General features: G+C 45.8%; 1 protein-coding gene and 1 non-coding gene across 2 annotated transcripts; one reads left to right on the top strand and one right to left on the bottom strand.

Annotated features, from left to right (window-relative positions):
- The first annotated feature begins 70,054 nt into the window (after positions 1-70,054).
- Positions 70,055-125,407, top strand: NEDD9 (neural precursor cell expressed, developmentally down-regulated 9). Its single transcript, XM_055570585.1, has 7 exons — positions 70,055-70,329; positions 91,918-92,364; positions 114,270-114,371; positions 115,284-115,385; positions 116,333-117,553; positions 119,937-120,026; positions 122,895-125,407. The coding sequence occupies exons 1-7, from the start codon at positions 70,318-70,320 to the stop codon at positions 123,402-123,404; spliced, it is 2,484 nt and encodes an 827-aa protein (XP_055426560.1). The 5' UTR covers positions 70,055-70,317; the 3' UTR covers positions 123,405-125,407.
- On the bottom strand, positions 104,450-104,521 carry TRNAS-GGA (transfer RNA serine (anticodon GGA)). The gene has a single exon. It is a non-coding gene; the product is annotated as a tRNA-Ser (tRNA).
- Positions 125,408-144,179: the final 18,772 nt, after the last annotated feature.

Here is a 144,179-nt window from a genome sequence, read left to right as displayed (position 1 = left end):
TGGGGTTCAGGAGACAGACAGGAAGTGGAACCAGAGACTTGAGGAAGGTAGAGACAGTTCGAAAGAGCCTTGTGCATAACGGACAGTAGTCAGCTCTGTCTTGAGTAGGGGCCCAGCACATCATTAAGGAAGGTCCAGTATCATTGCATTAAGAAAAGGGTAGACAGGGGGGCGAGCTGAGCAGGGGAAGAGAGAAGGGCTACCTGACAGTAACCAGGGTCCAGATGGCATCGGTGACCCAAGTTTATAGAGGCACCATCTGCAGGGTGTGAGATTTTTCCAACCATGCTTCAACAGCTGGGAGATTGATGTAGAGAAAGTAAACAACTGCGTTGATCCAGACCTAGGCTTTGCCCAGGAGGCTGCATTAGCAGGACAAAGGGGCAGGAGACTGAGGAGATCTGCTCGAGGAGGGTGAAGTGGGGGGGAAGCTCAGAGGCCAGGTCGGTAGAGAAGCCAGTGGGCAGTGAGTGGGCTGGCTATTTCTGTGGAAGAGCCTTGCACTTGCACCTTGCTCTCTGTTGACCAGAGCATGTGGTCTCTGCTGCCTGCTGGAGGAGCAGACGCTGCCAGATGTGACTGCTTACAAGCTATAAACTGACAGGCTCCCCAGCTGACCTTCCTCCTCTAAGGTGGTCCTGACTGGCCCCAGCTGGGTAATTCAGCGACTTGCGCCCAGCCACAAGGGGTAGGCGTGCCCTTGGGACACACATACCCCTATGAAAGGATGCGAGGTCAACACCAGCTGGTGTATTGATTCAATCCCTACGTCAGTTTTCTAATCTCGGTGTTATTTTTAAATGCTGTATGGGTCAATTCTGTTTATTGGGATTTTTATTACTGTGAATCTTCCAAGGCCACATGTCTTCTCTTAATGTACATCTACTGATATTATTAGTAGTCAACTCAGAACTCCAAGTTACTAGAATCACTTTAGTATCTTCAGATGCAAAATAATCAGGGTGAGGGGCAGGGAGGGGAGAAACTTTTTAGTGTCATATGAAAAATACTCCTAATACAGCATGATTAAAACTAAAAAACAAGTACCAAACTTTGTTAGAAGCAATGGAGACTCTCATACCCTGCCAGTAAGAATGTAAATTGGTACAACCACTTTGGAAAACAAAGTGGTTGTACCAATTTGGTTGATATTTTCCATTAAAAAAAGGTTGATATTTTCCATTAAAATTGAAGATATGCATATCCATCATCCAGCAGTTCCATTCCTGGGTATATGCACAGAAGAAATAGATAAAGATCTACCTAGCATAAATTATTGATAATGGTCTAACACCGGCGACAACTCAGCTGTCCATCAGCATTAAAATGGAAGGATACCCACATGGTGGAATACTATACAGCAATGAAATCGACAGGCTACAGCTGTAGACAGCAGCATCAATGAATTTCACATCCGTAATGCCTAGTGGAAGAAACCAACATAAATACATACTATGTGATATGTTCTGCCTTTAAAGGAAAAGAAAGTTGTATTAGGAAAGGCACTGGACAGCTTCTGGGGTCCTGGCAGGGTTCTATATCTTGACCTGGGTGTGGTTACATTTATGATAATTTATTCAGCCCTACATTGTTTTGTACAGTTTTCCGCACGTGTCATATTTCACAATAAAGAATTATTGGAATCTCTCTATATACATTCTATCCATGGTGCTGCAGTTTATGGGATCCCCATAGACAGATCAGCTCTGAGTGGTCACCTTTAAGCTCAGACACCTCGGGCAGTTGAAATGCCTCTGGGGGTGAAGACCTCAGTGAGACGTGGACCCTTTCACAGCTGATTCTCTCCACTGTCCAGACTGAGATCCTTGAGCAACATGGATGGTGCAGGCAGAGTCTGCGAGTTATGGGCCTGTGTCCTCCTGCCTGGCCACTGCGAGTGCCCCAGAGGGGAAGTCTTCTTCCTCTTAACCGAGATTACAAATACTGTGTTTATCAAACAAACTACAGGATAACGTTCCCATCCTAAGAGAAGTGAGAGGCGCCCAGCTCCCTGTTACCCTCCAGTTGGAAAGGGAGGGTAAGGAAGGAAGACTAGGAAGACTGCTAGGAAGACTTCTCTGCCTTGAGACCGCTGATAGGTTCGTTACCCAGTTCACCAAGCTTCTACAATGTCCTAGACACAATCCTTATTTTTCTGCTCCACAGTTTAAAACATCCATTTAGTTTTGATTTTTCATTCTTGATGGGAAAAACACTTTCCTTTTACAAAGATTCAGATTCCTGATTCTCAAAAAGACTTCCAAATGTCCCACATGGTTTAAGTATCAAGAGTTTTTCTAAAAATATATATTTCATCTATGGTCTATAAAGATACACACATATCTCATACCAAAACTGAACCTTATGGCTGAGAGATGATGAACGGGAAGTGAAAAACTGGCCAGTACTAACCAACCAAAAGCCCAGGCAATTTTTTTTTTTTTTTTTTTTGCAAAAAATCAAATTCCGGGCTTTGTATCTGAGCTGTTTAAAAGGCTCATCGCCAAAGTACCAGTTCTCCTCATTTTGGAGAAACAAGAAAAGCATATGGCTCCAGGGACCTTCACAAGTTGATGCCAAAAAGTGGAGCCAGGCACATTTCAAGATCATCAAAGGAACAGCAGGTTGGATTAGTTTAAAGGGGAATGGGGGCGTCTCAGGTGGCTCAGTGGTGAAGAATCCGCCTGCCAAGCAGAAGACGCAGGTTCAAACCCTGGGTCGGGAGATCCCCTCAAGAAGGAAATGGCAACCCAGTCCAGTATTCTTGCCTGGAGAATTCCATGGACAGAGGAGCCTGGCGGGCTACAGTCCACGAGGTCACAAAGGGTTGGACACGACTGAGCGACTGAACAGCAGCAGCAGCAGTAAGTGAGGCAGGGAGGTCGAGGTGCAGAAAAACAAGGGAAATCAATGGCAGAGAAAGTTGTAGGTTACAGACAATGAAGGATCACTCATTTCTACCATTTTACCCCAGTAAGAAACACCTGGCTAACATCTACCCATTGCACAAGACTCCAGCCAACATTTACTTTTTCCCTACTTGGTGCCCTTACCACACCTGCTTTGCATTCTGCCAGAATTGCTGTAACATTTTATAGGACCGGATTATTCCGTTTGCCCTCCTAGACTGTGAGCTCTTTGAGAACAGGACCATACTTTGTGCATCTCTAAGGTTTCAGCTCATGCATAATAAAAAATATGTTTACTATATTTTCCATAAATATTACCCTTGACTGCATGAATGAATGATGGGTTCCATTAATGAGACAACTCTATTACTGAGACTTTGGATTCTATTAACAAGATTTCCAGCTCCTGTGATGCCACCCATAAGTGATGAAAAGCATCTTGGCCTCTGCCAGAGTTTACCCACTCTTTTTTTAACTTCTCTTTTCAGGCCCAGGAAGCTGTGAGCTCCCTAATGTCATATACCGGCATGAGAACACAGTGTGTTCTCTAAGTAGAGCTATGAAAACGAAGAATCTGATCAGCCAACTAAAACACTGGGATCATCCTTGTCAAGACCCAGAGCTCCAGCATTCTTTAGCGTAAGAGACAGAGAAGCACCTGGGAAAATGTGGGCAAGGGTGAGTACTGTTGAAAAAACCACACGTTATGTGTGGTCCAACTCAGACAAATGCATTTGAAACAGTAATAGAAATGGTATTCCATTTCCCACCCAGGATTGCAACTAACACTTGAAATTGAAGGTTTATGTTAGGCCCCCAGATTTTGCTCTGTTAGGTGAATCTTTTTACATGGATGTGCTGATACCCACAGAAACTCCTCTTCCATTCAGAAATCTCAGGGGAAGAATCTCTTGGGACAGAGGTCGAATATTCCACCTCATGTACTAGTGCCCTAGCAAGTCTGGAGCTTGCACTTCTGAACTGAACAGAAGCTGATCACCTGGGTCATTGGCCCCCAACCTTTTTGGCACCGGGGACCGGTCTCATGGAAAACAATTTTTCCACGGACCAGAGGTGGGGGAGGGGATGGCGTCAGGGTGAGTCAAGGACATTATTTATTTACTGTGCACTTGATTTCTATTATCATTAAATCAGCTCCACCTCAGATCATCAGGCATTAGATCCTGAAGGTTGGAGACCCCTGACCTAGGTTACCAATTAGCCAGTCCTTTGGTGTCTCCTCTCTCTGTCTGCCCGTTGTCTCTAAACAAATCCTTTTCCATTCAGCCGTTTCATAAGAAAACGTGTTGGCCTAGGGTGGAGGTTAGGGTTAAAAGAATTCATCCTCCTACTGAACCAAGGCTTGCTAAGGTTTTATGGAAACTAAATGAAAGAAGCAATCTGTAATTTCGCCTATTAATTGACTTTTACTGGAAGCAGGCAGCGTGCTCTTGCGTGGTACCCTTGGAGGCAGACATGGATTTAAGCCTCACTCCACTAACTTGCGGAGAAGGCAATGGCACCCCACTCCAGCACTCTTGCCTAGAAAATCCCATGGACAGAGGAGCCTGGTAGGCTGCAGTCCATGGGGTCGCGAAGAGTCGGACATGACTGAGCGACTTCCCTTTCACTTTTCACTTTCCTGCATTGGAGAAGGAAATGTCAACCCACTCCAGTGTTCTTGCCTGGAGAACCCCAGGGACGGGGGAGCCTGGTGGGCTGCCGTCTATGGGGTCGCACAGAGTCGGACACGACTAAAGCGACTTAGCAGCAGCAGCAGCCACTAACTTGAGATTTTGAGTCTGTTTTCAAGTTTATAAAATGGTGATAGAAGGACTGTCTTGAGGATGAAATGAGAAAGTGTACATAAAGTAACTTGTGCTCAATGGAAAAAAAGTTAATTCCTCTATGGGTTGGGATCAGTAATCTGTTGTCTTTATCACGTAAGAACTAACCATTAACACAAGAAAACTCCAGGCAGCCATGGGAGTCCATATACAGGTAAATGGCTGTCAGTTAAGCAAAATGACAAATACGTTCTTAAAATATTTTAAGTAACAAAAGGATTTCTTTTATTCAACCAGCTAGGCTGTCATATCACTGTACCGTTTGGAAGTTAAAGGCCTATTAAAAAAATCTTCCCTAGTCCTAGGGTTCTATGACAAAAATCTGTGACAGAATTGGACACTTGGAAGCCTCCACCCAAGTCTGAATTCAAACTGGAGCAAATTACGTTTGCAATTCCTAGAGTCATTCGATGTGAATTAATTTCTTAATGAAGAGTGAAATAACAATCACCTCTGCTCATTTTTTTCTATCTGCTCAGCCAGTTTTCCTAAAGTGAGACAAAAGCAGAGGAAGGAAAGAAGAAAGAAAGAGAGGGAAAAAGAAAGAAAGAGAGAAAGAAGAGGAGGGAAGAAGGGGAGATCGCCTTCTCCAAAGCAAGGCGTATTTCATTTCATTTCAGTCCCTGCAGTGAATATTAGCTCTGGGGTATTTCAAATACAGGTTGCTTCTCAACTTTTGGTACCCTCACCTTGAAAACCAGACACTCCTACCACACGGAATCCTCAATTTGCTTATCTACATTCAGAGTCCAAGGGTCTTTTGAGATCATTAATTTCACAACTTTGGAGTGATTTTTTTTCTCATCATTGAAATTTATTTAAAATATTCCATACACACACACACACTTACATGACAGAAGACTATGTAGTATGTAAATATTTGGCAGTTCTCAGCGTCACCTATTAAACAGGAGCATTTATTCCCGGCTGTCAGGGCTTCCTAAGGATATATTCCTGCTGCTCTTCAGGGAGAAGGAAGACAGTCTGCCAGCTGCACAGACGGCCGTGAAGTCAGACTGCCCGATTTGAATCCCAGCCCCGCCACTGATGAGTAGCAGGACTTTGAACAAGTTATTTAACCTCTCTTTGCCTCAGTTTATTCATCTATAAAATGGGGGTGAGAATAGTATCTACCTCAAGGGGTTCCCTTGACGATTACATATGTAAGTTGCTTAGAACTGCATTTGGCAAGCCCTCCCATCAGACCTGGCGAGGGGGTGGGCGCCGCTTCCCAGGTGGCACTAGTGGTAAAGAACCCACAAGAGACACAGGTTCGATCCCTGAGTTGGGAGATCCCCTGGAGTAGGAAACGGCAACCCGCTCCAGTCTTCCTGCCTGAAGAATCCCCGTGCATAGAGGAGCCAGGCGGGCTACAGTCCGCAGGGTGGCAACGAGTTGGACACGACTGAGCTACTGAGCACACCCAACAATCAGTGAGACCTGGAGTCCTGTAGCACAGATGAAATAAAGTCTATGCAGCTAAACTAAACCACTAAAGGGGGAAGATGGGAGAAGCAGAGTGTAAGGAAAGGCTGGAAAGATGACGAACCTTTGGGAGTCAGGCTTACGCTGACGTGGCTGATCTCCTGAGACCCCTCAGGCTGCGGTTTTCTGGCTCCAAGAGTGACAGTGAAGAACCCATGAGCGTGTGGCCCAAAAAAAGTTTGTTTGGGGAGACCTGTGCTAAATCCATAAACACTCTTAAAAGGAAGCACTTACCAAAGAGCTCAACAAACACCGGCAGGCCCTGAAGCAAACATCAGTACAAATATCAGTGTGAGGAGAAAGTGGAGGGACTTCCCTGGTGGTCCAGTGGCTAAGACTCTGTGCTCCCAGTGCAGGGGGCCCGGGTTCTATCCCCAGTCAGGGAACCAGATCCTGCCTGCCGCAACTAAGACCCGGTGTTTTCAAATAAATCAATATATATTTATTAAAACAACAAAAAAAAGAAAGTGGAGAACGCAACTCCCACCTGGAGGGCCAGCTGAGGGCTGCAGAGAGACCAGCGAGCAGCCTTCTTCTGCGTCCAGCTGGATTCAGCGTGTGTGGGGGCAGCTGGTCAAGCCCCCAGACCTACTTCGCACTCTTCCCTAGTCTCTTGATGTCAGCCATGGTGGGGGTATTTACAGCACAGAAGTCGGCAGAAACTGCTTCATGTTGTTTTGCATTTAGAAAGCCGGGAGTTAAATATTCCCCAACACGCTGCTGGGGGAGAGTGAAAGGCTGGCTTGGAAAACCCTTTAAACTGTAAAGCTTTTTCTCTGGCATCCCTGACTCTTCCCCTTTGTATGAAGGCAGGAAGCTGGAAGTTGGACAAGGTCTGTTAGGGTTTCTCTAAAGAAGAAAGCCAGACTGAGTCTGTGCTTCACAGAGGCCAGAAAAGCGCTGACTGACAGAACTTGAAAATGGTGTCCTTTTTTCCCATTAAATATAGGTTCACCCCGGTCCAAACTAGATGTCAGACGGTGGATTTACAGCCTTGTGATAAGTGTCCTAAAAAGGAAAATACATTGAAGTGGGGGTAGTTCACATACTATTTTTTCACCTCTTTAAAAATATGATTATTTTGATGTATTTTAGAGAATACGAAAGCTGTCTACTGGGAATTATTACCTTACCTCCTCCCATCTAAAAAGACACTTTAAGTTGTTCAGATTTCTGAGTTGTTCCTTGAGAGGAAAGATGAAAGAAGAGGGACAGAAATGAAGTACCTCGAAATCTGCCTTTATTAGTCCACAGGGGCTGTCACTATGGAGTCCTCCAGCCCCGGTGACTTCACAGAAACGTATGTTCTGGCAGTTCTGGAGGCAGCAAGCCCAAGTTCAAGCTGGCAACGGTCTGGTTTCTCCTGAGGCCTCTCTCCTTGGCCTGTAGGCAGCCGTCTTTTCTCTGAGTCCTATGTGGCCTCCTCTCTGCGTGCCTGTGTGCTCGTCTCTTCTCACAAGGACACCAGTCCTGCTGGAGCAGCATCCGCTCTGGTGACCTGACTGACCCTTCATCACCTCTTCAGAGACTTATCTCCAGGCCAAGTCACATTCTGAGATGTGGGCGGGGGGGACCTCAACATACAAATTTGGAAAGGGACGCAAGCCCAGAACACTGACTAAACACACGCAACACGAATCCACAGGGAAAATCTGGTTTGACAGCCTCACAGGTTGAGTTCCCAGAGAAGCAAACTCTGGAAAGACGGAGAATGGTGTGCAGGGGGTGATGGGGAGCCGTCTCAGGAATATGTACACGCAGTGAAAGAAGCAGGATTAGGTGGAGAGAGGGCTGACTGCCCCGCGGTCACAGTAAAGGCCCGGGCTAAGCGCACAGACCCTCTGGGGCGGCCCTTCCAAGGGTCCGAAACTGAAGCCAATGGGTGGACCAGCCGCAGGGAGTGGACTACCCCAGGGAGGAGGCATGACGTCCCTGAGACCAGCCTGAGATGCTGTCTTCTGTTGAGGACGGTCTCAGGGGGACTCATCCGGGAGCTGCCAGTGGCCAAGTCTCCAGGCGCTGACAGGATGACTGCTCGATCTCAAGTGGGGCCCCCGGTCAGTGCTCTGCCGTGTCCACAGTGACACACATGAATGGACGTCCCTTAAGCGGGGGGAAAGATTCACCGTCATCATCTTAAGAAATTTCTCATCATGGCTCTCAGTAGGTTGCTGCTAAGTCGCTTCAGTCGTGTCCGACTCTGTGCGACCCCATGGACTGCAACCTACCAGGCTCCTCCGTCCATGGGATTTTCCAGGCAAGAGTACTGGAGTGGGTTTCCATTGCCTTCTCCTGGTTAAAAGGAGGTTTAACTGAAGGTTAATTGCCTTCAGTAGGTTAAAAGGTGACTAATTCTGAACCCTGAAACATGGAACCCAATTCTGCACACAGAGAAAGCCCAGCAGGTTGGTGACAGAGTGGCTTTGGGGAAAGGATGCTCTCTGGAGCCAAAAAGATAGGATTCAAATCTCTACCCCACTCTTTACTAACATTTCTTACCCCCTCTCCACCTCCAATTCCTCCTCTGCAAAGTGAGGAGAATAATGCCAACTTACGTTAGACTGTTGAAAGATTTAAATAAAAAATATGTACTCAGAGCGGCTAGCACTATGTTTCATGCAAAGAAGGCCTCCAAAAAGAGTTAGCCGCCTTCCCTTTCTTTCAGCAAATGGAAAAGAGATGATTCATCTCCTAACTTGAAGGAGGACATTTCTCAGATTCTGGGGTGATCTAAAGATGTCCGGGGACATTTCTTTCTGCTGTCCTTCACTGTCAGCAGCTCTGTTGATGTGGAAATGCACCTCCCATCACAAAGACCTCGCCCCCTTGCATAAATACCAAGTTTATTCCAAAAGTAAAACATGCATAAATTATGTTGGTGTACAATCAAACCAACTCTCCATTTCAATATGTAGTTTTATTGGGGTATAAATCACTACTACGGGGCAATTTAGTGCAGACAGAGATTGTATCAGGGGACTCAGATCCCCTGAGCTTGTCTGGAAAATGGGAAGCATATTCCAGGATGAAGTGTCCTGCATGGGTAAGAGTTGCTGAGCCTGCAAAGAAACACATCTGGACAGAGGTTGAACTCTCTCATCTAAATCAAGTCAGGTTGAGCTCCCCTGGGTGGGAACGCTGAGGGCTGACTGTGTTCGATTGTGGATCACAAAGCCCCAAAGAAGCGACACTGTCAAAGAGACATCAGGCCTAGGTCCAGTTTGACATGGGGCCACGTGCTTTCCCAGCATTTTCTGGCTTTCTTTTCCCACGGAGAGGCCTCATTTATTCCAAAGTATGAAGCTTTGGGGGTTTCTTGAAAATGGTACTTTCACTCAGTAAAATTAAGTCGGGATGAAAACAATTTCTAGTGGGAATCTGTTCTGGAAAAGGATTAAACTAAACACATGGAAAGAGCAGCTCTTCCCCTCAAAATGATCAGTAGCCACCTAGACCTGATCACTTTCCATGTGACAAAAAAAAAAAAATTCTAGAAGCAGCACAAGAAAAACATCACAGCCACTGAGAAGTCAGAGGTGACTCTACACTCACCATCTCCCCACAAACATCACGAGTGCGGGAATCAGCGAGCTTTTCGTCCTTAGGCCTATTCTGAGTTCTCTTATTGATGGAGGTTTCTGTTATAATTTTCCCACAATTGTCCTATATTCTCTTTTTAATAGTATTTCTCTGGGTTTGACCAGGGCTGGGTAACACACACAGAGTCACAATCACACCATAAAGAATCACACGTATGCAGCCCTTTGAGCATTTCCCACAGATCCTTCTGACTTTTTACCATCTCTTTGAGAGAAGCGTCTTTGAGAAAGACATCCAAGTAAACAGCAGACTTATATCCAGCTTCCTTCCTCTGTTTAAATCTCTATCTCTGATCTGTACTTGCCATTTATTCAGTTCAGTTCAGTTACTCAGTCATGTCTGACTCTCTGTGAACCCGTGGACTGCAGCACGCCAGGCTTCCTTGTCCATCACCAGCTCCCAAAGCCTGCTGAAATTCATGTCAATCGAGTTGGTGATGCCATCCAACCATCTCATCCTCAGTCGCCCCCTTCTCCTCCTGCCTCCCAGCATCAGGGTCTTTTCCAATGAGTCAGTTCTTCGCATCAGGTGGCCAAAGTATTTGAGCTTCATCTTCAGCATCAGTCCTTCCAGTGAATATTCAGGACTGATTTCCTTTAGGATTGACTGGTTTGATCTCCTTGCAGTCTAAGGACCTCTCAAGAGTCTTCTCCAACACCGCAGTTCAAAAGCATCAATTCTTCGGCACTCAGCCTTCCTTATGGTCTGACTCTCACATCCATACATGACTGCTGTTTATTAGATGCAGCATTTTAGAGCTGGAAGGTCATGCTAGTCAGAGTAGTCCTGCTGTGAGCTGCAGTAACAAGTAAATCCTGTCATCTTGGGGGGCTAGCCCAGTACAGTTCAGTCCTCACTCCTGTGAGAGTCCATGACTCTCTTGGGCAGTTGTCCTCAGGAATCTGGCTTTCTATTATGTGGCCCCACCATCTCAGGGTCCTCCCCTTCCAGCAGTATGGCTAAGAGAGAGAGGGTGGGGGACTTTCTAGGGAGCAGGCCAGGAACGTGGAGTAATCACTTCCGCCAGCAGGCTACTAGCTGAGAACTAAGAAGCGCAAAGATGATAATAGTGTTTGCCTCAGAAAGTCCTCAAATGCCCCTTGCTTCCCATCCCTTCAAGTTTTTTGTTACTTGGTTTTTTTTCAGTTGAGGCAACAGAGACCCAAAGAGCATACGTTACACGCAGCTCATCACACAGCTAATCAGCAGCAGTTCAGTCTGGCCAAGAGGCTCCTGCCCATTCCTGTTGCTTTCAATTAGTGTATAAAAGGGCTCATAAAAATCTCAAGATACAGTTGGAGCATTGTTTCTAGAACTTTCTACCCAGGACTCCAGGGTGAGAAGGACTATGACCACCCCTGCTCTGAACCCACAATTCCGGCACAGTTCTCAGCCTGGGAGCTGGACAGATGAGTGTTTCAGGGAGCAAGTGCCAGTAGCAAACCCTAATTACAGGAAATGCTTCTTGGCTCCCAAGGGATATGAAATTACTTTGCGGAAAGTCAAGAAAAATAGAAACAGAATACCCTGTAATGCTTTATTCAGAGGCCAGAGTCACCTATTAGGGCTTGTGTTTTGTGCTCGATTCTACCAAGAGAGCTTAAAGGGTGGAGACAGAGATTATATAGAGAGAAAGTCTGGATGGTGTCAGCCCCAGTCCCAACCATCACACTGTCCTGCGAAAAAGACGCCCGGACGTCCTCCTCACAGTTGAAATCAAATGTGAGAAAAAAACAGAGGTTTCCCAAAAATACCTGATAAAGAATGAGGAAGTGGGCCAGGGAAGGCTGGTCTCCTTGTCAGGTTCTGAAAGTTGCCTGGAGAAATCTTGGCCACGTCTCTGACTGTCTCCATCAATGTCTACTGAACATTCAGTTATGTATCTATTTTTTTACACCCTGACTTGATCATCATGAAGGTTCTACATCTGGATTTTTTTTGCCTGGATTTTAACTTTTTCATCTGGAGATATGACATTGAGGACAGGCTGCACGTTAGTTCTCTTAGGTTTAAGAATCTTTGTCAAACTAGTTAACATTCTGAGGTCTCCCCTCCACCACCATAACAACGAGACAGGGAAAAGAAATAAAAATAATAACTGCCACTTGGCTGGAAATTAAGGTGCTGATCTAATCCAAACATTATCACATAAAATCAAGTAACAGTAATAATAGAATTAGACATATAGCAGTGCCAAATTATATTTTTAGCCAAAGGACAATCACATTTTCATGTTTACAGATCAGATATTAAAAATAGTACAGAATTTAATTACATGTGCCTTTATCCCGCCTTTCTACCTCATTCTCTTCTTTCCATGCCCACTGCACCCCTTCTTTCTTCTTTTCTTTTTTCAGCTGCACCGCACAGGCATAGGAGATCTTAGTTCCCTGACCAGGGATGGAACCCTGCCCCCCTGCAGTGGAAACAGGGAGCTCAGAATCTTAACCACCAAGAAAATCCCTCCCCTTCTTCAAAAAAAAGTTTTTTCTTGTAAGTTGGGGGAATAGAGTGACATCTTATTAAGACAGCAAGATGAATGGATTCATTGAACTCAGGTTAATCTATGGCAAAGCTTGAACTCAAAACAAGGGTCAGTCGGGAAAGTAGGAGAGATGGAGGCTGGCTGGTTAAGAGTCTTTAGAGAACTTGGAAATAAGGTTGCTTTCAGAGTGGAACTACTAAAATGCATAGATCAAATGCATACAAAATGGCAAAAGCAGGATGGATGTAAATAGCCCACTGTGGAAGTAAGCCAAATAGAAGTATATGGGAGCGTCGCAGACTTCAGCCCCACAGATCTAGGGGTACAGTAACAAGGAGGGTATATATTTGATTGTAGGTTCATGGGTAGAAAACGGAGTGGTTGTTTGGATGAAGGCTGTGTAAACAGGAGCTGGGTGGCCAAGGAAGCAGTTAAAAGAGTCAGGGGGTCACAGACGCCCTCTGGATGGCAGAGCCCAACAACGTGAAACCATCTAGTGAAGACACAGTCATGGGAGTGTTGAACACGGCAGTATGGCTCTCTTAATGAGACCATCCCTACTGTGGGCCAAAGTGCCTCAAACCTTTGTCAGTAACATTTATGACTCTTTGGACACCACTCAACCTTGTCATAATGTGGCTCCTCGTGTAGCAAGCCTCCTGGCATAGCTGTCTCACACCTTTCTGGTCGACTTGCCAGTTGCATTTACTTTAAACTACTCTAACTATATCTGATGCTGTGAGCTGGTTCCACCTTGAGCATGCCAGCAAAGTCAGTTTTATGAAGCTAACAGACCTTAGACCATGGTATATACTTCAAGGTAAACATCGCTTTATGGGGTGCACCTGGGCAGGAAGTAATATTACTCAGCAACAGCTCAGGCTTGTATATGCTCTTGTATATAGAAGTATATGCTCTTCTCAAACTGCAGCTGACCAGCCTTATTCAGTTTTGACTGAATCATATATATAAAGTCAAGATCAAGATGTTTTAATAATATGACTGCTTTTCGTGATCTGACAAAACAATTGCCATATTATAAGCCAGAAGCAGTACATAGAATGAAGGGACATAAAGAACCTAAACCATTTTAACAGGCTGTGGGCTGATTTTCAATTACATCTGGGACCCTACCATAGACAGCTTCATCAAAGATACCATGGTCATTGACAACTAATGTTTTCCAGGTTTTCTTCACACCTTATTCAATTGCAGCAATTGTTAGGTGATAAATACAGTGGCAGCTCATTATAAAATTCAGCTTCCAGAAGCTGAAAGGGCAAGTGCCACCTCTAACCTGCCAGGTGATGGGTTAGCATCCTACTTAGCCCTGTCCCTTCTCCCTTCTGCTATACAGGTAGGTCCTTCTCCACTCTCCTTCCCACAACTTTGTCTGAAATCTTGTACACTGAAGGCTTCAGTGTTCACACAATCCTTTTTAAGTGAAAATAAGCTCAGAAAGCTCTACCACAGAACCTCAGGAGTTTATAGGACAGTACATAAAGGACAGTCAATTCTGAATATTCATTGGAAGGACTAATGCTGAAGCTGAAGCTCCAAGACTTTGGCCACCTGATGCAAAGCGCCAACTCATTGGAAAAGACCCTGATGCTGGGAAAGATTGAAAGCAGGAGAAGGGGGCGACAGAGGATGAGGTGGTCGGATGGCCTCACCAATTCAATGGACATGAGTTTGAACAAACTCTGGGAGATAGTGGAGGACAGGGAAGCCTGGTGTGCTGCACTCCACGGAGTCACAAGGAGTCAGACACGACTGAGTGATGAACAACAATGAAGGGCAGAGACAGAGGGGATAAAGAATACAGCCTGAAAACTCGAGGGTATTGTTTCTAGTCTCTAGGTGTTCTTACTGATATGTGCACATGTTTGTGTCTATCTGCCTGTCTCCTTGTGTGTCTAGGGAGAGGGTTTGTATACTCTGTGACGTCATGCCAGCTTGTCACACACATATAAACCTATGTCCACAGATTTAACTACTTGGGTTTTTTTAAGTAGCTTTATTGAAGTATACTTGGAATACAATAAACTGCACATATTTAAACTGTAAACTTTCATAGTGTTGACATACATGTACACCTGTAAAACCATTACTATGACCAAGATAATGAACATATTCATCACCTGCTCCCTAATTTTCTCTTGTTCCTTTTTAATCCCACCTTCTGCCCCTTTCTACGCCTGTCCCAGGAAACCATTGATCTCCTTTCAGCCATTGCATTTTCAACTCCTAGAAATTAATATATTAATAAATGAAGCCTATAGTACATACCTTCTTTCTGAATCCTTCTACTGAGGAAAATTAAAAGTCTCTGCATGGATAGATGTTCTCTTTTCTTTTGGTTAAATAAATACCTGGGAATGAATGAATAGGTCATGTGGTAGGTCTAATGCCTAGCTTTTTAAGAAACTGACAAACTGGGTTCCAAAGCAGTTGTACCATTTTACATTCCCATCAACAGTATATGAGCGTTCCATTTCCTCCATATGCTTGCTGACACTTGGTATGGTCAGATTTTTCTTTTAATTTTCAGTTCAGTTCAGTTGCTCAGTCGTGTCCAACTCTGCAACCCCATGGCCTGCAGCACGCCAGGCCTTCCTGTCCATCACCAACTCCTGGAGTTTACCCAAACTCATGTCCATTGAGTCAGTGATGCCATCCAACCATCTCATCCTGTGTCATCCCCTTCTCCTCCCACCTTCAATCTTTCCCAGCATCAGGGTCTTTTCAAATGAGTCAGCTCTTCGCATCAGGTGGCCAAAGCACTGGAGTTTCAGCTTCAACATCAGTCCTTCCAATGAACACCCAGGACTGATCTCCTTTAGGATGGACTGGTTGGATCTCGTTGCTGTCCAAGGGACTCTCAAGAGTCTTCTCCAACACCACACTTCAAAAGCATCAATTCTTCAGTGCTCAGCTTTCTTTATAGTCCAACTCTCACATCCATACATGACCACAGGAAAAACCATAGCCTGGATAGTTTTTCGAAAACCAACAGACCTTTGTTGGCAAAGTAATGTCTCTGCTTTTTAATATGCTGTCTAAGTTGGTCATACCTTTCCTTCCAAGGAGTAAGCGTCTTTTAATTTCATGGCTGCAATCACCATCTGCAGTGATTTTGGAGCCCCCAAAAATAAAGTCAGCAACTATTTCCACTGTTTCCCCATCTATTTGCCATGAAGTGAGGGAACCAGATGCCATGATCTTAGTTTTCTGAATTTTGAGCTTTGAGCCAACTTTTTCACTCTCCTCTTTCACTTTCATCAAGAGACTCTTTAATTTTTCTTCACTTTCTGCCTTAAGGGTGGTGTCATCTGCATATCTGAGGTTATTGATATTTCTCCCGGCAATCTTGATTCCAGCTTGCAATTCATCCAACCCAGCATTTCTCATGATGTACTCTGCTTTTAATTTTAGCCATTCAGATAGTTGTAGTGGTATCTTACCATGGTTTTACTTAGCATTTCCCTAATAACTAATAATGCTGAATGTCTGTTCTTGTGTTTACTTGTCATCAATGTGTCTTCTTTAATCAAATGTCCATTCATATAGTTTGTCAATTTTTAAGGTTTTCTTATTATTGAGTTTTGAGAGTTTCTTATCAATTCTGGAAATGATTATTTTCTGGAGTGAACATTTTCTTCCAGGCTCTGACTTGTCTTTCCATTCTGTTAACATTGTCTTTGGAAGAGCAGACATTTTAAATTTTGATGAAATCATATTTATTAGTTTGTTCTCTTATGGATTGTGCTTTTGATGCAATATCTAAGGAACCTTTACCTAGCCCAAGGCCACAAACAGTTTATCCTACATTACCTTCCAGAAGTTTATGTTTTTGGTTTTACATTTTTCTTTGATCCATTTTGAGTTAATATTTATATGATAGAAGTTATGGATTGAAGTTCATTATTTTATATGGCTATCCAATTGTACCAGTACCATTTGTTGGAAAGACTGTGTTTCCCCACTCAATTTTTTTTGCACTTTTATCAAAAATCAGTTGTTTGTATATGAATTTTTTCCATTAATCTATTTGTCTACCTTTAAGCTAAAACCCACTGTCTTGATTAGTGTAGCTTATAAGTTTTGAAGTCAAGCAGCATTAGTTCTTCAACTTTGTTCTTTTATCATTTTTTCATTTTTAAACTACTGTTTGTTTTATTTTGTTTTTGCTGTTCTAGGTCCTTTGTACTTCTGTATGAGGTTTATAATCAGTTTTTGAATTTCTAAAAAAAACCAACAGCTCTTTTGATGGATATAATGCTGAATGTATAAATCAATTTAGGGAGAATTGACATCTTACCACTATTGAATGTTTTGATCCATGAACGCATTATATGTCTCCTCTTCTTTAGGTCTTGTTTCATTTTCTCAGCAATGTTTTAATGTTTCTCAGTGTTTAGAGAACTGTATCGTGATTTCTCAATCACAAACCGTAAGGGAATTAGTCTTGACCAATTTCTTCAAGACTGATATCTTAAAGGCACTCACTGGAGGCTTAAGCCCCTGTATCCTTTTACAGCAATTCAAGACAGGAACTATTAAGAGGAGGTGATAGTGTCTATTTCCTAGAGTTGTGATCATTAAATGAGAGAGCACATCTATGCCGTTTAGTATAGCACAGCCTGTAGGCCAAACTGCCTGTGTTCAAATCCCAGTTTGACCACTTACTGCTGAGCAGTCCTCTATAAATCAGTTTTCTAATTAGCAAAATGCAGAAAATACTAGCACCTTCCTTAAAAGTGTTCTCAAGAGGGTCAGGTGAACTTGTTAAACACTTAAAACTATGTAGTCTCGTCACGTAATAAGCCACAAATAAATGTGAACAATGGATGTTGATTTTGTCATAAATAAACAGCATGTGGAACATAGTAGGCACTCAATAAAGGGTAGATTTTATTATCAGCTGATCCAACTTAAACTAGGCTACTTGGTCAACACCTTCAGGTATGTTTCTCATATGATTTGAATATCTCAGACTGAACTGAATTTTCTGGAAGGAGGTTTGGTTTTTAAAGACCCAACCTTAATCCTGAACACAGACTCCCCATCCTGCAATTTGGATGTTGCATTTCATTTTCTCTCATTGCTCTTAAAATCCTTAGAAAGCTGACTCCTTCATTAAAAGACATCTACTTGCTATAGGGTAAACGACAGTCCAGGCTACATGCTGGATTGGTTTTGTGGTGTCATATGATATCCAAGTCCAGGAAGACTCTTGGCACCCCTTGTCACCCAGCAAACACCCCCCCACACACACACACACACACCGTCTCCCTTCTGACTTGTTGACGCAAACTGCCCAATTGGAAACCCATTTCTGTGCTAGGTGACTTTGCTCCCTATAAAATCACAAATTACCTTTGAAGGAAAATAATCATTAACTTATGCAGGTAGGTGACAGTATAAAGTAATAGAAAGAGCCCTGGACCAAAAGAGTACAGGTTTGGGTCTGAATCCTAGCTGCTTTTTTTTCCCTCTCTATAACCTGAGATCCCATGTAAGCTCCCCGCTATACAACAAAGGAATACTGGAGCGGAGTCATTCATTCATTCAGCAAATCTACACGGCCAGGTAGTTGTTTAAAGTGCAGGAACACAGCAGCAAACAAAACAAAATCCCTGGTCCCACAGAGATTATATTCAAGTCAGAGAGACAGGTAATAAGCAAAGAAACACATATGCAATCGATTATCAAGGAGTGGGACTTTATAAGGATAAAAAATAAAGCAGGGTAAAGAGACAGAGAATGAAAAGAAATGCTAGTTTGGCAGAGGATTAAAGGAAGTTCTTTCTGAGATGGCTGGCAGTTCAGTGGAGACCTGAAGAAGGTGAAAAGTGTCTGTTATAGGGAACACACTGGTGGTTACAAATGGCAGAGGGGAGTGGGGGAGGCGAGATAGGAGCAGGGGACTCAGAGGCACAAACTTCTAAGACATAAATAAATATAAGTAAGCTAAAGGATAAATAAACAAGCTAAAAGGATATCTTTTTAGCAGGGAAGACAGCCCATATTTTGTATATGAGTATAATCTGTAAAAATTGTTGAATCACTATGGTGTATACCTGAAACCAATATAATATTGTAAATCATCTCTACTTCAATAAAAAAAAAAAATAGTGATGTGACATGAGGCTTGTTGGTAGAAGAACATTCCAGACATGGGGAGCGGTCAGTGCAAAGGTCATAAGGTAGACTTGTGCTTGAGGGAAAGAAAACACGTTCAAGGAAATTGCATGAGGCCGGTAGGGTTGCAGGAAAGAGATGGCGGGAGGGGCTTCTAGAGACCAAACCAGTGGGGCCGTGTAGGCCAGCATAGAGACTTTTGAGTGTATTCTAAGTGAGATGGGAAACCACAGGGTGTTTGAGCAGGGAAATAACGAGATCTGACTTATTCTAGAAAAAAATCCCCGAGGCTCATGTGCTGACGGCTGATGGTAGGATGGCCAGAGAAGCAGGAAGAACCAGAAGCTGTCGCTGTGGTGCAGGACAGAGAGATTCGTGGCTCAGACTAGCAGTGGTGAAAGAGATAAGAAACAAATGGAACATTTGTTAAACATTTGTTAAAGGGTATGGTTTCCGTGGGCTTCCCAGGTGGCTCAGTGGCGAGGAATCTGCCTACCAATGCAGGAGATGTGGGTTTGATCCCTAGGTCAGGAGGATCCCCTGGAGGAGGAAATGGCAACCCACTCCAGTATTTTTACCTGGGAAATCCCATGGACAGAGGAGTCTGGCAGGCCACAGTCCATGGGATCGTCAAGGGACACACTGAGCTACTGAGCATGCACGGATTCCATGTTGTGGGGTAAGAAAGGAGGAAAGGATGACTCTGATATTTTGGCCTGTGCGAAAAGAGGATGCCATTGACTGAGATATAGAAGCCTGGAGAAGTTTGCGGAGGTGGGGGGACACCCCAAGGACTTGTTTGGGACGTGTGAAGTTGGGGTGGTCTATCAGCTAGCCAAGGGGCAGATCGAGCAGGCAGTTGCATACACAGGGCTGAACGACAGGGGGGCAGGAGATTTACTTATGGAGCCATCTGTGCCCGTGTGGTGATGAGATTTAGGGCGCTGACTGAGGGCACCCAAGAGGTGACTATCGCTGGAAAAAAGAGAGTCCCCACAAGAAGAGTAGAATCCCAGAAAGAGGGAAATGGGGCAGCCAGTGGGGCCAAGGAAAACCCTGGAGAGCACGCGAATGCAGAAGCCAGAATTTAAGATTTTCAAGGAGAGATTGAGCAAATGCTGCTTCAAGGCTTAGCATGACATTTTTAATCCCTACAGTTCATTACCGGATTAAATGAGGTGCACACCGGACTGCAGCCTATGGGCTGCGGCCTATGGACTGTAGCCTATGGAGCCTACTTTGGGCTCCCGGCCAAGTACCAGAAATGACAGGTAGAAGTAGCTTAAACAATAAGAACATCTACCGTGTCTCATGGTATAACTCTGGAAGAAGAGTAGATCTAAGTTTGGTCAATTCGTTGACTTGAAGAGGGCATCAAGGACCAAGATCCCTTCACCTTTGAGCTCCGCTTTCCTCCTGGTGGCAAGAAGGCTGCTGCAGCTTTGGATATCACAGCCCTCAGAGTGTCCAGAGGTGGCATAAAGGGAAGAGCCTTTACTTGTGCGTCTTTCTATGAGTGAGGAAACTTTACTAGTAGCCACTCTGAAGAGCTCCCTTTCCGACTAATCCCAAATGCATCACACACCCATGCCAAAGCTCATCTTAGCAGGAAGAGTGAAGTAAATCAGTACTCACAACCCAGGGCTGAGAAACAGCCCAGGGTCTCCTGAAGGACATGGCCACTCCAAGGAGGGTGGTAACAGCCAGGATTCTGAGAGAGAAAGAAGGGCTTGTTGGAGTGGTTCTTGATCCAACGACCGATACTGTCTGCAATGCTAGTGCTTGGCATTCTGAATATGCCTGTCTTTCCTCCATGACGAGGACACAAACATAGACACTTACGAATAAATATACATTATCTCTCAACCAAGATAAAAGAGTTTTTCTCCTCAAAGTAGTGTTCAAGCGACTACTGAAACACTCTCCTGTGCCTACCATAGCCTCCTAGATCTGGGGCTCAGAAGAGGCCTTGAAGATCCATGGACCCTCAATATAAAGTCTCTGTTGGAGTATGGCAGAAGCCATCGCAATATTACAAAGTAATTATCTTCCAGTTAAAAATAAAATTTAAATATATTCATATATAAAGTCCCCACAACTTTGTGTACTACACAAGGTCCCAGCAAGAAATATACGATATACCTGGATTGTCCTACTTTAACAGGAACTCAGAGGATTTGATGCAAACATCAGGAGCTGGGCAGAGCAAAACCACAGGTTGGTGCAGCCGCAGAGGCTGGTGCAGAGAGGCCCCCCCACCATCCGTGGGCCCAAGGAGGCCGAGCATACTGAAGGGGGCACAGCCAGCCCTCAGTGACCCTGCAGGATGAGGGAACATGAGGAATCAACAGCCTGACCTCACCTGCTCCTTCCCTCCAACTAAAAGCCAGAGGGCAAGGAAGCCCATCCCTGGAGTCCCTGCAGGTGAGAGTCTGGGCCACAGAGAAAGGGGGAGAAGAGTGGAGATGTTTCTAGAAGAGCAAAGAGAAGATACCAGCCTACTCTGGAAGGGAAGACCAGGGTCTTCCTGGAAGCCGGCCGGAAGCCACTCATTTCACCTTGGGACACCTCTGACTGCTGAAAAGTTGCCCATCAGCCGGGGGGTCCATAAGCAGCAGGAGTCACTGCTCATCCCCATGACGAGGCTTTTGATAGAGGACAGCAGCCCGCATATCTCACAGCTAGTGCTGGCACAAAACTTGTCCAGACCGCAGTCCTTGACCCCAGCATCCAGTGGAAGTTGACGTTTGGGGTCTACATATGTGGTTCTCAACCAGGGATGTTAGTCCCCCACCCCTACCCCGGGCAATGTCTGGAGACATTTTTCACTGTCACAGCCTGGAAGAAATACCACTGGTACCAGTGGGAAGAGTCCAGGGATGTTGGGAACCATCCTACAATGCACAGGACCGCCCCCCAGGACGACGTGGCCCCAAATGTCACCAGCGCCCAGGATGAGACCTTCAGCAGGGCCTGTCTGTGCAAGGCTGTCCCTGTAAGACAGTCCCCAGGAACCACACCCCAAAGTTCCCCTAGTGTACTGGGCTGGATCTGTATTTTCATAGTGATCTAATTAAAAAAAAAAAAAAAGAGCACCAGGGCCCTTTGAGAGCAAGGGGGTGCCGGGGAGACATTAGTGGGAGCAGAGATACAGGGGTGAGGCAGGTGAAGGGAGAAGAGGGTCCTTTTTGCACGTGGAATGGCCACTGTCGAATCTCCCCTTGGTCAGTTGCCCTGCTTCTGAGCTCGGGGCGGGTGGCGTGGGGAGGCGGGGAGAAGCGAGCCGTCGGGGCGCAGCAAGTGGACCAGAGCCAGCCGCTCGGCAGCGTGCAAACCATCACCACATCCCACATCAGTTTTGTGCAGGCAAGCATGTAAACAAGAAGACCAGCCACGAGAAACATAAGAAAGGAATAAACGTTGTTTGGTCTGCCGTCAGGAACAGACTGGTGGAATATTCCAACCCCAGTCCAAAAGGAACAACCAACAATAACAACTAGGAAACCGCATCCGACATTTAGACCCACGAAGCCTGCATTTTCCCTGTGCCGACCATCTCCAGGAGGACAGGCCGCTGGCAGCAGCCTCTGCTTCCACCAAGGCCAAACACCACGTTAGGACCAAAAAGTGTAAAACTGTCAACCGTGACCACGAATCAAGAGCAGGTGAGCTAAGCTTCTGCTGAAGGTCAGCAAGTGTATTTTGATAAACGTTTGTTGTCAAATAGCAATTTGTTCTTTATTTGGCATCTACAGATCAATCCGAAATATTGTATTTTAAGCATATCTTCCAGATACTTTGTTTAGGAATCCCTTCACTGATGTAATCTTTGGGGTTAAAAGTTTTCTGAAAGGTATACCTGTCCCTTTGCTTCATTAAGCAAAGTATATGGACGATAACTCTACCTTCTAAAGTGACTCCGGACCATGACTAGAATGTAATAGCAAGAAAACAATGTCTTCAGACCTAGGAGCAGTTTGCACTAAATGAACCCAGATCTTGCTTTATTTTTTATTTGTCGTTGGTTCCTGTGCAAACCCTCTGTGGCTCCTCTCCATCTTCCACTTGGACCGCTGCCAGCTGCTACTCCTTGTTTGTGTCACCAGGCCTGCCCACTCATAACCCTGCCTTCCAGTAACTGCTGCTGTGTGTTAGGACAGCGGTTCTCAGATTTTGGCGGCATGCTGAAATCTCCTGGGAGCTTAAGAAATTATCCATGCCTGGGCTCTATCTGCAGCGCTGTGGAAGCATTTGGTCTAGGGCATGGCCTGGGCATAGGGACGGATTAAAACTCCCCAGATGATGCTCTTGTATGGCCAACGCTGAGAACCACTGTGATGGGAAATTTGATAGCCAGTCATAATTAGGCATAAAACAATAGTGAATTGTGATCTGAGAGATTTTCCTATGAGTAAGCTTTAGTATATGAATCTCTGGGGCATATATTTTTAGAGTTCTTTGAGTCCAATGCTCTCATTTTTTTAGCTGTGCTCCAAGGAAGTGACTCAAGCTGGGTAAAGAGCTAGGATGAATCAGTGGTTAAGTACTCGGGAGCCTAGAGTTCAGATACCTGGGTCCGTACTTGACTCTGCCACTTAATGGGCAGCCTTGGCCAAACGTCTTAACCTTCCTGTGCCTTGGCCTCGTGAATAAAGTTGGGAAGGCTGAAGTGGGTCAGTGCACACAGAGGACTGAGAATGGAGCCTGGCACATAACAGCACTCAACAGAGTTAGTGTTCGCAGTTCGGGGTTTGGTCAAGGTGTTGAGCCGGAGGTGTGGGCAGGGCTAAGCGAGCAAACCAGGGGTGTCGTGGCTCCCAGAGACTGGCAACGGTGGGAAGGCATTCCTAGTCTAGTCTGGAAGGGCAAGGGCAGCAGAGGTGACACCAGGATCCAGTGAAAGCTCAGGCTGGAGAGAGACGTGGGGCGGCTGCCAAAGATACAGAGTGAGGAGGGGGCGGGGCAGAAACACTGGGGTCTCTCTCTCTCCTTCCAACCTCTGAACCTGCTGAGGAGCCAGCCAGCGGAGTGGAGGCAGCCCTTGTGGTCAGCCTCCCAGGGTGCGAAGCTGGGCTGAAAGGGGAGGAGAGGGAACCTGAGTGGGTGGGGAAGCCAATGGAGGAGAACCAGCACGTGTAGCTATTATTCATGATTACATAAACTGCAGGTCGCTGGAGAAAGTCCCTGTTGCCCTGGCGTGGATTTAGCATCAGCTATAGAATCAGAATTGCCCCTCAAACCACTCTTATTCTGGGAGAAAGGTGCCAATCCCCATAGACCTTTCGCAGCAAACTAAGATGATTATGAATGGCTGTGAGCAAAAGAGAGAAAGAAAGTGAAGTCGCTCAGTCGTGTCTGACTCTTTCTGGCCCCATAGACTGTAGCCCACCAGACTCCTCCATCCATGAAATTTTCCAGGCAACAGTGCTGAAGTGGGTTGCCATTTCCTTCTCCAGGGCATCTTCCTGACCCAGGGATCAAATCCAGGTCTCCTGCCATGCAGGCAGACGCTTTACCGTCTGAGCCACCAGGGAAGCCTTAAGCAAAAGTGAGCAAAAGTCCAGATGGGTTTTTTTTTTGGAATGTCCTAAGCTCCTTGGGTCTTTCAGGGCTCAGCAAAAAGCCCCTTGCCCCCGTGGACTAGTTCATGCTCCTGGCCAAGCCCATCTCTCACGCGCTCACCTGGGCCTCTTTCCCAGCCCCTGCCCCTGGGCTTCAGAAAGCAAGAGGTCCTGTCTTCCTTCCTTTACTAATTGAAACCCGTTCCTGAGCCTGGCCGGGCAGCATACTTTGGAATGTCTTCTTCCATCACTTCCCCACCCCCAGACACCATCTCTTTCTTCTTACCCGTGAATGCTGACCTTTCATCCAATAAAGACTGTACTCTTCCCCATCGCCCACTTTCTACTTAAGCTGCCCTTCTGGGGTGTGTTTACATTTGACCTACAAGACTGCCCTGGAGTCTCACTCCCTGTGAGTTCTGAGCTGCTTAAGCAGAAGCCCCCGTGTATAAGGGGTGAGAGCGGGTGCTCAGGGCGACAGTGGCTTTCCCCGTAGACATCCACGTGGCGTGACGTTTCCTCCCCACGTTTTGCCACCGCCCCACATTGCAAATGAAAATGATTAACTTGTAGCTTCACGCCCGGGCGCGTCTGGCTGTTCTCTTAGGGTGCTGATACACAGGCTCGGCTGCACTGGAGACCCTGCCATGACCCTGGCCTCATTTCCCATCATCATCGGGGTTTTTTTTTTTTTTTTTCCCAGATCCTATAACTGGATATTCCTCGACTAGACTTAATGGACCTATTCATCCTCATTACTCCATTATGTTCATTTCAAATTCCTTTGGATTCATGCTTTCCATCACATACACGCTGCATGCACACCCTGTGTTATTATACTGCGTATACCACTATTTGGCTCCGTTCCCCCTCGGGAGCCTGTCACATGCACACTGAGCGTACACCCTGTGTTATTATACTGCATATACCACTGTTTGGCTCCGCTCCCCCTCAGGAGCCTGGCAGATGTTACTACTCGGTTCTTCTGAGTAAAGAGAGAGAGAGAAGACAAAACCCTTCCTGTTCCTCTCTCAGAACGTAAGTGCCCTAAAGCAAAAGTATCACGGCGGTGGTGCCAATGCCTCTAAAAGGAGCTTGAAGTTAAAAGATGCCTGGTGAGGTGTGAGTCGGCAGGATTTTGATCACTGATTTGGGGTAAGTGGGCCAGAAGCATTAGTAGCAGAAATAGCAGCGCTCGTGGACACATAGGTCCCGGGGGTTGAATAAATCTTCACCTGTAAGGAGCTTTCAGTGCTTCCCTGGTGGCTCAGCTGTAAAGAATCTGCCTGCAATGGAGGAGACATGGGCTCGATCCCTGAGTCAGGAAGATCCCCTGGGGAAAGGAATGGCAAACCCATTCCAGTGGTTTTCTTGCCTGAAAAATCCATGGACAGAGAAGCCTGGCAGGCCACAGTCCAAGCGGTTGCAAAGCCTAAACAACAAGGAACTTACATTTTAGAGAAGGAGGGAGGACCCAGCACACACACACACACACACACACACACACACACACTCCTAATAATGCAGGCCAGAATAGAATGAATGTCAATTAGCATATAAATAATAATAACTGAATTGCATTTTAAAAGTCTATAATTTATACATTTCCCTTAGTCAAGGCTGGTTTTCTCTCCAGGTAATTTCCATTTCTTTGGTATCGGTAGGGTTGGGTTTTTTTTATTATTATTATACTTATTATTTCATTTCTGTGTTTATACACATAACTCTCATGGCCAAAAGATGTCTCCATTTCCAAATTTAGTTCATTGATTAAAATTTTGAATTCATGTCACTTCCACATATATATTCAAGATGTATCCATCAGTATCTGAAGACTTGTCTTGAAGTGATGTCAAGATAAGAATGTGCTGTGCTAAGTGGCTTCAGTTGTGTCCAACTCTTTGCGACCCTATGAACTATAACCCGCAAGGCTCCTCTGTCCATGGGATTCTCCAGGCAGAAATACTGGAGTGGGTTGCCATTTCCTTCTCTAGGGGATCTTCCCGAGGTGATGTCAAGATAAGGACACTTTAAAGTGAAAGTAATTATTATGCAGAGAGGAAGCACATTTGGATGTGGAAGTATCATTGGCCATTAGTGCAGGCAAGTCCTCTCTGGGCCCCACTTGAGAAAATGCTACTAAAGAAGGAACAGACCCAGCACAAGGGGTCAGAGCCATTGGACGCAGATTTCTAATCGGACATGGGAGTCACATCCGTGGGGGGGTCAGTGTGTCCAAGAGGGACAGTCATTTTCCAGGGAACAACTCCATCCTGAACTACGTGCTAAGAACTGCTGACAGATACTCTACCTGTCACGGGGTGTTGATCCTGCCTGCAGTTGTAGCAACAAGCCCTAGAACCCTTCCCGCCTGGATAACGTTGATGCCAATGACGTCATACTGAGTCACTGGCAGAACGGAACTTGCCAGCAGGAAAAGGAGCCTCAGGTTGACACCCAGCGGGGACCACGTCAAGGGCAGTCCAAGTGAGCAGACAGAGATGAGTATGCACGTCTCAGCCTCAGGGGCTCTGTGACACGTGGCACGGTGCAGCCTGCCCTTGCTTTAATTCAACCTTTGGTGTACTGGACTTCCCTACTAGCTCAGCTGGTAGCGAATCTGCCTGCAATGCAGAAGACTCAGGTTAGATCCCTGGGTCAGGAAGAGCCCCTGGAGAAGGAAGTGGCAACCCACTCTAGTACTCGCGCCTGAAGAATCCCATGGACACAGGAGCCTGGCAGGCTGCAGTCCATGGGGTCACAAAGAATCTGATACGACTGTGTGACTAACTTTCACTTTTGGTGTACTTATTTTTATAGAAACTAAATGAAAGGAGAATTATTCACTTACGAACAACTTTTTCATTTCACCAGTCTTAAATAACACCTCTGCACCAGTAGTTACCATAATTTTTTTTTAATTTCAGCTTCATATATACAGTGCTGACACTGTGCACACTACTGACATGTGTGCACTGTTGATAGTATGTGTAAAACAGATAACTAGGGAGAACCTGCTGTATAGCTCAGGGAACCCTACTCAGCTGTTTGTGGTGACCTAAATGGGAAGGACGGAGAAGGCAATGGCACCCCACTCCAGCACTCTTGCCAGAGAATCCCATGGATGGAGGAGCCTGGTAGGCTGCAGCCCATGGGGTCGCTAAGAGTCGGACACGACTGAGCGACTTCACTTTCACTTTTCACTTTCATGCATTGGAGAAGGAAATGGCAACCCACCCCAGTGTTCTTGCCTGGAGAATCCCAGGGACGGGGGAGCCTGGTGGGCTGCCGTCTATGGGGTCGCACAGAGTCGGACACGACTGAAGCGACTTAGCAGCAGCAAATGGGAAGGAAATCCAAAAAAGAGGGCATATATGTAAACAGAGAGCTGATGCACTTTGCTATATAATACATATATCACCATAGAAACTAACACAACATTACAAAGCAACTAAACTCTGATAAAACAATTTTAATAAATAAAAATAAAATAAAATTTTAACATCAATACCTATTTTCAAGAGTATAGCTATTATAAAATACACTCATGTAAGGAAAGGTAAATAGGTAGTCATATGGCTGTTTGACGTACAACATTATCTTCTCAGACACCCCTTTCAACAAAACTTCACCTTGTCAAGAAACCACATTCTTGACTGAGTTAAATTAGGCACTAATTAAGCAACAGGGCTATCTTTCCATATGCCAGCACAAGGCCAATTGTCCTTTTGATGATCTGTTAATAAGGAAGACTGGAAAACAAAGAGCCCTGTGTGACTGATCCATTCATTCCCCAGGCCCCACGGCTGTGGGAGTCAGCCTGCTGGCTTGGACAGACCAACAACTTCAGGGTCAAGAGAGAAGCGATTAAGCAAACCGGGAGGGAAGAGGAATGAAAATCAAGCAGACAGTTATGAAGACCAGATAAGCAGCATAGCAATCCAGTATCTGTGTGGATCAACAGTGGTCTCCTTTGCATGCTGCAGAATGTGAAATGAAGCGCGAATAGGCTGAGGCTAGGAAGAAACAGCACTTCCAACTGCAGCTCCCAGGCATAGCTTTTCTCTCCTTCACTTGGAGAACCCTCCCCAAGGCCTCGTTCCTGGGGCTCTTACACCTATATCACACATCTTGAGGGTCTGTGGGAGCCAAGGAGGAGGCAAAGATCCAGCCCGGGGTTGGGAGGGAGGAAGGAAACATACCTTCTGCCATTGGTGAAAAGCAGAATTTCCCCAGTTCATGAGCTTGAGGTAAACACCAGCTCATCAGACGCTGGGGTTCTCGTTTTCCACCTGGTGCTCACACATCGTTGTTGTTGATGTTCGGTCTTCTGGTCTTATCCGACTCTTTGTGACCCCATGGACTGCAACATGCCAGGCCTCCCTGCCCCGCACCATCTCCCAAAGTTTGCCCAGGTTCACGTCCGTTGCATCAGTGATGTCATCCAGCCGTCTCATCCTTCGATGCCCTCTTTTCCTTCTGCCATCAATCTTTCCCAGGATCAGGGACTTTTCCAGTGAGTCCGTCATTCGCATCAGGTGGCCAAAATACTGGAGCCTCAGCTTCATCACACATCCTACCTTAATTTAAAATATTGCAGGGATTTCCCTGGTGGTCCCCTGGTTAAGACTTCGTGCTTCTAATGCAGGAGGCATGGGTTTGATTCCTGGTGGGGGAACTAAGATCCCACATGGTGTTCAGTGCATCCATTAAAAATAAACATAAAAAATTACAAACTACAGAGACACATCTAGGTCAACCTGAGTTCAACTGTAGCAAGAAATCTGAAAAGTAGGAGGTGATCATTTTGTTTCATTTATTGAAAAAGCTTTGGGAAGTGCTGAATGTTAAAAGGTCATGTCGTATCATCACCCGTGCCCCCAATTCCTTCCATGGGACTTCCCCCGTGGCTCAGGGGTAAAGAATCTGCCTGTGGTGCAGGAGATGTTAGTAGATGTGTGTTTGATCCCTGGGTCAGGAAGATTCCTTAGAGGAGGAAATGACAAACCACCCTAGTATGCTTGCCTGGAGAATCCCGGGGACAGAGGATCCTGGATGGCCACAGTGTGTGGGGTCGCAGACTCAGACACAACTGAGCGACTGAGCACGTGTTGAGAAAATAATCATAGCTTTGAGAAGTGCTGAGTGTTAAAAGGTCATGTCACATCAGCCACCCCCTGCGATCCTTCTACCCCACTGCTCCCCACTCTCCCGCCCCCTACCCACCGTCCCCTCCCTACTTCCTTCCACAGGGCTTGGGCAGGTGGGAGGAGTCACAGAGTGTGACCAGTGTAGACAGAGGTGAGAATGGAGGGCGTGCACAGATCTGGCTCGTTGCATTCACAGAAGGGGTGATGTGGGGAGGCCATGTCTTCAGCTTGGAGAGAGGGAGGTGAGCTGAGCGCCCAGCTCAGGGCCGATGGACAAAGCAGGTGGGGAGCGGGTCCTGACCCGGCTCTCCATGTCTTCCCTGGGCCGCCCTTTGCCAAGACAGCTGCCTTCTGCGGTGGGGCCACCTAAGATGAGAGTGGCGAAGTGTCTCAATATGAGAACCAGACGGAAACAGGCTTTAAGGGCAGGGATGCTCGTTGCGGTTTTACGATACACGAGCCTGGTTACACAGCAGCGGTGGCTCAGACGCGGCTCTGTATGGTGTTGTCATACTTGAACTACATGCGTGTTTATTATTTCCTTCCAAGGACAGCTGGAAAGACTGGCTCAGTGAGGTTGGGGAGGAGGGAAGGAAGATGGAGGGAAAATTAAAGCACTGGAACAGATGACCTACAACTTCCCTGATGAATGAAGCTCCAGATCCAGTCGTAACGTGACCGGTGTCAAAGTGTCCTGACTCTGCCTTTTTCCTTCCAAACACAGAAGTAAGGGTGGACATAAAACAGGGCTGGAAATAAATCAGATGACTTTCTACCGTGACCTCTTACTGGTCTAGGGTGTGTTGACCCTCTCTCCGCACTGGGCCCCTTTTTCTGCAGGCACCTATGGGCCCTTCTCTTGGGGGACTAGTTTTCCCCCAGAAGCCTGAGAGCTTGGATTTCATCTACTAATCGTTAAGATTCAGATCTAGCTCTGCCACCAGATCACACCGCACCCCAGACGGGCCTGCATGGCCCACGCAGGCCTTCCTGCCCTGCTGGTGACTCCAGTGTGGAAAAGGCATCAGTCAAGGATTCCGCCGTCTTAGGAATGTGTCAGCCATGAGCACTGCTCAGTTGCTGTTTGCTCAACAGCTTGTCTTGGCCTCTGCCATCACCTGGCTCAGAAGGCTCTCTCCCACCCGCCTTACCCCCAATTCCCTTCTGTCATCTAATTCATATTTTCTCTTTTCACCAATATTCAGCCAAGGTATTACCTCCTCCTAGAAGCCTTCCCTGAAATCCTCAAACGATTCTCTTAAATCGACTGCCTTTTTTGGATTCCTAAGTATTTCTTTGGGTTTGTCTGTCCGGCTAGATGGAAAACCTTTCGAAGGCAAGAGCAATGTTCTTTTCATCTTCGTGTTTCCAAAACCAATCACCATGGTATGTGTGTGTCAGTCGCTCAATCGTGTCTGACTCTTTACGACCCCATGGACTGTCGCCCGTCAGGCTCCTCTGTCCATGGAATTCTCCAGGCAAGAATACTGGAGTGGGTTGCCATTCCCTTCTCCAAGGGATCTTCCCCACCCAGGGATTGAACCTAGGTCTCTCGCATTGCAGGTGGATTCTTTACTGTCTTACCCACCAGGAAAGCCCAGTCACCATGGTAGGCACTCAGCTTATGAATAAATGAGTAGCACTAATATATATCTGTAGCCACTTAACCTCCAGGCGTTTCAGCTTGTGAAACATAGGCTTGACACTGCAAGGGCTGCTGCAGCTCAGGATGAAGTGAAGCGCTCAAGACTTTCCTGGAGGCTGATAAACTGGCCAAGACAGTTCAAGGTCTCCAACTGTCCTGAAAGTGTCTGCTTGCTTATTTTAGGGAGAAAACTTGTTGCTATTATTCTTGGGAGGGTAGGAAATTCCGGGGGATGGAGAGATCACTGGAGACTTTTTAATTAGAACAGCGTGAAGATATGTTGGCCTCCCTGGCACTTTTGAAGAGGGAGGGAGAGAAAGCCTGTACTCTGCATTTGGTGACGCGTAATTATGGCTTCCCCTTAAGAGCAGCTAAATAACTATCTACTAGGTTGTAACCTCAGGGTAATGAGCACTGGAGCTTTGCTTGTTAATTGAAGTTGACAGAAGGCTAGAAGGAGCCCCACGGCACACCTCTTACCTCTTACCTCATTTTCTCCTTGTTTATGAATAGGGTGTGTTTGTTTATTTTTTACAGCTTACTCCAGGCTTGCAGCTGAGGAAGTAAAGAGGTTATTCTCAGGAACATCCTTGGAGGGGAAAGTCTACTTATTTGTCCTGAGTGTCACCTCCGTATTTGGCCTGGCACACACCAGTGATAAGCGATCATAATAATATGTCGTCATAATACGAATGTATCCCTGGGAATCACAGCAAAACGAAACAAGCAGGACGGTCTCTCAGTCTTCTGCCCAAAGCTCTCCCCAGCTCTCTAAACAGCCTAAGGCTTCAGAGAAGGTCGGAAATCGGTTGTTCAGGTTGTTCCCCGCAAACGAGAATGCCCCATGGCCTAACCAGACAGAGCACAGAGCAGAACTCTGGGGGCAGGGCTTCAGGAACGCGTATCCTGCAACGCTATCACCAAACTTCTCCCCCAGCCCAAAAGCCTCATCAGATACCAGTTTGTGAATCTGCCCAGCATGGGTTAGAGTCACTGAATACAGTTGAATTCAGACTCCTGGGCTTGCATTAAACAGTTTAAAACTAAAAGAGAACAGCGCTTTTGCACGATAAGGAATCTTAAGAATTTGGGCCCTTTCTTTAAGTTCACAAACTCTAATTTCAACGTGTGACCTTATTGAACTTTCTTATAAATAAGTAAAATTCCTCCTCCTAATTTTAGTCAGATTTAAGTATCTCTGAAACTAGGTAAGGAACTAAGATGAAATAAAAATAAATGTAATCCTTTTTTTGCCAAACACTGGAAAATTCTTTATTGTCATTAAAAGTCAACAACTCTAACTCAGTCTTATTTTATATAGCTGCTCTTTAAGTCCTCTTGTGTTAACAAATGGATGCCTTTTATAAGTCTACGGACTTTATTGTTTACCTTGATTGATAGACATCCAATATTAAAATCACTACCTTGTGGTTTCCAAATCAGAAATTAATTTGATGTAAATTAATTGAAGATCAGTTTTCATTTTCTATCTTGTTACAGCAAACAGAATAGCAACTAATTACACTGTTATGAATTTTCCAGAAAATATTAATACCTTCTTTTGTATTTTTTCATTAGAAGTCTGTTTCAGCTAGAGGTCAAGGAAACAGAGCTGCTAATAAGGGGAAACCAGCCAGGCAGTTAAAACACTTGCCTCGTATCACCACATTTCAAGATTTGCTCCTAGAAGTCAAAATAAATAAATAAATAAATTTTCTCTTTGTGCCAGAACTAATCAGACTTTCAGGAACTGATTCAGCTCGATCACACAGAAGAGACTGATGTACAACCTGTAGCGATCAGATGAAGACAATGTGGGAAAGGCAATGGAGCCAGGGCTAGGCGGCATCCCACAGGTTGGTCCTTCTAGGAGCTTCATGCTCTGCTTTGGGATCCCAGAAACTTACTCTTATCTGTGTCCAGGGGTGTCCAGGGTTGATCTGTGTCCATCAACCAAAATGCTGATGTGCTTAGGGTATCCCCTGGAATACCTAATCTATTCAAAATGCAATGGACCAGACTAAGCAGTCATGCGGGTGTGATACCCACCTAGTTCCAGGCCTTGAGGGAAACTCTGTCCTAGTCTGGAGCCACTCTGTTGGTTCATCTTGAGGAACTATTCTCATAAGAAACAGAATGCTGGCATTTCATGACATCCCTACCAGAAAACTTGTGGAGAAAGCCAAATAATAACCAGAAGGAAGGGTGTATTTTCAACTCAGGAGTTTTGCATCAAATTTTTCAAAGGCTGAAGCCAAATATCTCTCCAAACATGAATTCAAGTTCATTTTCTCTAATACCACACTTATTCCTGATACACACATGTCCTGCTCTGAAAAGGGGGTGTCCCAGCCAGCAGACAAGTCACAGAGAAAGAATAAATGCACCGTAATTGGCATTAGGAAACTGACATATCTGCTCATGTCTTGAGTATGTGGGAGCTCCTGAAAGCTGCCCTAGAATAATTGAGAAATTGGAAAAATAAGCTTTTCAGTTGAGAGTTAAATTGTAAGATCAATATATAGAATACTTCAAAGTATGCTTACTTCTGCATCCTCCAGAGACTCACAAGAATGGTTCAAAGATGTCGTGTAAGACTGCCTTTCTCCCCAGTGGCCAGGGAAAGGGACTCGAATAGAGGTGAGGATCTGACTGCCTGATCCCAGGGCAGGTGTGTGAGCTGAGTACACACACCAGGGCTGATGGAGACAATGAGTATTATTCTACCTCCTCCCCTGATTCCTTGTACCCAATAGAAAATCAAATGGCAAAATAGCCTGCCTGTGAAAATGATCCATGCACAGTGCGGTGCTATTCAAATGTTTTGGGTTGGCAAAATTTCATTTGGGTTTTTCCATAATGAGTATTTATAGCCAACCCAATAATGTGATAACTGAAATCTCTATTATTGGTAATATAAAATACCTAAGGTTCCAAACATTACAAATGCTCCAAAGGATTGGAGCTTCAGCTTCAACATCAGCCTTTCTAATGATTATTCAGAACTGATTTCCTTTAAGATAGACTGGTTTGACCTTTAGTGTTAAATTAACACTTCTTGGAGAGTCAGACCATAGAAGATGCTGCTGCTGCTAAGTCGCTTCAGTCGTGTCCCACTCTGTGTGAACCCATAGACGGCAGCCCACCAGGCTCCCCCGTTCCTGGGATTCTCCAGGCAAGAACCCTGGAGTGGGTTGACATTTCCTTCTCCAATGCATGAAAGTGAAAAGTGAAAGTGAAGTTGCTCAGTCATGTCCGACTCTTAGCGACCACATGGACTGCAGCCTACCAGGCTCCTCTGCCCATGGAATTTTCCAGGCAAGAGTACTGGAGTGGGGTGCCACTGCCTTCTCCAGAAGATGATGATAAATGAATCCAAATTAAGGATAAAATCAGGAACATTGATCCCTTAGAAAATCTAGTGAAAAGCAACACAAAATGCACAGATTTATCCACAGCCAGAAATAACAATCTTTGAAGTGCTTTTGAAATGTGTGCTGAGAGACACAGGAAACACATAAGTCCCTGTCAAGGAAGTATCATTTTGCAATAATTTGCAATTACATTGCAGCTTGCATGAGGAAAGTCTGGTCTGCAAAAGACTGGTAGACCACATGGGGTCTGTCTAGATAAAAGTGCTAAAGAATGTGTCCACACGTGGACAAGAGACTTACACTGAGCCCTAGGATTCTTCTTAAGCTGCTTCTCTGAAATATGACTAGAGAACACTATCCTAGTGGTTTTCATACTTTCTAAGTATGGGAGGAACCATCACGGGAGGAAGGGCTTTATTTTGGAACTAAGTAAGCTCTAAGATTCTCCCACATGTAATATAACTTGTTCCTAAAAATTGTATGCAAAAGTTCCAACCTCAGACCTGCTGAGACCCGCCTGCTGTGGTCAAAGACATTGTTGTGAGAAGGCTCAGGGATCAATCGTTTCCCTTTTTACACCTCTCTACTTCAATTCAGTCTATTGTTATGGCATGTGCTTAGAAATAAACCTTATTATAAGCCTTAGATATAATATTCAAATATAATTCGTTTATGGAATATAGAAGAAAGGCAATTCTTCTCCCCCAGATAAGATCCATATCTCAATAGACACTATAATAGCTTAATTTTTTCACACTAGCTCATTAGTGTTACATCTACACACCCCCATACTCTCCCCACCCCAAGATCTCTTTTGTAAATTAATAATATATGCAGCAATCAGCATACTTCACTGAAAGACAGTACCTCTAACAGCCCTCGATGCCCAACTTTCTCTCCGGTACCAAAAGATTCTCTGCTACCATAAAGCCATAAAGAGTTTTCCCTGGTGGCTCAGATGGTAAAGAATCTGCCCGCAATGCAGGAGAACCGGCTTGGATCCCTGAGTTGGGAAGATCTGCTGGAGAAGAGAATGGCAACCCACTCCAGTATTCTTGCCTGGAGAATCCTATTGGACAGAGGAGCCTGGCAGGATACAATGCATAGGGTCGCAAAGAGAAGAACACGACTGAAGTGACCGAGCACACACTCACATAAAGCCAGTTCTACATTTTTAAAATATATACATTAGAGTCAAGTCAAAGGACAAGTATCAAGGCATTATTATTAATAAAATGTATTGGGAAACTACACCCCTGCCACCAAGGAAGTGGTAGCTTCTTATTTTTGCAGAGGCATCAGACCTCATCAAAGCTTCGGCCCAAGAATTCAGCTCATCAGCTCATCTGGCATCTAATAAACTCGAGAGTCATTTGTTCTCAGCCTGATAAAGTCGGATGGCATGTCACAAGCCATTTCCAGCTTTAGTTTTCTTGAAAAGACACGTTTTCAGGAAGCACTGCCAGAGAAATGACTGTGCCTAAAATAAAATAATTGACATCAAGGGATACTGACTTCAGAAAGAGCCGCTGCAGGCAGCAGCTACAGATGCTGAGATTTTCATAGGAGGGCTGTTTATAATTATAAGACAGACAGGTAATGCCAGCATGTGCAGATTTTCTTTGGTGTTAGTGCTGTAGAAACTGCTGGGCTGAAAGCAAAATTGCTCCTCCATGGAAGCTATCTCCACTCCCATCTCTTGATGCTCTTGATCCACAGCGATGGACAGTCCTTACAGTGAGTGAGGGAAAGCTGGTTCATTCCATACATGCTTATATACCAAGATGGTCCAATCTTCCTGTACTAACTTCCTGCTTAATGCAACTGATCTGGGCCATCACCTGGCTTCTCAGAGACTTCAGATGGTCTTGTTGGACTTGTACGAATGAGATCAGAGGCCAGCTTAGTCAAGGTTGTTCAGTCACTAAGTTGTGTTCAACTCTTTGTGACCCCAAGGACTGCAGCACGCCAGGCTCCTCCGTCCCCCACTGTCTCCTGGAGTTTGTTTACATTCATGTCCATTAAGTCAGTGATGCTCTCTAATTGCCCTCTTATTGTTACCTTCAGTCTTTCCCAGCACCAGGGTCTTTTCCAATGAGTCAGTTCTTCGAATCTGGTGGCCAAAATACTAGAGCTTCAATTTCAGCATTAGTCCTTCCAATGAATGTTCAAGGGTGATTTCCTTTAGGATTGACTGGTTTGATCTCCCTGTGGTCCAAGGAGCTCTCAAGAGTTTTCTCCAGCACCACAGTTAGAAAGCATCAATTCTTCGTCGCTCAGCCTTCTTTATGGTCCAACTCTCACATCTGCCCATGACTACTGGAAGAACCAAAGCTTTGACTATATGGACCTTTTTGGCAAAATGATGCCTCTGCTTTTAAATATGTTTGTTACAGCTTTCCTTCCAAGGAGCAAGCGTCTTTTAATTTCATGGCTGCAGTCACTGTCTGCAGTCATTTTGGAGCCCAAGACAATAAAATCTGTCACTGCTTTCACTTTTTCCCTTCTATTTACTGTGAAGACTGGATGACATGATCCTGGGTTTTTAATGTTGAATTTCAAGCCAGTTTTTTCACTCTCCTGTTTCATCCTCATCAAGAGTACCACTGTGCTCAGTAAAGGTACTGCTGGAAATTACATCTGCCCTTGGTTAGACCACTGATTTCACTGGCAGTTTTTCATTTCTCAGTGACAAATGGATCAATCCCATAGCTGAAGACTAATTGTTGCTGCTGCTTAGAGACCAATAAAAAGCAGAAGCTTTGTTTTTAAAGACATATTTGGCTAAAAGCCCTAGTGGCCAGAGAGACTAAACTCAACTTCTTTTATCTCCAAAATAGAATCCTCTGCCTCCAGACTCACTCTTGTGAGTGAATTAGTTGTCTCTATAGTAGCTACTTTTCTAAGACTTTAGGGCAGGGTTTCTCAAACTGGCACTGTTAACATTTGGGGCCAGAGAGTTCTTTATTGTCGGTGCTGTCTGTGTGTTTAATATGTTAAGCAGCATCCTTGGCCCCCACCCACCAGATGCCGGTAGCACTTTCCCCACCCTAGTTGCGACAAAAATGTCCCCGGAAGAAATAATCAAATCTCCCCTGAGGCGGGGGTGGGGAGGGTGGGGGAGGGGATGCACCATCACCCCCAGTTGAAAACTGCTGGTTTAGGCCATTCTTTAATAAACACATTTCATCTGTACCCATGACACCTCTCTCGCAACCACTACAAAAGAATTGCCTCTCGTTCTGTAAAACATGACCAACTTTTGTTTCTAGGACTTTCCCACCAGTGTTACTGGTTAAGAATAAAACATGCATCTATTCCATTGTTATCCCAGGATAGAGTTCTTAGAGAAAAGTGTTTCCATCCACACATTCTGGGAAACTAAAATTGAAAACTCCAAATGTAGATTCACTGAAAGAATAGGTTAAAGCCCAACGTGTACTCTCCAAAAATTCAAGTGATAGAGAAAATTTTTTTGAAACAATTTTTAAATTTATTGTTGGCTGCACTGGGTCTCGCTGCTGCATGGGCTTTTCTCTCGGTCCGGCGAGCAGGGGCCACTCCCTAGTTGTGGTGCGCGGGCTTCTCGTTGCAGAGGGTCCTTTTGTTGTGGAGCACAGGCTCTAGGGCACGCGAGCTTCAGTAGCTGTGGCGCGGCACATGGGCTCAATGGTTGTGGTGCGCGGGCTTCGTTGCTCCATGGCATGTGGGATCTTCCTAGACCAGGAAGCAAACCCGTGTCTCCTGCACTGGCAGGTGTAGTCTTTACCACTGAGCCACGAGGGAAGCCCTTACATTTAAAAAAAACCTAACATTTAAAAATCACCCCAAACCTCACCATGCAGAAATAACTATTACTGATCTTTGGTGAGTATTCTTCCAGACAGTCTTCATGAACACAGACCAGGTATAAAGCCTGACTCTGTACTGAAGTTCTTCTACGAAACAGCCCAAGATGAATGAATCCCATGATTCCCTGCTGAAATTTACAAAAGAAAAAAGATTACGCCTATGCAGTTTTAAATGACAAGAATTATATTTAACTTTCTCATGAGAAAGACACGGAAAACTGAAGAAATCGATACATTTCAAATAAATGTTTCTTCACCACTAGAGAAATTGGTTCTTAAAAGATCTCCCTAAATTAAGAAAATCTTTAGGCAAAATTTTAAGAGCTGGAATTACTGTAATTTTTAAACTGTCTCTTTCAACATTAAATGGCATGCACTAACTCCCTAACAGGAAAGATGAGGAAGTTAGTTAACTTACAGTTTTCTCCACCCCTGTTCTTCCCATCCCCAATTTGATTAACTATAATATTTACATATGACCTTTAAGTTCTCTTCCTCAGCCATACTTCCTATAGTTATTTGCTCTCACTTCCATTTTAAATGAATCCACAGCCTCTCGGTTCCTGAATTCTTTAACTCATTTTTTTTTAATTTGACTTTTTCAATCAAAGTGTAGTTGATGTACAGCGCTGTGTTAATTTCTGCTGTGCAGCCAAGTGCCTCAGCTATTCATGTATGCTATTTTTCATATCCTCTTCCATTATAGTTTATCACAGAATATCGAACATGGTTCCCTGTGCTGTGCGATAGGGCCTCGTTGTTTATCCATCCTGTATATACTAGTTGGCACCCGCTAACCGCCCCAGCCACCACCATACCTGCCTTTGCAGCCGCAAGTCTGTTCTCTATGTCTGTGAGTCTGTTTTTGTTTGACAAATATGTTCATTTGTGTCGTATTTTAGACTCCACATGTAAGCGGCATCGTATGGCATTTGCTTCCCTGATAGCTCAGTTGGTAAAGCATCCACCTGCATTGCAGGAGACCCCGCTTCAATTCCTGGGTTGGGAAGATCCCCTGGAGAAGGGATAGGCTACCCATTCCAGTGTTCTTGGGCTTCCCTTGTGGCTCAGCTGGTAAGAATCTGCCTGCAATGTGGGAGACCTGGGTTCAATCCCTGGGTAGATTGAACTGGAGAAGGGAAGATCCCCTGGAGAAGGGAAAGGCTACTCACTCCAGTATTGTGGCCTGGAGAATTCCATAGACTAATGGGGTCGCAAAGAGTCAGACACAACTGAGCACCTTTCACTTTCATATGGCATTCGTCTTGCTTTTTCTGACTTACTTCGCTAAGTATGATCTCTAGATCGATCCATGTAGCTGCAAATGGCATTATTTCATTCTTTTTATGGCTGAGTAATATTCCATTGTGTGTCTCTGTGTGTGTATACACATATGTGACATGTCTGTATCTCACTTATTTGTGGCTGGATTGTTTTTTAAGACAGTTTTTACTTGCCAAAAGAACCCACTGAGACTGTATTTCTTGAGCTTTTGGAACCTTGATGATAGCTGTCTGCTGTTTTCATACTCTGAGGACAACTTGGCTGGAGATTCAATTTTCAGGCGACCATTTCTTCCCTTGAGCTCATAGACTCCACTCCAGGATTGTTGCTAGAGTTGACAGCTGGCTCCCACAGTAGAGACCTCTGAGCCCACTGGACCCTGGGCACTGTGGCTCCATGGAGCTTCCTGGTTTCTCATCTCTGGAGCATCCCTTAGTGAGGCCGCACCTTCCTACTCCAATCACCTGAAGGCCTTTGCTGCCCATCAGAAGGTGGAGGTAGTGGACTACCAGCTCAAGCGAGTCTCTTCCCACTTATGTAGCCTGTGCTGGGCACAGAGTCCCTCCACCCCCCATCACAAGGCCTGGAGCAGACCCTCCTTCGTCTCCACTGTCCACCGTCCACAGGCAGGGATCTCTGCTGGCTCCTCTCTCACTTCTGGTTCTCTTCCCATTGGATCCAGAATGCACAGAGCCATCACTCCCTGCCCTCTCCCTGAATAAACGACCATTACTCTCTCCTCCTCTCTTCCTGCTGCTTAATTTTCCCACTTAATATCTGCAATTGAGTTCCGCCCTCTGGGCACACCTTGTTCTTCTAGTTCTTCTAGTACTTTATTGTTATTACTCTTCAGTTGCTAAGTCGTGTCAAACTCTTCCCAACCCCATGGACTGAAGCACGCCGGGCTTCCCTGTCCTTTACTATCTCCCAGAGTTTGCTCAAACTCATATGCATTGAGTCAGTGATGCCATCCAACCATCTCCTCCTCTGTCACCCCCCGCCTTCTCCTCCTGCCTTTAATCTTTCCCAGCATCAGGGTCTTTTCCAATGAGTCAGCTCTTCACATCAGGTGGCCAAAGTATTGGAGCTTCAGCTTCAAAATAAGTCTCTAGTGGGTACCAAAGAGGTCTTCTTATATGCTCTTAATATCTCTATTCATTCCAAAATCATACATATGAAATAACCAAAGATTAATTATCCTTGATTCCATGATGACATTCTGGGGTTAAGTACATCCCTATCTTTCAGCTTCTTCAACTGTCACTCAGTTTATTCTCACGGTCTCCGAGCTGAAATTTGATTGCATTTTTCATCTTAGCACATGAAAAATCCAGACTGTATGAATAGTTATCTTTTTAGATTCTGTCAAAAAACCTCTCAGAGCAGATACCCTACCCATAGAGGTATTCAGTGAACAACTGTTGACAAAGGGGGTGTCTTGAGAATTCTATTAGCGGGCTCTGGGGCTCAGGGGAAAAAAAGGATTCCTAAGGACGGAGTAGCAAAAACAGTGAAACATCAGAATATGGAATTTAATCAAAATAATAATTAAAGGAGTGCTTGCTGTGTGCTTGGCAGTACTTTAAGTTGTTTACAGAAGTAGTCTTGTTCCATTTTTATAACAGCCCTAGGAGAAAGGTACTGTTAGAGGCCCTGCTTTTTCCCCAATTAATTGGTTTATTCATTGACTTGTTCATTCATACACTTATTCACTCACTTCACAAATATTAACTGAGTCTTCTGTTGCTAAGCATAGGGTTGCAAAGAGTCCAGCACGACTGAAGTGACTTAGCATGCACGCATTTCTAAGCAACGCATTAAATACTGTGACTACCAGAAAAGAAAAGAATAAAAAACTGGGGGGAAAAAAAACCTCACAGTGTCCCAAACTGAGACCTAGAAGAGGTAAGGAATTTGCTCAGGTCACACAGCTAGTAAGCGGGTAAGTCTGAACCTGAGCCCAGAAAGACTGGGAGATGCTCTACAGGAATTACTGTGAGGAAAACAAAACCGTCTGCCATCTTGATTTAGGATTGTAAAGGTTTAGGCTTAACGAACCGTGAATTAAAATTTTAGTTAGGACTCATGAACTTTTATAAATGATGGGGCTCCATCCCTCAAGAGGTTACACACTCCCTGGGTCGGTGTCCCAGACAAAAATGACACCTATCCACGTGTGACCTTAACACACACTCTTCCATTCCAACCAAACGATGACCTCATGCCATCCAAGGCCAGGAATGTGAGCTGAGGAGGAGAAAATAACAACTTGCTTTCACTTTCCGCGCGCAAGCCCTGCAGCCCAAGAAGGCTCTCCTCGCCCCACATTCTCTACGACTTGAGAGGGCCCTTGGCATGCCAGACAGATTAAACACGTGGTGAATTTGATACAGTCATTCCTGGGAGGGGGTTTTTCCACTGCTCTCTAACGCAATGAAGTCTGGGCTGGCAGAGACAGTTGAACTGAGAGAGTGACTACATAAACAGAGTCCTTGGAGGTTAGAATACAGTCTGTCTATGAGGGGAAGGCATTTTGCCTTTAGTCTGTCTGGATTTGTAATATCTACTGCAGACTATTAATCGTGCAGGCCAGACTCTTGAACTTCTTTGAACTGTTTTATATTTAATCAGAACCACCCCCATCCACCCCAGCTTACCCCCAGAAAGCTACAAAATCCCACCTGGTTTTTTGATCTAGATAATTTTAAACTTTTAAATGATAGTTTACCCAGAACACATACACCCAACATGGAAAATATGCGTAATAGGTTTGAAATGGACTCAAACAAAACCAAAAATGCAATTGTTATGCATATCATGAAATTGTGAGAATTAAAAATCAGCCATGGACTTAGTGTTCATTTCCTTTAGATTTTCTGCTAACACATCGGCTATCCTAGATTTCATAGAAATACCATGGGAAAAAATGGAATAACTTAATTTCTATAGGACCATTTCAATCTAATTTTACAAGGCCCACAGTTTGCACATTAATATGTAAATTAAGTATGTGTAATAAATAATGTGTAGCATAATTCTGTATGTTAAAATGTCACCTGACTTTATCTGTGACCTTCACAAAAAGCAGATGTCATGACATAAGAAACCACACCTGTCTGAAGAGTCCAGGACTATCTCTCTACCCTGCTCCTCCACAAACATATTTTCTGGGCATTCACTTATTTTAGCCTTTCAGCAAATCTATATTATGTTTTTACCTCAGAGTTTTCTATTTCAGTTTTCTGGGCTCTCTGGATGGGAATGCTTTCCTCTAACAGCCCTATCCTGGGATAACAATTGAAGCCAAATTGGAAATGTGAGGTGGTATGCAGGTTCCAGAATCGTCAAAACTCCCCATTCCAGCCACACATAAATTCCTAAACTTGTTTCAAGCGGAGAATCCGGGAAGCAAACAGAGTCCCTGTGTTCCTTCTTCTACACTCAGAGGGCAGGTGGCATATTTCCACCTCGGGGCAGGGAGGGAATTGAGACCTATAATTGCACAATCTGGAAGGGAAAAAAAAAAAGAGCAAACATTTACCCAGGCCAGGAGAATGTTGCCACAAACCTGTCACCAAGAGAGCCGCCAGAATTTTTCAAAGTGCCAAAGAAAGTAAATCTTGAAAGCAAAGCCTCTTTGGCGCTTTCGGTTTGAAAGTTACTTATTAATTTCCTCTTGCCCTTTTCGGGCCGTCTGAAAGTAGGAGCTTCTTTACCAGTCACTCACAGCAAATAGAACCCAGGCCAGGGGACTGCAAGACAAAAGGCCTCAGCAAACCACAGCCCTGTGTAAATCTAGTCTGGACACATGTCCTGCACCAAACTTCCACATTGGGGAATATTCAAGAATACTTGAGGCTTTTGTTTTGTCTATTTCTTTAAAAAGATGATGTTTCAAAGTCAGATGAAGTTGAGAAATTTGGGAGGTGGTTAAGGTGGAGGTTTCTTCCAAGAAGATCATTTCCAAAGACATCCTCAGGATAAGACAAGAGTCTAACATATCCCAGCAACAATTGTGTGGTGGTCTGCAAGCTTCACCACTGGGTCTGCATGATCTTTCACTGCCCAGGCTTCACCCCTTTGGGATTTTAGTGGAGCAAGAATAGGGGGAAGCAGAGAAAATGAGGTTAAAAACAAGGTGTAGGTTATGAACAACCACCATACATCCTGGATTTCCTATCACCTGTGTTCCGGTCATCTCTCCAGTTGTTCCCACAAAGATAGTCTTACCTGACAGGTAGTATGTCTCCATTTTTAACTAGGAAAATTAAAATTATAAACTGGGTGCAGTTTGTAAAAGACAGGACGCAGTTTAACTGCTCCTTGAGGGCAATGACTGCAATGGATTCATCCCTGGATTTCTAATGCCTTATCTGACACATGGCAAATAAAAAGGACTCTGTAAGTTGAATGAATGAATAAACTGAAAAATGACTAGCCTGATGAAAATCAAGATAAATATGGTGTGTGTGTGTGTTTGCTGTAAAGCGGCAGTCACTGAACTGCTAACACCATACCGTCCAGTCCACCAACTGCTCTTATCCCTCGTGGTTCCAATCTTATTGATGTGACTCTCAATGCCTTCATCCTTGATGTAAAGATGGCTAGTTGCTGACATTAATATTTCATCGTGCATACTCAGTTGCTCAGTCATATCCAACTCTCTGAGACCCCACAGACTGTAGCCCTCCAGGCTCCTCTGTCCATGGGATTTCCCAGGCAAGGATACTGGAGTGGGTTACCTTTTCCTCCTGCAGAGGATCTTTCTGATCCAGGGATCAAACCTGTGTCTCCTGCGTCTCCTGCATTGACGGGCGGATTCTTTACCCATGAGCCACCTGGGAATCCCCAATAGTTGGTCAGTCTATCTTAAAACAATATGCCAAAGATCTGACTTGTTTTTCTAACTCCAGTGAAGGGGAGAGAGTATGTTTCAGACTGCGCATGTTTGTGCATTATTTTTGCAAGGTGTCATTTTTTTGCTTTGAATAAGAGCACACAACAGAACTCCACTGTATAAGCCGTCAACTTTGTTAATAATGCCGCATGCCTAGAGCTCTAAGATTGGATGATTATACATGCTCATAAAATCATTTGCAGAGACACCCCTTTGGTGCCTGACTTTACGGAAGAGGACTAATACTGTCAAAATCCACCTTTTACATCAAGTTTCTTAGGGTCCTGCTCTTTTCAAGGATATGATCACATAATGAATAGAAATCTAAACAATGACTTGCCTTTAAAAAACACTTGGAATTCACCATTTTTGTCCTTCTTTCAAGGTGGCCTTTGAAGGCAGAAGGCCTTTAAGCTTAGATTAACTGGAAAATGCTTCTGAATACCCAGGTTCTAGGTGGGGAGTGCTGCCCGGGAACACCTTCGCTGACACAGTCCTCCCTGCAAGGCTGTCAGAGCCAGGCGAGGGGAGACGCCCTCATCCTGCCAGAGGGCCTTATTTTACAAGCCTTCTCACCTGACCCAGGGTCACTGGGTGAAGAGAGGCAGGGACACCCACTTGGAGGAGCACAAAGGTCACGCATGTGTCCCTCTTAACCTAGAAGCCACGTCCAGGTCCATCACATGAACTGCCCAGAGCTGGGTCATGTTTCCGGGTCCCCTGCAGTCCTGCACAAAGAGAGTCCCGGGACCCCCAGGAAAAACAGCAGCAGCACCAGGGTGCCAGCAGGGAGCCATGATGGGTGCATTTCCTGGCTTCACATTGCAGCTCCTCTTACGACAGAGGAACATCTGCAATGCCAGAAGCCTATGAAGTCATAAATAACCTTTCTCCCAGACACTCAGCAGCCTTATTGTGCTTTGAGTCACAATCAACCCTGATCAATTGATGACTTTGTGCCCTTCCACTCAGATCGACATCACCCCTTCGGAGGGTGTCATGACCTCACTCAGCTTCACATGCTCTCTAGCGGGGAAGTGTGGGCACCGTCACCCATGGGCTATCACCAATTGCGTGGCTTTGGATGGTTCAGAACCTGCGACCTTTGGTCCAGATGCCAGGGAAAGGGTGTAGATGGCAAGCTGGCTTTCATAGCTGATCAAATAGAAAAAAAAAAAAAAAATTAAAAAATGGGGCTTTAGACCAATAAACGAGTGACCCAAAAGTTAAATGTAAAAAATGTATTCAAACCCACAAAACCACTTCCCTTCAAATTCTTGATAGCAAATGTGTTAAATCCTTAAGTAAGCAAAGTTCAGAGAAGAGCATTCACACCTTCTACAGCAAAACCCACCGGGGTGCTGGAGCTCCGCTCTCATCTTGTTCTGTTGTGACAAAATGCTGATGTGCAGGCCATGGGGGGCTGGACGAAGCCCCTGAGCCTCGCTGGCGGGCACGTGCTGGCCTCCGAGCATTTCACAGCTGAATGGTCCCAGTCTTGTAAACATGCAGTTATGCCAGGAAATTGCTGTTTGTGCTACAAGATGCTGGGGTAAAGTTTGAGTTCATCTGCACTCACTGTGGACTTTGGTTTTCGATGATTCATGTAGAAAAAGGCCTATTCTTAAGTGCTACAGAAGTGCTACCAGTTACGCAGCTGCCACAGAGCCTCTTCCAGCTGGCCTTTGTCTCTTTCAGGATATGCCAGCTCTGCGGAAACTTCTTATTTGTGGTTATGATCAGTTATTCATATCTCAGTGTGAATAAAGGCTGTAAGATTCCATTTTAAAAGCAACAGATGGACACAGGACATGTCTGCGTTGTTGTTCAGTCGCTCAGTCATGTCCGACTCTTTGCAACCTCATGGACTGCAGCACGCCAGGCTTCCCCACCCTTCACTATCTCCCAGAGCTTGCTCAAACTCATGTCCATTGAGTTGGTGATGCCATCCAACCATCTCATCCTCTGTCATCCCCTTCTCCTCCTGCCTCCAGAGACTGACTAATCACTAGAACACTAGACAAGGGATTGAAAAGATAACCTTTATGCTCCTCAGTGAAAGCACACACCCACCAAGCATCTGCATTGTGCCTAGCGCTCTGTGCGCTGGGGGAAGGCAGAAATGAAAAGCCTCAGTTCTCATCCTGTTGAGAGCTGTGCCTGACACCAGCTCGTCTGTTGGCTTGGAACTTGACCTTGCAAATCTCTTAGTGCTTCCCGGCAGACCTCAAGAGCTAGAGGACCCCAAAAATGGAGAAACTAGAACAGAAGGGAAGAGTAAAGAGCAGTGTCTAGAGGAGGGAGAGTGACAGGAAAAAGCACAGTTGAGAAAATTGGTCTGTTTAGGAGACTGAGCCAGATCGGGAGTCCAGAGACCCTAGGACTGTTCCATGTCATCCCCTGGAATCGTGGACCTTCAGGAGGCATTAGTCCCTGCCCAGGTCCTGCTTTATTAGATAAATGAGGAACATGGAATCCACCGGAGGTTCTCTACCAGGGTCAGTCTGCCCCTCAGTGGGTATTTGTCAATGTCTAGAGACATTTTTCGTTGTCAGAACTGGAGAGAGGGATGTTCTGACATCCAACGTGTAGAGGCCAGAGATGCCACTCAACATCCTGTAACACACAGGACAGCCCACCACAGAGGGTCATCCCACCTATTATGTCTACAGTGGTAGAGGGGAAAAACTCTGGCCTGCCTCATTTGCAGGGTCTACTAAGATCCATGTGGTTTATGGCCCCTTGAAAGAGGATTGGTCTGGAGCCAGGAGTCCAATGGCCATCCTTTGCATTTTCCCCGGCATCTAAAAGACAACATGACCCATTATACTTTGAAATTTTGCCTTGTTTCCTGGCATCCATGAACTCCTGTCCTACATACACAGAGGTTGACCACTGCTACTCAAAGGGAGGTTCAGCCTGCAGCAAAGTTGGAAGGTGCGTGAAAGTGGACCAGTCAGCAAATAAGCCATCCCCATTCAGCAAATGTGCCATCCACATGGGGGCCATTCCGGGTCTGCACAACGTGTGATTCATCTAAATCCACTCATAATCATTGATCCTCCAAGGCTCCTGCAAAGGCCCTTTTGAATCCACAGTTTATAGCAATTATATATTGTTCAGTTGGGGTCGCACAGAGTCTGACACGACTGAAGTGACTTAGCAGCAGCAGCAGTTGCTCAGTCGTGTCCGACTCTTTATGACCCCATGGAACAATTATATATATCATGTAAAAATTAAATATCAAAGAACACCCTGAAACAGATGCCAGCTACTCTTCCTGGCAATTGTTTGGTGAGTGCAGCCAACAGGAGCAGAGGTGCTCCTGTGGTTTAGAGGGGGTTGGAGAGGTTCCAAGAGTTTGCCAAGAGTTATAGAACCATTCTCCCCTCTGCCACCAATACACCTGGCAGGGAAGGGACCAATGGGAGAGGGAAAATGTCAGCTCCCTGAAGGACGCCACAGGAAGACACTGCTGGAACAGAGGGGGCTGTGTTTTGTCAGCTGCTCGGTGTGAGAAAGGAGGTTCCAAACTCCCAAGGCCAGCAGGTGTGTCGGTCTGCTGCATGCCACCACTCCTGAGGCCCAGGACAGCCCCGGGCACTCTGTTGAACAGGTCTGAGACCACCTTCAGCAATAACCACACACAGTGAGTTATGAAATTCCTCTCACTTGGCTGGTCATCAAGACCCCGAGGCTCTGTGGTGTGATCAGAGGCGTAGTGATGCTCTTCCCAGATCCCTCTGAAAATATAGTGGGGAAAAAAAAATCATCAGGAAAGATGGAGAATACAGGTGTCCCTCGGTTCTTGCTCAGATTACTGAAGTTACCTTCTTACTGGTCTCCTCACAGCTGTCTGGTTCCCCTCCAATCTTCTCACCAGCACAGTCAGGGTGATTCTTTCAAACTCAAAGCTAATTATGCTACATTCCTACATAAACACGTAGAATGGCTCCTTTTTGTTCTGCAGATCAAGATGGAATTAGTTAACAGATCCCAAAAGGCCTGGCATGGATCCAGCTGTATCCTGCCTCTCAACCACATTTTCTGGGCTCCACATACACGGGCTTCCTTTCAGTTCTTTGAAGGCTTCCTGCTTACTTCTGCCACAGGACCTTTGCACATACCATTTCAGTTTCCTCAATGTCCTCCTCCTCCCGGCCCCTGCTTCAGTCTGTTCTCCCTTCAGAGCTCAGCTCAATCATTGCCTCCCTCATAAAATCCTGTCCCACCTCCCTCACTGCATCATGGCACCATTTGACTCTTCTTCATGGCTCTTTATACAATTGCAGTTCTGCATTGACATGTGCATGGGTGTTCAATAAACACCTACTGAACAAACAAGCAAATAAATCATTCCCTCCTGGTAGAATACTCTCCTTGACCACACATTCTTATTTCTGTCTCTTTAGTGGTTCCTCTTAGAATTTTCTGTCCAACTGTTGGCTGGCTTTGCAGCATGCGAGATCTTAGTTCCTTAACCAGAAATCAAACCCATGCCCCATGTATTGGGAGCTTGGAGTTTTAACCACTGGACCTCCAGGGAAGTCACACCCACTCTTTCCTGTGTGAACTTTTCTCTCATTTTCCCATGCTTACAAAACTTATCTGTCTCTGTGTGATTCTAGAGCTCTTTATTTGTACCTTTCAATGTAATTATTAAATTTAAATTGTTTAAATTAATTATTAAATTAAATATGTAAAACATATATTGAATTATCAAATATACAGTTTAATTAGCATCCACCCTAGGCATGTTAGTCTCCCCCTTTGAATTCTAAACTCTGGAGAAAAGGGACTCAGCCTAGCATACTCTTCTGCAAAGCTGTATGTGCTTAATAAATATTTGTTGAACTGAAATGCCACTTGTTAAAGCTCCAGCATTAGGGAAAAATCTCAATTAGTCACTCTCAGATAACACATACCAATGACATTCTACCCAGTTGAGCTCCTAAGATAGGATCCAGAATGTAGAAGGGAAGAGGTGCTTTCTTCATGGAGAGAAATTAGGTATATTGTGAGCATCTTCTAATTCAAAATAAGCTATGATCATCTTTGGCATTTCTCCTCTTGTTCCAGATGGCTGTCAGGGCAGTAACACTATTTCTCTGCAGGTAAGGTTGTGAGCTTTAGGAAGTAAAAATGGGGGACTCCCAGCTAAATTTGAATTTCAGATCAACAAATATTTTCTTGTAGAAATATGTCCCAAATATCTCATGAGATATACTAAAAAAAATATTATTCTTATTTATCTGAACTTCAAATGGAACTTATTCTGTAATTCATCTAACACCCTTAACCCCATGCTTTTGCCATCTAGTTGATGTGATATTAATCGGTAGCTCCAAATAACATACACAGACACACAGACACACGATTGCCAACAGAATGATCACATGAATGTAGTTCCTTCTCGGTGTTCACTGGCTTGTCGATGTGGCTGTCGCGTCACCACCTGAACCATCACCATCTTAGAGGGCAGGGGTGGGTCTAGTTCACTGTGTGTGCGAAGCCCTTTGGATGGTGCTACCGTCACACGCGCCCTAGAGGCCTAGCTGTCTTGCTGCCTATTGTGTTCAGAAGAAAGCAATGAACTTTGTTCATAGTCTTTATATCTTCTTACAGATTTAGAGATAACGGTTTCCCACACATACAATTATACATGAAAGAATGGAAGAGCAGAAATTCATTTTGAACACTTTAAATATGTAAAACCGAAAAGTTCAGGATTTAATTCACAATCAAATGGGGTTGTGCAGGAAAAAGAAAAGGCATAAATTCTCCTGCCACATTCCTGGAGACATACAGCTTTTCAAAGAGGAGAAAATAAAAGTGAAGAATGAGACAGAGGCTCTGATCACATTTTCCCTTCAGAAACACTGACTGCTACATGACACTGACTCCCAGTAACCTTGACTGAGAAGGCCAGATGCTCACAACTGAGGAGGCTTTGTTTAATTTCCTTATGTCTTTTCCTTCCCTTACAATCCTGCAAGGTGAAACTTTATTATTATTATTAACAAGAATTAAAACTCCATTTGATTTGACAAGTGTTTTTGAGTTAAGGGACCATGTGCACATGTGAACGCAGCAAAACCAACATAGGACGCTGCCTTGAGAACCTATTAGGACTGAAGTCTCTGCATTTTCTTTGGACCATAATCTGATCCTTGTCCTAGAGGTTCTTGTGAGATATGTCTCGGCCTCCTTAGGGCTTGGCTGTTTGCAAGAATCTGAGATTGTTAAGACAAACTTAAACATTCTTCTGTCCCTACAGTTGCCTCAGACGATAATGTTTTGTTCCTAGACTACCATCGGGAAGCATCAAAAACATCTTGCTCAAGCTCAATTTTCCAAAAGAATGATTTCTGTGTTGAAATAGAGGGGGGTGGGAGGTACATTCCTACCGTCGCTCTCTGTTTAATTTTTATTTCTTTTTTTTTTTTAACGGATATGTTGGACCCCAAGATACAAAACCAATTTACACACAAAACAAGCCGTGCACTTGAGAGGCAGAACTTTTTCAGGGCAAATAGAACTACACCAGGCCAGGAATGCATTTCTCTCTGACTTCTCTCCATTTCTGCCTTTGCACACTAAGATAGCAATGCTTTGGCTGTGCGGAAGGCTCTGTAGAATCAGATAGTGTAAGGGACATGGAACAAAGTTGTCGACTTCCTAGCAGCTCCTTTCTGATCGCCGGGGTGTTTCTTTGACCATGGAAGTGGGTGCTTCCAGGAGGCCTGGGAAAGGTCAAGCATAACTTCCAGGGTCTTTAACGCCAATCTGCACTGAATGGTGTTTTAGTGTGTATCTGTGTGTGTGTGTGTGTGTGTATGTGTACGGAGGTATGGGGGCTGCTTGTGTGCATGTGTTAATTTGTTCTGCTCCATTTAAGGGGGAGGAAGGGCCCCCTCGGGTCCATAGAGAGCTATGTTAGCACACGGTTTACAAAGTGAACAGAGATAAATGAATTACCGCGAGGTGGGGACACCAGAGCCGGTTTTGATATTTCCGTGGGAACCTGCTGCTCTCTCACTTGAGTGGCACCTCCTTAGACCCTCCAGAGCCCTTTTTCAATTTTTGTATTCGTCTATATTCTCAGCGGCTCGTGGGCCAAGAAGTTCATAACATACTCAGGCTGGTAGAAAGTGAGAGCGCCATTGTTTCTGGAGAGGCTTCCAGTGCCGCAGCTAAGAGTCCAAAGACAGATCTGAGGATCTAGCGGGGGTGGAACTGCCACACCCAGGCCTGAGAATCAGGCTGTAACTCACACGGTTCAGCCCGTGACTCACAGGTCAGATAACACAGCCTCACACCAGGGCAGAGCAGAGCACTCGGGTTCGTGGGGAGGTGTTTACGTGAAGTAAAAGTGGGAGGCAAGGGGAGAATTCTGCCCTTCACCCTCCACTCCACACACACACACACACACACACACGCGTGCGCGCACACATACAGACTCAGGCTGAGGTGTATAACAACACAGAGCCTGCAGCAAACACACCCTGGGATGCACCCACAGAAAAATTAGTCAGACTCTGAGGCAACTGAGTATGTAGAAACACCGGGAAAGAACCACATTCTTCAGCAAAACCATACCAAGCCCCCGTTTTGCTTTATTCTCCCCTTTTAGCTCCGTTCCTAACTCCCCAGCGTGTCTCTGAGACTTCCGTGGGTCACTGGAAACAAACCCGTCAGTGGGGGACCTGGATCCGATGGGGGAAGCCTTTGTAGGTCACTTCCACAGCAGACGAGCAGGCTCAGCATTTTCCCACCAAAGTGTTGAGTGTTAGTCACTCAGTCTGCCCGACTCTTTGCGACTCCATGGACTGCAGTCCACCAGACTCCTCTGTCCATGGAGTTCTCCAGGCAAGAATACTGGAGTGGGTTGCCGTTTCTTCTCCAGGGGATCTTCCCGACCCAGGGATCAAACCCAGGGTCTCCTGCATTACAGGCAGATTCTTTACCGTCTGAGCCACCAGGATCCTAATATGCACCCTGCCCATGTTAAAGGGGAGAGAGAACCATGAGAGCTGATGCTTCTGGACACAACTTCTGCACCGCAAGGCTGGTGTTTTCCTCTACCCTGTGGATTTGAGCTCCTTACCTGACTGCCCAGCCTCCAAGATCCTCCTGCTCTCTGTTTAATACCAACCCCCCTGAGATGTCCCCATCATAGGTGTCCCATGACTAGAAGACAAGAGACCCAGGAAGGTGATTTAAACAAAGCAACGACCGCCACGTAACATCCGTATTGTTCCTCCAGACCTTTATCTTCCCTGAAATATAAGCCATATTAGTTATGCTTGAACTGGCATTTCCATGTTGAGAGACTTAAGAGCCAGAGAAAGAAATAATAGGCCACCAGTTTTTATAGGGCTTTAATTTTTTTTATAGGATTGCATTTATTCTTCCCATCAAATGTTATATTTCTTTAAAACTCAAACAGTGCTTTATCCCATACTCCATTATCTTCTTAAGCCCTGTTATAGGAGCAAAATTCTGTCTCCACAGGTAGAAAATCCAGGCATAATACCTACAGAAATTAAAATATGGTGCACTGGCCGGCAGTTAAAGATTACAATTAAAGGTAGTAAGGAATTTGCAGGTGTGTGGTTTCATTCCCCAATCTAGTCAGAAGAACCATTTTAATACTGTTAGGGAGTTCCACCTGGGGCCTTATTAAATTGATTTGCAAATGAGAACTTTGAAACTGGGGCAGAGGGTGAAGTTTAAAGGAGCCTCAATGCTTGGAGGAATGGGAGGGTGTTGCTGTGCCTACTTCTGGAATCTCAGCGTGTTTCGCCAACACCTTTATCCCTTTATCCCAAGGGAACAATTGTAGTCAGGCTCAAAGACTGTCACTGGACTCAGCTAATGTGTCTTTCTGGGATCTGGGGAGGAAGGACTGGATGAAGCATGTGGGAGTGGGTGGGTGGCAGGACCATCAGCTAAAGCCTCCTTGTAGATTCGGAACGGATTCTGGGTACCACATCATCTCTGTCCTCTTTGGTGGTTAAGGATGCCCAGGGATGCTTCCCCATCTGTGATGCAGAGGAAAAGCAGAGATTCTGGAAGCCACCCCAAGGAGGAACTAATAGAGGGTGACAAGTGGGGATTCCAGCAAGGCTAGCGTAGGATTGTCTCATCTTCATGGCGTGTCAAGTTAAATGTAGGCTTCGGCTACTATGCTTGTCATGGGGCTCTAACTCATCCAGAGCCAACATCTCACCAGTGTTATGACGTTGCGCCATCTTTGACCTCTAAGGACAATGGCCAGTTGGCAGAAGGAGCAGAAGGGACCCTTTCCCCTCTCTGTCGCAGCTCTTCCCTCCCTCCCACTCTCTCAATCATACGCAAGGGCGGGGGTCTGGCTCTGCTCTGGCCATACCCATCCGTATGTGCACCTCTTCCGGCGGAGTTACGGGAAGAAGGAGGGCCCATGGTCCAGACACCTCTGTGGGTTGGAGAAAACTGGGAAAGACCCGGTCCAGGCAGGAGCCCCTTCACAAGGGCCTCTACACTTGTGTCAGCTTGCACCAGGAGGGCAGACCAGCAGCAGAGGCTGGGAGGAAGCCCTCCCCAGCAGACAGAGCACAGCCTCCGCGCAGCACGGAGGTCGTGCCGTATATAGCCTCCTGGCCCGTTATGAGTATCTGCCACAAGCAGAGGGCTATCCTGACAGGTGGACAAAGCCTGATGTGTGTACATTCAGCAGTTGTCACACAGATACTGTGCACAGTTACACTGTTTACCTAGTAGGTACTAGTGGCTGACACTGTCATCCTCTGATGCCCATTCTCCTCTTCCCCAGAATAAAGACTACATTTCCCAGCTTCCCTTGCAGCTAACTGTGGCCATGTGACCGATTCTGGCTGATAGAATATCCGCAAATGGTCCTTGGGCACCCTTCAGGGAAGACGTGCCTTTGTTTTCACCCCTCTCTTCCTGCTGGCTGGAAGGAGGCTGTGATGGCTTGAATCTGAGCTGCCTTGGACATCGTATTTGAGGATAGCAAAGCATACAATAGGAGGAACTTAAATCTCTGCAGACTTTATGAAGCCCTCAAACAGCCCTGGATTGCTTTCCTCTGGACTTCTAATAAACAAGAAGAGAATTAACTTCTACCTTTTTTAAGCCCACCCCTCTATCAAACTTAACCTTCAATAGGACTCAACACATGTTTGTTGAGTGACTGACTGACTTATTGGGTGATTAATTTAAAAAACTGAATGAATGTTATTGTAGGTACAGCACTTTGTCCTCAGCCCTATCCATGAGATTTGAAACCTGCTGACTCTTAATGAAACCCTTGCTGTGTGACCCTGGGCAAGGCGTTTACCTCTCTGAGGACCAGGTTCCTCATCTCTGGTATGGGATTCCTAACCCCTATCTGATTGGTTGTTACAGAGAATAGATGATGCACTTATATGGCAATCCACTCCAGTATCCTTGCCAAAAAATCCCATGGACAGAGGAGCCTGGTGGGCTACAAGCCCATGGGGTCACAAAGAGACAGACATGACTGAGCATCTGAGAATACCATACATATTAACTGTATCAGCCGCGTGGTAAGACCTCTTTATGGTAAATACAAGCAACAATCTCTCTATCTCTGGGAGAACTTACTTCTCCTCTCTCTCTAAAGACTTCACTTCCCAATACCCCCCAACTTTTGCTTTTCCTTTATAAACTGAATTACCATTTATTGGTTGTCATCATTCTATATTCTCTCACAAGTACTCAGTTCATACAACTGACACCATCTTTCTCGATATGTGCAAAAAACTGCATAGCTCGTCTCTTTTTGTGTTAGCCTTTAGAATTGCACCTAGAAAGAAAGGCATGAAGTCAGTGATCAATTGTTACTGCTACAAAGAAACTGGAACGGTGGTTACGGTTGTCAGGGATTTGGGGTGGGGGGGAGGAGGGGTGGAGAATGACTGCTGATGGACGTGGAGCTTCTTTTCAGGGTGATGGAAATGTTCTGGAGTGGGATAGTGATGATGGTGGTATAATTCTGCGAATATACTAAGAGCCACCAAATAGTCCATTCTAAAATGGTGAGCTGTGGGTATGTGAATTGTGTCTCAGTAAGTTGCCTGGGTCAGATAAGGGATTGCCTGCTTCCAAGACCGGCCGCTGTGCAAACGAGAGTCACTCGCCCCACACAAGGCACAGTTAGAGGGTCGCGAGTCATACACAGTGGCGCCAGGACGCCAGTGTTGCAGGAGGCGGCCCGGAGGTGAGCCTGCACGAATTCACGAAAAGGACTCATCCATAGAGACTGGAGGACGTTTCAGGGAGAAGGCGAGACTTCACCTGGGGATGAGGGAGGAGTTGGATGAACTTGCAGAGGTGCAAAAAGAGACATTCCAAAGAAGAACCTAGAAGGAGTAAGAGATCATAGTATTGTCTTTACTATGTGGTCATTGCCTTTTTAATTTCATTTCTTATTACAGTGTTCTCAAAGGGAGGTGGGAAGACCGGTCTCCAGGGCAGAGGAGTTGGGAAAGCATATCCAGGCAGAACAGGGCAGAGCAGAGAAGTCCGTTCTGATGATACCCTGGCCTCGTCTTGATGCGAGGGATGCAGGGTGTAGTCATCCGGGGCCCTGGAGCCTGGTGATCACACAACACTCTTTCCCATACCTTTCTGAATACCTATATCCTGGCTCCTCTGACCTGCCGCGAAGATGGTCTGTTGGAATAAAAACACATCAACTGGCCTGGTCTTTGCAATTGCTCGTTGTTAAGAGCTGTCTAAACTCTGAAGATGAAGTTTCTTTGTTTGAAAGAAGCACAGCGCTGCAAGGCGCAGGGGAAATTCCTAGGCCAACATCTTTTTTTATGTGGGTGTGAGGTGAAAAACCTCTCGTTTTGTAAGCTGAGCGAAACCGAGGTACAGCAGAAGCAAAATGAGTATGCATGGGCCTAAATACCACTTTGAAAGTTCAGGGCGGACTTTGTTGGCTAAACCACAGCACATCTGGGAGGTTTCAATGAAGACGCTTGGCACGAGGCCTTGGTTTTTCTGTAAAATGCCATAGGGTAGTCGCCAAACTATGGTGCCAGGTAAGTTGGTCGAGCCCAGGGCCTGGAAAGCCACACAGAGGTACAGATGTCCGTCTTCTTATATTCCACTTCACTGGGATATTTTGCAGGTTCCCACTTTGGGATAATGGAAGTCTGCGTCTCTGGCATCTTTTTATCCTTTGGTATTAACGTTGTTATTATTTTGCTAGCAGCATAGCGTAATATGACTGCTATTTAAATTTCTCTCCCCCATCCCAAAGTACTTGTCTGCCATGAAAAGAAGTGGTTTGGCATAAAGTGAAAGTTTTTAAGCATCCATTTTCCAGATGGACCTCTCTGTTAAATTTATATACGTATGTATCAAAAAAAAAAAAAAAAAGCTAAACCATGTGGAATGCTCCTAAGTGAGTATTATTGTTTACTAGACTTCTTACTCTGTCTTACGGCATTTTATAATAAAATATCAGCAAGCTCGTAAAGAGGGCTTTTTCTAAGGTCCATAATCTTTCTAACCATAACAAAAGGGCGGTAAATATATTGTACAAGAGTGCGATGGAAAAATGTGCTGAAGTATTTCCATAAATCAAATGTAGCACTTTGGCATTGACTCTAAAGCATTAAATTTAGTAAATTAGAACCAGATGATTTTAAAATAGAAACTTACATAACTTTACGGTGTGATTTTTTTTTTCTTCACAAGTTTATCTTCATGAAGTCCCCTTGGCAGCTACTGTAATAGGTATTTAAGAAGTGAGAGCAGCGTGTGAGTGTTTATACATCTTTGTAATTTCCACCGGGCCTGGCATTCTGTTGGGCAATTAGTTAAGTCCTGGTGGACGGATGAATGAGATCTCAGCCGTGATTAACAAGTACAAGTTAATTGGCAAAGGAAATGTAATATAAACATTTATATGGATCTCCAGGTAGACAAGACACTGCTACCCCACACTTAACAATAAAATTCTGCCTTGCTTTTCCTTTCACTGTTGAATCTGTGTATCTAAATCAATGAATCTGAAAGAAAAGGGTAGATCTGCTTCTCTTTGGGGGGGGGGGTCACCAAATTCCCAGTGGAATTTTCCTAATACATAAGTTTCCTTTTTATTTCTGCCTTCTTAGGATCCAAGGGAAAATGCTCCTTTCTGTCATTTCTGTCTCTCTTCTCTCATTCAGACACAATATCGAAAGGTAGCTGGTAGCTCAAGGGCAAGTTGGGGATTAATGCAACACGCAGACTGAGAAGATTCTAAATGCAGTGCCACATGGAGGCCAAATGCATAAGGTATCATCTGTGCCCTTCAGGAGAATACTCGCTGGCAGAGGGTTAGTCAGGACACTGTAGTTGCAAGTGAAAAAAGCTCAGCCCCAACTAGGTTAAGCAGAAAAGTGTATTTATTGCTTGAGCATTTAGGTTAAGATCGGAGTTCAGGCGTGGCTGCATGCAAAGACGCAGGCAACAGGATCAGAGTTCCCATCATCCCTCCACTTCAAATATCTTTGCTTCTTGGGTGTGTAGCCATGGTTCTCCCAAGAAACAGAACCAGTAGACCAACAGGGTGTGTGTGTGTGTGTGTGTGTGTGCACACGCGCATGCACAGAGAGAGACTGATTAAGGAATTTCTCACATGACTGTAAAGGTTGACCAGTCCAAACTCTGCAGGGCAGGCTGGCAGGCTGTAGACCCCAGAAAAGAGCTGACAGTGCAGCTCAGTCCAAAGGCCGTCTGAAAGAGCATTCCTGCTTCCCGGGGGACACTGGTCTTTTTTTTCTTAAGGCCTTCAACTGATTAGGTAGGTCCACCCACATGATGGAGCCTTATCTGCTTTACTCAAAGTCTACTGATTTAAATGTCATTCCCATCTAAAACGTATCTTCACAACACATCTAGGTTAGAATTTGACCAAATGACTGGATACTGTGGCCTAGCCAGGTTAACACGGAAAATGAACCTTCACACGCAGGGAGCTGAAACCCAGTGCTCTGTGACAGTCTAGAGGGGTGGGATGGAGTGGAAGGTGGGAGGGGGGTTCAAGAGGGAGGGGACAAATGTACACCTATGGCTGCTTCATGTTGATCAGTGGCAGAAACCAACGCAATATTGTAAAGCAACTATCCTCCAATTTACAAAAAAATTTAAAAAATGAACCGTCACAATATGTGAATAGGAGGAATTGATAAGAAGCCTCTGGAATACTTGGGTGCAGGAGGAAATGAGAGTTTGGAATTCAGAACATGGGCCAGGGTATGTGATTGTCATCAATGCAGAAATGAGAGTAGAAGTCACTGGAGAAGATAAGACAGATAAAGGAGAAAATACTGAAGAAAAAGACCTAAAGGATGCACCCTTGGGGAAAATCTGCTTGAAAAAGAAGACGGAAATGCAAGTTCCCTTGTTATCCCCAATGGGATGGACGCCAGGATCTCCCGTGTATACCAGAATCTGAGGATGCTCTATCCAAGGGCTCCACATCCACAGATTCAACCCGTGCTGGATAGAAAAATCTACACCATCTGCGATTGGTTGAATCCATGGATCAGAACCCTGGATACCAAGGACCGGGGTGCCAACGGTACCTGTCAGTGAGAGAAAAGTAAGAAGAGCCCACTGCCGTGGAGGCTGAAGGAGGAGACCATTCAAGACAGCCAGTGGAGGAGAAGGTCAGGAGCAGAGGGAAGCAGATGCCCAAGGAAAGCCCCCAACTTGGGCAAAGGAGGGTGAGCACCTCACGCCACGCCATCTGCAGACCCAGTCCATATAGCACCCAGGCCCACAGCAAGAGTGAAGCTGAGAGTGAGCCCTTCACAGTCTGACAGCCATTAGGAGTCATTCGTAATAATAAGAGAATTGGACCATAAGGAAGGCTGAGTGCTGAAGAATTGAAGCTTTCCAACTGTGGTGCTGGAGAAGACTCTTGAGAGTCCCTTGGACGTCAAGGAGATCCAACCAGCCAATCCTTAAGGAAATCAACCCTAAAAATTCATTGGATTGGCTGATACTGAAGCTCCAATACTCTGGCCACCTGATGCAAACAGACAACTCATTGGAAAAGACCCTGATGCTGGGAAAGACTGAAGGCAAAAGGAGAAGAGGGTGGCAGAGGATGAGATGGTTGGATGGCATCCGTGACTCAATGGACATGAACTGAGAGACAGTGATGGACAGGGAAGCCTGGTGTGCTGTGGCCCATGGGGTCACAAAGAGTCGGACATGACTTATGGACTGAACAACAACATGATAGTAACAACAAGCAAGACTTGTATTTCCTAAGTCTTTTTCATTCCGTCTTTCCAGTAATGTATTTTTAAGCATGGCCTCATGGCTTGAGAATGGAAAAGGCCGCGATTTTACAGTAGGGAGCATGTGCGTGGGGTACACCGGCCTGGATGCAGATGGGTGGAGAGGGTGTCAGAGGCAGAGGCCAGGGGGAGGGGGCTGGGACTGGGCGGTTCAGTGTCTGGTGGCAGCAAGCGACAGAGAGAGCAGAGCGCGTGCGTGGAGTCGGGGGCAGGAGGGGTGGCCTAGGAGAGTCTAAGAAGCTGTGGAATGTGTCGGTGGTCCAGGTTTGTTCACCCACGATTATAAGTATAAAAATTTAGCATTCTTTCATGACTTGTTTGGCAGCAAAACCTGCCTGGATTGGCTCAACATGATACATATTCCTCGTTTACCCACCTTGATACGAACATTCACACATCTGCTGAAATATGAATGAATCTGCGTGCAGTGTGCTGGCCGGGTCCCACTGGGAGTTTTGTTGCGTGCCAAATAGACGTGAAATCGGTCCTGAAAAGCTAAAATACTCAGAATTCCACAGCTCGCCTGGCCTCCAGGTTTTTGAACAAGGAACCGTGGATCTGTGTTGAGGATGAGGAAGGCTCGAACATCCTTGTAGAGAAGGGGATTTGAAAGACCAGGGGTGGGAATGGGAGCACAGAGAGGTGGGGACCTGAGTCCTGGGGCTGAGTCCTCCCCTCTTTGATGGGGAGGATGGAAAGCACAGAGCTGTCAGGTAATGTGATGTCGCTCAGTCGTGTCCGACTCTTTGCGACCCCATGAACTGTAGCCCACCAGGCTCCTCCACCCATGGGATTTTCCAGGCAAGGGTACTGGAGTGGGTTGCCATTGCCTTCTCCAGGGGATCTTCCCAACCCAGGGATCAAACCCAGCTCTCCTGTATTACGGGAAGACGCTTTACCATCTGAGCCACTAAGGAAGCCTTCAAGTCAGGTAAAGTGGGAGGATTTCATTTCCTGGTGACCTGATTGCATAGGGTTTGGCTTTTGAAGACAGAGAGCAACCTTGAGATGGGAAAATCTAAAGGTAGGGAGTGCATGGCCTCCAGCTTCTATGGACAGGAGGGCCACGGCCTGACTGCTTCTCCCAACCCTCCACCCTTCCGAAGACCAGGAGCTTCCCAGGCTGGTTAGAGCCTGAATCGTGAGAATCACAGGCCATCAAAGTTGGAAAACCCTCGCAAATCTCCCCTCCCTTGTCTATACCTTCTGATCTAAATCTCAGGGTGCCAGGACTTAAGCTAAGGGAACGGCTACTTAGCATCTGTAAACCTCAGGGCTGTGAGTGAACCTTTAGGTCCTGCTCATGCTAGTTCACTGGGCTCCTCCTGGCTTTCCTGATGGAGAAGAGAGCTGCTTGCTGTTTCTTTCCAGCCTCAGTGGCCAGGAAAGAGTGTGCCGGCCACATTCGCCCAGCCCGTCGAGGGTGGACGCCGGTGTCTCCACCGCCGCCCAGTCACTGGCCCACGCTGGAGAGGCATTTCTCCAGCAGACAAAATAAAAGATCGCTGATAGCTGGAGCGCTTTGTTTGCTCTCTAAAATGAATCAAACTCTTCAAAAGCTTGGATTCAACAGCGCATTCCTCCATCCCCCCACAACCTTCCTCCTCCCCACCCCCCACCAGCCCCAGGCCCTGCATTGCTCAGATTCCTTCGGCCCCGCTCCTCAGCGCCAGCTGGCGGCCGGCAGGGTCTGCTCAGATGGGTCAGATGCCTGGGGACGGGGCCTGCTGGACATTCTCTGGCCTCTGCTGAAATGATCTATCCGGGTCTCCAGTTAAGTGACTGTTCTGTGCTTGAAACACTGTGCCAACCCCCTCATTTCCCTGTTCCCTCCATTCTTCTCCGCCTACCTCCACCCTGAGCCTCGCTGGATGCCAGATAGGAAGGGTGACTTTTAGTCACCCATGCATGCATCCAGAGAATGGTAAAGCTCAGGAGTCGACCGGAAACAGAGCATCCAGCCCCACCCAAGAATGTAGGGCAGGCCGTCCACAAGCCTCTGCCCATTGCACCTGGACAGGAGCAACGCGGGGAGAGTAAGAAGGGGCGGCCAGAGCTCTAGCACAACACGCCGTGTTCTCATGTCCGGGCACAGAGACAGTGATGCTACGGATGCAAGGAGGGGTCAGGAAGTCTTTTCAAATTTAAGAATATACAAAGGAAGAACAGAAGTTACCAAGAAGGAACCATGGGGCCTTTGTCCCTTCTTAGGCTTCCCCGGTGGCTCAGTGATAAATAATCTGTCAATGTAGGAGACTCAGGTTCGATCCTGGGGTCAAGAAGATCCCCTGGAGAAGGAATGGCAACCCACTCCAGTATTCTTGCCTGGAGAATCCCACGGACAGAGGAGCCTGGTGGGCTACAGTCCGTGAGTCCGCAAAGAGTCGGACATGACTGAGTGACTAAACAAGAACAGTTGAATACACATCATGGAGCAGTTATCACTGTGCTGGATCCTGCCTTCAGAAAGAGCAGCGGCCATCCTCTGTCCAGTCACAGCACGTCTGTTTATTTGGTCTTGGCAGATCACCTTGACCTATGTAAAAGCCCACAGTCCAAATTTCTACCAGCAGACGAGATTTCCATGACAGTTTCATATAACAAATCGTTTATTTGGACAAACTAAAGCGTGCACGAACAGAACACCTCAAGGCTGGGGAAAACAGGAGGGAGCCTTTGGCAGGAGTCTGCACAATTTTACTGTGAAAAACTCCTTCTGTCCCACTGAACTTCATTCCTCTGCCCAGCTGGATACATACAAATAATAGAAATCTAAGCCTTTGTACATTTATGATGATAAATAAACCTAAATCTTTATTATGTGTTTCTAACTTTGCTTATCATTTCACTCCTGAGTTAACTCCCCCAAATCCTTTCGTATAAAGAACATACTAAATGTTAAGATGGAGCCTCACAAATTCTTGTCATATTTCACTAGAGTTAAGTGGATTTACTTAACATATAATTTATTCTGTTACTTTTTTTTTTAGTTCTTTGCCAGGGGAAAGATAGTAATTAACTACTCCCAAGTTATAATAGCAGTATTCTGTATGTATAGAAATTTTGCAGTTGCACACGTTTTTCAAAAATCAAGTCAAGGTATTAACCATCATCCATTTACAAGGGTCTTTGTAGCATGTTAGTAACACTGTGTTACATGTATTCTTGGAAGATTTATCAAGGACTCAGAGGGGCCTAGGGCTTCCAAGATGGCTCGGTGGTAAAGAATCCTCCTGCCAATGCAGGAGACACAAGTTCGATCCCTGGGTCAGAATAATCCAGATCCTTGACCACTGAGCCACCTGGGAAGCCCTAACCAGACAAAAAAGGGAGGGAGGGGCAGTGACTGCTTAGAGTGGGAAGTGTTCTTGCCCCTGCCTGCTGAACAGTAGCTCATTTTTTTCCAAATTGACATCAGTGAAGGCTTGGTGCGCAGACAAGACATAGGGCTTTGAGAAGACATAGAATGCGATGCAATGACCTACACGGCTGCAGAAAGGCATCCTTTTCTACAAGCTGCTTAAAAATCTCACTGTGGAGAAGGCATTTTCAAGGGTGAAACAGGACCAGGCAGTAACTGAGCACTAAATGACATGCCCCACGCACAAGGCTGTGTGTAGAATCCTCTGAGGATCTCTGTTCACGTGTAGGTACCAAGGTCTCCCATCAGGCCTGCTAAATCCAACTTAAAGGGGAGAAGCCAAAGCATCCACAACTGTTTTTGTTCCCCCCAAGGATGAAATTTCTTTTTCTTTCACGTGCATAGAAAGCTGAGTGAAGGGTCCTGTGCGAGCGGCCGGCTCGGTGCTGCTGCTGCAGCTGGACTTGGCGCTTCAAAGGTGCACTGGTCATTTTGAAAACAAAGGATGCTGTGATTTGTTTTTAACTAGTAACGAGTCCTTGGGTTTCCCATTTATGTCTTAAGCTGCCAGTTTCTCCAAGTTTCTTTCCAGACGACACCCTGCGTTACGCATGATGGTGCTTAACCAATGCGGCATTTCATGCTTTATTGAGATTACTAAAGGGTAATTGCAATAATTAATAATAATAATAATTAATAATAAATAATTGCAATCAAGAGGGTATGCTAAGACGCCTTGCAAATTTCTTTTGTTGACGTAAATACGGAAATATCGCAACTGGCTTTTAAGGAAGGTCAGATTTGAGAAGCACTGACCCAGACCGTAGGTGATGACAGACACTGGGAGTTGGGGGGATCAACAAAGAAGAGACTTTGTAGGAAAGGTTCCATGAGGAAGATGGGGTGGAAACTGGAAGGAAGACAGGATTTAGGTAAGCAGAGGATGAAAGGAAGGCAGTCTGGGCAAGAGGGACCACGTACACACACACACACACACACACACAGACTTGAAAGTACAAGTTAGTAAGATGTGTGTGTTTTTGTGCACACTAGTAGCCTTATTCACAACTAGAGAACTGTACTCGTTCCTCAGTTAGGCTTAGTCCACTAGGATGGAGATGCTAACTTACTGAACTCACAAATGGGAATCAAATAACCAAAGCGCACAGAGGACTCCGGTAGCATGTAGCACCCAAACCCAGGAGCCAGAAAGCCTGGGTTCACATGCCAGACCTGCCCCTACCTGCCTGGACCTTTGTGTAAGTTGAACAAGCTCTCCAAGTCTCCGTTTTGTTACATGTAAACCTAAAATATTGTGACCCACCTCATTAGGGCTCGTTAGGTGAATATTAAGTGAAATAATGTTTGTGACTTGCCCAGGACAGGGCCTAGAACCTGGGACAGTTTCCAGGCACCAACCCCCGAATGGGCCGGGGTCAGTGGGCTGAGGTAGAAAATTCCCAATGACCCAATGAGAAGTTTCTGGAGACTTATGGAATTGAAAAGTTGCTGCCGCCAATTATTTTTTTGAAATAACTCTGGCATAATGTAGACTCTAAAAAAAAAAAAAAAACTGGTATCAAACTAGAAATGGTAAAACATGGCTCTAGAGTGAGTATTTCTAGATTGTGTCTCAGGAGATGTGGAAGAATCTATACATTAATCTGAACTCTGGGATGGGTGTATCTTGCACTGTTCTAGAGCATGGGTCATCAAACTTTTTCTCTGGAGGGCCAGATAATACATTTTTCCCTTTTTAGCTTTGCCCTTTTCACCACCTCTGCTCACACTTACTCAAGTCTGCTATTGCAGCTGAAAGTCAATGTGTAAACAAACAGGTGTGTCTGTTCCAATAAAACTTTGTTTATAGACACTGCAATTTGAATTTCATATAATTGATTCATGTCTTATGAAGTATCATCCTTATTTAGATTTTATTCTAATCATTTAAAAGTATAAAAGCTATTCTTAGCTCATAGGTCATATAAAAAGCTGTAGTTATCCAACTGCTCTGCATCCAAGAGCCAGGACAGGGAGCAGGCCTTGAGCTGGTCTGAAGCTCTGCATGTAATAAACGGAAAGAGCAGTCCCACCTTCAAACAAGGGTTTCCCTCCCTCTCCTCCTAAACAACAGGCAGAACCTGAAGTCGACAACATTCTTCTAAGAAGCCTTGGTCCTCTTATTCATTCAGAAGGCATTTCAGCTCCTGTAAGCTATGAGCCTGCAGGGAACTCAGGTCACCTGGGAGTGGGGGACCCAGACATCACCCAGTCATCAGGACACAGCGTGGAGGAGCCTTCTGCTAGGGCCATGGTCCAAGCACAATAGGGGCATAGTAAAAGCAGGGAGGAATTCGTTCTGAAAAGGCGAGGTGGGCAGGGTGGGGGTGTAGATGACGCGGGACAAAAGAGTTAGTGTTGGGACTGGGTTGGAGAGCAGAAGAGGCAAGGGAGGACATTCTGGGCAGAGGAAACTGTCTGTGTAAAGTCAGGACAGTACAAGCGGCTCAGATTCAGTGAATCTGCCCCCCTCCCCTACTCTGTCCCAACGTGTGGAGGATGTCAATGGGAGATGAGGCCAGAAAGGGAGGCTGGGCTCAGATCATAGTCCATGCCGATGCGTGTGGATTCTATTTTTAAGGCACTGGAGTATTTTTAAAGGCTTTTAAATATAGTAGTAACGTGATCGACTCTGTATTCTAGAAATTAAGCAAGTGGCAATGTGGAGTATAGACTGAAGCGGGGAGAGATTTCAGGCAGGGAAACTGAAAGTTGTGGCTGGAATAAATCAGACAGGAGATACAGAAGACTGACCTAAAGCACTTACTGCGGTTAGGATCCCCCTCGAGCAGGGCGCCCCCAGAGCGGCAGCTTCATCTTCCTTTCCCCAGGCTAGACGGGGTGACTCACTAGCTTGCTTCCTGCCCTCATGGGCTCTGACTTTGCCCTTCACTCTTAGAGAGAAGCCAGGTGAGCTCCTCCCAAGTGTGGATGGAAGAACCTCTTCCCTCCAGCATCCTCTCTGACTTTTGGTTGCATCCACGCCAGTGCCCAGTGGCAGCTGGAAAATGGTTTGGACAGCCTCTGTGTCATTTCCCTCATTCCGGCCTGCACGAGCTTCTGGTGGGTGGGGGTTGGTGGGGGGTGGGCAGAGCCCTTGGCAGAGGTGGCAGGCAGGTGGCAAGACTGACAGGCTGAGAGACAGGTTAGTGTCCAAGGCCCAGGGGCCTGGACCACTTTAGGAAGCCATCCAAGGGAGCATGAGGGTGGCTGCATAAACCAATCGCCAGTGTTTATACAGCACAGTTTAAACAGTTATTTCTGCATCCAAAAGCTCACTTAGTAGATTGGGAGGGGGCTGTTTCTGCTTTCCTTGAGAGAATTTGTGTTTCTCCAAAGGGTTTTAAAGGAAACATGGCAGATGATGCTAACAAAGTAACAGTTTCAGCACTATGTAAGTTGCATGAAGAAAAGGCTCAATATTTCAGTAGTCTGCTGTCCATGAGTATTTACACAAACCAAGGGTGAAAACAGAGATGACTAGATCCTTTGCTTCCCTGCTCAGGACACTCCGGTGACTTCCTGTCACACTCAGGAAAAAATCCAAACCCTGCCACCACCCTCTCCATCCCTCCCGTGGGTCCTCCTCTCTGAGCATACTGACCTGCTTGCTCTTGAACGCGCCGAGCTCACTGGTACCTCAGGCCCTTTCCGTAGGTCACAGCCTCTGTCCGGAACGTTCTTTCCCCAGATCTCGGAGCAGATCCTACATAGTATTCAGGTTCCTGCTTCCATATCAACTCCCTAGAGGGGCTTCCATGACCATTATCTCTAACATGAGACACCCCTCACCCACCCTGGTCTATGAGGGTGGAACCTGCTAGAATCCACCTTCTAGTGGTTTTTCCCTGCTCAATATTTTTCTTCATGGCATGCACCACTTCAAAATTGTATAATATATTCTCTGAACTGTTGTCCTCCACTCCTACCAGACTGTGAGCTCTATGAGAGTAAGATCTTTATGTGGACTGCTGTATCCTCCCTTCCCAGAACAGCCCTTGGCATGTGGTAGGTGCTGAATTGATGTTTGTTAAATTAGAAAGCTGCCCAGGGATGGGGTGCCACAGAGATGGGGACATTCCTCCAGCTTCTTCTGAGTGCCCACCACACTTAACAATATCGATAATAGTCTAACAGTAATAATAGTTATAATTAATCATTTTAAATGTATGTATATCATATAACATGAATACTGATATTATAATGGTATATGATGTTACAATGTTATATGATATAGTCATAAAATAATACAAAATAAATTTAATATTAAAAGAATAATAATGGAAATAATACTAATAAGCAACATTTCCTAAGGTTTTATTGTTATTGTTTAGTCGCTAAGTCATGTCTGACTCTTTGCAACCCTGTGGACTGCAGCATGCCAGGCTTCCCTCTCTTTCACTGTCTCCTGGAGTTTGCTCAAATTCATGCCACTGAATCAGTGATGCCATCCAACCATCTCATCCTCTGTTGCCCCCTTTTCCTCATGCCTTCAATCTTTCCCAGCATCAGGGTCTTTTTCAATAAGTCAGTTCTTCACATCAGGTGGCCAAAGTATTGGAGTTTCAGCTTCAGCATCAGTCCTTCCAATGAATATTCAGGACTGATTTCCTTTAGGATGGACTGGTTGGATCTCCTTGCAGTCCAAGGGACTCTCAAGAGTCTTCTCCAACACCACAGTTTGAAAGTATCAGTTCTTCGGCACTCAGCCTTCTTTATGGTCCAATTCTGACATCCATACATGACTACTGGAAAAACCATAGCTTTGACTAGACAGAACTTGGCAGGCAAAGTGATGTCTCTGTTTTTTAATGCACTCTCTAGGTTTGTCACAGTTTTTCTTCCAAGGAGCAAGCATCTTTTAATTTCAGAGTAACACTAATGTTTTTACTATGTGCCAAATACTATTCACTTTTATCCACATGATGTCATTTAGTCCTCATTATAGCCCTAGCAGGTTGGTATTATTCTCTATTTTACATTTCAGAACACCAAAATTAGCAAGTTAGAAATTTGTTGAGATTCTAACACATGTTTACCGGACTGTAACACCTTTGTGCTTTTTTATGTATGTGTAACTAACAAGGCAGTGACTCAGACCACCTTGAAATGAACTTCAGGTAGGTTTTCAGGTATATTCTGTATAGGACAGCAATAGGAAAGCAGGAGAGCCACTTGGGGTGAGTTAAACTTTTTACCTAGAGAATGAAAAAGCCCTAGCTATGCTTTGGGAAACTGTTTGAAAGCATTAAAACGAGGTGAGATCGTGTTCACTATTCAATGATGCTCATCAAACAAAAAAGGTGATTCAGCTTTACTGCTGAGGAAGCCAAAGGAATGTTATGTAGATCTCCTGGAGGCCAAAGACTCGTCATCGTACAGATGAGAAGGCCTGTGACGTATCCAGGCAGACACCAGAAGAAAAATTTCCTGCAAGCTAGCGACTGTCCAGTGTCTGTAGGACTGTTAGGAAGGTCCCTGCCGTGTGTTGATAGTATGGTGTTGTTTAGTCTCTCAGTCGTGTCCGACTCTTTATGACCTCATGGACTGTATAGCCCACCAGGCTCCTCTGTCCATGGCAGTGTCATATGTTGCATGCTTAATGTGTGTTCAGAAGGACCTTGCAAAATCACTCAGGCTCATTTTCCCTCTAAAGCTAAATGAGGGAAAGAGGCCTAGTGGAGGTCCAAAATGGTGAGTCAACCTTGTCATGACCACCTGAGCCGGGTGGGGGGCGGGGGGTGGGGGCGTCCTGTCCAGGGAATAGGTGCCTTATTTAAACTGTGGTCTGAACTGTAAGCCCTATGTCCGGAAACCCCTTTTGTAGGACAGCTCCTCTCCTGTACTTTTTTGCTTAGCTCATAAAAGTAGAATTTTAATCCACTGGGAATTGGGAAGGGAAAAAAATCAAACTGATTCTGATCCAACCCAGTCAGGAAAAAAAAAAAAACTAAAGGGCTGAGTTTTTCCATCAGAGTCATGTAGTCTGGTTGGAGTCCATCCCTTTCAGGGACAGCCATTGTCTATATTCACCAAGTCTCAATCCTGAGGTCCCATGAAAAGGAATTTTCCCCTCACCGCTCCACCGCCTCAGAAGAGTTGCTGAAGGTGGCCATTTCTGTCCTCTCCTGGGTGATCTTTCTCTCTATAGAAAGCATGAAGCTGAACCAAATGTTCCCTGCGTCAGTGAGAGAAGACTGGTCTTTTTAACTAGCCTTCTCAAACAGCAGGCATTTTTTTGTCCTTGTTCCCCAGATAATAAGTGTTGGTGGGTTAATGGGTCATCTTCAGGAGAGAGGTCAGAAGGAAAAACTGCAGTGTTCAAAGCTGGAACTAGAAATGCCAGCCATCAAAGAACGCAGTACTTGGTGAACAGTGATGATGTATGGGGCGGGCACACTGGCCAGCCCCATCCGAGAGGTCACAGCTAAGCTTTATCCTCTGCAAAGCCAGAGGAGGTCTCTGAATGCGGCTGACCCCTCAGCTCCCCGAGGCCCCGGTGAGAAGCCAACCAGGGAATCCCTGGTGCCCAGCTCCAGAGTTCCCTTTCACTGAGGGAGAATTGTATTCCGTCGCCTTGCAGACTGACACTGCAAGTACTTTGAACACTGAAAAGAACACACACACAAAAAGCAAACAGCCACAAAAGGAAGGGGAGGGAGGAGAGAAAAGGAGAGAGAGAGATATCAGCAGGGGTAGTTAGTAAAAAGGGGCCCCCGGAGACAGAAAACCTTTTGTTCCCTGAGTTCGTTTCATGTAGAGCTTGTGAGGTGAATGGCTTTGGAATGAAATGGATTTATGAAGGAGTTGCTAGGTCACAGGACGCACGGCTGTCAGACTGCTTTGTGAATTCCTTTTCTTTAAAATTTGGATTAAACTAAAAAAAATGTTAAATAGTTCATCTCCTCTTCCCAGGGTTTTGGTAGAAGTTAGGGGTTAGATGAAGTATAAGGTTTGGTAAGGTTCCGGGAAGGTTCCCGAGTTTCTTTTCCACCCTCCCCGACAATGTAAAAATAAATGATCGCATTACAAGTTCTTTGTCAGTTTCCAGGAGTTCGGGGTGGGCGGGGCGTCCGCGTTACCTTGGCCCGCGAGCCAATGGCGAGGCGGTATGCAAACGAGCTCCGTGCTCGGCCGGCCCGGACGAAAACAGTGAGCTCAGAGGCTGGGCGGGCTGAGCGGCGCCGGAGGTCGGCGCTGCGCGGACAAGCGGCCCGAAGCTCGGCGGTCCTCGCTTGCATTTAAGCCCAGCGCTCGATGGAGGGGCGGGCTCGCCGGTGCTTAATGCCGTCTCACTAGTGCAGGAAAACGGCTCAGTTCACCGCTGCCGAGATGAAGTATAAGGTAAGACAGTGACTTCTGCAGAAGCTTTCTCTGTATTTGTGTGTGTCCACCACTGTGACAACTCCTCTGCTGTGTCCCCAGAAGGGTTCTGAGATGGGTCACCGGGTTGCCAGACAAGCAGGCAGGCAGAGATCCAGCCTCCGAGACCTACGCCGGGAGCTCGCAGCGCGCCCAATCCACCCCCGCTGCAAGTTCCCCGGCGTCAGTCTAGGTCTTGGCGCCGGGGTATGGCAGTCACTGCAGATCGGAGAGCGTCTAACTCCAAGGGGAGCGCGCCTGGGCTCAGGACTCCCGGCTCCCGGGGCCTAGCCTCCACTGCCCCCACCCCCCGGAGCCGTAGTAAGAGAAGAATCAAAAGTGCTGAGTCTCTCAGGCTGGCTATTTTCAAGCAGTTTTCATCCTTTGCATTAAAGCGTTCGCTTTGGGAAGCAGTTTGCCATATATAATTTTAGTGGGAGAAGTTAAAGTCTCCAGGTACTATTATACAGCTGATGATGGAGGATTTTGATACCCATAAAGGATGTTGGATTCAGAACCAACTGAGTATATGCTATTTCTTGGAAACACTTTCATGGCGTTTGAATGGACAGAGGGTCTGAAGGCTCCAGCCAGTTTATTGTCTCCGAAACTCAAAATTTTGAGTGTTAGGACGCTCAGTAGCCTGTTTTCCCATGCATTTGTGTGTTTATTCCTGACAAAAGGATTATAGCTTATTTAGAATATACTATTTTATCTACGTTGCCTCTATCTAACCAGGCTAGCAGCTTCCAGAACCCCTATTCAGAGCTGACTGCAAGCAATTGAAAGTGAATTTTCCTTGGAGGATGAACACTTACTTCTGTTCTGGAATAGACAAGTCCTAGAAACACAGGGTCAATCACTGGGTTGGGAAGATCCCATGGACAGAGGAGCCTGGAGGGCTGCAGTCCCAAGGGTCGCCAAGAGTCCCACAGGACTGAGAAAGAGACTGAGCATTATTGTTACATTAGCACGTTTAAACAAATATTCTGCTATTGAAATGCGTTTTGGCAAGGTGTTTATGCTTGGGGATTGGCAATTTGAATTACCTGTCTGACCTGCAGGATTGCTTTGCCTTCTTTCTGAATATCTAGCTTCTGGCTCATCCTTTTTTAAATGTGAGGCTATAAATCCTCAGTCCTGGCTGATAGCCACTGGCTAACCTCTGTGATAAGCCTTTTATTCAAAAGCTATAAATCATGTTCAATAGCTCTAAATCTAACTGTTGAAAGTATCTATTGTGATGCATGAGTTATAGTTCTCCTTGAAGAGGTTAGAACCCTCTGAAGGCAGGGGTATCAGTTATCACAACCATCAGCTTTCCATTTTCTGCCTCAATAGGAAAGATCAGAGAGCTGGATAATCCTGAAAATTCTTAGTATTTTTGATGTTAGGATACAACCGGAGGCAGATCCTTCTACCTGGCAGGAAAGCTCTCATTCTTGATATGGTTCACTGGTATTTACGCAGTTTCTTTATTTAGAACAATGATAGTCTATCACTAATGTTAAGTCCCCAGATATTATTTAGCCTTCAGTGAATCTTTGCCCTCCTCTTCCTATTCTAAATGTCTTTATATTCGTAAAAGCCTTGGAGGGATGGGGCGGGGGGTGTTGTGGGAGAGAAAATGTGTTCCTGCATTTATTATTGGAAAGCATAAATGGCTGCTTTTAACATAGAGTACTGCAACCTGGAAAGTGACAAAAAGTCTAAAGTCACTTTTATTCAGTGACCTCATCGTGTTTAGTTTTATTTTGTGGAAAGAAAACATCATGGCAGCTGATGATGTGAGCTGTGGTTGGCATTCATGGGGAAACCCTGCCTCTCTGCTGGGTCTTCCCAGCATCAAACACCCTGCCAAATGCTGTAAAGATATGATTTTTATTAGCTTGTGGGCATCTTCACCAGCAAAACTTCTGACTTCCCCAACTAACCAAATGACAGATTGACACCTTGTGGTGACTATAAATGGAACCAATAGCTGAAGCAATCTACTTTCCCTTTCTTATAAAGCCTATTTTCTCTCTAGTTAATAATGGACTGTTTCAGGAGAAGATTTTGTTATTATAAGTAGAGGAGATGACACAAAGGTAGAGGAATGATAAATAACAGTTTTTAAGACTCACCATGACAATACAGGATTGTCATATTTAGCTTTCCCAATTAACTCCATGAGGTAGTGTTAATACTTTATATTCATTTTCAGATATGGAAATTGTGGCTCAGGGAGGCTAGGTAATTTATCCCAAACCACGCAGCTGGAAGGGAGCAGAGCTGGAATTTGAACCAAGGTGATCTGGCCCCAGAACTTGTGACTTTAAACAACCATTAAAGAAAGAACTATCTATGACCTCCTAAAATGTCCTGTGTGACTGCTTTTTCTTCTCCCATGTAGCTCAAGATTCTATGTCATTCAAAGTATCCCTGCAGAATAGGTTTTTTTTTGTTGTTTTTTTTTAGGACAGTGCCTCTACAAAGCAAAGTGAAATGAATGTCTGGCAGTTACTTCATTGAAGCCACTTAGGCAGTAAAACCAGATAATTATTAGATTGTAAAACCCTGGAATTGGGAATTACCTTTTAGATACTCTGTTGCTCTAAACAAAATAAATTTAGCTCAGTCAAGACTTAAAAATGCTCACTGAGAGATTTATAATCCAGTCACTATAAGATTTTTTTTTAACCCGATTATCTGGTTTGGCTACTTTGGGGATCATAACTAGAGAACAACCAAGCTTCCACTCATTTTGAACTTACACATAGTTCCAAGTCAGCCAGCTATGCATTTACAGTCATCTTGAGCACCGAGGAATGCAAGCTATTAGAAGCTATTACTTTGGTGAATTTTGTGGGGGGGCTAGCCTATATCGTCTATTTTGGTTACATTGTATGTGTTTTTATTTGTTCATAGGAAGGGAGCAGTTACTCTCATATGCACTTAAGGTTCCATTGCACTTTAAAGGATGCCCTCTGGAGTTCTCTAATCAGTAAATTATGGGGGCTTCATTTATTAAGAATTTTCCCCAAGCTCCTTTGAATATACACAGCATGTTCTGAAATACTGGAGGTGGGTGAGGGGGCAATGCCTCAGTGGCCATGGCTTGCTCAGTGAAGGCCTCCCTCCTGAGGGTCTGGGGGTGGGTTGTTGCTACTTTCTGCCAGGAGGGTAATTGAGAGGTGGATGCACAGCTGTGTTTGAGCAGAGGCCCCGCCCACTTTGTGCAGGCCCAGGCCTGGTAAGTGCCCCACAGGCCTGGCCTGTTTGATCTCTAATAGCTGAGCAGCTTTTGTGGCTTGGCCAAATTTCTGTATCCTGTGTGCCTACACTGAAACTCGAAATTATTTATCTAGTCTGCCATTCAACAAATTCATTCTTGAATGTTTTGATTGAAGAAAATTACAGATGAAGCTTAAACTACAAATAAGAAAACTACATTCTGAAGTCCAGATTCTTAGGTTCTGACTGAACATGGGTAAGGTAGGTTAGGGAAAGCAGAAAGTGCATACTAAAGAAAAGCTTTCAAGGGGACTTTGGAAATGTTTTTATTTTCTCAGAGTGGCTGGAGAATATGTGATCCCAGTGTCTTCCATTTAGTCAGCATATTTACTTACAGTCTATATGTAATTCCTGATTCTTTCCTGGCTTTGCCATTTTGATTTTAAATGTTTTATATGCTTCTGAATGGTGTATTGCATACCCTGCCCCCTGCCTCTTTTTTAAATCCCATCTGAGCTTTCAAAGCAACAAAAGATGCTTTGAAAAAATTAACCCTTTTCTTATGTATTGTTTCACTGATTGAGCAAGCCCATTTTCAGAGCTAAATGACTTACCTACTTGGAGATCAAAGTCTTTATGAGACTGAAGGTGTTCTGAGAGCACCAAGTGTGCAAGATGCATGTAACAAAGGTTCCTTAAGCACCCCTTCTTTGCTGGGATGTACATCGGTCCTCTTCTAAGAACTCATCAGCGGCTTCCTGTCTGCACCCCTGCCCCCGACTTCTAAAGAAACTTCCTCTCTACTTTTCAAGCCTCTTTGCCAATTCCCTCCCCTTTTGTGCCCTTAATGACCTCATCGTCTCTCATTTTTTTCATTCAAGCATCCATTATACTTCTCCAGTACCAGACTTCTACAGGGCTGGCCTCCCCCCACCCACACAGACGTGACATACTTAAAGCGCTCTCTGTACCCCCATCTTCCTCCCCTCTTCTGAGTCTGCTGTGGAAAATCGTGGTCCCTTGCTGCTCCCATTCATTGGTTCCTGTCTCTTTGTGCCTGTGTGACTTGGTTCGTCTGTACTTGCTAGAAGTCAAGTCTCCTCATCCATCCACTCTATATAATAATCAGAAGCCTAAGCCTTTGTCGCCTATCATCTCTACAATAGGCTTTCTGTTTTTCACCTCTGCCCTACTCTGTTAGCACTGCCTTACTCATTAACCCCTTTCAATCAAATCACTATCTAAATGATACCTGGAACTCACCAAGGCTGCCCACTGGGGCTTTCCAGCTTCAGGTAAGCCCCACTCAATATGAGAGACTCACCCTTTATCTGTGTGTAGAGGCAGATTGATAGGCAAGTCCTTGAATAAAAAGTATGATCCAGGATCTTCTGTGTGTTGTGGCCTGGACGGGGTCTTAGGTGTTCTTGCAGTAGAGGCAAGGTAGAGCGTGGGGTCTGGTGAAAGGCATTTCTGTTTCCTGTGACTCGATGCTCTGTAACCTTGGGTAAGTTAAGCTCTGTGAGCCTCAGCTTTCTTATCTGGTAGGGTGGCTCAGCAGTAAAGAATCTGCCTGAAATGCAGGAGATTCAGGTTCAATCCCTGGGTTGGGAAGATCCCTGGAGGAGGAAATGGCAGCCCACTCCACTATTCTTGCCTGGGAAATCACCATGGACAGAGGTGCCTGGCGGGCTACAGTCCATAGAGTCGCAAAGAGCCGGATAAGGCTGAGGGAGTGCGCACCACCACCACCAAACTAGGGTTAATCTGGCCTCGTGGATTGTTCTAAAGCTGAAGCGAGATATTTTCCATGGGGAGGTGTTTACCATGGCTCCACTGGAAATAGACAATTCTAGCAGGCCCCAGCTCTCCTTATATAAGTAGATGCCCAACAGATGTTGAAAGGATATCGTGGACTCAAAACTTGGATTATGTCGAAACCCTATTTCCTATGTTAAGATAATCGAGTACTATTAAATATTCCATGGGCCTGGCTGTGTCTTGTAGAAATGCAGACGCCAGACATAGGGGTGTACCAACACACCTGTGTCCCCACTTGCTAATATATTAGTGCTTTGGTATCTTCATTGTTATTAATAAGATTTGATATTCCTGCGGTTATAGGCCCTTGCTCATAGTAGGTACTCAGCAAACATTGAATTGAATGTTGGATTACATGAAATACACAAATAGCTATTAAAAGAGTTTTCCCCATATGGCCTATTGGAAAGAAGATAGATTTTGTTTTAAATCTCACTTTTGTTGCTTTTTAACAGTATAATTTTAGGCAAGCCTCCATTTCCTCATTTATAAAATGGGAGTAATAATACCTGTCTCATTAGATAGTTGTAAGGATATAATATTTGAAAATCATCAGTTTCTAGCACATAGTAGGCATTTAAAAATGGCAGCTATGTTATGATGCATTTATAAGATATATAAAATATTCAGAATATACTCATATATAGGTATATTGATAGACGGACTATATAGGTTAAAATGTAAGAGAAAACCTTCACTAGAATTGTTTTTCCATAACAAAAATCTTACTGAAAAAAAGAGAAAAGTCATGACTAAAGTATCAAAGGTGGATTTGATACAGGAGGTGAGTAGGGCCTGGGATAAACCACATCCCTTATCCTTCTGGGGTCAGAGTGACAGAGGTATAAAGTTAGAGGTGCTGATGATCTGTTTTTAGATCACTTTAGGGCTAGAAAGGAACCTAAAAAAATTAGTTTGAAATCCCAGCCCTTGGTATCCCAGCCCTCCAGTAACGTATAGACTTAATTACCAAGCCTCCTTGCCAAGATAAACAAAATGGGGCCACTGGGAAGAAATACTCTCTTTTCAATTTAAAATGCAGAAAATAGCTACCAGTTACCTAGGCAATGGATGATTACAAAGAACGTGGGCATGGAAAAGGGGTCCCCCTAAAAAAAAAAAAACCCGTTTATACTTTGTCAACAACCCCACCTCCATCTTATTTACTTTGAACATTCCAGTTATCTCCCTGCGGGATTTCTTACTAGTAAAGGAGGACTCCACATGCCTGGGGAACATTACAGTTCAGTTCAGTCACTCAGTCATGTCCGACTCTTTACCACCCCATGGACTGCAACATGCCAGGCTTCCCTGTCCATCACCAATTCCCAGAGCTTGCTCAAACTCATGTCCATCCAGTCGGTGATGCCATCCAACCATCTCATCCTCTGTCACCCCCTTCTTTTCCTGCCTTCAATCTTTCTCAGCATCAGGGTCTTTTTCAGTGAATCAGTTCTTCGCATCAGGTGGCCAAAGGATTGGAGTTTCAGCTTCAGCATCAGTCCTTCCAATGAATATTCAGGAGTGATTTCCTCTAGGATGGACTGGTTGGATCTCCTTGCAGTCCAAGGGACTCTCACGAGTCTTCTCCAACACCATAGTTCAAAAGCATCAATTCTTTGGCACTCAGCTTTCTTTGTAGTCCAACTCTCACATCCATACATGACTACTGGAAGAATCATAGCTTTGACTAGACGGACCTTTGTTGGCAAAGTAGTGTCTCTGCTTTGTAATATGCTATCTAGGTTGGTCCTAGCTTTTCTTCCAAGGAGCAAGTGTCTTTTAATTTCATGGCTGCAGTCACCATCTGCAGTGATTTTGGAGCCAAGAAAATAAAGTCTGTCATTGTTTCCATTGTTTCCCCTTCTATTTGCCATGAAGTGATGGTACCGGATGCCATGATCTCAGGTTTTTGAATGTTGAGTTTTAAGCCAGCTTTTTCACTCTCACTCATTACTGTCTTCCTGAGGAATTTTCATTTTAATATAAATGCTTCGTTGGTAACCTTTCCACTTTGCACTGGAAAGAGCAGTTCTTTCAAAAGGCAGACAGTGTGACCTAGGTGAATTCAGGCATGCACTTTGAGGAAGGTGGAACAGACTGTCCAGGAAGTATAAGCAGTGATGGAATCTGACTGTGATTTTTTCATGGTTGAGGTGGGGGTTGGGGAGGGGCAGCTAGTCATAGAGATAATATTGGGTTGGCCAAAAGTTCATTTGGGTTTTTCCATATATCTTCCATATATAATGAACTTTAGGGCCAACCCAATAAAGCTGCCAGTGGAGTGTTTTTAAATACATATGCTTAGGTCTCATCATGGACTGGGATTCCCAGGTAGCTCAATGGTAAAGAATTTGCCTGCCAATGCAGGAGACACAAGGGACCAGGGTTCGATCCCTGGGTCAGGAAGATTTCCTGGGGTAGGAAATGGCAACCCACTCCATTATTCTTGCCTGGGAAATCCCATGCACAGAGGAGCCTGGTGGACTACAGTCCATGGGGCCACAAAGAATCAGACACGACTGAGCAGCTGAGATCACACACACACATCATGGACCACTAAATTCCAGTTTATTCTTTTTTAAAACAAACAAAAAAATGACTAGTCCCTTCTCTCAGCCTCTTCCCCAATTAACATAGTACATGAATTGTGCTAAATGGCATTTAGGGCTTCCCGGTGGCTCAGAGGTTCAAGTGTCTGCCTGCAATGCGGGAGACCTGGGTTCGATCCCTGGGTCGGAAAGATCCCCTGGAGAAGGAAATGGCAACCCACTCCAGTATTCTTGCCTGGAGAATCCCATGGACGGAGGAGCCTGGTGGGCTACAGTCCACGGGGTCACAAAAAGTCGGACACGACTGAGAGACTTCACTTTCAAATGGTATTTAGGTAGGTGGTTCATGATCTATTCAAAGCCTGGGTTTACTGATTTGAAGACATCTTATTTCTTTGTAGATCTTGGTATGTACATTGCAGATGAGAATTCCTCCTGGTATTTCTAATATGTCAAGGTAATAGTTATAAGATGTTACAAAGTTGTTCCTTATGTGGAATGTTGATGTTTATACTTACCAGAAGTAAAAATTGAGCAACCCTGAATATGTAAAAGTGCAAGCACGGCACAAAAATGCTTAATAGCATCTTCTGAATTTAAGTTTAATTCCTTCCTTTACCCTTAGTTGTGCCTGTTGGGGAGAGGGGATTATTTGAGAAACTCTAAGTTGTGATCACCAAACAGATATACAGCTAAGATTTGAACCAGATCTTTCCATTTAAGTAAAGCAATGTGTATTTAGACAGCATTTTTCCTAACTTCTAGTTATATGGAAACCCAGCGCTGTCCCCTGTGTGAATTAGCCACGGTCTCACTGACTGTGGTAGTCAGCGTGATACCCGGAACTCAGCACCTCACTCCCACAGAAGATGGGGCTGACTCAGGCCTCAGGCTTCTCTGTTCCCAGGCTCTGCACTCTGCTGAAAGAATGAGCTGGACTTCCCTCTCTCGGCCCCCGAGTAGCCTTAACCAGCCAAGCCAGCACACTGCGGAGGCAGGGAAGTGGACTTCTAGGCTCTGCAGCCTCCTCCCAGGACGTGCCAGTGATCTGTCAATGAGTCTGTTGTCACTGGTTTTTTGTTTGTTTGCTTGCTGTTGCTCGTCATTCATGGCGTGACTTAGAGTCAGCAGGAAATGTGGCTGAAAGGACCAGCACTGCTTCAGGACCATCAAAACAACACTGGCAGAAAACCAGTCCCTTTTCCCTTGAGTGCTCCTCTGGGATAGAACTTCTGTGTTCTTCTCTGATTCTCCATCCTTTCCCACTCAGAGCTGCTAAGTGCAGTGAGCACCAGGAAAGGGTTGATAAGGACACAGTTAGCCCAGGGGCGTCCACAGTGAAGTTGGATGGCTCGACAGTCCCACAGAGGCCTGGATGCCCTTGGAACAGACCTCGATTCCTTGCCAATGAGAGAACATGTGCATTGACTAAATCCAAGACTCTTATCACTACCTGTCTTTTTTTCTCCTATATCCTAAATTCAACCAAGGCAGATCCATTAACAAGGTACATACTTAGATGTCTATCTTTTACTTTTAGTTTAAAATATATTTCCCTTCTGTGGGTACATATCCATGTTTCACAGACCCCAACATGGGACAGATGGTCTAACCCCGGGAAGGATATTTGAAACGGGGACCATCTTGGGAAGTTTACACGTGGTCGTTACGGACACTAAACACAGGCTGCTCCCAAGATCAATCGGCTGTCCAGGGCATTATCCCTTTTGCCTTAGGTCAGCTTTCTATCTGACTTTTTCCAGCTTTTTATCAGAAAATTGCCTAGGGGCTTTTTTTCCTAAAGTAGATTCTGGCACACCTTTCATAATTTACTTCTAAATAATATCTACAACATCACATTTTACTCCAGGAGATGGTGAGGGACAGGGAAGCCTGGAGTGCTGCAGCCCTTGGGGTCACGAAGAGTCAACACGACTTGGCGACTGAGCACACACACACATTTACTTGTAAATAATGGTTCTTTTCTTTCTCCTTGTGGAAGTGAAGAAATGAAGGCAAGACCGATTTGAAATACGGACTGTGCGGAGAACTCCTGAGAGAGCACGAAGCAGTGAGCGGGCTTTGTTTCCATTGTTCTTGTTGAAACCTGGCGGGATGGCTCTGCGATTCAGAGCCTGCGGCATCTACATCCAGCCTCCCGCCCTCCCTTATTAAGATCTTAATTACAGACGCAGCTTACTTCGTTGCTAGAGGGAAAGAATTTAGCTTCTCAGAACTGTGTCTGTTTTTTGGTGTGGCAGGTGTAATCATGATGAGATCATTCTGGTTTGTTTTCTTTCCCTGGAGGAATTTTTTTCTTTTTTTTGAGGGGGAGGAGTACAGTTCTTAAGATGCAATTTCATGAGCTCATAATAGTGCAGTAATCATAACTGTGCTTTGATTTTATAGAGACCCTTTCTTCTGAAGAAATCAGAGTGTTTTGCATATATAATTTCATGACTCCTCTTGATGTTATTATAAAGAACGTATTCATTATCCCCATTTTGCAAATGGAGAAACAGAGGCACAAAAGGCAGTGATTCATTGTCATTAGTCTGACAAGATGAGGACCGAGATTAGACTCTATCGATTTAGTAATGTCGCGTGCATCCTTCTGTCTGGGTTTCCCCCCCTCAGCCCTACTGACATTTAGGGTGGATAATTCCTTCTTGTGGGGACTGTGCTGTGCATTGCGGCATCCTTGGCCTCTGACCATTAGCTACCAGTAACATCCACACACGCGCACACACAATGTGACGACCAAAAATGTCTCTGAACGTGGCCACGTATCACCTGGGGAACAAAATCCCCGGTAGTGAAAAATCACTGCTGTAATCTCTCCTACCTCCTTCTGCTTAAAAATAATTGCCTCAGTGGTTTTATGGATAGAAGCACAAAAATACAACCATAAAACGGTTTGCCATCATTTTATCATGACTGAAGTTGGGCTTCATGTAACAGTTCGTAACCAAAAGGAAGCTCCCTCTTACGTACTTAGCCCCACTTTGTTCAAGGGAATACCACAAGGTACTAAGAAGCATGGGGCCTCATAAGGTCACGTGTAAAACCATCAGACCATCTCTAAGGCCAGCCGAGCTCTCTGAAGTCTTCTGTTGGCTTCCTTTTCCTAATAATCTTCCTATTGTAGATGCAATATATAACATAAAAGTGCATACAATAGCTTTCTTCCAGGCCAATGCATTCTAAATGCATGCTTCATGAGTAATGGACTCTGAAGAAAACTATTTTATTTTCATAAACCAGTGCATCCTTTATACACGTAGGAGCTTGTCTGTGTCCCTGGCCACTGAACAGCTTCATCAGTTTTGTTTGGAGGTCTTCTTCACCTCCGTTTGCTCCTGCCATCTCTCCTTTCTCTTCTAACTGAGAAGCTAAGATTAGCTTCCCAGCATCTAAAGATTCTTTCTTGAGGCAACTCTGCAAATGCAGTGCTGACAGCATGTGATTGTATATAACCGCTCAGCCAAGTATACAAATCCATTTTTTTTTAAACCCTTGAGGACTTCAGAAATTCAGTAGGAGAATAACAACCAGGCATGAAACCTAGGTCAGGAGTCATCTAAGGGTTCCAGTGAGGGGTGCCACCCAAGTTGCATCAGCTGTGTTCTGGCTGGGAGGCAAAGGTTGGTAGCATGTGTACATATACGCATTCGTGGGTTTAGATATAACTTCATACCTTGGGGATTGCATACATTGATGCAGGAAGATAAGATAGATGGGCATGTGAAAATAGGAAGATCTTTCCCTTCTTTCAAATATGCTTTATTAGATGTTACAACTTGTGTGTTTTGACTGTTGGGAAATAATACAGTTGGGGGGAATTATATTGTAATATTTGTAGACTAGAGTCTCCTACTCCTTTATGACTTAATTTTCATTTCACTTCCCCAAGTACCTGAATGTTAGAGGGATTTGTCTAGACAGGCAAATAGAAGTCATTTGGTGCCAACATTGTAATGTTGGCTGAAGTCCAGATGGTTGTTTTGCTGTTAATAAAACCTATCTTTTGGGTGAGTGGGTGTCAGGCCATCATCATTATATGGCGCCTGTCAGATTTATCTAGGGACAGACCCTGAAAAGCATTTGTGCCTGCCCCGTGGTTTTGATCCTTTGCCAATACACTATGCTTAAATCTATCAAAACCAGGCAACCTGGGACAAACGCTTACAGATTCTGAGGCTTAACAGCAATGGTACTCAATTCTAAGATGGAGAAGGTTCTCAGGAAGCACACCCTAGTCCAGCAGGAAAAAAAATCCAAGATTAGGAGGGGAACCAGATGCTAGATCTGCTCTGCTGCTTATCTAATAGGAGACCCTCTGGGCTGTAAAACAAGAAGCTTGGGCTAGAATGATCTCTGGGATCCCTTCTTAGTCTAAAATTCTAGCCTGGTGGGTCTGGTCGGGCCATGGGTGACTACTGGTTCTGAGTACCTACAGAAACCTGGGTATTCTCCCACCTTCTTTCAGACCCTCAGGAGCTGCCCGAGAAAAATCCCCAAACCACAAAAGAGCAGAGAATTGAGCTCATAAAGACACATGTATATCATCAAACTTGTGAGCAAAAGCTGATTTATGTTTCTCAATTAATGTCAGCAATCAAATCCATCCCCCACAGCCAGCCAAGAAGTAATAGAAGTTGGCTGTGAAGTCACACACTTGCACACACACACCCATACCACCCGACAACCTGTTTGCCATTTTTCTTATTTGAAGCTGAGGGTTTGCTCCCAGCCACCATTGGTTTCTTGGTAAACAGGTCCCAGCATGTGGATATTTCTGTCCTTCATCGACCTCAAAAATCAGGGGTGAATATATAGCATTCGTTCTAGGGCAGGCAGAAAGCCAGCACTTGGAGAACCACTTCTTTAATCTCAACTCTGCTCTCCATATCATGTTACAAAATCTAGTTACATAGAAAAATTCTTCTGACATCCAAATACCCTGATTTGTTGGGATTTCCCTGGTGGCACAGTGGATAAGAATCCGCCCACCAATGCAGGGAACACAGGTTCCATCCCTGGTCTGGGAAGATTCCACAGGCCTCAGAACAGCTAAGCCTGAGAGCTACAGCTACTGAGCCCGCATGCTGCAACTGCTGAAGTCCATGTGCCCAGAACCTGTGCCCCAAAACCAAAGAAGCCACCACAATGAGAAGCCCCAGCATGGCAACCAAGAGTAGCCCCCGCTCTCCGCAACTAGAGAAAGCCCATGTGCAGCAACAAAGAGCCAGGGAAGCCAAAAATTAATAAATTAATTAAAAATATCCAGGTTTACAGTGAGCGTCAGATCTGTCTTCTCACTGGCTCTCAAGAACTAATGCCCCTCCGGTCTGTGAACCACAAAGTCATGCTGGGTTCTGAACCATCCCTCACCAAAGTGGAGCAGGCCAACATGGAAGGAACCAAACCTGGGCGCCTCCCGGGCCACCATTCCCAGGGCACAGCCGCAGCATGCATGTCAGGGTCACTGCAGGTCAAAGAGCACCTTTGGGAGACGAATGCCCGAGGCTACATTTTTTAAAAGCACCTTCCATTCAGGAATTAACATTTTAGAGGATGCGAGAACTTGGGGCCAAGTAGATGACATGACTATTCAGAGAGAGCCCAAGACACTGATGTGAGCTTTGTGGTCATCATAGGGGTTCAGAAGCACTTTCCAGGATATGTAAATCATTGAAATTTGGTCCCGGTGCAGAGGAACCTTTGGTGGACACTGTCCCCAGAGGTCAGGAAACATGACTAGGGACTAGTATTCCTAGACACCTCTAGGGATGTCACACTGCCCTTCTGCAGCTGGTTCAGGGCACCTAATGAAAAGCGTGTCAGGTTGCAATGGAAAAACATTGCTGAGAAAAAAACCTTATATGCGCTCTGCATCATATCTTATGACTCCTAAACCTGAAAGCTCTGTATCTACTACTTAATCTCCAAAGGATTCAGCTCTTTAAAAAATTCAACATTCCAGATGTCATCTGATGAAAGAATCCAGGTCTAAACCAAGTATTCCAAGAATCAAAACCCAGACACTTGCAGATATCCAGGGTTTTGGACCATGACTGAGTCCTTCTTTGGGGAAATTTCACATCCCACTATATCCTAAAGATGAGAGCAGGAGGAAGCCAAAGTGGTTTGATGGCGCTCAGACTGGAGCTGATTTTTTTTTTTTTTTTTTGACTGAAGTAGAGTTGATTTACAGCATTGTGTTAGGTTTCAGCTCTGCAGCCAAGTGATTTGGACAAAAATATATATATATATATATACATATATACATGCTTGTGTGCATGCTGACTTGCTTCAGTCGTATCCGACTCTTTGCAACCCTATGGACTGTAGCCTGCCAGGCTCCTCTGTCCATGGAATTCTCCAGGCACGGATACTGGAGTGGGTTGCCCTTTCCTCCTCCAGGGGATCTTCCCAACCCAGGGGTCAAACCGGCAACTCCTGAGTCTCCTGCTGGCAGACGAGTTCTTTACCACTAGCACCACCTGGGAAGCTATATATATACACAGGATCATACAGGGCTTCCCTGGTGGCTCAGATGGTAAAGAATCTGCCTGCAATGCTGGAGACCTGGGTTGGTCAGAAAGATCCCCTGGAGAAAGGAATGGCTACCCACTCCAGTGTTCTTGCCTGGAGAATCCCATGGACACACACACACATAGGTGTGTGTATCTGTATTCTTTTTAAAATTCTTTTCCTTTATCGGTTATTACAAGACACCATATTCAAAATCTCATAATAAACTGTAATGGAAAAGACCTAAGCTGATTTTTGTCGGCAGACTAAAGACACCAGATCGTCTTGCTCTTCTCCCGTGTGTCCCGAGAACGACCTCGCTCACGCTCATCCCCCAGCTACTTCCTTGGGGACCGATTTCCTTGACCATGGCCGTTTCCTCCTTTGCTCTGTGTGCGTGTCCCTGCCGGAGTCCAGGGCTAAAGTTTGGGGTGGGGGCGGGGTTGGGCACAGGAAAGTCACGTTGTTGCGAATGTGGCAGCCCGAGGCCTTGGCAGGAGCTCCTGTGTGGTAAATATAGAACGAAGCCAAATAATAAGAGGAAGCTGGGCCATTGATGATGCTATCCGTCCAGGCGGGGTAGGGGGAGGGAAGGGAGGATGACACACCAGCCATTGTGTCTCACTTCTCTTCAGAGAACAGCATAAATGGTCATGGAAATTATAAGTCACACCTCTCCGTATTTGGAAGATCACTTCCCTGGCAGTAGGAGTAAAGCGCTCTCTTGACATTTTGGTAGCAGGGCAGGCAAGAGCGGGTCTGGAAACCCAGTGTGGTCTGGAGCTCCGTGTACTTGCTGTAATGCTGCCGGGCATCTTCTTCCCAGTCCTCAGGCACAGCCTGGGAACCTGGGGATCACAGAAGCCAAGCATTCTGGCCAAGCGTGAATGGTGCTCAGTCACCTACCGCCAGATGTAGGTTGCTGCACTGAAGGGAGAGAAAGGCTCTCTCACAGAGACCATTGTATTTAACCAGATGGGGACGGCCGGCTCCTCTTAGCCTTCCTGTTTGCTTCTGCAGTAGACGCAGGCACCCCATCCTGTTTTAAGAGGGTGGGGCGGGTGCTTTCCTGCCGGCCGCCTCCCACATTCTCTGGCCCTGAGGCTTAGTGACTTGGACACACCATTTATCTTTCTGATCCTGTTAGTTCATCTCCCCATGTCCATTTGAAAATCTCCACCGCACACCTCTCAGACATCTCTAGAAAACCATTTCACCCTCTCTGTAGAGAACCATAATCAGAGTCCATTTCAAGTTAACAAACACAATGAGTGTGTATTTTGTTTCAGACACTGGTTCTGAAAATGCCCAAGGAAGAACAGCCTCCCTGAACTTAAGGAGTTCTTGGTCTTGAATGGGATGGTACAAGTCTGTTGTTCAGTCACTGAGTCGTGTCTGATTCTTTCTGACCCCATGGACTGCATCAGGCCAGGCTCCCCTGTCCTGTTTTCTCCTGGAGTTTGCTCAAGCTTATGTCCATTGAGTCAATGATGCCAACCAGCCATCTCATCCTCTGTCGTCCCCTTCTCCTCCTGCCTTCAATCTTTCCCACCATTAGGGTCTTTTCCAATGACTTGGCTCTTTGAATCAGATGGCCAAAGTATTGGAGCTTCAGCTTTAGCACCAGTCCTTATTCAGGGTTGGTTTCCTTTAGGATTGACTGGTTTGATCTCAAGAAATGCTATCACCAAGAACTAGAAAGGGAAACAACTTTGGGGAGAGAACTCTTCTGGTGATGTGGAAGATGGGTTTGGAGGTGGGAAGAAGTTGAATGCAGGAAAACCAGTTGGGAAGCAGTTGCCATACCTGCCCTCTCTTCCCTTCCCACCAAAAAAAAGTCGCTGGTGGCCTGAGCAGGGAGCGGCAGTGAGGAGGACGAGCAGGTCCCAGCTGATTGGGGTTCGGGTTGTGGAGTGACTCAGCAAACCTCTGAGGCTCCAGTCTTGGGCAGCTATGTGCCTGCTGTTCAATGAGAGAGACCAGGAGAAGGGGGGTTTGGCACTTGGGTGTGAGGTGAAGATACTCACTAGACAATGGGAAGTACAGGACTGGAGAGCAGAGGGAATATTGAGGCTGGAGCTGTGGATCTGAGTGTCACCTGGGTGTTTAAATGCCATCGGCATGAATGAGATGTCCTGTAGAGAGCGAGCTCAGAAAGAAGAGAGATCCTTTTGGAACATGACCACTAAAATGACAGGGGGAAAAAAATAGGGGCTTGCCTGGCAGTCAAGGGGTAAGGCTCTGCACTTCCTCTGCACAGGGTACAGGTTCAACCCCTGGTCAGGGAACTAAGATCCTGCATGCCGTGCTGCTAAATAAATTTATGTGGCTAAATAAATTAATAATAAACCTTAAAAAAAAATTTTTTTTAATGGCCTGTGAAAGAGAAGGAAAATGACTGGTTTTGAGCTCAAGGGAAGAAGGAGAACCAGGATGGGGAGCACAGAAGCCCAGGACAGTTTCAAGTAAGACCAGGGTGGGGTCAGCGCCACAGGCTGAGACGATTAGAGTCCTTCAAATAGGATTTATGACTCTAAATGCAGATTTCCCATCCTAATCAGAACCACAGCTTTTGTAGCACATGCCTCTGACTTTATTAAATACCATCCTAATTCTCGAGCTGGAGACAAGAGGCCCGAGTTCTTAGCTCAGCTCTCTGACCGTCTTGCCAGGTGACTTGGCAAATCATTAACTTCTGGGGCCTCATTTTTCTCCTTTGTAAAGTGAACAAGTTGAACTGTAATTGTTTGATGTTCTTCTGGCTTTCGAGTTCTGTGCCCCGACTGTGTTGGTGCTTTGCTAAGCTCTAGCTGCGTTTCTAACTGCCAGCCTCTGGAGGCCAACCATCCAGCTGGATATAGAATTACATAGCTCTCTTATCTTTCCCTGATGTGTTCTGTGTTGACCTTTCCTGCCCTGGAGATAAATATCCCAGGGAGAGTGGGTGAAGCAGTAGGTCTTGACCAGGCAAACTGTCTTGCCTGGGTTTTTGTGAGATATGCAGAGATACCTTCTGACTTTGTGGCCTTAAGGAACCACTGAGAGAAAGGGTCCCTCCAGCTTGTCCTCGCCAGGGAAATTAACTCTTTACCTGGCTGTCTGTGAGTTGCCTGTGCACTTTTGAATGAGATGGTTCCTGTTCTGGTTGAAGTTAATTTTGCTATTATCTTCTTACTAAATTCTTGCCTCAACATATCAAGTGTTTTCAAAAGTCAAGCTCCTCTTTGCCCATGTTTTTCCACATTTTCTGATGGGTGGTACTCTTCTGGAACCTCATAAAATTTTTCCAGAAATACCATTGTTGTTTAGTCGCTAAGTCGTGTCTGACTCTTTGAGACCCCGTGGACTGTAACCCACCAGACTCTTCTGTCTGTGGGGTTTTCCAGGCAAGAATGCTGGAATGGAATACCATTTCCTTCTCCAGGGGATCTTCCTGACCCAGGAATTAAACCCATGTCTCCTGCATTGGCAGGCAGGTTCTTTACCACTGAGTCACCTGGGAAACTTTTATTATTATTATTTTACTTTGTCTCAGGAAGTCTCTTGAATCAACCAATGATTTCACTTTTGTTGTTTGTAGGCAAGTACTCAACAAGAGGTTGCAGTGACCAGAACTCATTCTTAATTCAGAGAAATACTGCTTCAAGATACAATTCTCTTGAAGTGTAATTGTGAGCAAGAGAAACATCAGATGTATAAAGAAGTATATATAATAGCATCATTAGACTGAGACCAACCCTTGATTGCGAACTGAGGAGGTAACCTACTAGGAAGCTCACCATCAAAGCAGCATCGATGCATTAAACCGTCATCATCGCTTCCCAAGGCTCCCACGATGTTCAAGTACTTGACTTGAATGAACTCATTTAATCCTCACTGCAAATCCATGACATAGGGATGTTATCCTCATTCTCATTTTACAGATGAGGAAGTTCAGGTGCAGAGGCTGGGGGGAGTAATCTGCCCAAGTCACACAGCCAAGACCCCCAAACCCCAAGAATTGACGTATTCCCTAGATATGACAAAAAGAACCGTCGTCTTCAGAGCTTTACTGTAAAATGGAATGGAGCCCAGTTTGGAGGACAGTATGAACTAGAGCTAAGGTGGCCTGGAGTCCTGGAAGGAGAACTGGGCCAAGAGACCACAGTTCTGTTCCGATCTCTGACTCCACCGGTGTGGCCTCGGGCAGATGATAGACTGTCCCCTTCCCCAGATGCGTTTCCTCATCTGTGGGAGAGGGAGGCCGGGTCCAGGTGTCCTCTGAAGGTCCTCTGAAGGAGCTGTAACCCCTCTGTGTGGGAGACTGCTGGCTCCCTGTAGCTCGTGCAGGTATTAAATTACTTATTCCCGTTGCACCGAGGCTGAGAATAACTCTCAGTGTTGAGGCACCAGGCTGGCAGTGGGTGCCTCTCTAGCAGCCTCACTGGACTCCCTGAATCCCAGTCTCTGTGGGCACGGGGGAGGAGCTAGTCAGAAGACACCCACGGTGCGTCCACAAGCGGCTCCCCGGGTTTTCCACGAGAAGCGGCTCTGGCGACCTGTCTGGAAACCTGAACATGCTGCTTAGCTGGTGGTGGTGGAGGGTCACGGGGGCAAGAGACAGAGAACATCAAGACTAGCTTTCGTGCAGGGATTGCTATCCGCCTCGAGCTGGTTGTGGTCCATGGCTCCACTTCAGCGCCTCCCAGAGCTCCACAGCTGTGACCCTACTCCAGATGCCTGGAGCTCGTGTATGCTGATGAGGTTTGTGGTCTTTCACCCTTCTGGTATTCTCTGTTTTTGTTTTTAGTTTTTGGCCACGAGCAACATAGGGGACCTTAGTTGCCCAGTCAGAGAGGGAAACCAGGCCGCCTGCATTGGAAGGTCGAGTCTTATCCACTGGACCACTGGGAAGTCCCTGTTCTGTTTCTTTTCTTTCCCTTCTTGATCACCAGTATTAAGCTCTGGACCCTCAACTCCCATAGATCTGGTCCCAACCCTGTCACTCCTGATGTCAGGAGGCATTAGGGCCTCCTTGCCAGCCATTCCCAGTCCTTGAATGGGCCCTGGAGAAGGGGACAGAGTCCAGAGTGGTCAGCTGTCTCCCTGCTCTGTCACCTCAGGACAGTTTTGGTGGAGTCATGTATGGATGTGAGAGCTGGACTATAAAGAAAGCTGAGTGCTGAAGAATTGATGCTTTTGAACTGTGGTGTTGGAAAAGACTCTTCAGAGTCCCTTGGACAGCAAGGAGATCCATCCAGTCCATCCTAAAGGAAATCAGTCCTGAATGTTCATTGGAAGGACTGATGTTGAAGCTTTGGCCACCTGATGCGAAGAGACGACTCATTTGAAAAGACCCTGATGCTGGAAAAGATTGAAGTTCAAAGGAGAAGGGGAAGACAGAAGGGGAAGACAGAGGATGAGATGGTTGGATGGCATCATCGATTCAATGGACATGAGTCTGAGTAAACTCTGGGAGTTGGTGATGGACAGGGAGGCCTGGCATGCTGTGGTCCATGGGGTCACAAAGAGTCGGACATGACTGAGACTGAACTGAACTGAACAGACTGAATTTCCTTCCCATGATTTAGGTACAGAGGAAGTGTCTTGTCTTCTTCAACTCAATGAGTTTTGTCTCAAGGACAGATCACCCACAAGATGGGAGAAGAGAAACGTAGAGATTTTAAGATTAGGACTCATCCTTAAATGGCTCCTCACGTCAGGTTACGGTGCTGCATGTTTTTATTCTTGTGTGTGTGAACTTTTGTTAGAAGGAACCCAAAGCTTCCTAGAATATAAATACCAAGTACAACTTTCACCTGGAACACAAACCCCTCAGTATCCTTTAACTTCCCTTTTCTGCCCGCCTGTCTACATCATAGGCTTCCTGGATCAAAAAACTGTGAAGAACAAGGACTTCAGTCTTATTCTTAAAGAGCATCACCAGGCTTCCTGGGCACTGAGTTCCAGGGCTTCATCTCCTTCCCTCAGGTTAAGCCGTTGCACTGTACTCAGAGGAGCTTGGTTAACAGAGTAAAAGTAGGAACCTCCCCAACCACTGAGCAGGGGACAGACCCCTCACGTAGCACAGCCCACAGCGCAGGACCTGTGTTTATGGGGCCTAGTACAGGGGGAGATGGTGAGTGCATGTCAGTGATAAAGGGCTGAAAAGCAGGAGGCTGAAAGGGCAAATCCACATTTTTAGAGAAGAAAACACAGGGGCAGAAATCCAAACAACAAGAGCCCCAAATTCCACGGGTGTGTCATCAGAGCACACTCCATCCAGTCGGCAGTCTTTTCTCCCACAGCCGATCATCATCACCCCAACATCGAGGGCATCCCGACTGTCTAGTGAAGCACTGAAGAGACCGCTTTGAGTTTTCCGATGGCTGGAGATGAATTTGCAACGTTCCAGGGCTCTGTGTGTGCTGGGAAGGAGCCGGCATCTGGGTGGGGAAGTCTACCCTCATGCCCTGAGACGTGACTGATGCCAAGAAATGAAATCGCCGAGCCTTTGAAAGGCTTCCAAGAACGTCGGCATGTACTGCCTACCCGCTCCCCACCGAATGCCTACTTTGGCTGTCTGCTCAGTACTGAAAGTGCCAGACGGGCCTTCACACAAAGAGAGAAAGTGTCTGGGGCCCATGAAAGGGGAGGGCAGAGCCTTTCCGATGGGAATGGTGAGATTCAAGGAGGAGCAAATAAAGTGGCGGGGTGAGGAGGGGCCCTCAGGAAAGCTGGGAATAAAGCACCAGAGAGGACGGGGCGGCCTCTACCTGCCCACGTGGGGCAACCTCTTTGGAGCTCCACACGCTCGGGTCTGGAGGTGTGGGCAACCGTCACTGCGCTCGCACGGGATTATCATGGAAACATCCCCCGCTTGTAGAGTCTCCCTGTATCCAAGGACCTCTTGATCATCTGAGAGGAAGAATTGTTAAGGCCTGCCAAGGCAGAGATCAGCGTACTTCTGTTTCCATTTTAACACTGGATATAAACGCCATTTGTGCTGTTTGTCTTGGGGGGTGTTCTTTGACTCTCTTTACCTCCAATATACTTAAAAAAAAAAAAAAACGAAATGTCTGTTGTAGTCCATTTGAATATCTTGGAATATATTCTTCCTTCGGCTGGGTTGAAGCAAGGAAGAAAAATGCTTTGTAGAGTGAACTGCTCTCCAGCTCCTTCACCGAGCTCCTTGTAATTCCCGTGGCACAGCCTCTGCTGCTGGAACATAGCACTCGGTGGTGTTCGGAGCTTTTCCGAGGAGGCGGTCTGATGTCATTGGTGGCAGACACAGTACGTATGGATCTGTCTTTTGTCTGCACCATCTGTTTTTCTCCTTACAGCTTATTGTTCAGATCCTCCTCTTTCCAGGAAGTGTGCCTCTCCATAAGAGCACGGGCTTAGGTGTTTCAGGGACTCAGCTCATCTGCTAACCTGCGTTCCCCCTCTCTTCTTTCCTGCCTAGAATCTTATGGCCCGAGCCTTGTACGACAATGTCCCGGAGTGTGCCGAGGAGCTGGCTTTCCGCAAGGGAGACATCCTGACTGTCATCGAGCAGAACACAGGAGGACTGGAGGGATGGTGGCTCTGCTCCTTACACGGCCGGCAGGGCATTGTCCCCGGCAACCGGGTGAAGCTTCTGATTGGCCCGGTGCAGGAGACCTCCTCCAATCAAGACCTGCCCACTTCGGGACTGGGGCCGCCGCCGTTTGTCCAACAGAAGCTCTATCAAATACCAAACCCACAGGGCGCCCCTCGAGACACCATCTACCAAGTGCCTCCTTCCTACCAAAATCAGGGAATTTACCAAGTCCCCACCGGCCATGGGACCCAGGAACAAGATGTGTATCAAGTGCCACCCTCAGGGCAGAGAGGCGCTGGGGGCGCTAACGGTCCCCACCTAAGTAAAAAGGTGAGTGAACAACAGCTGGATTTCTGTTCTTAATTTTTTCCAATGCAATCAAAGTATGTGTGTGTGTGCTCCTAAAATAAGAACTTGGAGCTTCCAAGAAACCCGTCGAAGAAGTAAGTAAATCTTCCAAGAAGCAAGAACATCTGAATACTCTAGCTTGCACATTTTTTGGTGGAGGGGGGCATCATTTTTCCATTCGTTGGTCAGTAAAACCTTCTTGAACACCCACCCCATGCCAAGTACTGTTGATCATAGCCCTTACGAGTTCCCAAGTTGTGCCAGGTTATACCACATCGTCAAGTGTTTCCATCTTTCTGATACACCTGCTTTTACACATGGGCTCTGCACTCTACAGTTTCCAGTCTTTTCTCTTTCTCCCTTGAGTAGTACAAGGCACTGTACTTTGCACAAGCACAGGGAGGCAGCAAGGACTCTCCTTTCACTAAAAGCTGAATCATGACCCCACCAGCCATGACGCCACACACCTGGCTGCACAAAGAACCCACGAGAAATAGAGGCTGCAAGGAAGGGGGAGTGGGTGATGCCAACCACTGTGTTCTGGAGAGCTGTCAGCCTCAAGGTCGACTCACTTAACACATAGACTAGTGAATTCAGAGAAGAGCCAGCCTCCTGTCCTTCTAGTAGTTCCTATAGTAATGCCTGAAGTGGTGGGTGAAAATAGTGGAGCTAGGGTATTTAAGAAGGCATCATACTAAAAAAAAAAAAAAAAGGTGAGGGGACTTCCCTGGTGGTCCAGTGGCTAAGGCTTCACCTTCCAATGCAAGTGTTGCATGCAGGTTCTGTCCCTGGTCAGGGAACTTAAGATTCCCACATGCCTCTCAGATAAGAAAAGAAAAAAAACAAAACATGAAACAGAAGCAAGATTGTAGCAAATTCAATGAAGACTTTAAAAATGGTCCACATCAAAACATCTTAAAAAAAAAAAAAAAAAGAAGGACCTCTGCAGCACTCTCTGTAATTCCAAATGCTGTAAGAATTTGAGATAAGTAGACCATTGAATGAATTTTAAGCATATTTTCGATGCTTGTGATACCGTGATGAATCCAAGAGTGAATGTGGCCCCCACAATATTTAAACTGCCAACACCAAATGTCAGGTGGGAAAACGGCTGTGAAGAAAATAATAGCCGTGAACTTGTGTGTGTGTGTGTGGAGGTGGGTGGGGGTAGGAGCCAACTGGAAGATGAAACTTCTGTGCACATTACAAGGGAGGGCGTTTCTGTTTGGTTTACTGGCAAATTCCAAGGATCTGCAATGGGTCCTGTGAGGTCTGGTATTAAGAAGGGACTCACTTAACAGAATGAGAAAAGATCACTGAGTCATGAATGAAAGGATACAGCTAGACACCAGAAACAGCTTGTTGATACGGAGAACGTGATGTGTACATACGCCCTGCCTCGAAAAACCCAATACAAGAGTCTGAGTTTATAATCCCAAGTAGATAATGGAATATCTATTTGCATAATAATGGAATCCTCTGTCGGGGGAAAAAGAAGTAGGGGGATTTACTGTTGGAATCTTTTAAATTACAAAGCCACGAATGTATTTTCAAGTCACCTTTCATAAGAAATGTGTGTTTTACAAAATGCTGCTCAAGAGCACAGGTGTTGCATAAGCCTGGTGTAGGATGAATTCCTCAAGGACTGAACAGTTTTCCAACTTGTATATTGTCCAGGATGACGATCCCAGTCTAGAGGTCATGGATGACATTTGTGACCTTTCACAGTCCTTCTTATCCCAGGGATTTTAGATGCAAAGGGAGAGTCAAGCCAGGCCTGTATCTCCTGGAGATAGGGGAGAGAAAGAATGCTCGAAAGGTGTAACTATAAATAAATAACTTCTCTCATTCTTGGTCCTGGCTGTGGCATATTAAAAATAGCCCTCCCTCATCGGAGCTGGTGTGAGGCAGGTGGGGGTGGTGTGGCAGGACAGGAAACGCTTGGCCGAAAGGTGGTGGGGTCCCGAGCATCCATCACAGTTTATTTTGGCAGGAAGGTGACATATTTTCATTTTCAGACTCAAACCTTTTTAGTCCCAAGCCTGAAAAGTCTGAAACTTGGGACTTCTTCCCGTTTTGTAACTGTTCCGCAGCTCAACTCCGGAACCCTCTGTCCATTTAAAGGGGAGAGACTTTGACGCACTTTCCCTTGGATGGAGGTCAGGGTGCTGAGGTTACCCTTGGGCACTTGTTGTTTGTTTTTAAATTCTGAAATCAATGGTTAAGCAAGAGGCAGGTGATTCTGTAGGAGGATTCTGGAAGGGCACGTGCTCTGCCAGCCCTTCGTGGAGATGCTGCAGACCTGGGGGAGGTTTACAGAGTGCAGGGGCAGATGGACCCCCGAGGGTGGAGCTTCGAGCCATCCAGGTCTGAGGCTCTTCTTGTGAGGAGGCAGGAGGCATAGCCCGGGCTCTTCTCTGCCATACACCCGGTGAGACCCCTGGCCTCACCTCGAGTCGCCTTAGTGCCGCTGGCTCTGGGCTGCCACCTCCATGCTGCCCACCAGACCACTCGCTCGTACCCCACAGGAGTGGGCTTGTGCTCTTCTTGCCTTTCCTCTCCCTCCCTCCACGCCTCCTGCTCTTTCTCTCTCTCTCGCCCCTTTTTTCTTCCCTCCTTTCTTCCTTCGTTGCAGTGGAGAGAGCTGACTGCTAACAGGTCATTTTAATTTTCTGAGTACCAACAGCTGCTTTAAAAACTCCCATCAGGACTTCCCTGATGGTCCAGTGGTGCCCCTTCCAGTGCAGGGGGCCGATCCCTGGTCAGGGAACTAAGATCCCATATGCTGTGTAGCACAGACGGAAAATAAAAATAAATAAGAATAATAAAGTAAATTTTTAAAAACTTCCATCAGCATCTTCTTCAGTTACAGAATCCTTGTCTGTGATGGTCTGTTACTGTGTCGAGTTGAAACGTAACTTTATGATTGATTATTTCAGAGAATGAAACATGAAATACAGTTTTGCTTACACTCAGCTTTCTCACGTTAAAGTGAGAAGATAATCTTTTGTGGAAAAATTTAAAAACATTGAATTAATTCCTGACACATGAGGTAAAGAGGTGTAATTTTTTTTTTTCCATAGCACACACACATTAACTCTTTCTTTAACTTATTTTGTTAAAAACATATACGCCCATCTGGTCTGAGCTTTGGCCACAGTTTTTTCTTCAATTTTTGAAGCTAGTAGAAAAAACAAATTTCTTCCTTCAAATTTTCAGTGTGAGAAAAATACTGGCATACTTACATGCTACCCTGAAGCTAATTGATACTTTGGGATTTAGAAGAATAAAGCAAAATGTTTTTTTGTGCTTGTTAAAAAAAAAAAAAATCTCCTCTGACTAGGAGCTTCTCACTGGGTGAGAATCACACTGATGACATCAGCCAAGGCCCCAAGAGTATATCTCGGTACATGGAAGGATGTACCGAGATAAACCCCCTGCAGGGGCTTTGTTTGTTCGTTTTGAGTTCTCATTGGATAGTTCTCATTTCCTGACTTAACTAAATAGCCCCATATCCAGTTTTCTCTCTTAATTTCCTGGCTGCAAAATGGTGGTGAACCTAGAACTGGCCATTCCTGGTGGCTTACGCTCTAGTCCTTACAATCTCTTAAAGGAGAGAAAGAAGAGGCAGTGGAATCTGGCTCTGAACCGCCTAAGTGTAGTTCTAAAATCTGAAACCACTGAAGTGTGGCTTAAAACTGGAAATAGAACTGCCTTATGATCCAGCAATCCCACTGCTGGGCATACACACTGAGGAAACCAGAAGGGAAAGAGACACGTGTACCCCAATGTTCATCACAGCACTGTTTGTAATAGCCAGGACATGGAAGCAACCTAGATGTCCATCAGCAGATGAATGGATAAGAAAGCTGTGGTACATATACACAATGGAGTATTATTCAGCCATTAAAAAGAATACATTTGAATCAGTTCTAATGAGGTGGATGAAACTGGAGCCTTTTATACAGAGTGAAGTAAGCCAGAAAGAAAAACACCAATACAGTATACTAACGCATATATATGGAATTTAGAAAGATGGTAACAATAACCCTGTGTACGAGACAGCAAAAGAGACACAGATGTATAGAACAGTCTTACGGACTCTGTGAGAGAGGGAGAGGGTGGGAAGATTTGGGAGAATGGCATTGAAACATGTAAAATATCATGTATGAAATGAGTTGCCAGTCCAGGTTCAATGCACGATACTGGATACTTGGGGCTGGTGCACTGGGACGACCCAGAGGGATGGAATGGGGAGGGAGGAGGGAGGAGGGTTCAGGATGGGGAACACATGTATACCTGTGGCAGATTCATTTTGATATTTGGCAAAACTAATACAGTTATGTAAAGTTTAAAAAAATAAAATTAAAAAAAAAAATTTACCTCTCAGCAAGGAAGAGAGGGAAGGTGTGTTGAAATGCAGGTTCCCAGGCCCTGGGGAAGCTGGGAATTTTAGGAAGCTCCTGGGATAGCCGAGGAAGGTGGTCCAGGACTGCACTTAGAGACGAGCTGTGACAGGGCCACGAAGGAGGCTGGATGTGTTCCAACCTGTGATTTGGGACTTTCCACAGTTAAAGATTCCCTTGACGCTGCTACAGCCTGTGGGCTTCAGAAGTTTTATCCACCACAGTTTTTTCTACTAATGAATCATTCAGGAAAAAAAAAAAAAAAGTGAATTCTGTCTTGTATCAATTCAACCTTGCTCTCTGGGAAACTCCAGCCCCCACCCCGCTTCCTGCATCCCATCCACTGAAAATGACATTCGTCACTTATTAAATCAGTGGTTAGAGAAAGAAAGAAAATCATATCATCCCCACCCTTTCCTGAAAGAAGACAGCATGAGCGTTGTGAAAAGAGCCTGGGCTCCGGGGGGGAGGTCAATTCCTGGTTCTGTTTCTCTGTAGCTGTAAATCTCTTGACAAGTGACTGAACTTCTTTAGACTTTAGTTTCCTCATCTGTCAAATGGGAATAATCATAAGGCCCTGCTAGGGCTGCTGTGAGAATGAAATGACACATGGCATGGAGAGGGCCGGGCAAGGGATTTGCAGAGCAGGGCCTTAAAAAACCAGTGCCTCTCCCTGGCGTTTTTCTTTCCTTTCTCAGAGTTTCTTTTGAACCGATCATCTCTGTGTTTTATACTCTGCACTGAATATGCAAATACTTTATTGCTAGTGTATATGCTGTTCCCATTGACTGTGTGGCTCTTTCTTTGGTTCTCCAGAAATACAGAGTGGAAAGAACTCCCCAAATTATCTGGAAACCATACACATTGACACCTTGACTTAATTTCATTGGTCTCTTTCACTCTGGGTTTTGTGTGCAGGGCCGCTATATCCATTAGGCACTGTGGGCAGAATGCCCAGTGTCTACGGGAACCTTGGAGCACTGAATAAAAAATTTTGGCTCCAAAATACGAAAACTGCAAAGTAGAAATTAATAGAAATGAGTAAACATTTAGACAAATGTGCTGGAAACAACACAATGTCAACCTCATTAATTGTTACATTTAGATGTCATAACTATTTCATTACATATGAAAGCAATATAGGTTAGAGTCTTCTCACTTTGCAAAGACTTCTAAATATGCTCTGTGATTGCCAAGAACTCACAGGCATTTCTAAATTAAATGAGTTACTCATAGTCCAAGCTTTTGAAAAGCTGAGTTATATTTTTTTAAAGTGTCCTCGATTTTTTTCAAGGCAAAATTGTCCTTAATATGGGGCTGTATGATTTAGAGGGGATGATTTAGACCCACATTTTAAAAGCACAAGGCCTACAAAGCTCCAAGAGGTAGATTTCTCTACCTCAGAGCTCAAAACCTGCCACCTGAGTTCACCCATTTCGTGCCTGATCTTCACAGGGAATTATGTATGTTTCTCTGATTCTTGGTACATACCGCTTTTATTCTAACTGGTGGATTTAGATTTCCTATGCATCTTTCTCAAATCAGTTTTGGGCTAAATTATAAATTCCATTAAGGCAGGCAGAGGCCATGGCTGGCTCTCTTTTATTTTTTTAACTTTTTATTTTGTATGGGGGTATAACTGATTAACAATGCTGTGATAGTCTCAGGTGAACAGTGAAGGGACTCAGCCATACGTATGCACGTATCCATCCTCCCCCAGGCTGCCCTCCCACCCAGGCTGGCGTGGCTGCCTCTGTACTGCGGTAGGCCAAGCTCCTAGCAAACCATCAGCACATCGATAAAGCCAATGAGAGAATGCACAGGCAGAAGCAAGGAAGGAGGCATTTAATTCGAGTTGACCTTTAAATAAGCTGAAAAGTGGCTCTGATCTTATCACCCCTTCACCAGCACACACAAGTCAGATCCTGCGTCCAGCGCGTTAGTCTGTTACGACACATGTCAGATAAGACCCCAGGAGGGTCTTGGAGAATGTCACCATCTGTCTTCTGTAATCATAACTATCTGTTCACAACCAGTGAGCATCCGAAGCATGACTGAGGTCACATTCAGCTTTTCTGAAGGCATAACTTGTATGCATTTTGGAGAATTTAGACAACAGGATAAGTTAACACTCGTATAGTCTCGAAAGAGGAGAACCAAACTGTTCCTCCTGAGGAACAGAGCCTCCTTTGCATATGCTACTGTTTACCACCTTCCCTTCTCTGTGCTACCCGTGAACTTCTGTTCATACTCTAAAACCTATTTCAATGTTCATCTCCTCTGGAAAGCTTTCTCTGCACCGTTGTAAATTTCACCTAATCTTAAGGGAGCTCATCCATGCGTGCTAAGTCGCTTCAGTCATGTCCGACTCTTTGAGACCAACCCCATGGACTGTAGCCCAGCCAGGATCCTCTGTCCATGGGATTCTCCAGGCAAGAATACTGGAGTGGGTTGCCATGCCCTCCTCCAGGGGATCTTCCTGACCCAGGGATCAAACCCAAGTCTCTTACATCTCCTGTGTTGGCAGGTGAGTTCTTGACCACTACCACCACAGCTCACAGGCACACTGAAGCAGCCCACCTTTATACTGTGTATGATAGACTAGGCTGGGGCACGTTCTGCTTCCGGGTAGCACACAGAAAACTCAAGTAACCCCATGACATCATCCTTATAAAGACTGCTTCCTACCTTCCAAAATGAGACATAGCCCAATATTGGCAGGAAATGATTCAAAGACTTTAGCCAGGTCTTCCAGGCCCATTCCTTGAAAGGTAATATAAGAACCATAAATAGTTGAAGCTACAATGTTTGTGCCTTCTTAGACGCTGAGTCATCATAAATTACACACACCCATGCTCACAACCCCCGAAGCCTTTGGTTAGGGGGCAGAGGACTTCCCTTATTGGGATGTGAAGCATTGTGAAATCTGGTTGTCCAGGACAGCACTCAGATACCAGCCAGCTAGCTGCTATTAGGAGTATGACTCGTCTACCAACAAGTAAAAATAGATTAAAGGAAATAGAGAATATAAACTCTGACTCCACCTCACTTTCCTTTGTTCACTTCCTAGACAGACACATGGACACACACACACACACAAAACCGTACAAACACACCCTGAATAATATTGGGGAGAATCAGAGTTTGACAAGGTAGAGGGTACCTTCAGTTTCTCCACTTATAAATTCAATAAAATATGACCCTGTTCCAGAATTGTGCATTTCTAGATAGTTCTAATTTAATGAATTTTTCCCTCAATACGTGGCTCTTTGGGGTATGTAGAAAATTGGACTTTCACCTAAAATCTCTACCTTCAAAGTCAAGATAAAATTTTAATCTTTAGGGACTTCCCTGCTGGTCCAGTGATTAAGGCTTTGCATTCCCAATGCAGGGGCCTCAGGTTAGATCCCTAGTCAGGGAACTACATCCCATATGCCCCAACTAAGATCTGATGCAACCAAATGATTTTTTTTTTTTAATTTAAATCTTACACAAAATTGGAGGTCCTTGAGCATTTCAAGGACTCTGTGACATCACTTTAAAAATGAAAAGTATTTCTTCACTGTCAAGTCACCCACGCCAGTGGGGTGAGCAAATTGTAACACCTTCAAACAAAGGTCTCTTTTGTTTGGTCAGTGCCAAAGCCTTCAAACGCCGTTGCAACTGGTTACAAAGCTCAGAGATAATGCATATTTCTAGGAATGATTTAGTCACTTCTTACAGACTCACACCAAAGCAAACAGAGGTAATGTCCCGTCCTTCTAGAATGACTTCATGCTACGTGACTGTGCTTATCGGAGAGAACGGGTCAGCATCATAGGTACTGTATTGTCTGGGCGGGTAGACAATGCTCTATTTGTGAGGGAGAGGAAAGAATATATAAATTTTGGAGATTTGATGGTAAAATTGAGACACTATTGGTTGAACACACCTTTAAAGGCAGACTAGTTTGAGTACACTGTGCTCACAGAGGTAGGTGTAGTCAGAAATGCACCCGGGCGACTTTCCTGGCAGTCCAGTGGTTAAGACTCTGCTCTTCCATCGCAGGGGGCACAGGTTTGATCCTTGGTGGGGAGCTAAAATTCTGCATGCCGCACAGGGGTGGCCAAAAAATAGGAGAAAAAGAAAGAAAGAAATGCACTTGGTTCTGAATAGCTGTGCCGTAAACCTCGTGGTCCAGGCCCCCATCCAGAGAGGCAGGCTGCTCCTATCTAAGTGTGACTCACTGCACAGGTGTGACTCACTGCACAGGTGTGACTCAGGATAGTATGTCTTCCTTCAAAGTTGTGACTCCAGCAATGTGTGACGAGCACAAGGAGTCTCCCCTTAAAGGGATCCCACAGTAGATCAACTTTTGGAACAAAGAATCCCTTAGCAAGGTCATACTCACATCTGGTTTATTTGAATCATTTTTATAGTGCTTGGTTTCCTTAGAGCAGGGCACACTTAAACCAGCTATTTCTTACAACAGCTTTTTGTTTTCATGTTTACCACCAATTAACCTTGAGCATGTTATTAAGTTACTCATTGTTTTAAAGATCATTTTAGATCTAAAGCAGGGGTAACCCGGGGATCCCTCAGAGCTTGATTGCACGTTAGGGATGTTACATACATAATCTCATGTAGTCCCCCCAATGGCCTCCTAAGGCGTTCCTCACCGCCTCCACTTCCCAGGGGTGGGCTCTGAGGCCTGAGACATGACCTCGCTGATGGATGTAGTTTTAGGAAGATGTCGGATTCATATTTGAGCCCACGTCTGTCTGACTCTGAAGCTAATGACTTTCACATCCCAGCTAATGGCTGATGCTGCCAAGCCCTAAAGTGAGAGGCATATTTAAACACTCCTGAGCAATTCCAGCTCACCAGAGTCCTGGGTGCTAAAAAGCATCCTGTTGGCCAGAAAGAATGAAAGTCACTTCCAAAGGCTGCCACCTCGGATCCAGAGCATGGCCTGGAGGCTGAGGGAGTCGGAGTCAAGGACCCAGGATCTACTGCTCCAGGGCAGGCTGACCCTTAGAAGCTCTGAGCAGGTCATCAGGATGCTGTAAAGACCCTGGTACTGCCGAGAACACTGCCATGATGGCTTTCTCTGCCATTGGAAACACCATCTTTTCTAATGACTTTAAATAATTCCAAGTGGATAAATTCATTTAAGCAGATGCAGTCAATTCTCCCAGAACCTGCTTGCCAGTGAAAGGGGCACCCCCCAAACATAAGCTCCCCAGATCTCAAGTTTTGCTTCTCGAATAAGGAAGTAACTTTCTTTTAGGAGTATTTATTTGTGAAGTTAGAGAGGTGATGTTGTTGCTGTTTAATAGCTAAGTCGTGTCCGACTCTTTTGCGACCCCCATGGACTGTAGCCCACCAGGCTCCTCTGTCCATGGAGATTTCCCAGACAGGAATACTGGAGTGGGTTGCCATTTCCTCCTCCAGGGGATCTTCCAGATCCAGGGATCGAACCCACGTTTCCTGCATTGGCAGGCGGATTCTTGACCACTGAGCCACCTGGGAAGCCTGAAGTTAGAGAGGTAATGTCTGATTTGTTCGCTGTGAAGCCTGTGAACACTGTGCAGTCTCCATAGCCTGGTGGGGGGTGGGGGGGCACGCCCCTGTCATCACCCAGCTGAATAACCTCTGAACTTGAGTCCCTTCGACTGTGAAATGGGGAGTAGGGTTGGGTTGTCGCTTAATGGTCTTAGCTAAAATTTTATGACCCAGATATCCTCATCTGATTCTTTTCCCAGAGTCTCTTAAAAAGTTTAATTACACAACCTGGCCTTAAGATTCTTAAGAAAGAAGAAAAGACAGCTGGGCGTTGATGTCAGTTTCAGTTGACCCTGCTATTTGGGCACGTCCTTCTTACACCCTTCCTTTAGGATCCCAGCCACCTTCTTATCAGGAAACTAGTCTCCCTTAGAAGGCAGAACCGTGTCTTAAAGAGCAAGGAGTAGACAGGAGCACGGGGGTGGGGGGCAGGATGGGGAGCCGGGGGGCAGTGGAGTTAGTCCCATATGGAGAACAGTTCCCAGGAGCATCTCACGCCTGCCTTGTTACCAAGGGCTCAGAGAGTGTCATCCTGGGACTCACGTTCTGCCCATTTTCCGTTTAATCCTCTGGGCTCAGCAGGGCCCCTTGATGGGTCTGGTGCCTCTCGAAGCGACAGCCCTGCCGCAGCTCTGGGTCAGCACCTTTCAGATCCGCCTCCAGGTTCTGCCATGTGAGCCACCTCTGCCTGCCATCACCCTTTTCTCCCAGTTAAGTCACAGCATCTTCCCGCATCCTATTTAGGAGGAAATGGTACCCAGAGGCATCTGGGTGCGGAAATTCTCGCCCTTCCCTCTTCCCATCATCACATCCCTTTCAGGCAGTTTGTGAGCACCTCTCTGAAAAATCTAAGTCAAAAATCTAGATTTCGTGCTTCATGTTTTGTTGAATTTATTTGGACAAGAAAAGAACCAACATGCTTGTGCCTTTTATAGTTTTCTCTCAAAGAACATTTCGGGCCTCGGGATATATTTTAAAAAAAGAATGGCTCTGTTGTGCCCAGCTCTGTCATGGGCTGTATTCAGCCCCGTCCAGAAAAAGACCTCAAACACTTGGAAAAGCCGGACGTCACTTCCCATCATGTTCTTTCACGTTTAAATGCTCCTAGCTGCTCTCTGGCACTTGGTCACTCCATAACTAAATATTGCTTTAGCACTTGCTACACAAAGCGCTTCCTGAAAGCAGCGGGGGAGACGTGCCGGGGGTCTAACAATCGGGCCACTGTTTGCACAGAGTTGTTTGCTGTCCAAACGCCATGTCAAAGGAGCAGGACCCAAGAGCGCCGTTCCACCTCTGAGTTTCGGTGACTTTTTCCCATTTGGAAAAAGGACCCGGCCGTGATTTTCACGTGGCTAGCAAAAGGTTTCATTCTAGCCTAAAACCAGACATCCAAATGTCCTTGAAGGAAAGTCGATCACCTCCCCAAATACAGGGGGAGAGCTCTCGATGCACACGGGAGAAGCATTAGGAAGGGTTAACCATGGACACAGCCCAGGAGGGTGTATTTCTAAGGCCAGACTCAGTTTTCATTATATTGTTGCTATGCGAGTAAATAAATGAGCTCACTGCTACACCCAAGCGGAGCAGAGAGAATTTATAGAGAATTAATAAATTCAGCGTCGGCAACTTGTGGCATTTCCTCCAGTTGGAGAAAAGCAAGGAGTCATCTTGTATTTTAAACAGACAAACTGCTGTAACTTTTCAGTTTCTGAAAATGGGATCCAAGCTCTCATGAGCGGGCACTGATAATACTGATGTTTCTTTTCCTGGGGCCTTCTTTAAAGGGAACGGGTCACACCGTCCATGGGCTTTAAGACAAAGAGGTTATTGTAAGATGGAATAAATACTGTGGTGACTCTGTTAATGCTTTTTAAGGGCATTTAGATGAAATAAGTCCTTTCCAATAGGCAGTTTTTGAAATAGAAATATCCTTGTTAATGCACAAGTCCCAGAGACAGTATAAATAAAACACGGTGTCGAGGGATTAAAGATAGACACGCTCAGTCGTGTCCGACTCTTTGCGACCCCATGGACTGTAGCCTACCAGGCTCCTCCCTCCATGGGATTCTCCAGGCAAGAGTACTGGAGTGGGCTGCCATTTCCTTCTCCAGGGGATCTTCCCAACCCAGGGATCGAACCCGGGTCTCCCGCATTCCAGGCAGACGCTTTAACCTCTGAGCCACCAAGGAACCCCAAAGATAGATAGGAAGCCATCTAATTTTACTTTCTACATATATCTAGGAAAATGCAAAAAGATGACTGCTAATCGGTGAGGCCTCTTTTGAATTCAGACGGTCTTTGGTGCTCTTAGTGTCAAGGGGATGAATACGTGCTGTAGCCACTATGGCACTTTTTCACTTCTTACCAGTCACCAGTTACATTTCCTGAGCATCACCTGGGTTGCCCAGTTCTTGACGAGGCCTTAGGGCAGAGCACCACGAGCTGGTCACACACATTCCTGCTCTGCTGGTTTCAAGGGTCAGCTCCACTGGTCCATTACTGAGGCGCTGTGCGTGTTAAGTCGTTTCATTCGTGTCCGACTCTGCTAACCTATGGCCCGAAGCCCCCCCGGCTCTTATGTCCATGGGATTCTCCAGGAAAAAATACTGGAGTGGGTTGCCACGCCCTCCTCCAGGGGATTTTCCCGACCCAGGGATCAAACCCACATCTCTTACGTCTCCTGCATTGGCTGCTGCTGCTAAGTCGCTTCGGTCGTGTCCGACTCTGTGCGACCCCAGAGACGGCAGCCCAGCAGGCTCTCCCGTCCCTGGGATTCTCCAGGCAGGAACACTGGAGTGGGATGCCATTTCCTTCTCCAGTGCATGAAAGTGAAAAGTGAAAGTGAAGTCGCTCAGTCGTGCCCGACTCTTAGCAACCCCATGGACTACAGCCTACCAGGCTCCTCTGTCCATGGGATTTTCCAGGCAAGAGTACAGGAGTGGGGTGCCATCGTCTTCTCCCTGCATTGGCAGGCGTGTTCTTTACCACTAATGCCACCGGGGAAGTGTTATCTGGGTATCAGAAGCAAAGGATTGTGGAATTCAGACCATTCCTAATGTTGCTTTGGATTGTAGAGAGGGACAGGGAATTAAATCATGGAACACAGAGATTCAGTTACAGAAGACTTCTTCCTACCCCCTCCAAGTGGAATTTCTTACTATTTTTTAAAATTTTGTTAAAACTTAAAAAAATCCTATTTTTGCGATTTTATAATTTTTGATAAATACATACATCAACTGTAGAACCATGAATAATAATAGCAATAACAGTAATAAAACATTAGGGGACTTCCCTGGAGCCGATCCAGTGCTTATAAGACTTTACTTTTCAGTGCAGGGGGTGTGGGTCCGATCCCTGGAGGAGAAGCTAAGATCCCACATGCCTCGTGGCCAAAAACATAAAACAGAAGCTGTACTGTAACAAACCCAACAAAGACTTTTTATAAATGGTCCACATCAGGGCTTCCCTGGTGGCTCAGTGGTGAAGGATCCGCCTGCCAATGCAAGAGACATGGGTTCGATCCCTGGTCGGGGAAGATCCCACATGACGCAGAGCAACTAAGCCGGGGCACCACAGCTGTTGAGCCCAGGAGCTGCCACTCCTGAGCCCACGTGCTGCAGTTACTAAAGCCTGCACTGCACACCCGTGAGCCCTCGCTGCACAACAAGAGAAGCCACTAGAATGAGAAGCCTTCGCACCCTCACTAGACAGCCGCCCCTGCCCTCCCCAACTAGAGAAGAGCCTGCACAAAGCAGCAAACACCCAGCACAGCCAAAAATAAATAAAGTTTTTAATTAGTTTTAAAATGGTCCACATCAAAAAATAAAAAGTTAATAAAAGCTACAAGAACAGGACCGATGGTGCTGAAGTTCCTGTGCTCCTCTGCATCCCGGCCTGGGCTCTCATTCACTCCATCCAATGCTTTCTCTCAAAAAGGAGGACTTTTCTGCATCCTTTTTCCTGTTTTTGTTCTTCCTTCCGGTTGCTGGGAGCGTGGAAGGAGGGAAAGAGTCAAAACAGGAGCGTGAGTTGGCGGAGGGAGATGAGAATTTGTGATAAGTACATGAGCCATAGGGCTGGGGCAAGGGAGTGCAGAACGTGAGGGGGCCTGAGACCCTAATAATGGGCTTTTGCCGGGTTGAGGGCGGGCAGGATCTGCCTTCTTTCGCGCCTCAGCCAGCTTCCTCCCCACTTTGCTCGGCGCCCCCCGAGTGGGCAGCGTCTTGCTGAAGCTCTCCTAACCGCAGGGCCTCTGCTCTGCTGCGCACCTCCCCCCGCCCCCCCAGTGCCCACCAGCTCTGCTTTAAGAAGGTTCAGTGGATGTCCATGGGAAGCAATGCCTCCAAGGAGACTCACTGAGACCTTGGTACAAGTGATGCCCTGTGAACAGAAGTTGTCTGGAAAGGAAGTGTTTTGCTTCTAAACATTCCTCATGCATATGCACCCCCACTTCTCCGTGAGATCCTCTTGACAAACCCAGCCCACTGAGAAGAAATCCACTGAGGAGAAACTCAGTAGTCTCTTGGATTAAGTTCTTTGCTGTCTTTCTCTTGGATAAATGTCTGTATCTCTCAGATTACAAAGCGCACTTTCTCCTGGGGTTTCCTACCGGTGTGTCTTGTGCTGTTGTGGTGGTAACTGTGACCATGGCAACACTGATACGACCGAAGTAAAACAGGAATCCAAGTAAATCCGCTCGTGATCACCGGGGCCAAAGTCCCTTGTCATGTCCTTCTTTAGCTTGAAATTTCCACTGCCTCATAGACGCCTTCGGGAACACTTTATACATTTGTGAAGGTCAGTGTCTTTCTACAGGACTTAGATCTTAGGATGATTAAATTTGGTTTTCTCCTGTTTAGTCATGTAACATTTTGAAAGCAAGTGGCTTTGAGATTTGTGATCAGACATCCTCATCCTATTAGGAAGGAAGCAGGAATTGGCTGTTTTGTTCTTGCCTCTCTTGCCTTGTCTCCTGCATTCCTGGTTATCTTTGATTGTGTGTTGGACATTGTGTTTTTTTAAATATTGGTAGAAATAATCAAAGGGCTATAAAGACGTTCTGTACTTTCAGAGAGGATTTCACTTCTCTGTGCCAGCCTCACAAGTGCACATAAATCTAATTTCAGGCTTTGAGATGTTCTTGCCCACGGTGATGACTTAAAACCTAGCTCAGGCCTGTACAAGGGTAGGTTCTCTTCCGGTTAATCCTTACTTTCCCATGCAGCCATTAAGGTCCCATCCCAAACTGGAGGGTGGTTTTCATGGTTTCTACCTTGACGAGCCCTCAAGTCCGCTCACCCATAGAAGCTGAAAAAGCACACCATAGCCTCTCATACCTGTTTTAGGTCAGCAAATGCCCAGAAGAAAGCAACCTCAAAATTCAGGCTTCTCTTTGTGAATTTCTTCTCCATTTCCCTTTTCTTTGTCTTCTTTTTAAAATTTCTTTGGCTGTGCCAGACCTTAGTTGTGGCACACGAGCTCTTCATCACGTCATGTGGGACCTTTTCACTGTGGCAGGCGGGCTCAGCGGCTCCCCAGCATGTGGGATCTTAGTTCCCCAACCAGGGATCGAACCTGCACCCCTGGCATTGCGAGGCAGAGTCTTAACCACTAGACCACCAGGGAAGTTGCCCCTTCTCTGCTTTTCTATTTTGACCTGGTAATTCTTTACTATCTTTTAACTTTTGATACCCTCAAGAGGATTTTTCACATTATCTCCTCACTTTTTTAAAGCTGTCTTCTTTGGGATGGTTGATCTGAATTACCTAGTGCCCAGTTTAAGTCCAGAAGTAAAATCTGCATAACCTAGGTAATAATTATGGTAAAGATAGCTGAGGCTTACAATTTTATGCTATGCCAGGTACCCTATGTACTTGATGTCACTTAATACTCCTAATAGCCTCTAAGTATTATCATTTATGTGTTACTAATGAGGAAGCAAGCTTCCCTGGTGGCTCAGGTGGTAAAGAATCTGCCTGCAATGCAGGAGCCATGGGTTCAATCCCTGAGTCAGGAAGATCCCCTGGAGAAGGAAATGGCAACCCACTCCAATATTCTTGCATGGGAAATCTCATGGACAGAGGAGCCCGGCGGGTTACAGTCTGTGAGGTCACAAAAGAGTCAGACACGATTTAGCGACTAAACAACAGTGAGGGAACAGGCTTAGAACGGGCAAATGCCTTGGCCACCTCATGGCTGCTAGGCGGCATAACCAGGGTCCACACCCAGCTCTGCCTGCGTCCAGCCTATGTTCTCAATCACTGCCCTCGTCAGACCTGATCCTTTCAATGGGCCAGAGACCCACTGTGACCTTGGCCTTCAGTCCAAGGTTTCATGTGACATGGGCCTGTCCCCTGTTTTCAGAACTAGAGAAAGCATGACCCCTGTTCCTTTCTACTGTATCTTCTTTCTGATGCAAAGGCAGAAGGCAGAATTTGTTTTCATTTCTTTTTGCAAAGCTCCCCCATATGTTTCTGGCTTGCAGCTGAGAAGAATGCAGGTGTTTGGGTCACATGCAGGCTCTAGGCTGGGGAGAAGGAAACCACCAAAGAGTGGCGCAGGTGATAAAATGCTTCTGTGGTTTCCGATTGCTCACCTCTACCCAAGACTTCCCTGCTTTGTTGGCCACCCCACTTGCACAGCACTGCCCTGCATGGCTGATCAGACACGCCCCTCCTCCCACAGGTCCCACTCATCCTAGAGCTGACCTAACTGGAAACCAGCCTCATCCTCTGTAATTCCCCTCTGGAGAGCCACATCCCTTTGCTTAAGAAAAGCCTCGAGTTTTCTTTAGTTCGTGACTATATTCAGTCCATGGTGGTGGTGGTTTAGTCGCTCAGTCATATCCAACTCTTGCAACCCCATGGACTGTAGCCCACCAGGCTCCTCTGTCCATCGGATTTCCCAGGCAAGAATACTGGAGTGGATTGCCATTTTCTTCTCCAGGAGATCTTCCCGACCCAGGAATCAAACCCAGGTCTCCAGCATTGCAGGCAGATTCTTTACTGACTGAGCTATGAGGGAAGCTATATTCAGTCCATACGTTTATCCAAAATCTACTATGTTCAAGGCACTTTCTCAGCCCTGTCTCTGTGTCCACAATCAGAAGAAAAGAGATGAGATAGTCTGAAACAGTCAAACCTCAAGGGATAAACACTGTTAGAGATGTAAGTACACACGCAGTCAGTTCCAAGGAGGGAGATGTATCTGTCTGGGAAGGGCTTTGTGAGAGAGGGGCACTCAGGTTGGCCCCCCAAATTGAATAAAATTTGCACAGGAGGAAAGAAAGTCGAGCATCTTGTACAGACACAGCATGGGTGAAGGCACCGAGGTGTGGCACACAGGGTGCCTGCGAAAAATGGAGTGCGTCCGCCTCGCCAAAGCACAGAACTGGTGCAGAGCTTTTGGGATCTGCCCTCAGACTGAGGGGGTGGGCAAGGAAGAAATACACAGATGAAAGTCAGGCTGGCACCTGGGGGCCAGAGACATGTGTCGTTGGCCAAGATGCTGTTTGAAATAGTTGAGCCAATTTTGAAAATCAGATATCACATAAAAACCCAGATTTCTGGCTTCTCGTGAAAATTGGAAAGATCTGGCAACCCAGGGAGTATTTTTTTTTCAAGATGGCAGTTGGCTGGAGCTAAGGACTGGCTGCCACCTCTCAGAAGGGGAGGAATTCTGTGCTCCCAGCACAGGATCTCAGCTTGTCTCTCCCTTCCCCCGACCTGCTCAGCACACAGGCAGCTCAGCATCAGGCCTGGGCCCTGCTCCAGGTGCAAACCCAGGCCAACGGAATGCAGAGACACGGGTGACAGACCCAGGGCTCCATCCCGGGCCAGTGACTCGCACACCTGGTGGTCTTCAGTGTCCCCTAGCTCTCACTGCCACCCTAGACACAGACACCCCATCTTTAAAATTTCAGCATGCACGGGTCTCAAAATTATGAGACATGGAAGTCTTAATATCATCTCTAAAGAGCTCATGCTGACCAGAATCTGAAGCATAAAATGACGTGAACTAAAGTATGGGACAGGGTAAGCCCTGAGCATTTCTTGCTTTTTCTACAAACAGAATTAGTAGATTTCATTATATGTATGTTAATATACAATATTTTTCTCTTTCTGCCTTACTTCACTCTGTATAACAGGCTCTAGATTCATCCACCTCACCAGAACTGACTCAAATGCATTCCTTTTTATGGCTGAGTAATATTCCATTGTATATATGTACCATAAATTCTTTATCCATTCATCTGTTGATGGACATCTAGGTTGGTTCCATGCCCTGGCTATTATCAATGGTGCTGCAATGAACATCGGGGTACATGTGTCTTTTTCAATTATGGTCTTCTCAGAGTATATCCCCAGTAGTGAAATTGCTGGGTCATATGGTAAGCAACCAGAGAAGGCAATGGCACCCCACTCCAGTACTCTTGCCTGGAAAATCCCATGGACGGGGGAGCCTGGTAGGCTGCAGGCCATGGGGTTGCTAGGAGTCGGACACGACTGAGCGACTTCACTTTCACTTTTCACTTTCACGCATTGGAGAAGGAAATGGCAACCCACTCCAGTGTTCTTGCCTGAAGAATCCCAGGGACGGGGGAGCCTGGTGGGCTGCCGTCTCTGGGGTCGCACAGAGTCGTACACGACTGAAGCGACTTAGCAACAGCAGCAGCAGCATGGTAAGCAACACAACATGGAAAAGCAATTGTCTTCCAATAAATTTTTTAAAATCTGAAAAAAAAAAAATTAGTGAGTTAACATAACCCCAGCTCCCAAAATTTTGATCCTCCCCTGCTGGGATGCAGCCTCAGAGATTTATTCCATGGACTGTCCCCTTTCTACATGTCTACAGTCTTCCCTTTGCTCCATAGCTCTTCTCAGAGATCCATCTCCAGACTCTTCCAGTAGTTGACACAAATGACAGGTATACAAGCATCCCAGGAAGGGTGGATTTCTCGCCTGGACAGAAAACCCTCTGCAGGGGAACCAAGAAGACAGTTTCAGGTGCAGCTGGTCACAGAGCCTCGGGAAGCCCACAGTTTGCCCCCTCTTTGTGGCATCACTAAGGAATTAAGAGGTCACTTTGGTAATTCCTAAGGCTAAGCCCTTGTAACTATAAATAAGTATGCAGAACGAAAGGAATGCAGGAAAGAAAAACAAACGGAGGGAGAAAGGAAATGAAAAGCCTGACCTGATTTCATTGAGAAAATTAGTTTCTAAGACACCCTTTGTGTGGAGCAGTGGCATCCGTGCCTTGCCTGCCGTGCAAACATCCAGGAGATTTCGCCCCAAATGTACGTTCCCCTGAGCCAGACCTTGGTGTTCCTCGTAGGCTGAGGTTTAGTGATCCTGGGAGAGGAGAAAGGTTTTTGTGGACTTTGTCAAGTAGAAAGAAACTGGCCTTTTAAACCACAAAACTGGATACTTTGCAAGGTACAGAACAGTCAGCACTTTGCTCTGAGGAGAGAACACGCAATTGGCATGAAAGTGACCCAAGCAGTGGAGCGAGGAGGAGACGGTCCAGAAGGGGAAGGCGTCCAGCTCCTCGTCCTTCCAGGCGGCACAAGGGACCTCACGCTATGCCCCACCCACGTCTGACCAGATGCACGGCCCAGGTCCCCTCTCCGTGCCATTTGAGAACTGATGTGAATTGGATGGTCACGTCGAGGGAGGCTGTATTTTGTTGGCTTTTCCCCCCTGTGGTTTTCACCATCTGTTTCTTTTAATGCATAAACAAGGAAAATGACTGGTTTGGAATGCAAAGTTTAGAAAAAAAGATGACCACAGGCATCCTCTAAATGAGAAGGAGGGAACACGCAGGAGTTCAGTGACATTTGTCAGGAAGTGAGGCGTTGAATACCGGGGAGCTCAGATGCTCTCTGCCAGGGACCCCCAGGGACCGTCCGCACAGGCAAGGCAGAGCCTTGCCGGGGACCCGCCTTCCTGAGACGGCGCCTCCTGTTTACATGTACCAAGGGCTATTTTTGATACCAGTACCACCCCATCTATCTCCCAGCCCCCCTCCGTTTTTCAGACTAAAGATGAAACCCTTCGGCTGGCCTTCAGCATAACCAGCCTTGATTTTCCATTAGCATTATTACTAACTTGGCAGCCTTGGATAGAATCCACTCTTAGAAGCTTGTAGACTGAACAAAAGCAGGGTTGTGAGTAGATTCTATTACAGAGCCAAAACAGAGAGCTATAAATAGAGGAGCTGATGAGATAGAGGAAGAGAAGGTACTTCATGTCTCTCCTGGACAATAGTGAGTGAAGAAAAAAAAAAAAAAATCATCTAAGGGCATGGGGAACACAGTGTATCTTTCTTGAGCGACCAGCATCCTGCTTTAAAAAGGAAGACTTGCTCTGCAGGATACAGTAGCCACTTTGTGAAATGGTTCTGTATGCTTTGTGCCAGCAAACCTTAAAGCAAGAGACTCCTTTTTTAAAGCCTAGGCAGTGGAGAGATGGGCTGGGCTGGTGGCTGCATACTAATAATCTCTTTTACCTTCTTTGCAAGACATAATCAGCTACAAGCACCAGGGATTTAAAGAGCAAATTGAACCCAGGCATTTAGAGCCCCCAGAGAGAAGGGCACTGGCGCTTTTGGCTGAGTTCCACCCATTTCAGGGTAAGACGGATATGAGCATTTTTCGCATACTTTTCGTAGGCAGCCTGACGCCAGAGTCTTCACATTAGAGAAAGGATAAAAGATGATGGTTTCTCAGGAAACAACCAGCTTTTCCTAATCTGCGATGCCTGTTCTCACAAATGTCATGGAGCTGGGTGCTGTTAGCATGTCACCCCACAGGGGTGAGGCAGACACAAGACCCTGGTCATTTAGAAGCTCTGGGGGAGGGGTGGGGATTAAATATATTTTCAAAGGAGCTTAAGTTCCAGTCATTTCTCTACCCATGCTTAGGACACAGTGGGGCGTGTAGATATGAAAATACGAGCCTGGCTGGTGAGGTTTGTTTCATTGACATTAGTTCCAGATGCTGGGCTGCGATGAGTGTGTCTGACATCTGACATCACTTGGTTGTGGGCACCGTCTGGACGTTTGCTTCCCTGGTGGAAATGGGAAAATGATTAGACTTGAACTCTCTTCCTGGTCGGCTCCAGGACTCAATATTTCATGCATTTCATTCTTTAGCATGAAAGCTCCTGGAGCCTTCTTAGGACAGTGCTGTGCGAGCTTTAGCTTCATAAACCTATGGAATTCATGGCCTATGGAACTTTAGTTATAATCATAATCATGTCAGATGAAGAGGCTTCCTGGGGAAGGTATGAGAGGAATTTTAAGTGGCTCAACTCTATTTACATTATTCACTTTACAAATGGTTTCAGAGCCCTTTTTTTTCCTTTTCTTTTCTTTTCATTATGCTGTGCTCCAGAGGGTTGGTCTAGGACTTTCATAATTTAAACACAATTCTCCCTTCAAGTGGGCTTCTGAGGTGGCTCAGTGGGCAAAGAATACTCCTGCAATGCAGAAGATGCAGGTTCAATTCCTGGGTCAGGAAAATCCCCTGGAGGAGGAAATGGAAACTGACCCTAGTATTCTTGCCAGGAGAATCCCATGCACAGAGGAGTCTGGTGGGCTACAGTCCACGGGGTCGCAAAGAGTCGGCCAGAAATGAAGCAAATGAACACGTTCTCTTCAAGTACCTTTTGGGAATCAGGACTTGGTCTGACCAACTCTGAGGTGATTTTATTACCATGAGGAAGACAGAGAGATTTCAGGGACTGGTTCTTCACTGGGATTCAAGAGGGACTTGAAAGTTGACTGGCTTGGAGTCTCCTCGTCTCCTTCCTTTGGTCTCCTCCCTCTTCCTTTTTTCTTCCTAGTGGGGGAGAGATGGGGGCGGAGCGTCTGATCACGAGGCTTTGCGATGCCCTCAGGATTCGGTTTGGAAGTTTACTCGTGTCTCCCCATCCACAGGTGATCACGCCGGTGAGGACAAGCCACGGCTATGTGTACGAGTACCCGACCAGATACCAAAAGGACGTCTATGATGTCCCTCCTTTCCAGACGGCTCACGGGGTGCGTACCAAGAACGTAGTCGTCACCCGGGAGGGGGCACCTCAGGGCAGCTTTCCTTCTGGGCTCCAGAGGAAAGGGAAGTTCACAAAATCTGCACATTTCATGTGAAGCTTTATTTAGGTTGTTTATTCAGGGGCCAGGATTACTTGTTTTCTGGATTTGTGTTATTAAGGAATCTGAGGCTTTGATCTCACAAAGCTTTTGTTGCTTATCGTTTTCTCAGGGAGCATAAAGTTTAAAATACACTTTAAAGTACAGACAGTGTTGGGACTTCCCTGGAGATCCAGAGGTTAGGGGGCACAGGTTGGATCCCTGCTCAGGGAACCAAGATCCCCTCGTGCTATGCATTGTAGCCACAAACCATTAAGTTAATTTAAAAAATAATAAAGTACACACAGTGCAGATTTTTTTCACCTAAGATCATTTTTATACCCAATCTAAGTCAAAGAACCCCAAACTGAAAAATTCCATCAATTTTTATTACAGAGAATTCAGCCAAAGAGCAAGGGAATACATAACCTGGTAAACACGTCCATCATTAAAAGCTTAGTACATAACAAAATAACAAGTAGGACTTTTCTTGGTGGCTCAGTCGTAAAGAAACCACCTCCCAGTGCAGGAGACTTGGGTTCGATCCCTGGTCCCAGAAGATCCCACGTGCCACGGAGCAACTCAGTCCGTGAGCCATAACCAAGCCTGTGCTCTAGAGCCGGGGCTCTGCAACACGAAAAGCCCCCAAAACGTGAAGCCCCCGCACCGCAACTAGAGAGCAGCCTCCTTGCGCCATCACTAGAGAAAAGCCACACAGCAAGAAAGACTTAGCACAGGCAAAAATAGATGTGTAAATTGAAAAAAAAAAACATAAAAATGACAAGTATTTCCATGCTGGCTGACTCAGGTGTTTCTCCCCAGGTGTATGACATCCCGCCGTCCTCTGTGAAGGTTCCCGTGTTTTCTGTCCCTGTGGGAGAGATAAAGCCTCAAGGGGTCTATGACATCCCTCCTACCAAAGGGGTAAGTGAGCTACTGCAGAAGCTGCCACAAGCGCATGCACGTGTGTGTGTGTGTGAGTGTGCACATGCTGAGATAATTCAAAGAGGAAAAACTTGTCTTTGTGTGCAAGAACAGGGAGGGAAGGGGAACCAGGGGGGAAGAAGAGACAACAAAGACGATTGTGGGGATTCCATATTTAACCCCCCTCCCCATAAGAAAAGGGGGTAGTCAATAAGGCGAGCCAGTAGGAAGGGAAAGCAATCGATTCTGTTTGGCAAGCAACTCATATATGTCCTATGGTGGTGGTGTAGTCGCCTAGTCATGTCTGACTCTTTTCAATCCCATGGACTGTAGCCCGCCAAGCTCCTCTGTCCATGGGATTCTCCAGGCAGGAATACTGGAGTGGGTTGCCATGCCCTCCTCCAGGGGATCTTCCCGACCAGGGATTGAACCCAGGTCTCCAGCACCTCAGGCAGATTCTTTCGGGACTGAGTGAGGAGGGAAGCCTATATGTCACATGGCTCATGTTTATACAGGACATCACAGATGACTCAGGCCGTGTACACGCATACAGGTTTGGAGTCACTGGGCTACACCTGCACAGGAAGTACAGTTATCCTGATTCCACATAAGAGGGAACTGCGTCTCAGAACCTTTCAGCAGCTGATTGAGCATCACCTCGCTGGGAGGAGACCTCGGGTCTCCTGACACTTGGGCCAGGAACTCCGAGAGCAGCTGAGGCAGGAGGGTCCACACAGGGCAGCAGGGTGTCCAGGGGAGGGCGCCCTCGACAGAGGGTGGGGGCGAGAGCCCTGCACAGCCTCGGGAGACACCTGGTGCGTAGAGGAGAGGGGAGGGGCCGCACCCGGGAGGACCACTGGCCCTCGTGGGGACGTACCGCGTGGTTTCTGCACCGCCGCTTAGACCAGCTCAGCAGGTAACACCGTCCTTGTCCACTTGCTTCCCAGGGATACTCCACTCCACCCTCCGGCTACAGAGACGAGGCCGGGCTCCGGGAGAAAGAGTACGACTTTCCGCCTCCAATGAGACAAGCGGGCAGGCCCGAGGGCGTCTATGACATCCCCCCAACGGGCGCCAAGCCCCTGGGGAAGGACCTGCACCCTAAGGACAACAGCGACGCCCCCCGAGCTGCCGAGCTGGCCCCGCGGAGACACGGGGGCACGTCTCTGACCCAGCCGGCCCCCCAGCCGGGCCCACCCGTGGGCTCCCAGAACAATGATGCCTACGACATCCCCCGGGGCATCCAGTTTCTGGAAGCGCCAGCAGAGACCAGCGAGAAGGCCAGCCTGGAAGAGAGGGACGGGGTGTACGACGTGCCGCTGCATCAGCCGCCGGAAGCCAAGGGCCCCGTGGACGTGGTGGATGGCATCAACCGGCTGTCCTTCTCCAGCACTGGCAGCACGCGGAGCACCATGTCCACGTCCTCCACCACCTCCAAGGAGTCCTCGCTGTCCACCTCCCCGGCGCAGGACAGAAGGCTCTTCCTGGACCCTGACGTGGCCCTCGAGCGGCTGCTCCGGCTGCAGCAAGCCCTGGACGGGGCCGTCTCCAGCCTGATGGCGCTGGTCACCACCGACTGGCGGAGCTACGGCTACATGGAGCGGCACGTCAACGGGGTCCGCGCCGCCGTGGACAGGGTGGAGCTGGCCCTCAGGGACTACCTGCACTTCGCGCAGGGCGCCGCGGCGAATGCCGCCTGCCTCCCCGAGCTCGTCCTCCACCACAAGGTGAAGCGCGAGCTCCAGAGGCTGGAGGACTCCCACCAGATCCTGGGCCAGACCAGCCACGAGCTGAGTGAGTGCGGCTGGTCCCTGAACGTGCTGGCCGTCCACAAGCCCCACAACAAGTGGGACAGCCTGGACCGCTTCGTGATGGTGGCCAAGACGGTGCCGGACGACGCCAAGCAGCTCACCACAACCATCAGCACCAACGCAGAGGCCCTCTTCAGACCCGGCCCCGGGAAGGGCGGGCCGGAGAGCATCGCGAACTCCACCGAGTACCCGCCCACCGGCTCCCCGGGGCAGTTGCTGCCCCCTGGGGACCACAAGGCCCCCGCCCTCAACAAGCCACTGCCCCCCAGCCTGGGCAAGGAGCAGCCCCCTGACTGTAGCAGCAGCGATGACTCTGAAAGGAGCTGGATGGATGACTACGACTATGTGCACCTGCAGGTAAAGATCCCAGACTCCTAGGGCACCGATATTCACATGCAGGGGCCTGGCGCTCACACCTGTAAGATGTAGACTAGACCACTGAAGTGGAGACCACAATTAAAGGTTCAGGAACACGGTTAGTGGTTCACAAGCTGGAGGTGGTGGTGTCCAGTAGGAAGGACGCTGGTCTGAGGCTCCAGAGTCCTCTAGACTTTTCCAGGACTCTGTGTCACCAACTTAGGTAAACTCACCTGAATTCCTCATTTGCAAAATGAATGAAGCACAGAGTTGAATTAGATCTGATTGATATGCCTCAGGCAAGCAGGAAGAGACCAGCCACCCCTGACCCAAGTAGGATAGTGCTAAGTCGCTTCAGTCGTGTCCAACTCTCTGTGACCCCCTGGACTATCGCCTGCCAGCCTCCTCTGTCCATGGGATTCTCCAGGCAAGAATACTGGAGTGGGTTGCCATGCCCTCCTCCAGAGGATCTTCCCAACCCAGAGATCGAACCCAAGTCTTCGGTAGCTCCGGCATGGAAGGCAGATTCTTTACCGCTGAGCCACCAGGGAAGCCCCAAGTAGGGCAGTGGGCTCTTGAAGCCAGCTCCACTTATATTCACATTTCACGATATGGTTCTACAGGATATTTAATTTGAAGAACAATTAGGAGGAGTGGGTGCTTCACTGTTGTAGAAAAAAAGATTCAAAAAACCTCTGCACTAGAAAATTTCTTAAGTTCCCTTCAGCTCTGTACTCTGTGTGTGTGGGTGTGGGTGTAATTACTCACAGAGAAACTTAACCCCACCGCAGACTTGCTTTGAAGACCACTGGGCATTTGCCAATTGGTCTAGAAGTTAACCTGCTTACGGGAAATCAGACCATCACAGTCTGCCTCCTACAAGTGACAGTTCTACCAGATTGACTCAGGATCATGACAGCTTGCCCTTTCCCTTCAGGGAATTAAAACATTCTACAAGATCCGTTATTTAGAATTGGGCTTACTATCTCATTCCGCCATTCTTTTCGTTTGACCGACAGCCGTGGATTGTCCCGAGGATTATTGAGCGCCGCTCCATCGTGTGCAGCAGGGGGAAGAGAGAGCAGAGCCTCCACGCCTTGTGCTGAAGAGCAGTGTGGGGCGAGTAGATGGAGGCATTAAACATCTCCCCAGGGACATCCCCGGCAGTCCTGGGGTTACGTCTTTGCACTTCCAATGCAGCGGGCACAGCTCCAGTCCCTGGTCAGGAAATTAAGATCCCACATGCCATGTGGCTGGGCCAAAAGATAACAAACAAACAACAACAACAAAAGCCACTTACCCGGCTGGTTGACCAACTCTGCATTTTGGAAAATACTAATTTGGTGTAGAGCTGCAGATAATTTGAAGAGACTAGGACCTCCCTGGTGGCTCAGACGGTAAAGCGTCTGTCTACAATGTGGGAGACTGGGGTTCAATCCCTGGGTTGGAAGATCCCCTGGAGAAGGAAATGGCAATCCACTCCAGTACTATTGCCTGGAAAATCCCATGGACAGAGGAGCCTGATAGGCTACAGTCCATGGGGTCACAAAGAGTTGGACATGACTGAGCAACTTCACTTTCACTTTCTAGAAATGTAATGTGGCCACATTTAGACCTGCAGGGGCTTCCCTGGTGGCTGAGAAGGTAAAGAATCTGCCTGCAATGCAAGAGACCTGGGTTCTACCCTTGGGTGGGAAAGATTCCCTGAAGAAGGGAATGGCCTCCCACTCTAGTAATCTTGCCTTGAGAATTCCATGGACTTAGGAGCCTGGCAGGCTACAGTCCATGGGGTCAACTGAGCAAATAACACTTTCACTTTGGGACTTCCCAGGTGGCACTAGTGGTAAAGAACCTGCCTGCCAATGCAAGAGACATAAGAGACGCAGGTTCGATCCCTGGGTTGGGAAGATCCCATGGACGAGGGCATGGCAACCCACTCCAGTATTCATGTCTTGAGAATCCCATGGACAGAGGAGCCTGGTGGGCTACAGTCCGTAGGGTCACAGAGAGTCAGACACGACTGAAGCAACGGAGCAGGAGGTTTATGGGTTTGCAAATAATCTGTTAGAAAAGAACCCTGAGAAAAAGTACTGCTTAAGGAGGTTGGGGGGAGTGGGGGTCATGGATAATCCTACAAAAATGGTAAAGTGGAGCGGAGAGCATGGCGCCCCATATGAAAATGGATCTTAGTTTTCACTTCTGATCTACACAGTGACTCTGGAAGTCTGGATGAGAGCTGGGGTTCACAGGGCCTAACTGGGCATGCAGGAAGTTTCCAAAGCTGTGGAAAGTAGCAGAGTATTTGCGTGTTTGTCAATGAAGCTGTTAGCATAAGTGAATCATAGTGGTGAAGTAATGTTTTCTTTATGTTGAAAAATAATAGGGGAAGGAGGAGTTCGAGAGGCAACAGAAAGAGCTCTTGGAAAAAGAAAATATCATCAAACAGAATAAGATGCAGCTGGAACATCATCAGGTACGTCCAATTGGAACAAAAACTATTTAGTGTTAAAAAGACTTCCCATTTAATAAGAAAGGTATGACTTCAAAAGATCGTGATTTTGATCCTTCCAGTACACTTTAGCATAAATAGGGTATAAGAACATAAAGAAGGTTTTGTGGCCTTGGTAATCCAGCTGCGTGTACCTGCACTCTGTTCAAATAGCAGCTTTCCAGGCCAAGCCTGTACGTCTAACACACTAGGACTGTTTGGGTTAAGGCAATTGGTCCCAAGGAGCAAGACCCACTCAAACTGGCCCAAGCAAATGGGTTTTATAGTAAAGCCCTAACGGGAGAACTCAAGAACAGAAAATGAAGATAGAGCCACATCTGAAAGATCTAGGACTGTCCGTTCCCTCTCCTTTCTATACTTCCTTTGCTTCTCTCTAAATTGACTTCCTTTGCCTCTGTTTTCTGCCAGTTTCCTCTGCTTCTCCACTCATTTGGCTTCCCTGGAACTTTTACAGAACCCATAAATGGCCACTCAAAGTCTTTTCTGTAGATAGGTTTTCATCTCGGCTTCCTAAGCTAATAACTCCTTCTGTGGTTTATAAAATTCCCCCAAAACGAAAGTCTGAGCCATATCTATCTGTCTGTCTGTCTCCTCCTCTCCCCTCTCTCTCTCTGTCTCTCCCACACAAGCCCATGGCTTGGCTATTCTTGGTCCAGTCTAAGGGTTGGAGGGCAGGATTCACTGTTTTCAAAATATATCCAAGTCCATTTACTAAGGACTTCGGGCAAGGCAATTTCATTCAAAAGTTGGGCATGAGTGTGGCAAATAATAATGGGTATTGCTAATGTAAGGGCATAAAAATAGCGAGAAATGGATCGAGGATTTCTAGGCCTTTTAAGATGAACTGAAATGGTGTCCAGTGACATGAAATAGCACACAGAACTCAGGGAACCAGAGTTCCCATCTGTGCTTCCTCACCAACCAACTGTGTGACCTTAGGCAAGTCACTTAATCTCCCCAAACATCAATTATTTCTCTATAAAATGAGAAAATCCTCTCCCCTCCATCTAATGAGATGATATGTTTATGAACATACTTGGAAAAGCATACGCTGACTATGCTGAAGCATCACGCTGTTTATATTTGTGTTGGCATTTGGCCAAGTTAAGACTGCAGGGCTTTAGGGGACTTGTCGGAAATCATAGTAATTCCCAAGAAGAAAACAGAGTCTAAGGAAAAGGAAAGCTCACTGTGCATTTCTCAGGGGAGAAGCTGGGTGAGGTTAGCCATGTTCAGACTCAACTCTATTTGAGGGCAGAAGATTGACTGACTCCTAAACTCCAGTGATGGATAGTCCTTGCATGCCAAAGACAGTCTCTCCTGACACTTGGTGCAATAGCTGGAAATTATTATCATTGCATTTTAAATGGTACACCATCTAGGAGCAAGGAGAGAAGGGAGAAAGTTAACACTGAGTCTGACCCAGGGCGAGGTCCCTTCCTTTAGACAGCATTGAGGGTCTAGGTGTTACGAGCCCAAACGGTGTTCAGATCCCTTTAGAGAAGATCTCTTCCACAGTGCATGTGTATTTGTATGCATTTGTTATTTTCTTGTTTAGTCGCTAAGTCGTGTCCTACTTTTTGTGACGCCATGGACTGTAGCCCACCAGGCGCCTCTGTCCATGGGATTCTCCAGGCAAGAATACTGGAGAAGGTTGCCATTTCCTTCTCCAGCAAATTTTCCTGACCCAGGGATCGAACTCAAGTCTCCTGCATTGGCAGGCAGATTCTTTACCACCGAGTCACCTGGAAAGCCTTATTTATATGCATTAGTCATCCCTGTGTTGCTGGATAATGACATTTATAAATCTGGACAGAAAGAGTAGGCGAAATAGAAAAGGGTCATGGACTATCTTCTATGTAAGTGTGTTAAAGGGACAAAGTTGAGGCTTTCCTCTAGAAGGAGCAAACAACATCAGTGGCTGACTTGACAAAAGGATTTGCTTTTCCCTGGCCACCGCTCAATAAACATTTACCTAGAGCCTACATAACGCCAAACATTATTCTAAGCACTTTGCAAATGTTAACTCATTTAACCTTCGTAAAGACGTAGGTAACTGTTGTTATTCAGTTGCTCAGTCGTGTCTGACTCTTTGCAGTTCCAAGGACTGCAGCACGCCAGGCTTCCTTATCCTTCACTATCTCCTGGAGTTTGCTCAAACTCATGTCCATTGAGTCGGTGAGGCCATCCAACCGTCTCATCAGGGTGTACAGCTCAGTGGTAGAACATTTGACTGCAACCATCTGATTGTCTGTTGCCCCCTTCTCCTTCTGTCTTCAGTCTTTCTCAGCATCAGGGTCTTTTCCATTGAGTTGGCTCTTGGCATCAGGTGGACAAAGTATTGGAGCTTCCGCTTCAGCATCAGTCTTTCCAATGAATAGTCAGGGTTGATTTCCTTCAGGATTGACTGGTTTGATCTCTTTGCTGTCCAAAGAAGCTGGGTTGAAACCTACCCTGCCTTCCCCTCTGAGGACAGAAGAGACCAATCATGTCCAGTCGCAGAAGTCAGAGCTGGAGGATTCCTTGCTGCTGCTGCTGCTAAGTCGCTTCAGTTGTGTCCGACTCTTTGCGACCCCATGCTGCAGCCTACCAGGCTCCTCCGTCCATGGGATTTTCCAGGCAAGAGTACTGGAGTGGGGTGCCATTGCCATCCTCTTTCCCAACCTCTGCATTTTACAACTCAGGCAAGCCAGGCAACCTGATAAGGCCTGGCATCTAAAAAACCACCTGACGTGAGCATCCCTGTCTTACAGCTACAAGCCCTGGTTAGTTTCCACTTCGGCACACACCGCCTTGTCCTTAACTAAGTCGGGCTTTTTTTCTCCCCTGCAGCTGAGTCAGTTCCAGCTACTGGAACAAGAAATCACAAAGCCCGTGGAGAACGACATCTCCAAGTGGAAGCCGTCCCAGAGCCTCCCGACCACCAGCAGCGGCGTGAGCGCGCAGGACCGGCAGCTGCTATGCTTCTACTATGACCAGTGCGAGACCCACTACATCTCCCTGCTCAACGCCATCGACGCACTCTTCAGCTGCCTCAGCTCAGCACAGCCCCCAAGGATCTTCGTGGCCCACAGCAAGTTTGTCATTCTCAGCGCCCACAAACTGGTGTTCATTGGAGACACGCTGACCCGGCAGGTGGCCGCCCAGGACGTTCGCAACAAAGTGATGAACTCCAGCAACCAGCTGTGCGAGCAGCTCAAGACTATAGTTTTGGCCACCAAGACGGCCGCACTCCACTACCCCAGTACCCCCGCCCTGCAGGAGATGGTCCACCAGGTGACCGACCTGTCCAGGAATGCACAGCTCTTCAAGTGCTCTCTGCTGGAGATGGCCACGTTCTGAATGGAGAAGCAGGAAAGGGTGCACTGCCTTGGGTTACTGAGGAAAACTGGAAAATACTCTCTGGTTTTTGTAAATCTTATCTATTTTTGTAGATACTTTGTATAAAAGTGAAAGACTTTAACATTTCATGGGTTAGATGGCATTCAGAAATTCAGGGAACTCCGGGGGGAGGGGGGGTGGTGTGCAGCATTTTTTCCCCCCCTGTGTTGTTCTTATGTACACATATAAGCATCTGAGACACAAACTGTACAGAATCTTATCCACGTGTGTATGACTACGTGTTCATGTTCGTTTGTAGATGTTTGTCTGATACATTCCATTAAGAATCATGAGTTAAGAAGCACCTTAGGAAGCACCTCCCAATGCTGCATTTTCTTTTTAGAAAAACCTACCAGCTGGTTGTAATATTGCTCTGTATATACTCGTGATGGTTCCGAGCCCGTCACTCCCAAGTCTGAGACACACAGTACCGTGTATTTGCAAATGTTCCCCTTCCATAAGGAGGCGGGTTAACACCCTGTTTTCCTTTTTGAAAGCCCTTCCAAAATTGGCCATGTCGGGCACGTTATTGCAAGATGCCTCACTTCTGGTTGAAAAAAAACCCTCTTAGAAAGTTTCAGAAAGTATTGATATATCTTAACCCAAACTCCGACGCATTAGGTGCCAGAGGAGAGACACGTGTGTTTTGAGGCCGTGTCCTGATTAGCGCTGGGTTGTTTCAACACAGAGAGGACGCTGTCCCAATAAAAGGAGACCATGTGTTCCCCAAAGATTTTCTTTTATGGCCCCACCATGTGGCATGTGGGATCTTAGTTTCCAGACCAGGGATAGAACCCAGGCCCCCTGCATTGGGAGTTCAGAGTCTTTAACCACTGGACCACCAAGGAAGTCCATCCCCAGGGCTTTTTGATCATCGGCATTTATGAATAATCTGGCCATGAGATTTTCCAAAGGATGTTTTCAGATTTGCAAAAAAAGCATATTGTTTACAGCAGGAATTCCTAAAGACACACTGGACAATGATCATCCACAAAAGAAGAACGGTTCCACCTGAGTTGTAAGCGGAGGCCTTTCTGACTCTCATCATTCTCTTAGGTGCTGCTGTCCCTGGTACCTGAGGGAAGCTGGCCAGTTCCTCAATCCCCTAAAGGTTAGAGCCGCCAGGCCGCATCTTATTCTTAAGAGAAGTTGTGGCTTGATCCTGTACCCTCCCTAAAACGTGCACATGCAGACCCGGCGCTCAGAGCAGCTGTCTGGAGCCCATCTAGGCTTTACAGCTCTGTCTGTCCAATGACCCCATGTACAGCTCATTCACCGTCCCCCCGCTCAGCATAGCATCCATTCCACAGTCTGTCCTCCGGTACATGCTGGGGTTGGCACAGCACAAACACATCACAAGCCATCGGATTCATCACGGGGCAGATGAAACCCTTCCAACCCAATGGGTAAATGTATTCACATATCACCAAGTCAAGAAGCAAGTTATTTATGGTTTATGAGTCCAGTTTTTATTTAATGATCCCATTCCAGTCAATTGGAAAATGTTTGATTTGCAATATATGCTTTGACTTAATTAAGCTTGCTTGTTTTAGACAACCAAATTATTGGAACAGGAAAGGATTTAGGAGAGAAGGATATACGATCTAAGTGGGATTAAAGAAAAAAATAAAAATCAGTGAGACTTACCCAGGAGGTGCTTTTCAGAGCAATCGCTGTTGTAGCTCTCAACGTTCTGTTCTGCCAAAAGAAGTCGGATTGCTGTAGGACAAGCAAGTGTGTGCGGAGGAAGGGGGTTGCTGAAAATCAGCAATGAGTTTGAAAAAGTGTCCTTGTAGATTTCATTGTATAATGTGTATTTCTTAGGAGATGACTTGTTCTATGCTAAGAGGTGACATTTCATGTTTTCAAAACCAAAATGTTCAATCTGTATTAATCTCTTTCCCGTACTGTATGTAGAGGCTGTTTTTAAATCATTAAAATTTTGGATGTCTGTTTTCATAGGCCTTGGGTTTTCTTTTTCCATTTCTTTCTTTGTCACACAGTTAAATGTTAGCTTATTTTGGCACTCCTAACATAGAAAGTTAAATTATGGTGAGCTTATTAATACTATAGATCTGGATTTTTGAGTAAAATTGAGAGCTATTTTTCATTTTGTGTCACTTCGGGGTGTATTGCATTTGAAGAAAATTCTGGAATTTGTTAGCATTACCAAACCCAAATATCTGGAAAAAGGCTTCTCTTCACCAGGAAGCCTGAATTTTTAAATGGTAGGTGGGATGGTATCTGCTGTCATAATGTGAATGTTATTATTCATGTCATTTTAGAATCAAAGAGAATTGCTCAATGCATTCTTGAATAGAAATCAAGAAATATTTAAAAGAAAACTATATTTGATGAAAATAGATTCATAACCACATAAATTATCTTTAATGCTTGACCCAGTTTCATTCTGCTATCCTACTGAGAGTTACAGATAAACTATTTGAATATACCTTGAATATACGCTTTTCCCACATCTATAAACATTTCCAAAGAAAGTGTCAAGGCACTTATTGGGAAATGGAAAGTCTTCTGGAAAAAAAAAAATGGTGCTGGAAAAACTAGATCTCTCCATGGAAAAAGCAGAATATTTACCTTACATTCTACACAGAAATTAACTCAAATGCTCAGATGGATAATAGACCTGAACATGAAGCTTCAGTACTTCTAGAAGAAAACGATAGGAGAAAAATCTCTGTGATCTTAGGTAGACAAGAGTTCCTTAAGTAGAACAAAAAGCATAAATCATAAAAATTGATAAATTGGACTACATCACAATTTAAAACTTTTCTAAGAAGACCATTAAGAAAACAAAAGATCAAACCACAAACAGCAACAAAATATTTGTACCACCTCAGCCCAAGATATGTATTAGAATAAGGATACAAATAACTAAAGTTTTTAACTGGGCAAAAATTTTGAACAGAAATCTCACAAAAGAAGGCATGTGAGGGACTTGCCTGGTGGTCCAGTGGTTAGCGTGCCAAGCTTCCTCTGTAGGGGGGGCGCAGGTTCAATCCCTGATCAGGAGGTAAGATCTCACAAACCAAGCAGCTAGCCAAAAAAAAAAAAAAAAATACATGAATATACAATAAGTAAGTGAAATACAAACCCACCAAATAGAATTATTAAAGTAAAAAGATAAGCCATACCAACTGTTGACAAGGAATTTGAGCAAACAGAGCTCATACTCTGCTATGGAGAGTGCAAAACACTTGAAAAATAGATTGGCAGTTTAAAAAAAATGTATTAATTAAATTTAGTTTAATTAATATATTAAAACCATGAGTGTGTGCGTGCTCATTCACTTCAGTCATGTGTCTGATTCTTTCCAAGCCCATGGACCATAGCCCGCCAGGCTCCTCTGTCCGTGGGAAGAATACTGGAGTGAGTTGCCATTTCCTCTTACAGAGGAGCTTCCCAACCCAGGGATTGAACTGAGCCTCCAGGGAAACCCCATGACACCATGAAAAGAAAAGTGAAAGTGTTAGTCGCTTAGTCATGTCCGACTCTTTGTGACCCTGTGGACTGTAGCCCGCCAAACCCCTCTGTCCGTGGGATTCTCCAGGCAAGAATCTTGGAGTGGGTTGCCATGACCTCCTTCAGGGGAGCTTCCCAACCCAGGGATCAAACCCAGTTCTCCTGCATTGAAGGCAGATTCTTTACCATCTGAGCCATTGGGGAAGCCCTCATGTCACCATGCTGCTGCTGCTGCTAAGTCGCTTCAGTCGTGTCTGACTCTGTGCAACCCCATAGACGGCAGCCCACCAGGCTCCCCTGTCCCTGGGATTCTCAAGGCAAGAACACTGGAGTGGGTTGCCATTTCCTTCTCCAATGCATAAGATTGAAAAGTGAAAGTGAAGTCGCTCAGTCGTGTCCGACTGTCAGTGAGCCCATGGACTGTAGCCCACCAGGCTCCTCCATCCATGGGATTTTCCAGGTAAGAGTACTGGAGTGGGGTGCCATTGCCTTCTCCACATGTCACCATAGGACCTAGGAATTAATTTCCTAGGTATTTACCCAAGAAAAATAAAACCATAGGTTCATACAAAAAGCATGTTCATAGTAGCTCTATTTGTAATAGCCCAAAGGCAATGGCACCCCACTCCGTGGAAAATCCATGGACGGAGGAGCCTGGTAGGCTGCAGTCCATGGGGTCGCTAAGAGTCGGGAATGACTGAGCGACTTCACTTTCACTTTTCACTTTCACGCATTGGAGAAGGAAATGGCAACCCACTCCAGTGTTCTTGCCTGGAGAATCCCAGGGACAGGGAAGCCTGGTGGGCTGCCGTCTCTGGGGTCGCAGAGTCGGACACGACTGAAGCGACTTAGCAGCAGCAGCAGCAGCAAAGCTAGAAACAACCCAAAAGTCTACGTGAATGAGTAAACACTGTTAAACATCCACACAATGGAATACTACACAGACACACAAAGGAGCAAAGAAACAAGTGAAACAAAAACCAACATGAATGAACTTCAGAGTCATGTTGGTGCGTACAAGAAGAAAGAGTACACACAGCGCACATTTACACAGAATTCTGCAAAACGCAAACTACAATGGCAGAAAGCAGGTCAACAGTTGTCAGGGAAGAGATGTGAGTTACCAAGGAGCCCAAGGAAACTGGGGAAAGACAAAAATGCCCGTCTTCTCAGTCGTGATGGCTTCATGGGTACACGCATGTTGAAACTCCTCAAACTGCACACATGGAATGAACATAGTTTATTCTTTGTTGGTTATTATCTGTTTTATACAAATGGTCTGAACACTCCAATTACAAGTCAGAGATTCTCAAACTAGATTTTTTTAAGAAATACTAAATTTATATTTTATTTTATTAAAATTATATTAAAATTATTTATTATTTAATGTTATTATTCAATTTAAATAATTAAATCATTTAAATTATTTTTAAATTAAATTTTAAATTCTATTTTTTAAATAAAAATTTAAATTATATTTAATTTAAATAAACTAATTGTATTTATTTTATCAATTAATTATATTTAATTTATTTTATTATAAGATTATTTATTTATTAACATATATATTATTTATTTCATTATTGGAGTATAATTGCTTTACAATGTTGTGTTAGTCTCTGCTGTACAATGTGAATCAGCTCTATGCATACATATATCTCACCTCCCTCCCACCCCACCCCCTGCAAGATTAAATTATATGCTATTTAAAAGATGCCCGATTTAAGTGAAAATACACAGATAAGTTAAAAACATGCACATTCTAAGTTTTAAAAAGAAAAGCTGGCATGGCTTTCTCAGCAGACAAAGCAGAATTCAGAACTTGGGCAAACAGGACTTCATCATCATGAGAAGATCAGTTCACAAAGAAGACAAAATGTTCCTCAACGCAAATGCAGCTAGTCACAAAGGTTCAACATATGGTGAAGCAAAAACAGAGCACTGAAAGGAGAAACAGAAAATAATTACAGTGCTGGAGGCACTCTCTTTTAGTACTTAATAGAACAAACAAATGAAAAATAGTGAAGGACAGGAAAGCCTGGCGTGCTGCAGTTCATGGGGTCACAAAGAGTCAGACGTGACTTAGCGACTGAACAACAGCAACAAAACAGAAAACGGTAACCATTGGAGCTCTCTGGAACTCCCCTCCATTGCTGTAGGAGTGTAAAATGGTAAAGCCATTTTGGAATACAGTCTGGCAATCTCTTACAAAGTTAAGTATACACTTACCATATAACCCAGCCATTCCAAAGGTATTTAGGCAAGTGAAATGAAAATCTGTGTCCATTAACAAGGACCTACTGTATGGCACAGGTTATTAATATCTTGTAATAACCCGAAAAGAAACTGATAAAAAGAATTCCTTGGCTGTACACCTGAAACTAGCACAACATTGTAAATCAACTACCCTTCATTTAAAACTGTTTTTGAAAAAGAAAATAAATGTCCACAAAATTAACTGCTTTATTTAGCCTAATCCCAAAATGGAAGCAATCCAGACGGCATCGACAGGTGAGTGGATAAATAAACTGTGGTCTCTGCACACAGTGGAACCCTGTTTAGCAGTAAAAAGAATGGAACGAGGGCTTCCCTGGAGGTGCAGGGGTTAAGGCTCTATGCTTCCACTGCACCGGGTGTGGTTTGGATCTCTGGTTGGGGAAGTTCTACAAGCTGCAAGGTGCAGCCCTCAAAACTAATTAACTAATTTTAAAAAATAAAAAGGAGAGAACTAATTACAGATCTTACAGCAAGAATGGATCAACCTTACAATCATTATGCTGAGAAAAAGCCAGGTAAATAAAGACTACATATAAATATGGAGCTCTAGAAAACACAGGTCTAATGTGTAGTAGCAGCTCAAATCTGTGATTTCCTGAAATCAGAGTTGGGAGTTAGGAGTTATCTGGAAACTAGCACAAAGGAACTTTTGGGTGTGATGGATGTGTTTTATCTCAATAATATATATATATATGTTTTATAGCAGATGTGTGTGCATTTGTACTCTTCACTGTCCAATACAGTGGCCAATAATGTCACATGTTGCCATTAAGATTTTGAAATGTGATGAACTGAGGAACTGCTTTTCATTTTAGTTATTTTAATTTAAATAGCCACAAGTGGTGAGTGGCTATCATAGTGGACAGTACTGTATTTACATCTCGATTCCTAGGGTAATTATGTGAACGTAAATATTTGCATGTGTGCAGTCTCTCAGTCATGTCTGACTCTTTGCACCCCATGGACTGTAGCCTGCCAGACTCCTCTGTCCATGGGATTTTACAGACGAGAATACTGGAGTGGGGGTGCTATTCCCTTCTCCAGTGGATCTTCCTGACCCAGGGATCGTACCCAAGTCTCTTGCGTCTCCTGTATTGGCAGGCAGATTCTTTACCCCTAGCGCCACCTGGGAAGCCCCGATATTTGCATAATATACACTTAAGTGGGTACATTTTATTGTATGTGAGTCATGCAGGAATAAAGTTGATTTTGAAAAGAGGTAAAAATATTTCCCAACTGACTCTAACGTTTCATTGTTTTCAAATCAATATTAATGCTGATATTAATAGAATTGATATTATTTCAAATCAATATTATCGTTCACTGACTCACAGAAACCCTGGAGGGCCTGCAAAAGAAGGGCCAGTCGGAAAGCCCAGCTTTGTAAACAGTCCATCAGGGCTAGTTCATGACCCACCTGGGGACAGACGTGGTTTCCTCCTCCCGAGTCAGTGAAAGGCGGTCTGGTCTTCAGATGATTCCCCATAAACCACATCTACATTCTTCCCAGTGTTTGCAGAGTTATGATGAAAGAAACACTGCCGTTCACCAGAGGACGTGAGAAAGAAGGATTGGTTTATTCATTGAACGTTTCCTGCCTGGCCGAGCAGAGCAGACAGGCCCACCCTGTCCATCAATCACACGGCAGGTGCCCCCGCCCAAGCAGCAACCCCAGTCTCACAGCCAGGGTCTCTGCTCAGCAGCACGCTGGGCACCCAAGGGGCAGGAGGGAAGGAGAACCCTGCTCTCTGCTGTTCTCAGAGGGATCCAGGATGGGGAGACAGCCTCACTGGGGCGAAGGAGACTGAGGGCAAAGGAAGGGCTGGCAGGACGGAGGGCGGAGGCAGGGGACGGGGTGGTGGGGGGGGGCGGGGGGGCCGGCTGAGGCTGGCAGGAGGAAAGGGCAGGGCAGAGGCGTGGGGGGCTCCACCGCACAGGGACGGGGCTTCACGCTGAGCTCACACCCTTTCAGACCAGAGAAAGGGGAGCGAGCAGGAGAAGAGGTGGAGAGGAGACAAAAGAGATGAGAAAGACAGTGAAGACAGTGAAAGGAGGAGAGTGGAGAGAGGAGGGGAGATGGGGGCAGAAAGAGGGCTGGGGAGAGACCAAGAGCCAAAAAAGACTCTCACTCAACACTCTGGAATGGCCTCTGCGGGAAAAGAACCTGATAAGAGGGCCTATCTCTATATGCATAACTGGGTCACTTCGTTGTACACCTGAAGCTAACACGACCTTGTTAATCAACTCGCCCCAATACAGAATAAGAATTGAATTTTAAAAAAAAAGCAAAGGGACAACAGAGCAAATACGAACTTCAAGAAATGGGTATTCTAAAAATCTATTTGAGGCTCCTTGATAGTCTAGGCTCTGGAGATAACTTAAGAAATAAATTGTTAGTAGATAGGCTGTTGCCTTGTCATTTTGGAAAACACCACTGAGCACATAGTGAAACTCAGGAGCGGAGTAAAGCCTCAACGGAGTCTTGCAATAGAGAAACCTGTCTTGTCTACTGTTAACCTAAACTTTTTTGACCCTAAGATGAGTTTTTTTTCTCTCAACACTTACAAAAACCTGGCCAAGGATATTCAGATAGTTCGTCTTTGTTTTACTCCCCCCTCAAAAGGCTGAGAGGCGTGCGAATGAGATGTGTTAGTTTCACAGTACCACAAAATGAATCAGCCATCCATACACAGGTACCCCCTCCCTCTTTGGCTTCCTCCCCACTCAGGTCACCCCAGAGCATTAAGTAGAGTTCCCTGTGCCCTACAGTCTGTTCTCCTTAGGGACCTATTTTATACCTGGTATCAATAGTATATATGTCATATGAGATGTTTTCAAAATAAAAGGACTTTGCAGATTGGACACAAGAAAGGGAAAGAAATATAAAACACAGCAGAGACTGGAAGAGCAATCCAGTCGTAGATTAAGAGGTGTTTAATACACGGGAAGGCTTCTTGAAAAGGGGCCGATAATGATACGGACAAATACGCGCTCTGTTTTGAAAACAGCCCTCTGAAGTACGGGACAAGAGGAGGGGCCTTGTTGCTTGTGGATCTGATCAGCTCAGTTTGGAAGCTCTTTCGTCCATTCCAGGCGAAAGGCAAAGGCAGCCTGGATTTAAAAGGAGGAGTGGAGGCAGACATGGACAGAATCCAGGTCTGCCAGAGGGGAGTCAGCACGGTCCGGGAAGAGCTGGATGGGAATCTGATGGAGCAGGAGCCGGGCTGCGGGTTCCTTCTGTGGCATCTCCTTGGGTGTGGATCCTTTCTGACCTAGGAAGCACCACGGTCTCGGCTTCTCCATGGAACCAGCCTGTGTGAACTCCACGCTTACTGCACTGTCCCCACCGGGCATGGGACACGGGGCTGCTGGGGAAAAATCTAAGGCGAGAGAGTGACACCTCTGGTGGTCCAGTGGTTAAGAATCCGCCTTGCCGGGCAGGGGACACCTGGTCCCGGGAGGCCCCAACATGACAGGAAGCAACTGAGCCCTGTGCCACCACTTCTGAAGCCCTCGAGCTCCAGAGCCCATGCTCTGCAGCAAGAGAAGCCGCGGGAATGAGAAGCCTGCCCAAAGCAACTGCAGAAAGCCCACGCCCAGCAATGAAGACCCACACTGTCAAAAAATAATAAATAAATTTTTTTAAAAAAATCACACGAAAACTGCACCAGGAGGAGGCCCTGTTAGGCCCACCTTCCTTCTTCCCAGGTCCCCGACAAGTAGGCACAGGTTTATTTTGTGGCTGAAAAAAAAAAAAAGAAAAACAATCTTGAAAGGGATTTAATGAGTAGAGGCGAACATTTGGGGTGGGGAAAGGTCTCTAAAGAGGGGTAACTAAAAACCCCGAGTACACACTGACTTTTATCTCAGAGCTGACTATTACCAGCCTCTAAAATTCCTTTGTAGCTGGGGGGCCAGGGGAGTGGGGAAAACAACGCAAAGCTCTCATGGTCTAAGCCATCCCCCAACAACTATCATTAAGAAAACTGAGCTAACAGAAAGGGCACCTTAGTCCGTCTTCTCACAGATAATTTTCCAGGCAGACAAGCGTCAGCAAGAAATGATGTTCAGTGAAAACATACCCGTAATTTTCTCTGGCCGGCTGGGCAGTCAGGATACTGTGAGACTCCCAGGAGCAGCCAGCCCTCCCCGGCGTATCATCCAAGAACCATTTACGAGTTTCCTTTATGACCCAGGGAGCCTGACAGGGTCACCCTTTGTGATTTAGGGCCCTAAATCCCTATTAAAAAGCGGTGAATTCTCTAAAGAGGATGGTTGTGAACAGGCCAGCTGCCTGGGTCGCGCCCAGTGTCAAAACACCAAGACAAAGGACGATGCAGGTGTACTTTTAGGAGGATGTAAAAATGTAAATGGACTATGAAGTTGAGGTTGTCCTTGCCCTAGGGCAATTATTTTTACCTCTCTGTCTAGACAGCCAGTCAACACTAGAAAGGGCCTGAGATTTGACAAAAGAAGGTTTTCCTTGAGTAGCGGGTACCCCTATCCTGTTTGCAAAAGGAAAAATCAATAAGCAAGAAACAAAAGGAATGCAAGGAGCGTTAAGAAGAGGGCCTGTCCAGGCCTGCCACGGGGAGAAAAGTTTTCTGGAGCAAAGTTCCCCAGAACGGGTGTTCAAGTGAGGGTCCCAGGCCGCTGCTGTGGTAGGAAGGAGTCCCTCAAAAGTCCTTTATGTCCCCCCAGGGCGACTGGCCAGCACCCCCTCACCCCAGAGAGCAATGCCTTCATGTGGGCACCTCCTAAGATGGTGGCGAAATTTCTCACGTGAGGGTCCTGCATTTTGTGGCTCTAAAGCAGAGTTCTCTTGGAACCCTTCAGGGTGGCCTCACACAGCACCCCCTTGTGGTCTGGTGGGGAAAGATGGCCCAAGAGTACAATTCGGTTTTTCTGCCAGACTGTGCCACGTAAAACGGGGGTTCCTAAGCAGACCTTGCTCGACAACATGAAAATAAGCATTGAAAATAATTCCTAAGTGCTCTGCAAACACGCCGCTGTACTGGGACTCCTCTGCCTCCACATCTCCCTGTGCTCTTGTATATTTCAGACTGGAGAGCGTCTTGAGTTCACCTTCTCCATCTCGTGACCAGGCTCACACAAGGAGCTCAAGTCATGTGTGTTGACTGACCGAGTGAATGAATCCAGTCTCCAAGTACTCCCCACTAATCCCACATTTGGAGGAGCCCTTTGAAACAAAAGGACTTAGCAGAATCCTTAAAGACAGTAAGACCTGAAATCTCTCCAAAGAGCAGGATTGAGAGTGTCCACAAGTTACTGTTGTATTGTCTCACATTATGTAAGTAATTTCGCATCATTTTCCGCAGTGCCTTTTTTTGTTGCTGTTGGATGTCTAGTGATTTCTCTGTTGCTGGTTCCTGAGGTTAGAATCTGTGTTTCATAGCGCCCCATGGGCCCAGCTCCAGTGCACTCCCATGCGGAGTTGGTGTAACTGGACCAAGCCCTCAGTCCCTGGACTCAGAATCTATGGTTTTGGATAACTGTAATGTTACATCACCCCATGTGGTCTCTCAAAACAACTCAACATTCCTGTTACTTCCCTGTCCTGATATGCAGATCTTGAGCACATCCCAGCACTTACAGATGTTTTAACCGTGGCTCCTACAAGTAAAAATCAATTACAGAAAAAACTGACAAGAGGCTAAATGGAAGAAAAGCTTTATTACCAGTAAGCGAATTATCAGCAGACGTATTCATATTTAAACGCTAGGGTGTGTTTTGTTTCTCCTGAGTAACAGACAAGGTTTTTCTCATGGAACTGAGATTTTTGTAACTACTTGATGTTTTCACTTTGCCTTTACTGCCAAGGAGTTAGTTCAAAGACAAATGCAGTAACCAGGGTCAGTAACTATTTAGTAATCTAAAGCTTGACTATCTGGGTTCTAACTTTTCTCTTCATCTCATCCTTTGGACCTTAAGTATTCCCTGTCAGTTCAAAAGCATCAATTCTTCGGCACTCAGCTTTCTTCACAGTCCAACTCTCACATCAGTACACGACTACTGGAAAAACCATAGCCTTGACTAGATGGACCTTTGTTGGCAAAGTAATGTCTCTGCTTTTCAATATGCTATCTAGGTTGGTCATAACTTTCCTTCCAAGGAGAAGCATCTTTTAATTTCATGGCTGCAGTCACCATCTGCAGTGATTTTGGAGCCCAGAAAAATAAAGTCTGACATGGTCTCCACTGTTTCCCCATCTATTTCCCATGAAATGATGGGACCAGATGCCATGATCTTTGTTTTCTGAATGTTGAGCTTTAAGCCCACCTTTTCACTCTCCTCTTTCACTTTCATCAAGAGGCTTGGACTGCAAGGAGATCCAACCAGTCCATTCTAAAGGAGATCAGCCCTTGGTATTCTTTGGAAGGAATAATGCTAAAGCTGAAATTCCAGTACTTGGCCACCTCATGCAAAGAGTTGACTCATTGGAAAAGACTCTGATGCTGGGAGGGATTAGGGGCAGGAAGAAAAGGGGACAACAGAGGATGAGATGGCTGGATGGCATCACTGACTCGCTGGACGTGAGTTTGAGTGAACTCTGGGGGTTAGTGATGGACAGGGAGGCCTGGTGTGCTGCAGTTCATGGGGTCGCAAAGAGTCGGACACAACTGAGCAACTGAACTGAACTGAACTGATTCCCTGTCTTCTGTTTTTATTTAATATCTTTAAGATCACACGTGTTCATGTATAATATTCTGAGCATATAGTAGCTTGGATGCTTATGGGGTGTGTACAAAAGCATCAATATTGCCTCTTCCTCTGTGGGGTCAAGATGCTCCCAGTAGGATGGACAGGGCCTGTCCTGCTGGGCTCATCGCCGGTTATCGTCTATAGACGCCCGACGCCAGGGGGCTGGGCTGGGCAATCTCTCTTCTTGGCTGTTTCTCACACCCCAGATCAATCTTCCTGTTGCAGCTTCTTCCAGGCTTGGGTATGTAACCAGTGTGGATATCCCTTTTTCCTGCTGTCAGTCTCCTCTGGGGGAACTAAAGCCCTTTCCTGAAATGTGGTCTCGGACAGGTATCAAATAGTTAATTCTTAAAGATAAAATTAAGGATTAGAACCCATTCATGTTTCTTGCAGGAGGCATTCAGGTCAGTTCAGTTCAGTTCAGTTGCTCAGTTGTGTCCGATTCTTTGCGACTCCATGGACTACAGCACGCCAGGCCTTCCTGTCCATCACCAACTCCAGAGTTTACTCAAACTCATGTGCATTGAGTCGGTGATGCCATCCAACCATCTCATCCTCTGTTGTCCCCTTCTCCTGCCCTCAATCTTTCCCAGCATCAGGATCTTTTCAAATGAGTCAGTTCTTCGCATCAGGTGGTCAGAGTATTGGAGTTTCAGCTTCAACATCAGTCCTTCCAATGAATATTCAGGACTGATCTCCCTTAGGATGGACTGGTTGGATCTCCTTGCAGTCCAAGGGACTCTCAAGAGTCTTCTTCAATACCACAGTTCAAAAGCATCAATTCTTCGGTGCTCAGCTTTCGTTATAGTCCAACTCTCACATCCATACATGACCACTGGGAAAACCATAAGCATGACGGTCACCTTATCACTTCATGGATGCAAGTTGCATCATCCCTGCCTGGAAACATTCAAGCCCCTGACTGCGCTCTCCCTCAGCCCTAACCCATCCCCCTGTGACACCTGCAAGCTCACAACTCAGAGGCGGGCAGTCCCAGTTCCGGGTGGATGGAGCTCAAACCCCACGCTCCTCACGTTCCCACAGGAGGGAAGAACTTCCTTCCACCTTGTGACTGCTGCGTCCCCGTGGCAGAGATAGTGCCTCGAGTCTGCTCACAGACTGCATATGAGTTGCAAGGGGAAAGCAGTGATTATATGGTGAAGAAATCAGACAGCTGCTTGACAGAGAGGAGTGATCACAGGCAATACCACCAGGGGAGCGGCAGGATGATGGGGGCACCTCCAGGAGGGAGACACCGAGCCGGTCTCCCCGTTACCGAGACAACACCGGATTCCCTGCCCGTCTGTCTCTTCTCAGCTCGGGGTCTCACCCCGGCTCGTCAGCCTCATCGGAGCCACAGTCATCTCTCTCTGAACGGGCTCACCGTTTCACACGGGCGCATCCACAGTGCAGAGACCACACAGAAGGCGACCTTTTGAAAACCTGACTCACATCCTGGAAGCCGCCTGCCCAGGGCCCTCCAGGCCTCCTCTCTGCCCTGTGACTCCAACCTTGACTTGCAAAGCCCACTGTGATCGCTGCTGACCTCTGACCTCAGCTCAGACCGTGCTCGCCCTGATCCCCCCACGTCCCAACCACGGAGGCCTCTGTTTTGTTCCCCAAACAAGACGAAGTCATTCCTTTGCTCCAGCTGCCCCCCTGCCCCGGGGCTCCCCTCCCAGATGGTCAAGATCAGGCTCCCCATTGTCACCCAGACCTCAAGGTCACCTCCAGGCCACCTTGGAGCACATTCACTTCACTTAATCCTCTCTGAACTCTAATTAATAGCTCTTATACTTTGTGCCTTGTATAGTCTGTCTGCTTCCACCTAACCTGTGATCTCGTGAGAAAAGAAATTCTTCTGTCTCGCCCACTGTTGTGATCTCAGAGGCAAAAATAGTGCCTGGCGTGGCTATAAGCCACCAAGCATTTACTGAATGAGTCTTCGGAACTTCGTAGACTTTGCAACCATGAGTGTTTCTCTCCCAGCTACCACCCCCGGATTTTCAGGGTCAAAGGCAAGACTCCCTAACAGACCTCATAGCACTCAGCTCAGGAAGCATCTTTACTCTGGCCTTTCTTGTCTCTCTCTTCATTTTCCTCTTACCCTGAGTTACTCATCTTGTGTGTGTATGTGTGTGTAATTTTTTAAACTTTTTATTTTTTATTGAGGAATAGCTGATTGACAACAGTGTGAGAGTTTCTGGTGAACAGCAAAGGGACTCAATCATACATATACGTGTACCCATTCTCCCCCCAACTCCCCTCCCGTCCAGGCTGCCTCATAACATGGAGCAGCGTTCCCTGCGCTGTACTTGTAGGTCCTTGTTGGCTATCCATTTTAAGTATCTGTCTTGCTCATCTTAAAAAGCAGTTAAACAGGGCTGAATGGACCGCTAAGCTTCCTTCGACTCAATAACACGCGGTGGTGTGTAAATAAATCCTCCAAGTGGCCTTTTGCTACATATTAGGAGCTAGAGTTGTACAGGTAACAAGAAGCGTCAGCCCCCAGGGTGATGGACCAACCAGGGGTGATGAGAGCAAAGCCCTCCCCATGAATCAGTGCTGGAAGAGGGGGCAATGGGAAAAATCCAGTCCTCACCCCAGGCTGGGGTCCAGGCCCAGCCAAGGCGAGCAGGGCAAGGGGAACATCACAGGATGAGCCCACTCAGCCACACCAGCGGGGACCCCTTATTAAAAATCACACGTCTGTTCTCTACATCTGAGTCGCTATTCCTGCCCAACAAATAGGTTCATTTGTACCATTTTTCTAGATTCCACATATATGCATAAATATACAACGTTATTGTTTTTCTCTTTCTGGCTTACTTCATTCTGTGTGACAGACTCAAGGGCCGTCCATGTCTCTACAAATGACCCAATTCCATTTCTTTCTATGACTGAGTAATAGTCCATTGTAAATATGGAACACATCTTCTTTAAGGGAGGTATCAACTGGGAGGTTAGGACTGAGATAAATACACTCCCATGTGTGAAACAGATAGCTCGTGGAAGCCTGCGATACAGCACCGGGCACTCAGCTCGGGGCTCTGAGACCTCCTGCGTGGTTCTCGGGCGGTCTCCACTTTTCTCACGCCTTCCAGAATGCATCAGCGCTCTGCTCACATTCTGCAGACGACCTTGGTGGCTGTGGTCCGTCTCAGCAAATGACATCATCAGCCACCTGGTTGGTGAAGCCTGCTTATCACAAGTCATTCTGTTCCTTCAGGCCCCATATCCAACCAGTGACCGACAATAATAGAATGTTGCCTCTATCACAAATTCGTCCACTTTCCATCATCCCTGTGGCTAGTCCCTTGATGCCAGTTACCATGGTACCAGCGACGTCACTGAGAGGGCCGCCCAGGTGCTCCCTTTCCCTCCATCAGTCCCAGTGTGATCGGGTCACCCCCAGGGGCGCTCCAGTGCCCTCCTGGGGGACGTTCAAGGCCCTCCTTGCCGGGAACCTCAGTGCCTGTATCCTGCCCACGCTTGCTTCGGGTGTTCGTGAAGAGGCCCTCTGCACACACCAGCCCTCCCGCACCTTCCCAGCTTTCTCACTCTGTGTCTCTCCTGCCAGGCGCACGACCACCGCGTTCCTTCTTAATTCATCCTCATCGCCCATCACCCATGAATCTGTCCGGTTCCTAAATGCAGGCTCTGTCCTGGGCAGCGTCCTGATGCTGCTGCCCCAACTTCCCACTCTTCATTCAGCGTCTCATTCTCCCCGCCGGATTCTCACGGGCGTTCTGGGTTCCTCGGGCATGTTCTCCGGGCCTCGGGTCATATTCTCCACCCCACTACTGCCTTCTCATCCATGCTAAGCAGGCATTTCACAGAGAAATAGTACATAGGAACGTCTCAAAGCCCCAGTGTGAAGCTTGAGTAACGTACAAACAAATGCACTGAGAGGGATGTTTAAATTCTGAATTATACACACAAAAGAGACTACAAACAATTTAAACCGGTGAAGAATCGCCCTGCTGGATGCCTCTGTCATACACAAGTATTCATGCGTGAGGCTGAGCCACAGAACAACGAAGAATAGCCCTTCAGTTCCGTGGCAGGGGCCACAAGGCTAAGGTCACAGACGAGCATCCACTCTGCATCCCATTTTCAGTAGTTTATGAAAAATTACCCTTTCTGTCTGAGGCTCTCTTTGTGTAAGCTCAAATTTCATTTCGGGAATTGTGAAAAGGCTCTCTTCAATGGAAATGAATCGCTTTTCCACACTGTAAAAAACTGTAAATGTTTCTGAACAAAGTTGGTTGAACTTGGAGAACTGGTTGGTCAAAAAGGAATGAGATCTGTCAAGTAATATTAATAATCAAGACTTGGGGTAAAGAGGATGATATTTTTAAAGGAAAGATGTTCCTTGTTCAAAAAGGAACAAAAAAGGTGTTTCTGTTTTGAATAGCAACTTTAGGAAATGGGAATTTGGATAATCCTTGGTTCAAGTAGGAATAAAAGAAGAGAAACATGGTCATTCACATTTCTTAATGTTTTCATAAAGACACAGCTTTCTAATTTACAAGGCTAACGACAATCTTCTTTTCTCTTTTGTATGTCTAACTTCATATTTTCATGTGAAATCTCTGAGACTGATTCCTTAAATAAGAGATAACAATTCATACAGTACCCAGTTGGAATTTGGAAATGATGTTTTCAGTTCTCTTGAGAGGACATCTATCTTCAAATTCACATTTAAATAAAGAACCTCAAAAAAAAGTAATCTGAATTAAGGAACTAAACTAAATAAACTAATCTTCACTCAAAAATTTTAAGAATACAAAATAAGCCAAAATGAAGTCAGAAAAAAAGAATCGGTAGAGATAAAAGCAAAAGTAATAAATTAGAGAACAAAAAAAAGTAGAATTAATAAGGAAAATCAAGATTTTTCCTTTTAAAGGTCCAACAAAATAGACAAATCCCTGGCAACTGTGTACAGGAAAGAAAAGAGAAAAAAAAAAAAGAAACATGAATCTGTAATACGAGATATGAAAAGAGAAATGAGCACAGTCTAGAGGAAAGACTACTATATGCAATTCTGTTCATGTGTCTGAAAATCTGGATGAAGTAGGACAGTTCCTGGAAAATTTAAATCATCAAAATCAGGAAGAGGTAGAAACCTGCATGAAAACTAATCCTTTGGGGGGAAAAAACTGAAAAAGTTACAAAGTACTACCCCCAAAATATGACACTAGATTCAGGTGGATTTTAAAGAGTCTTATCAAAAAAGATATAAATAATCCTTAGGTGAGTAAACTATTCTAGAATATTCCAGACTACAAAGATGCATTTCTAATTCATCTTACATAATCTTAATACCAAAAAGAAAAAAAGAAATATAGTCTAAATGAATGCAACAGATGCAACAAGTCTAAACAAGAAATTAGTAAATTAAAAGAATCACATACCTCAGTGCATTAGGAGAATCTACCACACATGATGCAAAACATGAAAACTCCGCTTACTATTTCTTCTAATATGTCTACCTGCAAAATATAGGAATCTATACCCTCAGATTTTTTTTTTCTGGAAATATCTTCATTTTGCCTCCTCTTTAGAAGGATATTTTCACCAAACATGGAATTCTAAACTGCCTGTTATCTTCTTTTAGTTTTTTAAAGCTGTCATTTCATCACTTGGTTTCCATAATTTCTGCTGAGAAGTAGCTTTTAGTCTTAAAAAATAAAGCATCTTTTTTCTGTACGTACTTTCACGATTTCTCTTCGGATTCGATTGTTGTTCAGTCGTGTCCAGCTGCGTGTGACCCCATGGACTGCAGCGCTCCTCTGCCCTCCACTGTCTCACAGAGATTGCTCAGATTAATTTGATTATGTTGTGCCAAAGTGTAAGATTTGGTACCTTGATCTTGCTTGGGGTTCTTAGTAATTTTTAATCCTGTGACTCAAATTTCTTTATCCCTTTTGGGAAATTTCCTTGGTTATTATCTCTTCAAATATTGCTTCTACTACATTCTCTTTCTTCCCTTTTGGGACTCTGATTCCACTTGCTAGAACATCTCATATGACAGACCATGTCACATGTCTCGTACACTTTTCTGTGTTTCCATCTTTTTTGTTTTTTTGTCCTTTAGTCGGGCTATTTTCTACTGCACCCTCTCCAGCTCACTAGTCCTCTCTTCAGCTGTGTCCAGTCTGCTGTTAAATACCACTTTTTAGTTCAAATTTTGATTATTTTATGTTTTTCAATTCTAGAACTTCTATTTGCTTCTTTGAAAATATTGATTCCAGCTCTCTAGTCTTTGGTTTTTCATTTATTTTCTCGATGACATTAATTAACAATTATTTTTAAATCTGTGTCTGGTAAGGGCAGTAATCTGGGACACCTGTGAGTATATCTCTGTTTCGCTTTTCTCCCTTGGCTCTATGCCTGGGATCCTGGTAATTCTGTGTGGGATGCTCACCCCTGTGCCTGACAGAAAGCTCTGGATGAAGTTATTTCACTTCAGAGAAGGTTCACTCTCTGATCTGGCGGGCAGCTTTTCTCAGTTCAGCCAGGAACTAAGGTGATTCAAGGCTGAATTGCAGTGAGGCTTGGTTGATGCTCAGGCAGCCCTCTTAGGACCCCAGCTGAGAGCCTACAGCATTTATGGAGTGCAGCCTCCTGGTCAGTTCCTGGTTTCCAATTTTTATCTCCACAACAACATAAGACTGCCAAAAATTCCACTCTGTTTTCCAGCTGCTTTTCTTGGCATCTCAGCCTTTCACTTTATGTGACTAAGATTCACCAAGGACTTCAAAGGGAAAACCACCAAATGTCAGGCTCCTTTCTCTGTACCTCCCTTTTTCTCTGGAACCTTTGCTTCTGGAATCCTGGCTGACGTGGGAGCCCCGCGCTCCAGGTTTTATTTCCTCAGACCGATAAGGCTGCTGGGAGTGGTGATGCTTCCATAAACCTCTCAGCCTCTTTCTCAGCGCCAAGAGTTACGAGATGCCAAGACGAGAAAAGCAGCTTTCAGGAAGCGAGGCCCACTGCAGTGAGCCTCCCTTCCCTCTGGTATCTTGCCGCGCACCATAAAGGAAATCTTGGTTCCCCGACCAGGAAACGAACCCGTGCAGCTGGTGGTGGAAGCACAGAGCCCTAACCTGGACTGCCGTGGAATTCCTCTCTCTGGTGTCTTGATCCTTCAACTCAGGCTCTTGTAGTGACTCTCTGAAAATTTCAAACAGATCAATTTTAATTGTTTCCAGCTTTTTCAGTTGTTCTCAGTGGAAGAGACAGTTTTCTGCTAACTACTCCATCATAGGAAGTGGGGGTTGTCTTTCCATTTCTTTTTACACTTCATAGTACTTCACTTCATGGATACACCCTAGCTTATTTAACTGACTCTCTGCTGAGAAACATTTGGGTTGTTCCAGCCTTTTGCTGTAACAAATAAGGCCATGTGAAAAGCTTTCTGCATATGTCTTCATATATTTGCAATAGAATATTTGAGATTGACTCCTAGACATATGATTGCTGGATCAAAGAGTACATACATATGCAATTTTGCTAGATAATGCTAATTTCATTTCATAGAAATTGTACCATTTGAGGTCCGCACTTGCAGTGTATGAAAGTGCCCATTTTTATATAGCCTTGCAAAATTTACATTGCCAAACTTGGGAGTTTTTTTTCAATCTGATTGATGAGAGATGAAATCTCAGTAGTTTTGACATGCATTGCTCTTATTGTGGGAGAAGGCAATGGCACCCCACTCCATTACTCTTGCCTGGAAAATCCCATGGACGGAGGAGCTTGGTAGGCTGCAGTCCATGGGGTTGCTAGAGTCGGACACGACTGAGAGACTTCACTTTCACTTTTCACTTTCATGCATTGGAGAAGGAAATGGCAACCCACTCCAGTGTTCTTGCCTGGAGAATCCCAGGGACGGGGGAGCCTGGTGGGCTGCCGTCTATGGTGTGGCACAGAGTCGGACACAACTGAAGCGACTTAGCAGCAGCAGCAGCTCTTATTGTGAATGAGGGCTATTCATATACCTTTTCTGAGAATTCTCTATTCATACCTTTGCTAATTTTTTTAAAAGTCAGGTTGTAGATCTTTTCCTTTTCAATTTTTAGGAAATCTTTATTATATTAAGGGCTTCCCCGATGGCTCCGCAGGTAAAGAATCCACCTGCGATGCAGGAGACACAGGAGACGTGGGTTAAGTAAGTACCTGGTGATATAAGTTGAAAATTTTCCCCATTTGTAATTACTCCAGGAGCTGGTGATGGACAGGGAGGCCTGG

Source organism: Bubalus kerabau, chromosome 3 (genome assembly GCF_029407905.1).
Source record: "Bubalus kerabau isolate K-KA32 ecotype Philippines breed swamp buffalo chromosome 3, PCC_UOA_SB_1v2, whole genome shotgun sequence".
Lineage (NCBI taxonomy): Eukaryota > Metazoa > Chordata > Mammalia > Artiodactyla > Bovidae > Bubalus > Bubalus kerabau.
This window is presented reverse-complemented; position numbering and strand designations above follow the sequence as displayed.

Coding starts and splice junctions, on each gene's coding strand:
- NEDD9 (XM_055570585.1), top strand. Junction 92,365..114,269: donor GTCCCCACCTAAGTAAAAAG/GTGAGTGAACAA, acceptor CCCCATCCACAG/GTGATCACGCCGGTGAGGAC. Junction 120,027..122,894: donor TGCAGCTGGAACATCATCAG/GTACGTCCAATT, acceptor TCTCCCCTGCAG/CTGAGTCAGTTCCAGCTACT.